Source organism: Pinus tabuliformis, chromosome 7 (assembly GCF_031772625.1).
Source record: "Pinus tabuliformis cultivar Carrire ecotype Pingquan chromosome 7, CPIR1, whole genome shotgun sequence".
In the NCBI taxonomy this organism is placed as follows: Eukaryota; Viridiplantae; Streptophyta; class Pinopsida; order Pinales; family Pinaceae; genus Pinus; species Pinus tabuliformis.
In genome coordinates this window covers 366,898,759-367,042,937 of record NC_142293.1, presented here as the reverse complement: position 1 = coordinate 367,042,937, position 144,179 = coordinate 366,898,759, and positions in this window count along the sequence as shown.

Genomic DNA, 144,179 nt, shown 5'->3' with positions numbered 1-144,179 from the left:
GTCCACATCTTCCACATTCTTAGATTTAGCAATTTTCATCCACCTGTGGGTTCTGCCTCTTTCTATCTCCAGATCATAGAGGAGTGGGATTGTAAATTTTTTAGGGATAATCCTTCCTCCTTCTATAAATTTGTAGTAGGACCCCAAGCTAGGTTGTGGGCCAGAATCTCGGAGCTCTAGTAGGTCTTTTCCAATTGACTTAGAGGTGTTGGCTCCCTTTTGTAACTCTTTCTTGTGCTCTTGTAGCTTCCCATGTTCTTCCTATTAAGACTCTATCCCTCTTGTAGCAAGCCTTGTCTCTCCTGTAGCAAACCCTGGTCCTCCTGTGCCTTCTCTTTTTCTTCTTTCTCAAAGGCAGATTGTGTCCTTGGCTTCTTGAAGGTGACTGACCTAGTGGTAGGACTGCTTAGAGGTGTTATAGGTGACTTGGTTTTGGTTTTAGGAGGAGTGAACTCCTCAATCTTTCCTTCACTCGGTCCTATTTATTCTCTTTTTCATAGTGTCTCATCAATAATTATAGGAACCTTTATAGGATTTTGTGGTTTCCCTTGTTTAATTCTGGTGCTTTTCTTGGTTCTGAAATACATTTGACCTTGTCTTTATTACTTCCTCTTGGGCTTGATAGGAGTGCCCAATGTAGCTAATGTTGCATCTACTTCATGTTTAGTATATCCTAGAGATAGAATTTTTTGATGTGGTTTTTCTTCTTCTCCTTGTGGTTGAGAAGTATCCTCAGGGCTTACTCTTTCTTCTCCTTTTTTCTCCCCCTCTTATCCTTTTATCCCTACTTCTCCCTCCTCTATCTCTACTACCTCTTTTTCCTCTGTTTTTCTCACTTCCTCTTCTGTTCTTATTGCCTCTTCCTCCTCTGTTTTTTTCCTTCTTCCTCTATTTTGAATTCTTTCCCTCTAATACTACATGATGGTGTCTCTCCTAGTGTGGTGACTTCGGTTTCTTTGAAAATATCCCTATCCATGTCCACAAATTTGTTCCATATGACAGGGATCCTCAAGTCGTTCATAGTATCCACTAATATTAACTTAATGAGGCCATGGTGAGCTAAATTTGGTGCTTTCCTTCCCTTAACTTCTTACTCATCTCCATGATTGACTGTAGGAGGAAATTGGTGACAGTAAATCTTTGAGGGAGAGGTAATGTTTCTTTGAATCTCAGCTCCTGGAACAACCTGAAGTGGTAAGCATAAACCACACTTAATCTCCCTTCACAATATATGTACTTGAGGATATGGTAAGCTACCTCATCCCAAGGGTAAGGTAAAATTTATCTTCTCACTCCATTCTTATCTTCTACAGGCTTTTGTTTTGAAAGGAACAAGCTTTTCCTAGCTGTGACACTTACTTGGTTGTCTTCTCTTCTCCACCTAATTACTAGAGGAAAGGTGGTCACTCTGCTTATGGTTTTAGGATTGAGAGAGATGGCCAATCCTCTGATAACAGTAGTGGCATTGTCTTCCTCTTGAGAGTGAAATTCCATGGAAAAATCATAGGCAAGATCGTCATCATACCCATTTAGCAGCTCAAAGAAATCCAACCACTAGTGTCTTTTGAAAATGTCAACTACGGGAGGGTATTGGTGAGTTATCCTAGTGTCTGAGGGTTTTCTTATGTTAAATCCTCCCCCCATTCCTTCTCTATTTTTCCTTGATGCTATGTAGGTGTGGAATTCAAAAAAAAATCAAAGAGTCTTAGTGGTGAAATAGTGGTAAAGTGTTTAGTAGTAGTGAGGAAGAAGGGTGCTCGAGTTGATATCAACCAAACTATTTTCTCTTATCTTAACCACAAAAAACTTCAAAAAGACCTCCTATTAATAAATTTACTCTTACAAGCTCTTAATTTCAAGCATTATTCTCATGCAAATGGATGTAGAAACGAGGAAGGAGAGTGTCAATTACTTCTTGTCAAAATAATTTTTGGTGTGCATGAAGATTTTGAGACAATATCGAGCCACTGTGACTCCTTTTTCTCCTCCCAATTCTTCTTGTAGATCCTCTCATTCCTCTTGTAGAACTTGCAGGCCTTCTTATAACTTTCTTATGTATCACTTGCAGACAAGGTTTGAATCTCCTCGGTGGCACCCTAAGTTGTCTAATGAACTAGCTCGTCCTTCCTCTACCTGTTTTTGGAATGAGTGATGGTGCAAATGAAGTCGATCCCACCACATAATATCCTCTTTTAGTTAAAATATTGGAGTTCTCTAGTGACTTGGCATTAACATGAGTTTCCTATTCTGGAAGGTTGTCCCTAGTAACTGTAATCATTTCTCTCACCTTGTGATTATCACCCCACTCTTCAAGGACACCACTTCATTTTGAGTTAAAATTTCCATGTTGCATGGGTGACTTAACTTGCACTTGATTCTACTAGCTGAGGGTGGCCAAGTTCACTAGCCACCTCCAGCATATTAAAACACCCTTTCTCCCTCAAAAAACATTTTAGTTATTTCATTCATAGGGAGGATTTTAGGGTTTCCATAACTTAGCCTACCTGTAGATCAAATTGTTGTAGAGTTTTTCATGCTAGAGATGGACCATATATCATTATGATCAAGGGAATTTTCTCTTTGACTTATTTCCTATGCATGTATTCATTCTTGATCATACCTTAATTCTTGATTTTGATGTGTGTGTGCATGTACCTCTCTGATGTTCAAGCTATTTCTGCTGCTGGAAAGCCTCCGTGAGGATAATGTGTCTCTTCATAGTTGCAAACAAGGCTCCATCATCCCTTCTTGTGGTGGAAAAAAATAGTATCAGTGATCTTTGTTGTTGTTTCATAGGTTGCTACATGAGAATTTTTCTTCCTGTAGCAGTCTTTTGATCCCCCTTTGATGTCTTTAGTTTGCATGATGGTGTGGAGGGAGATGATGAAAAGTCATGAGGATAAGGTTTGAGTCATGAAGGAATAGTTTAGACACTGTAGAAATAGAGAATAGTGGCTTATATTCTTTTTTTTTAAGGTAGGACAGAGTGGAGAATTTGAGCAAATTTTTGGTGAAATGGAGTGGATGGGTGATGGATGGATGAAGGAAAAATAATTGGAGGACCCTCTTTATAATTTTTGGAGTCATAATGGTCTTTTGGGACGTTCTCCTCCTTAGATCTCCCTCATATAGCTTCACAAGCTCCTCCTATAGCATTAGAGGACCTCCTATAGTAATACAGGTCCTTCTTATAGCATCACAGAAGGGAGATTAAATTTGAATTTCTTGCTGATGGGATGGTGGAGAGAGATGATCATATGAATGGAGAGGATGGATATGAGGTGTATGGATGGGAGGGTGGATGATACCTTGCAAGTTTTTTTTTATAGCCATGAAGTCTACGGCTGTGTGCAATCCTACAAAACAAGAGAAAGGTTAGCAGACATGGTATAAGCTTCTTCCCTATGTTCTTTTCCTACTTTTTTGTTTTTATTTTTATTTTTCTTGAGACAAACATGATGCCTCTAATAAAGTTTTCAACCTGTATGCCTGTCATAGGTGCCTCAGAGGAGGTTTTCACCTAGGGATCTTTATTATTATTATTATTCTCCTAGGTTTCCTCATAGAGGTTTTCAACCCTAGAGTTGGACTTAGATGCCTGATAGAGGTTTTCATCCAGGCCCTTTATTTTTTCAAATTTCTATGAATGTTGTGGACTGGAAGCTATGAAACTCCCAATCACATTATATTCTTTGTTAAATGAACTAATAATTTCTTCCTTGGACAGAGGTATTCTATATAGCTTCAACCTATAACCATTTACAAGGGAATTCCTTCCTCGTTAATGTTTTTGATCTGGATAGATCCATTTTCATGACACTTTTCTACTAGGTATGGACCCAACCATCTTGTCATTAGCTCCCCTTTAAAATATTTCAACCTAGAATCATATAACAGGGCCTAATCTCCTTCTTGAAAAGTATTTTCCTTGATATTATTTTCATGCCAAACCTTCCTTTTTAGTTGTATGACTTCAATATGTAGGAGAGATTGCATTCTGAATTCATCTAAGCCATTTAGTTGGAGGAGCCTTTCTTGTTATGCTATAGTGAAATCTAAGTCCAATTGAGCTTCCATTCTCAAAGTGTTATATTCAAACTCAATAGAAAGCAAAGCCTTCTTCCCATAACCCAAGTCATATGGATTGAATCCAATGGTGGTTTTCCAAGTGGTGTTGTAGGCCCAAGTGGCCTCTACTAGTCTCTATGTACAATATTTCTTATTGCTGCTAACAACTTTGGTGAGGATGCTCTCCAATGCTATGTTTGTGAGCTATAGTTTCACATTTTCTTGAGGGTGATAGGTAGTGGATGTCTTGTTCTTGATATGGTGTTTCCTCATGAAATCTTCAATTAAATTTGATGTGAATTATGGTCCTTTATCAGTGACTACCTCCATTAGATACCCAAACTTTTAGAAGATGTTTTCTCTTAAAAACTTAGCCACTTTCTACTCAGTTGTTGCTTTCACTTCCTTTGTCTCAGCCCACTTTGTCAAGTAATCAGTGCACATAATGATGTACTTCTTCTATCCCAATGGTGGATCAATTGGCCTAATGAAATCCATGCCCCACTTCTCAAGTAGCTCTAAGGCCACTTGAGGTTGTAGGGGAATTTCATCCTTGGGTGTGGGGTTTCCCATCCTTTGGCATTAACCGCATATAGTGTTGTATCTCCTTGCATCTTGGATGTAAAGTGGACCAGTAATAACCAGCCTATAAAACTTTAATGGTTGTCCTTTTAGCAACAAAAAGACCTCCATAAGGTCCATCACGACATGATGAGAGGATTCCAAAGACCTCCTCTTCTCTTCCACATCTCCTCAAGATCTGATCTAGTCCCAACATAAAAAGATTGCCCCCAATCCAAGTGAAAAGAGAGATGTATCTTACAATCTTTCTTTTCTCCCTGGATGATAGATTAGGAGGGAACCTCCCACCAACCAAGTAGTTGGCTATGTTAGCAAACCAAGGAGAAAGAAATGAGATGGAAAAGAGGTGTTCATATAGAAGTTTATCATCCACCATCTCTTCATTACTTGTAGGCAAGGTTAACCTGGACAAAGAAATCTGCAACCACATTTTCTTTCCCTAGTTTGTCAATATTAATCAAGTCAAAATGTTGTAACAATTAAAACCACCTAATTATACTAGCATTAACATCATGGTTATTCATCAAATATTTAATGGTTGCATGATCAGTATGAAAAAAAGTTTAGTATCTAGTGATATAGTGCTTGAATTTGTTTAAAGAATGTACCACAACTAAGAGTTTTTTTAGTGGAAGTGTAATTCAACTCAGTTTTAGATAAATTATTACTAATGAAATAGATAGCATAAGGAAACTTATCCTCTATTTGTCCCAAGTATACCCTCACAAATTTATATGATGCATCATTATAGATATGGAAAGGAAACGCCCAGTTGGGACCCCTTAAGATGGGTGCAATGACCATTTTTCATTAAACATTTCAAGGGCCTCTTGACAATTGATAGTCTAATAGAAATCTGAATTTTTGGCCAATAACCTAAACAACGGTGAAGCCACTTTACTAAATTCTTTGATGAATATCCTATAATACCCAACTATTCCCAAGAAACTTGTGACATCTCTTTGCTTTTGAGGGGTAGGGTTTCTTTTGGTGATGGCAATTTTGTTTGGGTCAACCTATATCCCATCCTCAGATATGGAATGGCAAAGGATAGTCCCTCATTCATCAAGAACTCACATTTATCAAGGCTTAGAGAGATTCATTTCAATTCATTTCTTCAAGACCTTGCACATATTTGAGAGATCTTGATGGAAGTCACATCCATAAGGAGTGAAATCATCGATGTATATTTCACCATAGTCATGAACCAATTTAGCAAAAATACTCAAAATTGTCCTTTGGAAAGTAGCAGGGGTATTGTACAAACCAAATGGAGCTCTATAAGAAAATGTACCTCAAGGACATGTGAATGTGGTCTTATCTTGGTCTTCAAGGGTGATCTGTATTTGGTTGTATCCACTAAATCCAACTAGGAAGGAGAAAAATTTCTTCCCTGCAAGGCCATCTAGGAATCGGTCAATGAAGGGCAAAGGAAAATGGTCCTTCTATGTAGCCTTTTTAAGTTCCTGGTAATCAACAAAGATTTTTCACTTCCCATTCTTCTTAGGAACTAAAACAAGAGGTGACACCCACTCACTATATGAGATGGGGTATATCAACCTTGCATCCAGTATTTTTTGCAGTTCTTCTTTCACAATGTCCTTAAGAGTTGGTTTCAACTTTCTTTTGGGTTGGTGAATAGGCTTGAATCCCTCCTTGATGGAAATGTGGTGAGTACAAACTGAGGGATTCACACCTTTCATTTCCTTATAATCCTAAGCAAAAGAATCCATGTTTTGCCTCAACACTTTACATAATTGTTCTTTATATTTGGCCAAGAGACAAGGGTTGATATTTACAGTTATGTATAGGCCAAACCCTACAATCTTGACATGTTGTGGACTTGAGTCAATAGCTAATAATTAAATCCAAGGATTACTCCCAAATTATTTCATCAAATCATCAATTGGTATAGGAGTGGGAGGTTGGTTCTAAAGGATATGGTCAATGAGGTCATCTTCATCAGGTTTCCCCCTAAATGTAATAGTATCTAGAGTGGAGATTGGGTGGTGGGTGGTGTGATACAATTCATATTCTTCCTCCTCCTCTAACCACAATGGTAAGTCATGCTCAATAGAAGGCTGATAAGGAGGATACAATACCAATTGTTTCGATAGATGTCCATTCTTAATGGTCATGTTCCCAACCCTACAACTAATGTAAGCATCAGCAGTGGCTAACCACGATCTTCCCAAGATGATAGGATAGCCATTAAACTTGGCTTTGGGCTGGAGAAATGTGAAATCAATAGCATACTCCCAAGAGCCAATGGATACCATAACATGTTAAACAAATCCCTCAGGAGCTACAGTGGATTTCTCTACAAGTTGTAGCACTATGGTGGTCTTTCTCAAAGCCCCTTAGAAATTTAGCTTTAGCATGGTTTCCTTAGTCATCACATTGATTCGAATCCCAAGATCAATTAGGGTATTAGGGACTATAAGGCCATCAATGTGCACATCTACTACTGGGATTCCAAGATCTAGATATTTCGGGAAGATCACCCTCCCAAGCATCAAATTAGATAGTTTCCCAACAACATTTATGGTGGGGTGTCTATTTTTCTTCTCTTGTTATTTTTGAAACATTTCTCCTTAATGAGCTTCTTTATCAATGGGAACATCTTGAATAGCCTGGAGAAAGGGTATCGTAACACAAAAATTCTTCAATTCCCTTAGAAGTTTAACCTCTTCTAGAGTGTGTTGGCTAGGGTGGATCAACCTCTCATAAAAAGGAGGTAGATTGGCTTGAGGAATGATCTCTTCCTTCTCTTCTTCAATCTATTTTGGTGGAGAACTTGGGTGGTTATCTGTAATCACTCTCACAAATAATAGGTTGATCTCTTAGATTTCCACAACATAACCAGGATAGGATGTCTCTCCATTGTAGACCTGATGTGCTTTCTTGTTGTTTGGGTTTGGATTGTGTTGAGCAGGCATTTGAGGTTTCTTAGGTGAAGTAGTATGAGTGAGTTATGGTTGAGGTTAGGGTGGAGGTAGTAAAGTAAGAGGTTGTTTGACTTGAGGCCTCCACCCTTGTGATGGTTTACTCCATTGAGAAGATTAGGGTGGATATGGATTAAAATGATGGTTAACGGGTTGAGGAGGATATGGAGGATCATAAGGCCGAGAAGGAGGTATGGACCAAGATGGATGAGTGTAAGAGTACCAAGATTGCAAAGGTGCATTCTATTTTGGATTATAGAAAGAGTAGTGTGCACCTTGCATACCTTGTTGATATGGTTGAGGTCCTTGAGGCATTCTTTGATTAATGAAACAAAGTTTCTATAACCCACCTTCTAACACTTGATATACAACTTTTAGACCTGGAAAAGAAGGGCATTTTTCGATTGCATGATTTTCCTCACAACTAGGAAAGGTTCTATGACATTCAATGGGCATTCCTTCCTAGGATGTAGTTTGGTGCATCTAGAGTAGAAAACACCTAGTTCCCTTGCCACTTCCTCCTACTTTATTTTTATTTGAATGGTAGCCATTTTCAATCCAAAAGTATGTGAATATTCACTCTTGAAATCATCCAACATGTTCCCTATCTCATTTTTTATGGATGTTGTGGAGGAAGAGGAACTAACCAAGCCTTGAATAGCCCTACCCTTCTTCGTGGCAGCCCTTGTGTGATTCTTGAATATAATTTTTATGTCATCATAAGATAACTGATAGATATCTCCTCCAAAAAACATGTTGAGGGTTTCCAACATATCCTCCCTGATCTCTCGGAGAAGAACTAGCTTGAGTGACTCAGGATCAAGGGTGTAGTTGGCCCTCCTATAACTAAGTTGAAATCTCTCCTTATAGTCTTATAGGGATTCATCAGGTCCACGAGTCATCCTAAATATTTCTTCCTTGCTTTATTTGGACCTATAGTAGTCCCTATACTTTATATTTAAGGCCTATTTCATTTAGGCCCAAGTAGTGATGCTACCCCTAAGAAACCCCATAAACCAACGCAAGGTTAAATATTTAAGGGTAGAGGGGAATAACTTCAGCTTCTTCTCATTAGAAGCATAGTCATATGTTCTATAAAAAGAAAAAAAAATCAAACATGAAGGTGTCAAGATCTTTAGAGGTTAAGTAATGGAAGTGTGGAAGGAAAGCAGGGTTTATGTTCTTCATTCTAGCCTCTCCATTGGTCTCTCTCATAGGGACAATCTCATTGTCCCTATTTAATGTTGGGTTGTGTTATATTATTTCCACGACTACCCCACGCATGGGGGGGATACAAGGGGGCGATAGACCCCGCTATACGTTGTGCTTGGAGGTCAAAGGGGAGGCATCTTCCCCCCTTGTCGAGGGGTATACAAGGGGGTGATAGCCCCCCTGCTAGGGATCCAGGGCATCGCCCAGAGAATTTTTTTTTGCACCCTATATTAGGTAGGTGGACCTACCTATGTTTTTGTGCATGGATTTCGCACATGGTTTTGGGGATGATGGTTTTCTGTCCATGGTATTTTGTAGATCTGATTAAGGGAACTATGGTTATGTTCTAATCCAGGGTTAATGGATTGGGGTTTATGGATGCTTCGACATGTATATATATGTATTGTAACATTGAAAGGAAAATAATAAAAAATCAATCTGGTAGTCCCGGTTTTGGGATCCAGGGGAAAATCTCTATGTATATATATTTTATGTTTTATGTTCTCTCCATTGTTTATTTTTTGTTTTTATAATTCATATGCATGTAATTTCTATACAAGTTTAAGACCTACATTTGCTATCAGAGATGTTTTGGCTTCAAGGGGATGCCTTTGTTGCTGAGGGGTTTTTGCTTGGGCCTGTGTTAGAACCTGTTCAGTGGGAGATCTACGGGATCGATTCTTGTGATGAAAGAAGATGGCGAGTAGTGGAAATATAGAGATCGAGAAATTTAATGGTCGGAGTTTTGATTTGTGGAAGCTCAAGATGAATGATCTGCTGGTGGATAAAGATCAGTAGATCACGGTAGATCCAAGTACTAAACCAACAACAATGTCAGTTGAAGACTGGGCGAATTTGGATTGGAATGCAAAGAGCACAATACAATTGTGTGTCTTAGATTCAGTATTGTTGAATGTATCAGGGGAAGATTTGATGAAGGATTTGTGGGAAAGTTAGGGACTTTGTACCAATCTAATTCTTTGGTGAATAAATTGTTCCTATGGAAAAGGTTGTATAACCTGAGGATGAAAGATGGAGACTCGGTGATAGAGCATCTGAACGCGTTTAATACTATGGTAATCTAGTTATTATCTGTTGATATTAAAATTTTAGATGAAGATAAGTGCATCAGTTTGTTGTGTTCTGTACCAAATTCGTTGGATAGTCTAGTTTTTGCAATAGGTAGCAATGCAACTGCCTTGTAGTTTGATGAAATAGTCTCATCCTTATTGTCAGAGGAGATGAGACAGAAAAATATGGAGGGTTGGAATAGTGATTCCTTGACCATACGAGGATGGTCCCAGAACATAAACAAAAATAATTCCTCAAGTGGAAGACCTAAATCTAGAGGGAGATCTAAATCTCTAGGAAAACATGTAAAGATGTGCTGGAAATGTGGAAAGGAAGGGCACTTTAAAAGGGACTATAAATCTAAAGCTCTTGAGAAAGGAAAGGGATCTAATGATTCTCCTTCTATAGAGGCAAAAACCACCTGATACAAAGGTGGCGATGTGTACTTGGCTTCTTCTTCAAGTACACATGTATATCACGAGGCATGGTTGATTAACTTAAGTGAATCCTTTCACTTCACTCTCTATAGAGAGTGGTTCTACGAGTATGAAAATTATGATGGTGGTGATGTCTTCTTAGGGGATGACAAGAAGGCTAGAATCATTGGTCACGGAAAAATCAAGTTGAATTTTCAATGTGGAAGGATTAAACACTTTCGGGTGTTCTACATATTATGACATTGGCGAGAAATCTGATTTCTGCAAGCACGTTGGATGATGCAGGTATAAAAATAGTGTTCTAGAAAGATACCTACAAGATAGTTCGGGGAGCACTGGAATTGATGCGGGGAGTTCGAATTGGAAATCTATACAATCTTCAAGGTAGCACTGTTGTTGATGGGTGCAATAGTTCTGTGGTTCGTGAAAGTGGAGAAGAAAATCTAGTGGTCTCTGGAGAAAATACCATGCTATGGCATCAAAGGCTTGGACATATTGGAGAGAAAGTGCTTCAAATACTTCATGGTAATGGTATGGTAGAAGGTATTTCTAATAGCTCTTTCTATTTTGAATTAAATGAAAATTGTGTATATGGGAAGCAGAATTAGGTGAGTTTCGCCTCTAATGGTAAGAGGGCGAAACAAATATTAGAGCTTGTGCAGAGAGATGTGTTTGGACCTATGTTGGTACCATCACTGGGAAATTTTGTGTACTATGTATCATTTATAGGTGACTTCTCAAGGAATACATGGATATATTTCCTCATAAAGAAATCTGAAGTCTTTGAGAAGTTTAAAGAATTTAAGGCTCTAGTGGAAAACCAAACAGAGAAGAAGATAAAGGTGTTGAGGATAGATAATGGTGGAGAGTTTGCAAGAAAGAATATGAAGAGTTTTGTAAGATGTGTGGCATAGCATGATAGAAGACTACTCCATACAAACCTAAGAAAAATGGAGTTGCAGAAAAAATGAACAAGACGTTGATGGAAAGGGCAAGAAGCATGCTTAGTGGTGTCAAGTTAGGACAGAAATTCTAAGAAGGGGTGGTGGATACTGCATCTTACCTGGTCAACAGATCACCTTCATTAGCATTCGAGGATAAGACTCCACAAGAGGTATGGACTGCTAAGAAACCTTATCTTTCACATCTGAGGGTATTTGGATGTGATGCATATGTACATATTCCAAAGGAGAAAAGAACAAAGTTGGATAGTAAATCTAAAAAGTGCATATTTATTGGATATAAGGATGGTTTAAAAGGCTATAAGCTTTGGAACCCAGAAACAAGGAAGGTTGTGTACAAGAGAGATGTGGTATTTAGAGAGGTGAAAGACATTATTAAACATGAAGTCCTGCCAAAGGAACCTGAGAAGATAGAGTTTGAGCTAAAGGAGGAAGAATTAGGCTCTACAACAGAAGAGGAATCAGAAGATGAAGAGCCACAAACTCTGACTGTGAGAAGATCATTTTAAGAAAGAAGGTGGCCAGAAAGGTATAGTCCATCTACTTTCTATTCAAATTTTGCTTTATCTATTACTAATGATGATCCCAAAACGATGAGGGCAGTAGTAGATTTAGAGGATGGAAATCTTTGGAAAGAGGCCGTGGTTGATGAAATGGCATATTTGCACAAAAATGAGGCTTTGGATTTGATGAAGTTACTGGATGGAAGGAAACCCATTGGCAGAAAATGGTTGTTCAAGAAGAAGATGAATGGAGAAGGAATGGTGGAGAAATACAAATCTCAGTTGGTAGAAATAGGTTATTCCCAAGTGTCAGGAATTGATTTTGGTGTTATTTTTTCTCCTGTTGCCAAGGTAGATTTTAATAGATTACTTTTATTTGTTTCTTCTACTTTTGATTTTGAGGTAGAGTGGATGGATGTGAAGACAACTTTTCTTCACGGGGATGTGGAAGAAGAGATCTACATGAAGCAACCTGAAGTCTTTGCAGTGAAGGGTAAGAAAGAACTGGTATGCAAGTTAAAAAATTCTCTCTATGGTTAAGATAGTCACCAAGGATGTGGTAACAGAAATTTGATACATTTATATGAGGACTTGGCTTCACCAGAAGTAAAGAAAATCACTGTGTGTTTTAAATTATTTGGTGACTGTGTTATTTATCTGGTTTTGTATGTGGATGATATGTTGCTGGTTGGAAATGATAAAGAAATTATTTAGGATTTGAAGACCCAATTGTCGTCCAAATTCAATATGAAATATCTTGGTGTTGCAAACTATATTTTGGGCATGGAAATTAAACGAGATCGGGAAAAGAGGAAGATCTGGTTAAACGAGAGGAAGTATGTTGAGACAATACTGCAGAGGTTTAATGATGAGCCTCATAAATGGGTAACTATATGGGTTCATTTTACCTCCTAACCTAGTCAAATCAACCATTCTCTTAGCTTATTATATGCTTTTATGATTATATTTATGCTTATAGGGTGAGTTGAGTTAATTATTATGCCATGTGGTCTAACATGTATTTAATGCAAATTATTAATGGATTTCGAGGTCAAAGTCAAGGATCTAGTGGTCAAACTACATCAATAAATTGAAGTAGATAGATGAGAGGACTTATAGGAGGGAATCCCCCTCATTTACTACTCCTCACTTCGAATTCCCCTTCATTCAGTTCAGAGTTCAAGCAGCCGAATCATGCACTAGAAGGCAGCCGAGCAAGTGGAAGATGATTGATTGTTATCTTGAGTTTTGGGAGCCAAGCCTCCCTGATTTTAAGGAAACTGTTGGTAGCTTTAAATGTATAAGTAGAGAGGCCTAGGGCCTCACTAGGGTCGACTTTTTTTTTTGCTTGTGTAAACTTTGCTCAAATTTCGAGCTCACTATTTTATGACAGATTTATGTAATCTTTCTATTTTTTGATAATGAAGATGGAATCATTTTTGAAATAGCGCTGAGTTACCTCAGAGGGCTGAAGCTCTTGGGTTAGGGCCGAATCCAAGCATTCAAGCTTCTCTTTACTTGTATTTGTATGCTTTACTTCAGTTTGTAGATTAGTTTGCTATTAGATGTATTTCTCTTATGGTTAAGAATAGGTTGCTCTTGATGATTTAGTAGCTTCCTTCCATTTGTGTTTTCTGTAGAAGGTTAAGTAGTGATCAGAGAAGATTCAAAAGGCTAGCAATAGTGATTTTTCCTCTCTTCCTCCCTCTGGGACCATGATTTGAGGCAAAGACTCTCTTGCTGCCCCAAAAACACATATTTTCCTCATTCCTAGGGCTTCTAGTGTTTGCAGCTCTCTAGTAGTTTGATTGTTGGGTCCCTATAATACTAGTGATTACCCCATTATTATTGTAGTTGTCTCCCTTATTAATATTGTTGTGCCCCTATTGTCCCCATATTGTTATTACTGTGACCCATAGAATACCTCTATTCTTATTTTTGTGGCTTTATATTATTATTGTTAGGTCGGCTGGGTTATATTGTGACTCCTTAGACTCCTATATATAGAAAGGAGGTTTTGTCATTTGAATCATCCAAGAATTGTTCATTTATGTAATGTAAAGGAGGTTTTGCCCTCGAAGAGGTTGAATTCTAAGGCATTGATCTATCTTTTCTATCCTTTTCTTGAGTTGGTTTCATAACATTTAGTAGCAGAGCTTTGGATTCTAGGGTTTCGCTGCTCCAAACTGGTCATCCTGGAATTTTCACTATAAATTTTTTTCTGCGATGTTTAAGAAGCTAAAAAAAAAACCCCTTTGAGAAGAAATTGTGCTAAATCTCGGGTCCGAATTTCAGATCTTTTTGCACTATATTTGCGGAGATATGATCTAAGGAAGTTGGTCTTTCTGCAGACTCCTAAATTACATTCCAAACAGGTGACCTGGGAAAAATCATCATAACTTTCTCTCTAAGCATCAGATTGAAATTTAAGAAGATACAGAAAGAGGACGGACTTTAGTTTCTTGTATATATTTTTCAAAGCCAAAGGTTGAAATAGTGACTCGTGGCACATCGTACAAGTTAACTCTACTGAACTAGTCTATAATCAGGTCACTATGGGAGATTTCGCATAACTCTTCCTTGGAGAATCCAATTTGGATCACACTAGTGGCATTGGAAAGAGAACACAGAGGGTTATAGCAGGTCGCAATTTCAGAACAGGATGATCTGAAAGTACAGAGATACATCAGAGGAAATATCGAGCTCCTACAAAGTGAAAAAAGGTGTGCAGAGTTTTTTAAATTTTTGCTTAAGCTTGGTTTGAAAATTTATTTTGAAGGAATTCAAAGGGCATAGTAGATTATTATTATTGGTAACTGATTCCCCAAGGAAAGAAAATGCAAACACCTAGTAAGCAACCTGAAATCTCTAGCATGACTCATGAAGAAGAGGAAGAAATGCTACATGATATATCAAAATTACAAGACCAAGTGCAACAAATGTCACTCTCACAAAAGCTAATAGAAGCTAAGATAAAGGGCATGGAAGCTAAGATGGATGATTTGAAGATAGATTTGAAGACATATTTGATAAATTTTCTACAAGAAATACTTACTAATGGTGAAAAGGTAGTAAAGGAAACTCATGATGTGAACAAAAAAAATGTTAATCATGATTTCATATACTCTAATGTGGGATCGAAGACCCACCATATTCCAAAAATCGATATGAGGAAGTTTGATGGCAAGGATGCCACAACATGGATATTACAGATGGAGCAATTTTTCGATCTCAATAATGAGCAAAACACACAAAAGGTACGTATTGCAACTTTATATTTGGAACCAAATCAGTTTATATGGTATCAATGGCTTTGCTCTCGTAAACAAATTATCACTTGGGCAATTTTTATGGAAGAATTGACAACACATTATGAGGATACAAAAAGCAACACTTCTTTTAGCCAATTGATAAATCTCAAACAAAAGGGTTCAATAATGGAGCACATTGAGGAGTTCCAAAAATTGAACATAAGGGTAAAAAATATTCCAGAGGAGCATAGGATTGATGTGTTCATAGGGACTTTAAAGGATAATATCCAACATGATGCTCGCCTTTGGGAACCTGATTCATCAGAGAAGGCATTCAGGTTAGCAAGAAAAATGGAAAGCAAAATTATGGCAACCGGGAAGCATACCACTCACAACTATAAAGATGGAAGTGTTGTTGCCCCTAGTCGTCCACAACCTATAAGGTTGACACCACAACAATTGGAAGAAAAAAGAGCAAAAGGGCTTTGTTACAGTTGTGATAGCAAGTACACTAAAGGTCATAAGTGTGCTGAGAAGAAATTATTCTACATAGATTGTGAAGAGGAAGAAGAAGAGGAGCAAGAAAGGTCAAAAGAAGAGGATATACTCCAAGAACAAAGCCTAGATAAAGAAGAAATGAATATATCCATATCTTGTAATGCATTGGCAGGAATTACCACTCCTCAAACCATCAATATAGAATGAAAAATCAAGAAGAAAAAGGTAATAGTGTTGATTGATTAAGGAAATACGCACAATTTTATTCATTGTAAGGTAGCAAAAGAATTGAATTGCTTCTTATATCTAGCACTAGAGTGTCAAGTGGTGGTTGCAAATGGAGGAACAATAAATTTCTCTGGAAAGTGCCATAATATCAAGCTATCCATGGGATAATATGTATTGACTAGCCCAATGCTTTCCATTCCAATGGGAGGTGCTGATGTTGTACTAGGAGTCCAATGGCTACAATCCTTGGGTACAATAGCTTTTAATTTTCAAGAATTTTTCATGAAATTTTCTGTGGAAGGAAAGGAAGTTGAATTAAGGCGTATTGTAGGGAAGCTGAGAAAGATAATTAGCTCTAATGGTATGACAAAGCTTCTAAAAAAGGAACAAAGAGGTGTAATTGCACAATTATGTTCACTAGATGTTTCCACATTGGAATCATCTATTTCTCCAGACCTCCAAAATCTCTTGTACAATCATTCCAAGGTATTTGAGACTCCCAAAGGTCTCCCACCTATTCATGATCATGATCATGCTATTCATCTAATTCTAGGAAGTGTTCCTCCAAACATTAGGCTGTACAGATATCCCTATGCCCAAAAGAGTGAAATTGAAAATATGGTTGAAGAAATGCTAGAGGCTAGTATAATTCAACCGAGTCAAATTTCTTTCTCTGCTCCAGTAGTATTGGTGCACAAGAAGGATGGATCATGGCGCATGTGTCTGGATTATAGGGAGCTCAACAAGCTCACTATTAAAGATAAGTTTCCCATTCCTGTCATTGATGAATTATTGGATGAATTGCATGGATCAATTTACTTCACCAAGTTGGATCTTCATTCAGGATATCATCAAATCAGAATGAAGACTGAAGACATTCCGAAAACAACATTAGAACTCATGAGGGTCATTATGAATTTTTGGTCATGCCTTTTGGCCTTACCAATGCACCTTCAACATTTCAAGGTTTGATGAATTCCATTTTCAAACCATTCCTTAGAAAATTTGTGTTAGTATTTTTTGATGATATACTAATCTACAACAAGTCTTGGAAGGATCATGTTGAACATGTTGACAGGGTGCTAAAACTATTGGAGGAGAAACAATTATATGTAAAAAGATCTAAATGTTTCTTTGGAGTACACGAGGTGGAATATCTGGGTCATATTGTATCTCATGAAGGAGTTAAGGTAGACCCTAGCAAAATTAAAGCCATTAAGAAATGGAAAATCCCCACATCCATAAAGCATCTGTGAGGATTTCTCGGGTTGACAGGGTATTATCGCAAGTTTGTTAAGAATTATGGGAGAATAGCAGCACCTCTAACAACATTATTGAAGAAAGATGCATTTTCATGGACTCTAGAAGCAACATAGGCCTTTGAACATCTTAAAGAGGCAATGTGCCAAGCACCGGTCTTAGCTACACTAGACTTCACAAAAACCTTTATTGTGGAATGTGATGCTTCAGGAAATGGAATTCGTGTTGTTTTAATGCAAGATGAAAGACCCATTGCTTTTGAAAGTCATCCAATCAAGGGAAAGTTTTTACACAAAGCTATTTATGAGAAGGAAATGTTGGCAATACTCCATGCACTTAAGAAATGGCGACCCTACCTAATAGGAAGACACTTCAAGGTAAAAACAGATCATGATAGCCTTAAATACTTCTTAGAACAAAGATTATCCTCTGAAGAGCAACAAAAGTGGGTCACATCCAAAGATTATCCTCAGAAGAGCAAAAAATATTATCCTCTGAAGAGCAACAAAAGTATGCACACTTTTGTGCATTATCACATCCATTTAAAGTGAGTACAGTTTCTACTGCATTTATGGAAACAATTCAAAAGCTACATGGAAACCCAAAGATTATTGTAAGTGACAGAGATCCCATTTTAGCTGGAAATTTTTGGACAAAATTATTTTCTTGTCTTGGTACTCAGTTAGCTCATAGCTCATCTTATCATCCTCAATCTGATGGGCAAACTACGATAGTAAACAAATTTTTGGAAGGATATCTTCGTTGCTTTGTATCTGATAAATAGACATAATGGGTCAAATGGTTGCCTCTGGCTGAATGGTGGTATAACACTTCCTTCCATACAGCAATAAAAATTACCCCATTTATGGCACTTTATGGATATCAACCACCATCCATCACATCATATTTAAGAGAAAATTCTAAGGTTCAAGTAGTGGAACATCACAACGAACATCAACAACAAGTCCTCCAACTCTTAAAGGATAACCTCGTGTTGGCACAGAATAGAATGAAACAACAGGAAAATCAACATCGCAGCGAAAGAAGTTTTGATGTAGGTGATTGGGTATTCCTACAGCTACAACCATATAAGCAAATGTCCCTCAAGCAAGCTAAGAAGGATAATAAATTATCACCAAAGTATTATGGTCCATACAAGGTGTTGCAAAATATTGGTAATATGGCATACAAATTGGAGCTTCCTGCAGCTTCTCGATTGCACCCAATTTTCCATGTTTCATGTTTAAGGAAGGTTATGGGTGACAAGCTCCCAGTTCAAACAATATTGCCAGAACTTGACGAGGAAGGAAAAAATATACTAGAACCGGAAGCAGTCACAGAAACAAGAGCTTGACAGCTACAAAATCAATCAATTTCGGAGTATCTTATCAAGTGGAAGAACTTATCCACTGAAGATTCCACATGGGAGGATGAGAATTTTATATAGAAGCATCCAGAACTACTCAAGCGTTGAGGACAACACTTTTTTGAAGGAGAGGGGCATGTTGGGTCCCTATAATACTAGTGATTACCCCATTACTATTGTAGTTGTATCCCTTATTAATATTGTTGTGCCCCTATTGTCCCCATATTATTGTTATTGTGCCCCACAGAATCCCTCTATTGTTATTTCTGTGGCTTTATATTATTATTGTTAGGTCGGCTGGGTTATATTGTGACTCCTTCGACTCCTATATATAGAAAGGAGGTTTTTTCATTTGAATCATCCAAGAATTGTTCATTTATGTAATGTAAAGGAGGTTGCCCCCTCGAAGAGGCTGAATTCTAAGGCGTTGATCTATCTTTTCTAACTTTTTCTTGAGTTGGTTTCATAACATTGATAGTCCAGTTTTTCTTTGCTTTAGATCTTTTTTATCATGTTCACTTTCTGATTTGCAATAGTCCTTTTTCATGCTTTCCTTTCTTACATCAATTCCCAGCATTACCTTCTATACATCATAGTTTAGGCCATTTTAATGCAAAACTCTGTTTTTCCTAGGATGCACTCATTTCATTGGTTGCTTGATTTTCTTGGTTGACTGACAGTTTCTATGAAGCAGATATCTTCTAGTAGTAGGCTAGCTTACCAGCAATCACACCCTCCATATGATCCACGCCCTATAGGCCTCCCAAACCTCACCTCAATTTTGCCCTAGTTTCCTTCATTTTTCGTAGAACTTCTTCCTCTCTCCTTGAGCAAACCCAATCATATCTCTCTCTCTTGGTGATTCATGGTAGACCTTAGGCACCCTAACACCTCATTCCAACCTTCATCCACCTTTTCCACCCACTCTCACACCCTCAAAACAATGAAAATTGCTCTCGGCATCCTCCTGTAGCCCTCTTGTAGTTTCCCTATTTTCCTCATGTAGTTTTTCCTGTAGGCTTTCTTTTGAAGGACGAGTGTGGGAAAATCCTCCAGAAGGCCACATAAGACCTCCTAGGTCCCATCCACACCATCATACATCCTCCCAAGCTCCAAAACCGCCCTCTAACGCCACCTGTTCACTGCCACACTCACACAAAATAAATTAGATGCATGTTAAATTCACATAGAAACACATAAAAATCCAAAAATATGGTTTTTTCTTATTTACTTCCAGAAATATAATGGTTAGATGTTGTTTACCTCCTTGAGTATGTATGGAATTTCTTTCATGGTTTTCGTAGTGTTTTTGGCAAAAGTATAATTAGCTTGTTAATTAGGGTTTACTAGGTTTTTGCTTTACATTCCAGTCTTTCTCCTTTCTGTAGTTAGAATAGCATTTGTAGAGTAATCTTTCTTTCCTTTCATCACACATAGGGCTTCTTATAAAATCTATAGAATTTGGCTTGAACTCCTAGTGATCTCGCGCCAACTGACCAAGCGACAACCTGCAGTGAGAACTAGTACCTGTGCAGATAGCACCGACTCTTCCAAGTTTGTTACGAACTATTGGGTTGATAAAAGTAAAGTTGGTAGCCCAAGAGTTGCAGCATTCTTACTGCAATACTGGTGCTCACCACTTTTTGGCATCGTTTCCAGGGAAGCGTCAAAGTATTCTATGATTACCATTTTCTTCTATTTCCTATTGAAACATTCTACTAATAGTTCATTTCGGCAAAAGTAGACTAGCCATTTCTTTTCTTTCAGTTCTCCATTTCCTTGCTTTCCTTTTCAATTCTAAAAATTTCCATTCAGCTAGTTGCAATTTGTTTTGTTCAATCACAATTTCAGTTTCTGTAGGTACTTTCAGTGTCGGGAAAAAGAAACAAAAAACCAACCAAAATTATTTACTTTCATGCCTCGTAGGAGTAGAGATAACTTAGGAAAATTTTTGCCCAACACCCCCACTGCTTCACACAGCCAACCTTTTCTCTTCTTCGGTAGCCGCAATCAATAATAACCTTTAGGTGAAAATCCAGACATATTTGAAGAGTCTATAGGGGAAGAAGAAGAAGAAAACATTCCTTTGGAGCTAATGGCTGAAGACAGAAATGCTAGGGGAAATGGAGAGAGAATAGAGGGTACCTTCCCCATTTGGGAGACCAATGGGGACACCAAAATGAAGAATATAAGTCCTTCAACCCTACCTCACTTCCATAGTCTGACTAATGAAGATCCTGACACCTTCTTGTTCAAGTTTTATGTCATCTGTCAAACTTATGACTATGTAGAAGATGAGCAAAAGTTGAAATTGTTCCCTTCTACTCTCAAGGAAACAACACTACGCTGGTTAATGGGATTACCTGGAAATAGCATCACAACTTGGGCTCAGGTGCAACAGGCCTTTAAAAACAAGTATTGAGACTATTGTAGGTCAAAATATACTAAAGAAGGAATCTTCTGAATGACCATAGGAAGTGATGAGTCCCTGGAAGACTATGAAGAGAGGTTCCAACTCAGTTACAAAAGGGCCAGGTGTACACTTGACCCTGAGTCTCTGAAGTTGGTCCTACTCAGGGGAATTTAGGAAGACCTTCTAGACACCCTCCATCTACTGGCCGGGGGAGACATCTACGAAATATCCTACGAGGAAAAAGTAGCTGAGTTTTTGAGGAAAAACATATTCTATAAGTTCGGGTATCCGAGAGAGTTGGTCACGGACCAAGGCAGTCATTTCACTTCCAACCTGATTGAATACTTGCTCACACACCATAAGATCAAGCACATGACTTCCACCCCTTACCATCCACAAGCCAATGGGAAGGTGGAGGTCACTAATAGAGCATTGGAAGGGAATCTAACCAAGGTAGTGAGTAGCAGCAGAAAAGATTAAGCAAACAGATTAGTTGAGGCCACTTGGGCCTACAAAACAACATGGAAGACCACCACCGGTTCACACCCTATGAACTGGTCTATGGGAAGAAGGTTTTGCTATCAATAGAGTTTGAATTCAATGCCCTAAGGATGGTAGTTCAGTTGGACCTAGACCTCAGCCATGCATAGAAGGAGAGATTACTTCAGCTCAATGGATTGGATGAATACATATTGCAAACCCTTCTCCATACAGAGGTAGTTCAACCTCAGAGAAAGATATGGCATGACAGAAATATTAGGGAGAAGAAATTCCAAGGGGGAGATTGGGCACTACTCTATGATTCAAGATACAAGGATTTCAAAGGCAAGCTGAGGAAAAGATGGCTGGGACCCTACACCGTGGAGAAATGTAATGACAATGGTTTAGTTCTGATCAGAACCATTGATGATGAAGCCATCCCCATGCTTGTCAATGGACATCGGTTGAAAGTCTACAAGAAACCCTCTCCAAGCGAGAATTTATTGAAGATTTGAATAAAACAATGATGGTAGTGGAGCATGTCTTAGCTTCACTTCACCCACTCATTGAAGAAAAAAGAGAAAAAAATAAGGACTCAAGTGAAAACCTCCATGAGGCGCTTGAGTCCCATCATTGGGTTGAAAACCTCTTTTGAGGCGGCCCAGTGATGTCAAAAAAAAGAAGGAAAAGAATAAGATCCATGGGTGAAAGCCTCCCTTGGAGGCCCCCAAGGCAGGAAATTAAGGTGAAAACCTCTCTAAGGCACCCTAGTTGTTTTCAAAGAAAAAAATGAAAGAAAAAATGAATTTATTGTATTGCAGGTTTGTAGGAGGACCACAAGGAGAAAAATAAGGTGCCAAGGGGACCCTGACATTCACACCAGCATCCATCTCATCTTCTCCACACCTTCCTCCATTTTTTGCATCTCTTTCAGCCCACTGTACCTCTTCTTCCAAAACTATGTTTTCTACAGGAGACTCTGTTTTTTCTACAAGAGGCTCCTGTAGGAATTAGAAAGAGCCAAAAGGGTCTACAGGAGGCAGTTTGAGGGACAAGAAAAGCTTCATGAGGAACCTCTAATCCCTCTTACCATATTCAAACCTCCTTTCCATCATTTCCAAGCCTGCATCACAGTCCAAGCATCATTATTATTATTATTATTATTGTTATTATTATTATTATTTCCCTTTCCAAGAAAAAACACAGAAAAATAGTTTTCAGTTTTGAAAAGAAAACAAAAATAAAAGGAGGAAAAGGCACCATTAACTTTACCTGAAGCTTACCTACTATCCCTCCATCTTTCATCTCCACCTCTGGCATCATTTTCGAGCTCCAAGCACAGGGAAACAGCTAAAGTTTCAAGGGGAGAAGCAGCTACAGGAGCTTCTATAGGAATTCATGTAACAGCTAATCCGATAGAAGTCCAGCACCAACAGCAAGAGACAGCACATCTAAAGGTTAAAAAGGCATATGCAACTCAACTCCAACAAAAGAAGAACCTAGAAAAACACACAGCAACACATCAGTGAGCAGAGACAGCATGCATGAGGAAAAATGAAGGCATGCAACAGAGAAAGCCACAGCACCTCACAGTCGATGGCAGCAAATACACTTGGATTACAGGTAAGTAGCTAAGTCACTCCTCTATCTACATTTGTGTAATTAGGAATCATATGAAGGAAATGAGATGGTTGAAATTGAAAGAGGGAAAGGTGGCCAGTTAACTTGGCCACCTTCATTTAGTTGACTCCACTTAACCGAGATATCACCCACACGTGCGCACAGTCAACTCAAGCAAAAGATGTGAAGGATAGGTAGTGGGAGGAAGAGTTAACTCTGATGCAATAACGAGTGGATGATTATGAGGGGGGTCATGATGAACAAGAAGGTGGGGACCAATGGTCCTAATCTAGGCAACGTACACCTTGCCAGCTCAACACTCATAACCGAAAACAACCATAAAAGGTAGTGAGCACTCCTCCCCGTGCATTCTCACCACCTTTTCTTCAGTTTCTCCTCATAACTTAGCCACACAGTAGTCTTGTTATGCCCCCACAGCCTCGTATCCACCATCCTCCATTGATTTCCTCCATATTTTTGCTCTCAGCATCTTCTACATGAGCCCTACAGGTTTTCTACAGGAGCACCTACAGCAAATCTACAGGAGGGACAACGAGCCTCTATAGGAGGGGTAGTGAGTCATTTTGAAGGGAGGAAACATGATTTTTTGTACGAATTTCAGTTTGAAGAGGTAGGGTTCATGAATGCCCTCTGTTGAATATCAAAATATGAAAGAGTTGGTCTCAAATTGAAGATAAAAAAAAAAAATCTGTTTTGTCTTTTTTTAAAACACAATCCCCTCTATTTTTCTATTTCACTCAAAATTCTTTTTCTCCACCTCCATATCTGGTTTTTCAAAAGAATTACAGGTAGTATGACAGGGGGGTTTATGAGAAAAGATCCCACTAACTCCACTAGACTCCATGCACATCCTCAAGTGGTGGAAATATTTACAAGGACAAATTGGATGAATTTATTTGGGAAGTTTAGGGGGTTTTGATGATGAAATTGCCCATAAATTTTCTCTCTCTCTAGTCCCTCACACAAGAACTCATGCTATCGTAACCATTAGAGGCCTCTCCATTGAAATAACCCCTAAATTCATCAGTAGGGTCACTACCCTTCCTCTTGGGCTGCCTTGGAGTAAAGATGAGAAAATAACTGGCCAGGCTGCCAAGAGGAAATTTTTCCAAGATAATGAAAACCATGTTGAAGAAAAAAATGGAATTAGGAGGGCTAATGTACCATATCCCTGGGATGAGGTTAGCTATCAAGTGATCAAATACATTTTTTGTGAGGGGAGGCACAACATTGTTTATGGATATCATATCAGAATCCTCCAAGAATTGAGATATGGCATGGATACACCAGCACATCAAAAGCTCAGTACCCCTTACTTTCTCCTTTAGTCCTAATCAAGACCCTAGTAGAAGAAGCCCTCCATACCCTTACAATCCTTATAGCATGGGAAGTTTTCATAAATAAGAGTTGAAGAGACAAAATAGGAGGTAGAAAAGGAGACAGAGAAGGAGGAGGAAAAAGAGACAGAAGAGGGAGAAAAGGAGGCAGAGAGGGCAGAGCAAAGAGAAGAGTCCCCTGAAACTTTGGAAAGAGAAGCAACAGCTGACCTCACTGCCCTTAGTACACTAGTCAAGCAAAAGCAGAAGAGGAAAAGAAAAAAATCCATGTATTTCAGGGCAAGGAAGAGTACCAGAATTAAAACAAGCAAACCTGAGCCCTCATCAAAGACTCCCATTAACATTGAAGATTCACCATCTGCTAAGGTGAAAGAATCTCCTTCCAAGACATACATAACCTATGAAAGGAGGACTACAAGATCTTCTACATGGAAGGGAAAGGAAATTCTACAAGACCCCAACCCAGACCTACAGGAGGCTAAAACAGTCCTACAGGAGACACAAAAACTTGAGGAAAAGATAGGAGAACAGCCAAAGGTGAAATAGGAAGCACAAGAGATACAAGAACCTGACCCCCAGCCTAATCTTGACTCCTATTACAGACTACTTGAGGGAGGCAAGATAATTCCACAGAAATTTTCAATTTCATTGCTTTTCGAATTGGAAAAAGAGAGAGTGAGAATGCATAGGTGGTTGAAGGGAAAGTACCCCTAGGGTCCTTTGGGCTAAGACTCTACCAGACTGAAAATTGCTTATACAAAGAAACACACACACACAGCCATCTTTTTACTTTTAAGCAAATTCTAATGTTTAGGGTACATACCTAAGGTCCTACGTTCGAGAAGACCTTAAGGGTCCAAACCCTTCTTGGAGTTCCCTTCTTCTTTCTTTGACCTGCAAGACAAACAAATCAAAGAACACAACAATACAAGCGCAAATACTTATCTATAAATCATCTTCATGCTATAAAGTTAGTTATAAAAAATCTTTATGTAACCACTTTCATAAGAATTCAACACAAGAATCTCATAACCATAAAGAAAGATTATTCGGGAACAAAGACGTGTTTCTTTATATATAAAGGCAAATAAAGTACATATATCGGAAAGATATCACCTGAACACCTTCAGCAGGCTCCAAGCAAGCTTCCTCCCGGATTCGTTCCAGCCTCAAGCCTCCAACAAGAGCTCCTTCCAAGTCTTACTCAATGATGATGTCAAGGATGAATGATCACCAATACACATGGAAACAAGGGTTTCCTATGCACAATGGGGGAAGTGCAGAATGCACCAAGGACTTCAGACCTGGTCTAAGGGAAAAATCTCAGCATAATAATCTTGCTCTCCTCTCTCTCCTCCCTTTGGCCTTCCCTTTGATGTCTCTTTATACCCTCTCCAAAGTATTTTTTTAGTTAGGAGTTGGTTGGGAACAGTTGGGCCACGGGCACTAACAGGTGATCCAGCAGGTAAACCCGCGATCACCGCCCGAAAAAGAGGAAATTATATTTTTTTAAGTGTTTTAATAGATACACGCGGGTTGGGTAAGACAGACCCGCGTGTACACGCGTTTAACACAGGGCAAAGTCGCGTATAGGGAATAAAACACTGTTTTTTAAATTTTTGGACCAGGTCTGGAAGGAGGGGTTGCCCTAGGCCATAAGTGCAGCATCACAAACCATAAGAGTGAGATTTGGAGCTATAACAGATGCCCCCTAATGTATGAGGTCAGAAGGGGAACATGATGGCCGAAATATATTAAGTAAGTACAAGGAAAGGAACTCTACCGAAAAACCGAGGAGGACTTCACCAGAATTCAGCCTGCCAAGCCACCGAAAGGAGATCAGAAAGAAACACTGTCTGAGGCGGGCATACCCATGCTCAGGAAAAGTAAAGCATGTCCGCATATCAAGTACAAATGGATCCACTAAGTATACAAGTATAAACGACTATAAAATACATAATGGATCATCTGATCATAATGAGTAAGTACATGTCTGAATATCACATATAAAACTGTCAATGATGCTGAAAGATGCAACGGATCACTGAAATCAAAGACTGATCCCATAAGGTACCAACTGAACATGATGGAATAGGATGGTACTACATTGTAAACTCAGGTGCCAGCATATAAAATGTCGCCATAACTGACTGCAACATATAAGGTGGAGTGGTATCAACTAGCAGCAACAGGAGCAACTGTCAAGTGAACCAATGAATGCTGATACAACCTGAGGTCTTCACCGACCGCCGTGGTACATTTCTACACCATGGGAATAAATGATCTGAAGTCGACCATGTGAGAAATCGTTTGATTACCGGTCATTGATGTATACCGTTAACAAACGCGAGACTACTCACCGATAATGATAATGAGCGTCAAGGTACCCAGTACAATCTAACAAGTGTGAATAGATGAGCTGAAGTCGAACACCTGTAAGAATCTATCAATCAGGAGACAATGATGGTTTCCCACTGTCGATAGCGAGGAATCTGCCACTAATGACTGCAAACCCCAAGGTACTGCTAAATGGACTCTAGATCTTTGCCCCAGAGCAATGAGTCGGAGTCGATAGGGAAAGATCCGCTAGAAGGAAGGCATTAAGGCATCCTCCATCAATCTAGCGCGAGTGTAACCCGTAGGCCAATAATGTGGAAGGAATCGGACGAAAAAGATGTAGTAACCGAACCGAAGTACGTTTCCGGCGTACACAAGATGTGGCTAGCGCACGGCAGAAACCCTCTGAACCAACCAATAATGAAAGCTGACACAGAGGCGAGGTATCCACCAATAGGGTCAAATGGAAACCAAGGTACTGCACGAATCCCAATGTGTGATAATGTATGCTGATGTCGAACACAAGGGAAACCACTCAGTCAAAGACCCATGATACTGATCGATGCTGAGCACAAGGTGACCTATCAATAATGAAAATAGGGCCAGGGTGCGGTCTCTAGGTCTGCCCTCAGAGCAATGTGTCGTCGTCGATAAGGACAAGACCCGCCAGCAAGAAGTCAATGGGGACCTTCTCCAACCGGCACGAGTGAAGGACCAATATAACTGATGTGATGATAGACATGACACTGACAACCAGGGATGGCCGACTGAAAAATGAGTCAAGAGACACCGCAGAAAGGCCGACTCAGGCTAACTTCCCTTGAACAAAAGCACGACTCAATGTGACTATGTGGCAGCATATAATGAATCTGTATAAGTTTGTCATGCAGGAGGCACGAACGAACCCTCCATATGATTGGAAGAGATAACCAATCGGGGGAGAACTGACTCGATAACAAGGTTATGGCTTACCTAAGTCAAACTAAATCCCACCCATGCGGAGGAGACTTTGTTTTGAGTGCTTTGTTCAAGGGCGACACGACTGACTCTAGCTGCCAATAATAAATGGAAATAATGTCCCTGTTCCCACTCTTTTTGGAATATTTAATTTTTTTGTCTTTTTCTGATAAGCCGGAAAAAGAATAAAAGAATGCTATGGTACAGTGGAAAGAACGAGTGTCGGTGAAACAGATGATCTAGTTCCTGGGAAAGGAACGTTCCTATGCTCAATGCAGGGAGGTGAAAAACTGGTCAGTGACACTCAGAGGTATGTCCCTTCCACGGGTCTGGGTATGTCAAGCTGCAGAGGTCAAGGGTATGCAAGGTTGATTTTTGCAGACGTCATGGTCAAAAGTGGGCTTAAACACGAGTCCAAGTGAAGCCGGCTATAGGCCAAAAGGTGCAAATGGTCAACATGCAATGCAGAAGTACAACTCAACACACATAGGAGCCTCTAGGGTATAAGGCCAGAACGAAACGAAGAAGCAAAGGAGAATGAGTCTTCAACGCATAAGTCATGGCGGGACTACAGAGGACTCCCGAGCCTACTCAAAACGAAGCAGCATGGGCAACAAATGTCAGTGAGGTGCTAACTAGGATGCCCATGTAAAAGGATGGCTCTACCATCATGTCATGATTTAAAGAATCGGCGAGTGAAAATGGCTTGCGAACCATAACATGATGGGGTCGACCCTACGGCAGATGTATCGGTCAAATGGAGGCTAGTATGCATAATGCAACGGAAAAATGGTGTCCCTAACCTATATGCCAATGAGAACACGATACCTGCCATGACGGGTCAGCAGTCATGGAACCGTCTCGAACCGTCGAAAAATGTCCAAAAATGTCCTGAAAAACAACTCAATCTCGACATTCCAAGCTCCCAAGTTAAAAGTGACATGAAACCAAACAAAATAAAATTTTGAAAAAATTTTGCATTTTCAAAACTTATAAAAAGAAATTTTGGACTTACCATTTTCACCGTTTGACTTGGAGAGCAAATTGTGGAGCAAAAGGAGCAAACTTTCCCTGTGACTTATTCCACCGTTCAAACTTGCCGAAAACTTCCAGGTAAGCACTAAACTTGTCTTGCAATCAATTGTGATAGTTTTCAGGAAGTTTAATTAATGTTTCACCGTTAGATTTTTGCAAAAAATCGCTCTGCGGCGTACACGCGGGTTGGATGTATATAAATCGCGTATACGACGGCCCTACACACGACTGTGTAGAGGGTAAACCGCGTGTGCGCAGCGAAAAATTTTTATACATAAAACTAATGGATGAAAATGATTTTTTTCTTCCAGGATGACTCTCACATGGCGTGAAAGAGAGCACTCAGCTGTAGATAATGAAGTTATGGACAATGATGAGGCATTAGATGCCTTACGGGGATGCGGATTGTTAAAATTCTTCAAGTTGCCGAATATGAAAGCAAATGTGCGTTTGCTCGAGAGACTTATTGATTATTGGGATGTCGAGGAAGAAGCTTTTATGATTGATCAAATGCCACTCAGGATAGAAGTGGAAGATATATATTTCATCACGGGCCTTTCCCGAAGGGGAGAGGTAGTACACTCCCGGGGCAGGACCCGGAATAGTCTCAGTGTAGACGACTATGTACAACTTTACTGCCCAGGTCATCGGAAGGTCGGGAGTCAGATCTCGATCCCACACGTGGCGAGTTTGTCACTGCGGATAATCTTGTTCACCATAGCTCGAGTGAACGGATCATCCTCGCTACATCAGGCATCACGGGTAAACATGAGCGTAGCAGTGGACTGTCTCACCACGGTGTTTGACTGGTGTACTCCTCTACTTGCCAACATGAAGGAGCAGCTTGCTTCTATCAGGAGGGGACAGACCAAGAACTTTGGGTACAGAACCATTTTATGTACTTTTTTCTTCGAGAAGGTTCCCGCACTCCGCCCCAGGGTAGCAGTTCCCATCAGTAGTCCACGTGATCCACGCATGGGTCGGTGGGCTGACTTGATGAAACGTTTGGGGGGTGGGGAAGTGCCTAGGAATGCATTCGACGATGACTTTTTTGCTTGGTGGGAGCAACAGATCATCGCCATAGATGACTACCCCTATGCTGGACTGGATTTCCGAGGAGATCCTGATCTAGTGTTGCCACCGGATGCAGCATGGGGCGAGATCGGTAAGATTTTTGATTTTTATGATTTTAGGATTTTTAGGATTTTTCAAATATAATGATGAACTTTGAAAAAATATTTTTGATGAGATTCAAATGGCTAATATGATGATCATGTTCCAGACATTGGGCCTGTGCGACCAGATGGATTCCCACGGCACGGACGGCGTGGCCGAGGAGCCGAAGAGGCGGCTGCGGATGCGGAAAGGACCCTCGCCAACGTCCAGCGACACCTGGCGAGATTGAGCTACCAAGTACCGATGGCCGAGATAGAGGACCTTCCTCCAGATATGCAGCGTCATGTGGTTGGGATGCCACGTGACTGGGTTCGCGTTTTTCGGCGCGTGGCCAATGCTATAGTTAGTTATTTAGCTGCTCATCCAAAGCCGAGGCATTAGATATGCCTGACATGATTATGGGCATTTGAGTCCCAATTTTGTATATTTTTGGACACACATATGTACACTCGAGACGCTTTGCGATATATATATATGTACAGTTTGACTTTTTGATGCATGATTTTATGATGATGAATGATTGATATGCCAGTCTAATGCTTGATTAGCGATAGAATCAGCTAACCAATTTTGAGATCTTGGAATGTGCAAATAATTAATGTAAATAAATGATCTTTGCAACAACCTCACCCTTAAATATTGGCGATATAATGATGGATCTCTAACCCGATAAATGTTATTTAACTGAGACACTATCAATTGAGAATCAAGATACACTACCAACGAGTCGATCCCATAAGAGATTGCCTCGGATAGTAAATTGATAACAACTGTATACTCAGCCATATTGTTTGAAGCAGGACCGATACACACACCTCTCGATGTCATCAACTGACCAGTTGGGTAATAAAGTACCCAAGCTGCGGAAGCAAGATTCCGAGTGTGCCGACTAGCACCATCGGCGAATCCAAAATAAACCAAATCATCCATCAACACCTGCCAAAGCAGACCAAAAAGTGCTGATATCAGGAAACGCTCGATAAGATATGTACAAATATACATAAAATACAAAGAAGCCATTGCCTGGTAAAACTAAGCAAAATACTTCTTTAAATAGAGCCCATTTCGGGGCTCCGCCAACTTGTTTCCTTCGAAATCAATTAACTCATACGATCCTTTTTCTAAGACTCGTTTGATAATGAAAGGACTGTACCACATAGGCTTGAATTTGCCTGCCCCCAAGGCGTCCTTATCTTGGTCATAGACCAAGACAAGGTCACCTTCAGAAAAAACACGAGGTCGGACAGACTTATCATACTGAGTTTTGACCCTTTTCTTATGGGCCTCATTCGTCGTGGCGGCATCTCGACACTGCTCATCGAGATGTTCCAGGTGAACTAGGCGCTCCTCGAGACTCGAAGTCTCAGGAAGAAGCTCGACAGCCAATTTCAGAGATGGAATTTCACATTCGACCGGAAAGATAGATTCCATCCCGTAAACTAACTGAAAAGGAGTAAAACCAGTAGCCGTTTTAACGGAGGTTCGGTATGCCCAAAGAGCCGGATACAACATAATGTGCCAATTGGACCGATTTTTATCGATTGTCCGTTGGAGTATCGTCTTAAGAGTTTTATTGACCGCCTCGACCTGTCCATTGGCCTGAGGATAGTAAGGGGACGAATGCTCCTGACGGAAACCTAATTTAAAAGCCAATTCGGACATTAGCTGATTTTGGAAATGACTGCCATGGTCAGTGACAATCTCTCTTGGGATACCGAATCTTGAGATAACTTGATTGAAAAGAAACAAAGCTGCCGTGTCACTGTCGTTCTTATAAGTAGGCATGGCTTCAGCCCACTTCGTGAAGTAGTCTACAGCCACGATAATGTACTTGTGATTTACCGCTGAAGGCGGATTACAAGTCGTAAAATCAATACCCCACTTAGTAAAGGGACCGACGGTGACAACGGGAAAAAGGGGAGCTGGATGCGCCCGCATCTTGCGAGTAAAAATTTGACACGGGTGACAGCGTTTTACCGCTTCCACATAGTCCTTAAAGAGTGAAGGCCAAAAGTAGCCGGCACGTAAGATGCGCTGGGCTGTAGCAAGCCCGGATAGATGACCACCACAAGCTCCACGGTGGCAATCATTAAGAACAGACTCTGCTTCCTCTAAGGTTAAACAACGTCGAAGGATTGAATCAACCCCTCGACGGTATAAAGTGTCACCAATGATAACATAGTTTTTAGCCAGGTGACGTAACTTGCGACGTTCATCCTTGGAGGAAGTAGAGGGAAACTTCGAAGTCTGGAGATAAACAATGATATCTCCATACCAAGGGTCTTGTGAAGAGATGAGGAATATATGTTCGTCGGGTAAACTTTCCTCATAAACAACATCCTCTCCACAAGGAAGCTCAGAAATTAGCTCCGCGAAGACCATAGATTTCTTAGACTTGGCGGACAAGAACTCGAGGTCGAATTCTTGTAAAATGACTATCCATCTATTATATTTGCCCCCAATCACTCGCCTACTGAGGACAAATTGGAATGGATTGACCGCCGCTAAGACAAAAGTTTTGCGTAGCAAAATGTAATGACGGAGCCTCTGGACAGCATGGACTGCTGCCAAGGCCAACTTCTCAACTGGAGAATAGCGGAGTTCAGGGCCTATCAAGCCTCGGCTCAAATAATAAATCACGTGCTCGACAAGAGCATCGTCTTCCTGAACTAGAACCATACCAATGGTAGATTCTGCTGCAGCGAGATATAAAAGGAAGTCTCTACCATAATCCGGTGGACTCAAAAGCGGGGCAGAGACTAATGCCTTTTTCAAAGCATCAAACGACCGCTGCGCAAAGTCGTCCCACAGGAATGGAACTCCTTTCCATAGCAAACGCATGAACCCTTTTGTGATCTCGGCATAGTTTGCTATAAACCTTCTTAAGAAATTGGCCTTCCCTTGAAGACTTTGAAGTTGACGAATTGAAGACGGGGGAGGCAACTGAACTATCGCCTCAACCTTGAAGGGATCAACCCGAATCCCTTCATTGGAAACTATAAACCCTAACAACCGACCTGATGTAACCGCGAAAACGCACTTATTAGGATTCAACCGGATTTTGTAAAAACGACATCGCTCAAAGACTAATCGAAGATGACTAGGATGATCAGTTCTCTTTCGAGAACGAGCAGCGAGATCATCTAAGTATGCCTCGATGATATGTTTGATGTCGTGGAAAGCGTAAGACATGGCCCGCTGAAAGGTGGCTCCAGCATTTTTAAGACCGAAGGGCATCTTTCGATATGCAAAGGTACCCCAGGGACATATGAAGGCAGTCTTATGCTGATCCTCAGGACGAATAGAGATTTGATTATAACCTGAGAAACCATCCATGAAGGAGAAAATCTCATTACCCGCACACTCGTCAATAATTTGATCAATAAATGGCGTGGGGTAATTGTCTTTTGGACAAGCCTTGTTTAAGTCCCTAAAATCGATGCATACGCGGATTGTTCCTTGCTTTTTGTCCACAGGGACTGGATTCGAAACCCAATCCGTAAGAGGAATAGGGTATATAAAACCCGCCCTTAGCAGCTTCTCAACCTCAGCTTTGATAGCCGCTGCTTTCCTAGGGTTAACCGGCCGAAGCCTTTGACGAATCGGTTTTGCGTTTTCGTACGTCTTGATCTCATGTTGGACTATAGAAGGATCAATGCCGGGCATTTCCTCATAAGACCAAGCAAATACATCACGATATTCCTTGAATAGGTCGGTGTAAATTTGAATTTCTTCAGGGGAACACTCACTTCCGATGAAGATATTCTCGATGATGTTAGGATCCTTAGAGATGTTTATAGGTATCGTTTATTCGGGAACAAAGACGTGTTTCTTTATATATAAAGGCAAATAAAGTACATATATCGGAAAGATATCACCTGAACACCTTCAGCAGGCTCCAAGCAAGCTTCCTCCCGGATTCGTTCCAGCCTCAAGCCTCCAACAAGAGCTCCTTCCAAGTCTTACTCAATGATGATGTCAAGGATGAATGATCACCAATACACATGGAAACAAGGGTTTCCTATGCACAATGGGGGAAGTGCAGAATGCACCAAGGACTTCAGACCTGGTCTAAGGGAAAAATCTCAGCATAATAATCTTGCTCTCCTCTCTCTCCTCCCTTTGGCCTTCCCTTTGATGTCTCTTTATACCCTCTCCAAAGTAGTTTTTTAGTTAGGAGTTGGTTGGGAACAGTTGGGCCACGGGCACTAACAGGTGATCCAGCAGGTAAACCCGCGATCACCGCCCGAAAAAGAGGAAATTATATTTTTTTAAGTGTTTTAATAGATACACGCGGGTTGGGTAAGACAGACCCGCGTGTACACGCGTTTAACACAGGGCAAAGTCGCGTATAGGGAATAAAACACTGTTTTTTAAATTTTTGGACCAGGTCTGGAAGGAGGGGTTGCCCTAGGCCATAAGTGCAGCATCACAAACCATAAGAGTGAGATTTGGAGCTATAACAATAGGTGGATGCAGATAGCCAAGTCCAAAGGGGTTGAGGATATTGGCCACATGGAAGACAAACTCAGGGAAATGGGCAGGGAATTGAGTGCTCTCAGAGAAAGAGAAGCCATTGCAAGAAGCCACCTTGAGAATGAGAATGAATTACTAAGGAGGTAGCTGCAGGCGAAAGAGACTCATTTGGCATACATGGCCAGCTTATCCATAGAAGCATTACAGTGCAGAACACCAACCAAATCTGATGGCCTCTATCTGAAGGATCAATGGCTTCAATTCCAAATAAAAACTTTGGCATAAAGAGGCATAACACCTTTCCAAGACTACAAGCAGTTCATGGATTTGTGTGACCAAAGTACCTCCAAGGACAAAGCAAAGATGGCAAAGTTCTATCTACACAACATGGCCCTCACAGACCTGAATGTGTGGGACCCCAATGCCAAGCTAGAGGATCTGCAATTAATGGCCATGGTGTCATGGATGAACCATGAAGAATTAAGGGCAGCAAAAATGAAAATAGTGTTAATAAAAGAGCAGAATGAACCATCGATGATAAGATCTGAGCCATCAGATCATATGGAACTTATCAGAACACATAACCTGCTTGCCAAGGGCCCTCAAATTGCCCCTAAATATCTAGCCAATCAGGAACAAGCCATTGCACACTTTGAAGATATGCTTAGGCTACTTGGGGATGACCGTGTGCATGCATGCATGAGAAGATGGAACACCCTACCCCACAGCTTGCAGATCAGAGACTACCATTCCCCCATGAGGCTAAAGGAGGCATTGAAAAGAGTGCTAATGTACAGGCGCTCCATGTAAAGGTTGAAGGTCAACTAGATTGGCCTAAAACTGAGTCCTCCACTCATATTACGCATGCTCGAAGGCAGAAGAGAAGAAGAAGAGAAGGAGCAGTGGAAGGACATAGACAGAAAGGCAGGATTTTATGGAGAACATGAGTAGACCACATCAGAAGCCTAGAATGCTAGGGAGGCCACCAAGGCCATGAAAGACCAAGAGATTGACTAGGTTGCTCAGAGGATGAGCAACACATTCAGTAGGGTGGTGATGATGAGCCTCATAAATGGGTAATTATATGGGCTCATTTTACCTCCTAACCTAGTCAAATCAACCATTCTCTTAGCTTATTGTATGATTTTATGATTATATTTATGTTTATAGGGTGAGTTGAGTGAGTTATTATGCCATGTTGTCTAACATGTATTTAATGCAGATTATTGATGGATTTCGAGGTCAAAGTCAAAGATCTAATGGTCAAACTACAGAAATAACTTGAAGTAGACAGAGGAGAGGACTTATAGGAGGTAATTGTTGGAAATAATACTGAGAGGGGGGGTGAATCAGTATTATCAGATCAATCAAACTTTTTCAATGCTCAGAAACATATACGCTACTTCAGTTAGGTGAACCAGCATGTACACGCTACTATGACTAAACAAAACAGCGTATAAGAAGAAAACTCATAATTTAGTTAGCTTATTCTTCAGTTAAGTTCATCAGGACATTATTCACCACATTAATAGTAAACAGGTGCAGTATAACAGAATAGATCAAAAGCCACACACATGAACACCAAGATGTAAGGTGGAAACCCAATGTGGGTGAAAACCACCTGCTGCAAGTTGTCTCTATCTTTCTTTAATATGAAACTTCAGTTTACAATCTTTTGTACTGGTGTAGCCTTATACCAGTACGCAGGCTACAACCTGCAGAAGGCTACAACCTTCTCTCGTTCTCCAAACTTCCTTGGAAGGGAGCTCCAACCCCCTTTGCTCTTGTACTAGCCAAGATACTAGTACGTAGGTGCTGACCTACAATCTTCTTTCCTTCAGGTACCACCTTTCATACATTTTCAGACTGGATATTCCTGAAGCACAACATTACAATCTGTAGACCCCAATTCATTCAATTTTCACAACAGATCATTGAAGCATAAAACAACCAAACTTTGAATCACTGAACCACTGAACCCTGTCAATCACCAGTTACCAGAACACAGAGCAGACTACAGAACTCTGCAATAACAGTCAGACCCCACTGTAAACCCAAAATCAAGCTTCAAAAGATATACGCTACTTCAATGAGCAAAACCCGCGTATACACGCGCTTTTGCCGAAGCCAACCTGCGTACAGATCTAAAAATAAATTTTCTCAATTTGCAGCTGTACCAGACATCAGTTAGACCCAGAACATAACATTGCGACAATATGCAGATCTAGAAATACGCATAATCACCCATATCATGATAGTGCATTTCAAACCATTAGATCCCGATCTATCCTTAGATCTAGTCTTCCATCAACCGATGTGATCTCTCCTTGGCTTAGATCAAGCAACCCAGCACCTGCATATGAGATCTCTTTCTCTCTTAGATATTCAAGCCTTGTCGAAAGATGTATTTGCCTAATGATCTTCTTCTCCTTATATAGCCTTAGGCCTTGCTCAATACCAAGAGCCAAAACCATAGTAACACAATACCATCAACTTCAAAACTAGGGATCGACACGCCCGTCGAGACACAATGGTCCGAAATCATAGGCACAACTTCCAAGGACTAACCACCATGGACCAAAAGGTACTTTTCCACATACACGCGCTTTTTCTGAATCCAACTAGCGTGTACACGCGACTTGGGCTTAACGAACCTGCGTATATGAACTTCCTTGGCATGCTGTACTAAGATCTGTCTTCTGATTAAGTTGCCATCACCTGTACCAACCTCTGAACACCTGTACCAACCTCTGAGTGAGTTGCCATCAAGGACAACACTTGAATCATAATGCCAACAATCTCCCCCTTTGGACTTGATGGCAACCACCACACCAAGTCACTCTCCCCCTTTGACATCAAGGGCAAAGGGCTGTGCTCTCCCTGAGGACATGCTGATACCTCTGCTTGGCTGACTCATGCTCCCCCTGAAAGTAGGCCAGATCTGCAAAAGATGTTCTTCAACAAGAACCAAGACTTATACACCATAAGGGACCTTCCTATCACCAAAAGACTCAATACATACATCCATACTCCCTACCAAGAGGGGACATAACAGAAACAACCAATTATATTACAGCATTCATCCCAGGCATAGTGGGGAAACCAACATAGGCCGTTACATGACCTTGACACCATAAAAGAGACATCGCAAGAGAGATACATGACATAGAGACAACAGATCTAGACCAAGACTTATGAAAGTCACCAGCAGCATATGATAAACATCTTTTTAGATCAGCAACCGGGATTTCTTTCTGAGCTCCTTTTCCTGAAATCAACAACCAAAACATCTGAATGCCAACAATGCTTTATGAGACTTTTAAGCTGCTCCCCCTGAACCCGTGCCTGAAGAATTCTGACATACCCATTGCTGTTCAGAACTCCAGAGTTTGCCCTTGCTGTTCAGAACTTCATATACGCGATTTCTCCTGCATGAAACAGCGTATGTACGCGGATATAATCCTGCAACAAGCGTACACCTTACACGCGACTTTCCCAGCATAAATCCGCGTGTATACGCGTATATACCTTACGTAACTTGCGTATACCAACTTTTCTGTAGAACAGACAAGCTTCAACAGCAGGATGAAGCATCAACTACTCCCAGCTTTTGTCTGAGATATTCAAAAGTTTCCCTGGGCAGTGGTTTTGTGAGAATATCAGCAACTTGTTCCTTAGAAGGAACATACTCCAACTTGACCTTCTGCTCAAGCACTTGTTCCCGGAGAAAATGGTACTTGATTGGTATGTGCTTGGTCTTTGAGTGCATGACTGGATTCTTTGAAATGCTGATTGCACTTGTATTATCACATAAGATAGAGACTGGTGGAGTGCAAGTGATTTGAAAGTCCTGCAAGGTCTGCATCATCCAAAGAAGTTGTGTGCAACAAGATGCCGCAGCCACATATTCTGCTTCAGCTGTAGATAAGGCAATCGAACTCTGTTTCTTGCTGAACCAAGATACTAATCTGGAACCCATGAAGAAAGCACCACCACTTGTGCTTTTCCTATCATCCACACTTCCAGCCCAATCTGCATCTGTGTAAGCATGAAGAGTGAGATCTGTATTTCTAGGATACCATAAGCCATAGTTTTGGGTCCCTTGAAGATATTTGAAGATTCTTTTGACTGCCTGAAGATGAGTTTCCTTTGGGTTGGCTTGAAATCTTCCAACCATTCCTACTGCATGTGTAATATCTGGTCGAGTACCTGTCAAATAAAGCAAACTCCCAATCATGGATCTATAAGTGGGTTGGTGAACTGCTGCTGATTCATCATTTGCACTGAGGCTGCATCCTGTAACCATGGGTGTACATACTGGCTTTGACTCTTCCATGCCATACTTCTTCAAGATCTGCTTGAGGTATTTGGTTTGAGACAAGAAGATACCTCCTTCATTTTGTTGGATTTGCAATCCAAGAAAATATGTCAATTCTCCAAGAAGTGACATTTCGAATTCTTTCTGCATAACCAAGGCAAAGTTTTGACTCATAGTCTCTTCATTGCTGCCAAAAATAATATCATCTACATAAACAACAAGAATTAGCAATTTGTTATTTTCAACTTTTATATAGAGATTGCTATCTGCTGATCCTTTTGAAAAGCCTTGTTGGTGAAGATATTTGTCCAACCGATAGTACCAAGCCCTTGGAGCTTGTTTGAGTCCATAGAGTGCCTTTTTCAATCTGCATACAAGGTTTGGATCATTCCCAAGAATGAAGCCATCTGGCTGCTCAATATATACTTCTTCTTCTAAGTCTCCATTCAGGAAGGCTGATTTCACGTCCATTTGAAATACCTTGAAGTTTTGAAAGCTTGAGAGAGCAAGGAACATTCGGATGGCCTCTAGTCTTGCCACAGGAGCAAAGGTCTCTTCAAAATCTATTCCTTCTTGCTGTGCATACCCTTTACAAACAAGTCTGGCCTTGTTTCTAATTACTTCTCCATTTTCATTTAATTTATTCTTGAAGACCCATTTTGTTCCTATTACATTCTTATCTTTTGGTCTAGGAACTAATTCCCAAGTGTTGTTCTTTTCGATTTGCTCAAGTTCTTCATCCATTGCTTTGACCCAACATTCATCTTTGCATGCCTCTTTCACATTTTGTGGTTCAGTGGAGGAGAGTAGTGCCAAGTAGCTTGAAGCTTCTGCAAGTGTCCTTCTTGTTTGTACTCCTGCTTCTTTCTGCCCCACAATCTGAGTTTCTGGATGATTCTTTTGGACATATCTGGATGGAGTCTTCTCTTCTATTCTTGTCTGCTCCTCTGGTTCTTCTTGAGATTCTTCTTCTTCTTGAGGTTCTTCTTCTTCATCATTTCGCCTTTGAGAGTAACCTTCATCTTCTTCAATGTCTTCATGATGAACTTGCCTAGGAATATATCCCTTCTCATCAACCACTATATCAATACTGTCAACAATTCTGCCAAGTCTTTTATTGTAGCACTTGTATGCTTTGCTATGTGGAGAATAACCAAGAAGAATGCCCTCATCTGCTCTAGGTTCAAGTTTGCCAAGTTGCTCATCAGTATTCTTAATATAACATTTGCTCCCAAAGATTTTGAAATGCTTCACGGAAGGAGTTTTACCACTCCAAAGCTCATGAGGTGTTTGAGTGCTGTTTACTCGGACATTTGTTTTGTTAAGAATAATAACAGCAGCATGTGCAGCTTCACCCCAGAAGGTTGCAGGAGTACCTGATTCATCGAGCATAGCACGAGCCATTTGTTGGATAGTTCTGTTCATTCTTTCCACAACCCCATTTTGCTGAGGAGTTCTAGCTGTAGAGAATTCTCTTCTTATCCCATGTTCATCGCAGAAATCGAAAAATTCATTTGATGTGAACTCCCCACCTCTGTCAGATCTGAGGCACTTAATTTTGTGTCCTGATTCATTTTCAGCCAATGCTTTGAAGGATTTGAATTTTTCGAATGCTTCATCTTTGTGCTTCATAAGCCCTAACCAAACAAACCTTGAGAAATCATCAATGAATAATATCAGATATTCTTCTCCTCGAGGTGTCCTTTTCCTAAATGGACCACATACATCTGTATGGACTAGCTCAAGAGGCAAGCTAGCTGATCCTTCCTTCTCTGGAAAGTTAGTTCTGGTTTGCTTTCCAAACTGACAAGATTTGCATATGGTGTTGTCTGGAATTTTGATATCTGGAAGATCGCGAACTGCCTGATATTTGCATGCTTTCCTTATTTGTGAGAAGCTTAGATGTCCCAACCTTCGATGCCATAACCAGTGCTCTTCATCCTTGCTAAGATAGCATTGTTGTTGTCCTTCTTCAAATATGTACAGATTATTTGGAGTTCTTTTGCCTTTGAGAACTGTTTTACCTGTATCAAGATCACGAACAAGACATCCATTCGATCTGAAAATAACCTCGGTTTTTTGATCACACATCTGGCTGACACTTAGTAGATTATGCTTCAATCCATCAACATACAAAACATTTCCAGCCTTGACCTTTTCTTTCAAAGGAGCAATACCTTTTCCTTTTATAGTTGCAGGAGTATCATTTCCAAAAGAAACTTTCTTTCCCTTTTCTAAAGTAGAATAAGATTCAAGTTTTTCTTTATCACCTGTCATATGTTTCGAACATCCACTGTCAATGTACCATAGATTTTCCTGTCCTTCTGCATAAAAAGCTATCCCACATCTTTCTGTCTGAGGTTCCTTTATTCTCCATTTTTTGGTGCTCGTGGCTTGTTCCTTTTTCTCCTGAAACCTGCTCCTGCATTCAGAGTCTTTATGACCAAAATTATTGCAAATAGAACATTCAACTTCATTTTCAAGAACCGAAAAGTTGTTATAGGTCCTCTTTGTAATCCCTGTCATACTTCTTTGTTTTTGAGCTTCCCTAGTCATGATTGTTTTATATGCAACACACTGAGCTGCTTTGTGACCAAAGTTATGGCAAGAAAAGCATTGTCCATTGAAGAAGCTTCTGCGGTTATTGAATCTACCAGCCAACTGATTGTAATTTCTATTTTCATCTATTCTTGAGCCAAACTGAGAGGATTTTACCTGTGGTTGGTTGTAGCTTTTGTTCACCCTTAAGAAGGATTGTCCCTGATAGTTTCTGTTTGTAATTTGTCCCTGCTTTACCTGATTATCTTCATTGTTCTTCTGCTCATTTCTTCTTGCTGCATCAAGATAACTTTTTGAGGTGGATGCTTGAGAGGTTTCTCCATTATAGCCCAAACCTGTCTTGTTTAGAGGAGACCGCTGCACATTGATAATCTCATCCAAAGTTTCAGATCCTTTGACAAACTTAAGATTAATAGTTTTTGTTTTCTCAATTTCTTTTCTGAGACCAACAATTTCACCTTCTAGTTTTTCAAGATGTTTTTCCTTTTCATCAATTTGAAATTGCAAAGTATCAATGATCACACTCTTTTCTTCTATGCATCTCTTGAGTCTAGTAATTTCATTATAGAGATTATCCACATCTACAGCATCCTCATAATCATCATCTTCAAATGCCATTAACAGCTTATATTTATTACCTTGTTCATCTTCATCACTGTTTGATAAGCCATCACTATCTTCATGGGTGTAGTAGCTTTTCTTATTTGCACTTTGTTTCTTGTTCCATCTAGCAGGTTCTTTTCCTTTATCCTTATAAGGACATTTTGCAGCATAATGACCTACTCTTCCACAAGCAAAGCATTTGAAAGGTAGCTTACCTCTGAACCTTCCAGAACCCCTTTGAAGATTTCTGACAAAATTTGATTCTTCTTCCTCTTCTTCTGGAACATGGCTTGCTTCATAGTAATCTTCTTTTCCTGATGCCTTAAAAGCAGCTTCCCTTCTGTCAGATGGACCTCCCTTTCTCATTTCATAAGCAGTTAGAATTCCATGTAGCTGAGACATAGTGAGAACACGGAGATTTTCTTTTTCTTCTATTGCAGATACTTTAGATTCAAACTTGGGGGATAATGATCTTAGAATCTTTTGAACTACTATAGTCTCTTTTATTTCTTCACCCAAATTTTTCATGCAATTAACAATCTCATCTACCCGAAGAAAATAATTAGCCACACTTTCATCATTATACATCTTGAGAGTCTCATATTGAATCCTGAGAGTTTGAAGTTTAGCTTGCTTTACCTGTTCATCTCCTTCATAGCTAGTGATCATTTTGTCCCATATCTCTTTTGCTGATTTGAAGTGCATGACCTTCATGAATTCTGTTTGGGATATACTTCCTAATAGAGTACTGACTGCTTTTGCATTTGTTTCATACTGCTTTTTCTCAGCTGGATCTGTAGGAATAGCTGAAGGAAAAGCATAGCCTGTTTCTACAATATTCCAAACTTCTGTACCAAGAGATTGAAGATATGCAGTAACTCTTACCTTCCAATAATTGAAATTTGTCCCATCAAAAATCGGTGGCCTGATTGATGCTTCTTTCTCGTAGTTGCTCATGATGAATGATCTACCTTCAAGCGATCAAGCTTCTCTGAAGGACCTGCTCTGATACCAATTGTTGGAAATAATACTGAGAGGGGGGGTGAATCAGTATTATCAGATCATTCAAACTTTTTCAATGCTCAGAAACATATACGCTACTTCAGTTAGGTGAACCAGCGTGTACACGCTACTATGACTAAACAAAACAGCGTATAAGAAGAAAACTCATAATTTAGTTAGCTTATTCTTCAGTTAAGTTCATCAGGACATTATTCACCACATTAATAGTAAACAGGTGCAGTATAACAGAATAGATCAAAAGCCACACACATGAACACCAAGATGTAAGGTGGAAACCCAATGTGGGTGAAAACCACCTGCTGCAAGTTGTCTCTATCTTTCTTTAATATGAAACTTCAGTTTACAATCTTTTGTATTGGTGCAGCCTTATACCAGTACGCAGGCTACAACCTGCAGAAGGCTACAACCTTCTCTCGTTCTCCAAACTTCCTTGGAAGGGAGCTCCAACCCCCTTTGCTCTTGTACTAGCCAAGATACTAGTACGTAGGTGCTGACCTACAATCTTCTTTCCTTCAGGTACCACCTTTCATACATTTTCAGACTGGATATTCCTGAAGCACAACATTACAATCTGTAGACCCCAATTCATTCAATTTTCACAACAGATCATTGAAGCATAAAACAACCAAACTTTGAATCACTGAACCACTGAACCCTGTCAATCACCAGTTACCAGAACACAGAGCAGACTACAGAACTCTGCAATAACAGTCAGACCCCACTGTAAACCCAAAATCAAGCTTCAAAAGATATGCGCTACTTCAAGAGCAAAACCCGCGTATACACGCGCTTTTGCCGAAGCCAACCTGCGTACAGATCTAAAAATAAATTTTCTCAATTTGCAGCTGTACCAGACATCAGTTAGACCCAGAACATAACATTGCGACAATATGCAGATCTAGAAATACGCATAATCACCCATATCATGATAGTGCATTTCAAACCATTAGATCCCGATCTATCCTTAGATCTAGTCTTCCATCAACCGATGTGATCTCTCCTTGGCTTAGATCAAGCAACCCAGCACCTGCATATGAGATCTCTTTCTCTCTTAGATATTCAAGCCTTGTCGAAAGATGTATTTGCCTAATGATCTTCTTCTCCTTATATAGCCTTAGGCCTTGCTCAATACCAAGAGCCAAAACCATAGTAACACAATACCATCAACTTCAAAACTAGGGATCGACACGCCCGTCGAGACACAATGGTCCGAAATCATAGGCACAACTTCCAAGGACTAACCACCATGGACCAAAAGGTACTTTTCCACATACACGCGCTTTTTCTGAATCCAACTAGCGTGTACACGCGACTTGGGCTTAACGAACCTGCGTATATGAACTTCCTTGGCATGCTGTACTAAGATCTGTCTTCTGATTAAGTTGCCATCACCTGTACCAACCTCTGAACACCTGTACCAACCTCTGAGTGAGTTGCCATCAAGGACAACACTTGAATCATAATGCCAACAGTAATCCCCCTCATTTATTGCTCCTCACTTCGAATTCCCCTTCATTCATCTCAGAGTACAAGCAGCCGAATCATGCACTAGAAGGCAGCCGAGCAAGTGGAAGATGATTAATAGTTATATCTAGTTTTGGGAGCCAAGCCTCCATAATTTTAAGGAAGCTATTGGTAGCTTAAAATGTATAACTAGAGAGTCCTAGGGCCTCACTAGGGTCAACTTTTTTTTTGCTTGTGTAAACTCTGCTCAAATTTCAAGCTTACTATTTTATGACAGATGTATGTAATCTTGCTATTTTTTGATAATGAAGGTGGAATCCTTTTTGAGCTAGCACTGAGTTACCTCATAGGGCTGAAGCTCTTGGGTTAAGGCCCAATCCAAGTAGCCAAGCTTCTCTTTACTTGTATTTGTATGCTTTACTTCAGTTTGTAAATTAGTTTGTTATTAGATGTATTTCTCTTATGGTTAAGAATAGGTTGCTTTTGATGATTTAGTAGCTTGCTTCCATTTGTGCTTTCTATAGCAGGTTAAGTAGTGATCAGAGAAGATTTAAAAGGCTAGAAATAGTGCCTTGGCCTCACTTCCTCCCTCTGGGACCATGATTTGAGACAAAGACTCTCTTGCTTCCCCAAAAACACCGATTTTCCTCATTTCTAGGACTTCTAGTGTTTGCAGCTCTCTAGTAGCTTGATAGTCTAGCTTTTCTTTGCTTTAGATCTTCTTTATCATGTTCAATTCTTGATTTGAAATATTCCTTTTGCATTCTTTCCTTTCTTACAACATTTCCCAGCATTTCCTCTATACATCATTGTTTAGGCCATTTTAATGCAAAACTCTGTTATTCCTAGGATGCACTCATTTCATTGGTTGCTTGATTTTCTTGGTTGACTATCATTTTTTACGCAGCAGATGTCTTCCAGAATTATGCCATCTTACTAGAAATCACACCCTCCATCTGATCCACGCGCTATAGGTCTCCCAAACCTCTCCTCAACTCTACCCTAGTTTCCTTCATTTTTTATAGAACTTCTTCCTCTCTCCTTGAGCAAACCCAATCATCTTTCTCTCTCTTGGTGATTCATGGTAGACCTTAGGTGCCCTAACACCTCCTTCCAACCTTCATCTACCCTTTCCACCCACTCTCACACCCTCAAAACAACAAAAATTTCTCTTGGCATCCTCCTGAAGGCCTCTTGTAGTTTCCCTGTTTTCCTCCTGTAGTTTTTCCTGTAGGCTTTCCTTTGAAGGCCGAATGTGGGAAAAGCCTCCAAAAGGCCACCTAAGACCTCCTAGGACCCATCCACACCATCCTACATCCTCCCAAGCTCCAAAACCGCCCTCTAATGCCACCTGTTCCCTGCCACACTCACACACAATAAATTAGATGCATGTTAAATTCACATAAAAACACATAAAAACCCAAAAATATGTTTTTTGCTTATTTACTTCTAGAAATAGCATGTTTAGATGTTTTTTACTTCCTTGAGTAGGTAATGGCATTTCTTTCATGGTTTTCATAGTGTTTTTGGCAAAAGTAGAATTAGCTTGTTAATTAGGGTTTACTAGGTTTTGCTTTATATTCCAGTCTTTCTCCTTTCTGCTGTTAGAATAGCATCTGTAGAGTAATATTTCTTTCCTTTCATCACACATAGAGCTTCTTATGAAATCTATAGAAGTTGGTTTGAGCTCCTAGTGATCTCGCGCCGGCTGACCGAGTGACAACCTACAGTGAGAACTAGTACTTATGCATATAGCACTGACTCTTCCAAGTTTGTTACGAACTACTGTGTTGATAAAAGTAAAGTTGGTAGCCCAGGAGTTGTAGTATTCTTGCTGCAATACTAGTGCTCACCATGTTTTGGCGTCGGTGCCAGGGAAGCGTCATAGTATTCTTTGATTACCACTTTATTCTATTTCCTATTGCAACATTCTGCTAAAAATTTATTTCGGCAAAAGTAGACTAGTCATTTCTTTTCTTTCAGCTTTGCATTTCCTTGCTTTCCTTTTCAATTCTGCAAATTTCCATTCAGCAAGTTCATTTCAGCTAGTTGCAATTTGTTTTTTTCAATCACAATTTTAGTTTTTGTAGGTACTTTTAGTGTGCGGAAAAAGAAACAAAAAACCAACCAAAATTATTTCTTTTCATGCCTCGTAGGAGTAGAGATATCGTAGGAAAATTTTTTCCCAACACCCCGGTCCCCCATTGATTCACAGAGCCAACTTTCTATCTTCTTCGGTGGATGCAATCAAGAAGAACCCTTAGGTGAACATCCAAACATATTTGAAGAACCTATAGGGGAAGAATAAGAATAAAACATTCCTCTGGAGCCAATGGCTGAAAACAGAAATGCTAGGGGAAATGGATAGAGAATAGAGGGTACCTTTCCCATTCGGGAGACCAATGGGGACATCAAAATGAAGAATAAAAGTCCTTCAGCCCTACCTCACTTCCATTGTCTAACTACAAAAGATCTTAACACCTTCTTGTTTGAGTTTGTTGTCATCTGTCGAACTTATGACTATCTAGAAGACGAGCAAAAGTTGAAATGGTTCACTTCTACTCTCAAGGACGCAACACTGCGCTGGTTCATTGGATTACCTGGAAATAACATCACAACTTGGGCTCAGATGTAGCAGGCCTTTAACAACGAGTATTCAGACTATTGTAGGTCAAATGACACTAAAGAATAAATCTTCTGAATGACCATAGGAAGTGATGAGTCCTTGGAGGACTATGAAGAGAGGTTCCAGCTCAGTTACAAAAGGACCAGGTGTACACTTGACCCTGAGTCTCTGATGTTGGTCTTGCTCAGTGGAATTCGGGAAGATCTTTTAGACACCCTCCATCTACTGGCTAGGGGAGACATCTACCAACTATCCTATGAGGAAAAAGTAGCTGAGTTTTTGAGGGAAAACATATTCTACAAGTTTGGGTATCCGAGAGAGTTGGTCACAGACCAAGGCAGTCAATTCACTTCCAACCTGATTGAATAACTGCTCACACATCATAAGATCAAGCATAGGAATTCCATCCCTTACCATCCACAAGCCAATGGACAAGTGGAGGCCATTAACAGAGCATTAGAAGGGATCCTAACCAAGGTAGTGAGCAGCAGCAGAAAATCCTGGGTGGATAGATTAGTTGGGGCCACTTGGGCCTATAACACAATATGGAAGACCACCACCGGATTCACACCCTATGAACTGGTCTATGGGAAAAAGGCTTTTCTGTCAATAGAGTTTGAATTCAATACCCTAAGGATGGCAGCTCAGCTGGACCTAGACCTCAGCCATGCACAGAAGGAGAGATTACTTCAGCTCAATGGATTGGCTGAATACAAATTACAAGCCCTTCTCCATACAGAGGTAGTTCAGCTTCAAAGAAAGATATGGCATGACAGAAATATCCTGGAGAAGCAATTCCATGAGGGAGATTGGGCACTACTCTATGACTCAAGATACAAGGATTTCAAAGGGAAGCTGAGGACAAGATGGTTGGGACCATACACTGTGGAGAAACACAATGACAATGGTTAAGTTCTTATCAGAACCATTGATGATGAAGCCATCCCCATGCTTGTCAATGGACATCGGTTGAAAGTCTACAAGAAACCCCTCTCCAAGCAAGAGTTTATTGAAGATTTGAATAAAACAATGATGGTAGTGGAGCATGTCTTAGCTTCCACTTCACCCACTCACTGAAGGAAAAAGAGAAAAATAAGGACTCAAGTGAAAACCTCCATGAGATGCTTGAGTCCCATCATTGGGTTGAAAACCTCTTCTGAGGCAGCCCAGTGATGTCAAAAACAAAAAGGAAAAGAATAAGATCCCTGGGTGAAAACCTCCCTTGGAGGTTCCCAGGGTAGGAAATTAAGGTGAAAACCTCTCTAACGCGCCTTAGTTGTTTTCAAAACAAAAAAAAGAGAGAGAGAGAAAAAATGAATTTTTATTGCATTGCAGGTTTGCAAGAGGACTACAAGGAGCAGAAGAAGGTGCCAAGGGGACCTTGACATTCATACCAGCATCCATATCATCTTCTCCACACCTTCCTCCATCATTTTTGGCATCTCTTTCACCCCACTGTACCTCTTCTTCCAAAACTGTGTTTTCTACAAGGGGCTATGTTTTTTCTATAGGAGGCTCCTGTAGGAATTACAGAGAGCCAAAAGTGTCTACAGGAGACAGTTTGAGGGACAAGAAAAGATTCATGAGGAACCTATAATCCCTCTTACCATCTTCAAACCTCCTTGCCATCATTTTCAAGGCTGCATCACACTCCCAGCATCATTATTATGTTTATTTTTTTTATCTTTTTTCCTTTCCAAGAAAAAACACAGAAAAATAGTTTTTCATTTTTGAAAAAAAAACGAAAATAAAAGGAGGAAAATGCACCATTAACTTTACCTGAAGGTTACCTACTATCCCTCCATCATTCATCTCCACCTCTGGCATCATTCTCAAGCTCCAAGCATAGGGAAATAGCTTAACTTTCAAGGGGAGAAGCAACTATAGGAGCTCCTATAGGAATTCTTGTAGCAGCTGATCCCATAGAAGTCCAGCACCAGTAGCAAGGGACAACACATCTGAAGGTTGAAAAGGCACATGTAGCTCAGCTCCAGCAAAAGAAGAACCTGCAAAAACACACAACAACACATCAACATGCAAATACAACATGCATGAAGGAAACTGAAGGCATGCAACAAAGAAAGCCACAACGCCTCACAGTCAATGGCAGCAAATACACTTGGGTTACAGGTAAGTAGCTAAGTCACTCCTATATCTGCATTTGTGTAATTAGGAATCATATGAAGGCAATGAGATAGTTGAAATGAAAAAAGGGAAAGGTGACCAGTTAAATTGGCCACCTTCATTTAGTTGACTCCACTTAACCGAGATATCACCCACACGTGCACACAGTCAACTCAAGCAAAAGATGTGAAGGACAGGTAGTGGGAGGAAGAGCTAACTCCGATGCAGTAATGAGGGGATGATTATGAGGGGGGTCATGATGACCAAGTAGGTGGGGACCAACGGTCCTAATCTGGGCAACATACACCTTGCCAGCTCAGCACTCATAACTGAAAACAGCCATAAAAGGTAATGAGCACTCCTCCCCGCGCATTCTTACCACCTTTTCTTCAATTTCTCCTCGTAATTCAGCCACAAAATAGTTTTATTATGCCCCCATAGCCTTGTATCCACCATCCTCCATTAATTTCCTCCATATTTTTGCTCTCGTCATCTTCTACAGGAGCCTTACAAGTTTTCTACAGGAGCACATACAGGAAATCTATAGGAGGGACAGCAGGCTTCTACAGGAGGGACAATGAGTCATTTTCAAGGGAGGAAACGTCATTTTTGGCACGAATTTCAGTCTAAAGAGGTAGGGTTCATGAATTCCCTCTGTTGAATATCAAAATGTGAAAGAGTTGGTCTCAAATTGAAGATAAAATGAGTCTTTAAAAGGGTAGAAATACGTTAAAAAAAAATCTGCTTTTTTTTTTTTAAACACAGTCCCCTTTGTTTTTCTATTTCACACAAAATTCTTTGTCTCCACCTCCATATCTAGTGTTCCAAAATAATTACAGGTAGTATGACAAGGGGGTTTATGAGAAAAGAGCCCACTAACTCCATTAAACTCCATGCACATCCTCAAGTGGTGGAAATATTTACAAGGGAAAACTGGATGAATTTCTTTGGGAAGTTTAGAGGGTTTTGATGATGAAATTTCCCATGAATTTTCTCTCTCTGGTCCCTCACACAAGAACTCATGCTACTATAACCAATAGAGGCCTCTCCATTGAAATAACCCATGAATTCATTAGTAGGGTCACTACCCTTCCTCTTGGGCTGCCTTGGAGTAAAGATGAGAAAATAACTGGCCAGGCTGCCAAGAGGAAATTTTTCCAAGATAATGAAACCCTTGTTGAAGACAAAAATGGAATTAAGAGGGTTAGTGTAACATATCCTTGGGATGAGGTTAGCTACCAAGTGATAAAATACATTTTTTGTGAGGGGAGGCACAACATTGTTTATGGATATCATTTCAGAATCCTCCAAGAATTGAGATATGGCATGGATACCCCATCACATCAAAATACCAGCATCCCTTACTTTCTCCTTCAGTCCTAATCAAGATCCTAGTAGAAGAAGCCCTCTATACCCTTAAAATCCCTATAGCATGGGAAGTTTTCAGAAATATGACAACTGAGGATGACATCAAGGCATTAACCTATGATGTTAGTCCTGCTGTCAGTAAGGAGGAGAAGATGAAGCCAGTGGTGACATAGCAGAGTAAGAGAGGAAGGAGGAAAGAAAATAAATAGAGGAGGGGAGGGTTGAAGAGATAGAACAGGAGGTAGAAAAGGAGACAGAGTAGGAGGAGGAAAAAGAGACAGAAGAGGGAGAAAAGGATGCAAAGAGGGCAGAGCAAAGAGAAGAGTCCCCTGAAACTTTGGAAAGAGAAGTAGTAGCTTCCCTCACTGCCCTCAGTACACCAGTCAAGAAAAAGTGGAAGAGGAAAAGAAAAACCTCCATGTATTTCAGGGCAAGGAAGAGTACCAGAATTAAAACAGGCAAACCTTAGCCCTCACCAAAGACTTCCATTAAAATTGAAGATTCACCATCTACCAAGGTGAAAGAATCTCCTTCCAAGACACCCATAACCTATGAAAGGAGGATTACAAGATCTTCTACATGGAAGTGAAAGGAAATTCTATAGGACCCCAAACCAGACCTACAGGAGGCTAAAACAGTCCTACAGGATACACTGTCCAAACTACAGGAGACACAAAAACTTGAGGAAAAGAAAAAAGGACAACCAGAGGTGAAAGAGGAAACACAAGAGCTACAAGAGCTTGACACCCTACCTAATCTTGACTCCTATTACAGACTACTTGAGGGAGGCAAGGTAATCCCACAGAAATTTGCAATCCCACTGTTTTTTGAATTGGAAAAAGAGAGAGTGAGAACGCATAGGTGGATGCGGATAGCCAAGTCCAAAGGAGTTGAGGATATTGGTCATATGGAAGACAAACTTAGGGAAATGGGCAGGGAATTGAGTTCTCTCAGAGACAGAGAATCAATTACAAGAAGCCACCTTGAGAATGAGAATGAATTACTAAGGAGGCAGCTGCAAGAGAAAGAGACTCATTTGGCATACATGGCCATCTTATCCATAGAAGCATTACAATGCAGAACACCAGCCAAATCTTATGGCCTCTATCTGAAGGATCAATGGCTTCAATTCCAAATAAAAACTTTGGCACAAAGAGGCATAATGCCTTTCCAAGACTACAGGAAATTCATGGATTTGTGTGACCAAAGCACCTTCGAGGACAAAGCAAAGATAGCAAAGTTCTATCTACACAACATGGCCCTCACAGACCTAAATGTGTGGGACCCCAATGCCAAGCTAGGGGATCTGCAATTAATGGCCATGGCGTCATGGATGAACCATGAAGAATTGAGGGCAACAAAAATGAAAAGATTGTTAATAAGAGAGTAGAATGAACCATTGATGATAAGATCTAAGCCATTAGATCCTATGGAACTCATCAAAACACATAAGCTGCTTGCAAATGACACTCAGATTTCCCCTAAAAATCTAGCCAATCAGAAACAAGCCATTGCACACTTTGAAGATATGCTTAGGCTACTTGGGGATGACTATGTGCATGCATGCATGAGAAGATGGAACACCCTACCCCACAACTTGCAAATCAGAGAATACCATTCCCCCATGAGGCTAAAGGAGGCATTGAAAAGAGTGCCAATGTACAAGTGCTCCATGCAAAGGCTGAAGGTCAACTGGATTGGCCTCAAACTGAGTCCTCCACTCATATTAGGCATGCTGGAAGGCAGAAGAGAAGAAGAAGAGAAGGAGCAGTGGAAGGACATAGACAGAAAGGAAGGATTTTATGGAGAACATGAGCAGACCACATCAGAAGCCTGGAATGCTAGGGAGGCCACCAGGGCCATGAAAGACCAAGAGATTGACTAGGTTGCTCAGAGGATGAGCAACACCTTCAGTAGGGGGGTGATAATGAGCCTCCTAAATGAGTAATTATATGGGCTCATTTTAACTCCTAACCTAGTCAAATCAACCATTCTCTTACCTTATTGTATGATTTTCTGATTATATTTATGCTTATAGGCTGAGTTGAGTTAGTTATTATGCCATGTGGTCTAACATATATTTAATGTAGATTATTGATGGATTTCGAGGTCAAAGTCAAGGATCTAGTTGTCAAAATGTTTCAATAACTCGAAGTAGACAGAGGAGAGGACTTATAGGAGGGAATCCTCCTCATTTATTTCTCCTCACTTCGAATTTTCCTTCATTCAGCTCAGAGTAAAAGCAGTCGAATCATGCACTAGAAGGCAGCCGAGAGAGTGGAAGATGATTGATAGTTATCTTGAATTTTGCGAGCCAAGCCTCCCTAATTTTAAGGAATTTGTTGGTAGCTTTAGATGTATAAGTAGAGAGGCCTAGGGCCTCACTAGGGTCAACTTTTTTTTTGCTTGTGTAAACTCTGCTCAAATTTTGAGCTTACTATTTTATGACAGTTTTATGTAATCTTGCTAATTTTTTATAATGAAGATGGAATCCTTTTTTAGCTAGCACTGAGTTACCTCAAAAGGCTGAAGCTCTTCGGTTAGGGCCCAATCCATGTAGCCAAGATTCTCTTTACTTGTATTTGTATGCTTTACTTCAGTTTGTAAATTAGTTTGCTATTAGATGTATTTCTCTTATGGTTAAGAATAGGTTGCTTTTGATGATTTAGTAGCTTGCTTCCATTTTTGATTTCTGTAGCAGGTTAAGCAGCGATTAGAGAAGATTCAAAAGGCTAGAAACAATGCCATGGCCTCTCTTCCTCCCTCTGGGACCATGATTTGAGGCAAAGACTCTCTTGCTGCCCCAAAAACACTGATTTTCCTCATTCCTAGGACATCTAGTGTTTGCAGCTCTCTATTAGGTTGATAGTCCAATTTTTCTTTGCTTTAGATCTTTTTTATCATATTCACTTCCTGATTTGCAATAGTCCTTTTGCATTCTTTCCTTTCTTACAATATTTCCTAGCATTTCCTTCTATACATCATAGTTTAGGCCATTTTAATGCAAAACTTTATTTTTCCTACGATGCACTCATTTCATTGGTTGCTTGATTTTCTTAGTTGATTGTAATTTTCTATGTAGCAGATCTCTTCCAGAAGTAGGCCAGCTTACCAGCAATCACACCCTCCATCTGATCCACGCGCTATAGGTCTCCCAAACCTCACCTTAATTCTGCCCTAGTTTCCTTCATTTTTCATAGAAATTCTTCCTCTCTCCTTGAGCAAACCCAATCATCTTTCTCTCTCCAGGTGATTCATGGTAGAACTTAGGTTCCCTAACACCTCACTCCAACCTTCATCCACCTTTTCCACCCACTCTCACACCCTCAAAACAATGAAAATTTCTCTCTGCCTCCTCCTGTAGGCCTCTTGTAGTTTCCATGATTTCCTCTTGTAGGATTTATTTTGAAGGCTGAGTGTGGGAAAAGCCTCCAAAATGCCACCTAATACCTCCTAGGACCCATCCACACCATCCTACATCCTCCCAAGCTCCAAAACCACCCTCTAATGCCACCTGTTCGCTACCACACTCACACACAATAAATTAGATGCATGTTAAATTCACATAAAAACACATAAATATCCAAAAATATGTTTTTTTCTTATTTACTTATAGAAATAGCATGGTTAGATGTTGTTTACTTCCTTGAGTAGGTAATGGCATTTATTTCATGGTTTTCATAGTGTTTTTGGCAAAAGTATAATTAACTTGTTAGTTAGGGTTTACTAGGTTTGGCTTTACATTCCAGTCTTTCTCCTTTTTGCAGTTAGAATAGCATCTATAAAGTAATGTTTCTTTCCTTTCATCACACATAAAGCTTCTTCTAAAATCTATAGAAGTTGGCTTGAGCTCCTAGTGATCTCATGCCGGCTAACGAAGTGACAACCTATAGTGAGAACTAGTACTTGTGCATATAGCACCAACGCTTCAAAGTTTGTTACGAACTACCGAGTTGATAAAAGTAAAGTTGGTAGCCCGAGAGTTGCAACATTCTTGCTGCAATACTGGCACTCACCATTTAATATGCAAGATAGTAAATTAGTGAAGGTTCCTATTCCTGTAGGTATAAATTTACCTATTAAACAGTGTCCCAAGACACAAGAAGAGGAAGAGGACATGTTCCATATTCCATATGTAAGTGCAGTTAGTAGCCTAATGTATGCAATGGTATGTACTAGACCAGACATTGTACATGTAGTGGGAGTATTGAGAAGGTTTATGTCAAATCTAGGGAAGGAGAATTAGACAATAGTGAAGCAGGTTTTAAGGTATTTGTGTGGCACTACTGATTATCGTTTGTGCTACCAAGGAAGACCATGATTAGACAGAGTTTTGGACATCCATGGCTTTGCTGATGTAGACTAGGCTGGAGATCTAGATCAGAGAAGATCTACAAGTGGGTATGTGTTTAACCTATTTGGAGGTGTAGTTAGTTGGATGAGTAAGAGACAATATGTAGTGGCACTTTCAACTATATAGGCAGAATACATGGTAGTCACTCATGAAAGCAAGGAAGCAGTTTGGTTGTAGAGATTATATTCAAATATGGGGTTAGTATAACGAGCTATAAGGATAAACTGTGACAACCAAAGTAAAATTTTCTTGGTAAAGAACCCTGCTTACCATTCAAAGACAAAGCACATTAATGTTCAATATCACTTTATGAGGGATATGGTTGAGGAGAAAAAGGTGTTGCTAGTAAAGGTGGACACTTTAAAGAACATTGTAAATGGATTGAGAAAGTATGTGAGCACTCAAAATTTCTCTTGGTGTAGAGAAACAATGGGCATTGCAGGGTTGGATCAATGAATAAGCTCTCTTGTGGCCCCCTATGGAAAGAAAACAACAAGTGGAAGAATGTTGGGTTTTGTTATATTCTTTCCATGATTACCCCACGAGCAGGGGGGTTACCGGGGGTGAGAAAGCCTCCCATGTACATTGCGTTGGGAATTTATGAGGGGTATGTATGGGGCCAGTAGTCCCCCTGCAAGGGGTCTGGAGCAGTGCCCTGGGAAAATTATTTTTGGACCCTTTATTATGTACGTGGACCTACCTATGGTTTTGTGCAAGGATTTCGCACATGGTTTTGGGAATGATGGTTTTCTTTCCATGGTATCTTGTAGATATGATGAAGGGAACTATGGTTATGTTCTAATCTAGGGTTAATGTATTGGGGTTTATGGATGTTTTGGCATGTATACAAATGTCTTGTAACATTTAAAGGAGAATAATGAAATATCAATCTAGTAGTCCTGGTTTTGGGATCCATGGGAAAATCTCTGTGAATATCTATTTTATGTTTTATGCTCTCACCATTGTTTATTTTCTATTTTTAGAATTTGTATGCAAGTAATTTCTGTATAAGGTTAGAATCTACATTTTCATCCATAGTTTGGGTAGGTGAAGTGGGTTCTTCTTCTTCCCCAATCGTTTCTTAAACAATTTCTAGTTTCTAACCTAGAGGGTTTTCTAACTCCCCTGCAATCAGAGAGGGAAGCTCATAATCACCGAAGAAGAGTGAAGGTTAACTGTTTGAGGGTGTGGGGAGATTTTAGTAATAATTTTCCTTGATTATCCCTACTCCTATGGGGCATGAAAACAATTTATTTTCCTTCTTTTTTTCATTTTTTCAAAAGTTGTATGCAAAATAGAAAACAATGCTCAAGCAGAAAAACCATCTACTTAGACACCTCCCTAGCAACAGTGCCAAAAAGTGGTGAGCCCTAGTATTACACCAAGAATTTTGCAACTCCCAAGGGATCCTCAACTCCAATTATCAACCTCGGGTTCATAGAAACTTAGAGGTGACAGTGCTATATTCACAACATATAGGATTCCACTCATGTCTCCCTCAGTGATGACTTCAGATCAAAAGTGCTCAGAGATCATTCCTCCTACTAAATTAAAATGAAATATTGTTGATAAAGGTACAATTGAAAACTAATTCTAGCTATGAAAGTGGAAATTCTATTGACTCAACTTGTAGATGTTGACTAATCAATTCAAGAAATGGAAAAGGCTAATCTACTTGCAGAAAGAATGCTAGTTTATCTTGAAAAATTCATCAAACTACCAAATCTACTTGCAGAAAGGAAGCTAATTTATCTTGCATAATTCGTCAAACTACCAATCAAAATTTCATGTACCATCTACCTATTTTACACTTTCTTGTAAATCAGTAACCTACTTACATCAAACTTGTAATAAAAAAACTAACTCTATGGGGGTCGTTATTCATCTTGAGTGAGTCAATGTTGCAATGGGGATCAAAACTAATGAAAGAAAGTGGTGCTATAGGCTTGCTACAGGTGGCCGCTATAGGAGGTCCTGTATTGCTACAGGAGGGCCTATAATGCTATAGGAGGGCTTCTGAGTTGCTTTTGAAGGTGAAAATGGTACCTTGAGAGTATGGAGAGGTGGATGGAAGTTGAAGCAAATGAAGGGAGGTTGGATTGAGCCCGTGGCGAAGCCTAGGACCTCTTAGAGATCCATCTTGCACTAGGGTGAGTGCTCAGGGTATATTAGGCAAAATGACTTATGAAACAAAGTTTTGGGAAAACTTTTGAAGGTGGAAAGAGAAGATGAAGGAGCTCAATATGAAAGTGGTAAAGGTTCCCTTCCCTGCAGATCAACACAACCTTGTAATCAATCACATGCATGTATCCATTTATCATTAACAAAATGAGATAATTGGTGATGTAAAAGATGAGTTGAATTTCAATAACATCTATTTTATGCCATAAAATTTATCTAATCACTAAACTTACTTCTAAGCTACAGAAAGAAAATGCAAAGCAGAACAAATAACACTAATGTATTTCTAAGAAATAATAAATACAATATTTTTGGGTTGTGGTTGTGAATCCTTCCACTCATTCTCCCACAAGAGAGGTGATGTAGAGGCTTGAAACCATGGGTTTTTATAGATTAATCTCTACTGAAATGAAAGAAACTATGAACTTCTTGGAATCAAGAAGAAACATAAGTAAAAAAATAGGGATTAAGTCTTCTAGGTTTGGCCCAAACCTAAAGATCTCATCCCTCTGAAACTAGCTCAGATGCAGCTTAAAATCCAACTTCTAATTATCAAAAAGTGCAGGTCTCATACATCACATAAAAGTTCAAAGTAACAATGACAAGCTTCAAGCCCAATAGCTACACCTAGCTTAACAAAAAATTTGAATCCTAATGAGATTTTCTTCATGTTTATTTATACAAAAGGGTAGTTGAAGCAGCTCCCTTGAAAGTAGGAGTGATTCCATCCTTGATCTAAAAATGGATCTTGTCCCTCTTCAGCTTCACTTGGACTAGGAGTCAACCAATTTCCAATTAGTTCAAATTGGTGAGAGCATATTATGTGATCCCAAGCTGAGTTTAGGGAGTTAAGGAGGTGGAAAAGACCCATAGATTCTCTCCTAGTTGTCTCCATCAAGCCCTTGCATAGTAATAACCTAAAAATGCTTCATTTTCCTACAATTAAACAACATTATGCCACATACTATGAAAAACACCTTTTATTCCTCTTACTAAGTATAATATAATAAAAATGTGAATTAATGTGAGAGATTGATAGTTTTAAGGATGGAGGATGGCATAATTATCTTCAAAATGTACCTATTGATGGGAATCATTAATTACCATGAAACTAGGTGTCATGGAAAAAATTACGATTAAGGAATATTTCTCTCAAAAGATCGAAACTTACACTCCCCTTTTCAAATAATTTGTGATGTATTTGCTTTGTCTTATGAATAAATTCTTGGTATCAACTCTCATATTGTCGAACATGAAATTAAAACTTATTATGGAGCTAATCATGTTTAGCAAAGGCTTCATCGAGTGAATCCTCAGAAGGAAGATGTTATCAAAGCATGGGTCTACAAATTGTTAGATTCCAATTTTATCTATCTGGTACCCATGACTTAGTGGGTTTCCAATCTTGTTCTACTCGATAAGAAACAAGTGACAATTAGTGTTAATGTGGACTATAGAGACATTCCTTTTTCTTTTCCCAAGGATAATTACCCCACACCATTTGTTAACCAAATTCTCGATGAAAGTGCTGGAAATTCTATATTCGTTGTTATGGATGGTTTATTTGTTTATAATCAAGTCCAACTCAAACTAAAATATTAGCAAAGAACCAATTTTATTTACCCATGTTGAACATTTACATGTTAGAAATTTCCTTTTGGTTTGAAAATTTCTAGTGGCACATTCTACTGGGCCATGTAATGTTCTTTTGAAAATATAAAACACATCATTGAAGTTATCTTGATGGCTTCACCACTTGATATCTACTTCATGAGGATCATCCCACCTATATTAGGGAAGTGTTTCTTCAATGGAATTACTATGAAATCTAGTCAAATCCTCATAAACGTGTCTTTTACATACTATTTGATAGGTTTCCTAGTTTTATTGTGTCCAATGAACAGATTCAAGTTGATCCCTCTAAGGTTGAAGCTATCATCAATTTGGCTCCTTTGCGCATTGTTCTTCAACTTCAAGCACTGCAGGGAAAGGATGTTTCCTTATGTAGATTTATTTCCAATTATGTTAAGATTACTACAGGTTTTATGCATTTTTTAAAAAGGGAGTACCTTTTGTATGGGGTGACCAAGCCCAAAGATTTTGCGATGCTTTTAAATAGGATTTTTTATCTACCCGATTACTTAGTCTGTTATATACCTAGGGGGGATAATATGGGGTACCAAGGGAGGTACCCAAGGTAATAATGTAATAATGGGATGGGCCATAGTAATAAATAAGGTGGTTAACCCACATCATGTAAGGGACCACAAGTAGTTAGTAATAATGTAATGGGCCCATGGTATTAGTTGATGGTATGAGGGAACCATGGTAATGAACCATGGTATTGTATGTATGAGGCCTATATAGAGGCTAGAGACTCCACATGGAGAGAGTCAAGGATTATTGTATGAACAGGCATATGGCTTGTGGAGTGTTCTCGTTCCTTAAGGAGTAAATGTATGGTGTTGCCCTACCTTAAGGGTTTGATCAATAAAGAATCATTTCATATTATTTCTGGGTTTATTTGCTTTGTCTTATATTTTCATATCAGATCTATAGTATTTCCGGGTTTGATCTACAACAAGTGGTATCAGAGCTCTTTCTTGGGCACAAAAGTGGAGATTTTTTTTTTTTTTTTTTGCAGGGATTTTTGGGCGGCGAGTTTTCAGATCAGATCTGTACGTTTTGGTGTAAGATCTACAAAATGTAATTGCAGATCTATACTCTTTGTGAAAAAATAGCCGATTTCAAAAAAAAAAATCGGGCGAATCGGAGTCCGGATGAAGGAGATATCGCTGATCTAAAAATCAATGGTGTTGTAGACAATTTTTCGGGGCAGCAAGTTTGCGGTGCAGATCTAGACGTCCTGGCACAAGATCTGCAAAATATAATTGTAGATCTATATTCTTTGGGAAAAAATACCCGATTTCAAAAAAAAATCGGTCGAATCGGAATCTGGATGAAGGAGATATCACTGATTTAAAAATCAGTGGAGTTGCAGACCATTTTTCGGGGCAGCGAATTTGTGGCGCAGATCTAGACGTCTTGGCACAAGATCTGCAAGATCTAATTGTAGATCTGGAATCTTTGTGAAAAAACACCTAATTTCAAAAAAAAAAATCAGTTGAATCGGAGTCTGGATGAGGGAGATATCGATGATTTAAAATCAGCTTTTTTTTCAGAAATTATGGGTGACGGCGAGAGAGTAGCAGCACAGATCTGGAATTCTAGTGCCTGGATTAGGATTTCTATCACATGGGCAGATGCAGAATGCTTGTTCCATTTTTCTAAAAACAGGTCATAATAGGGATTCTGAGCAATATTGACAGAATTGTGACAAATTCAAATTTTCACCATTTTTTTTCAAAACCCTCTTCATGGCTTCTAGCAAGGTTCTATTATTTACAGGAAAAGATGATGGTCCTACTATTGAAGAATACATAAAACAACAGAAGTGGGTATGGAAAAACCATTGGAAATGGTGGGTAGTGGCACAATTTGAAGATGAGGCAGCCACATGGTGGGGATTACTTAACCAAACAAAGTGTTTGAACCTGCCCGATGAAGAATTTGAAAAATTACTTTTAGACAGATGGTCTCATGCTAGAAAACAAGATAAGGCGAAACATGTGGGTCTATTTCCTACTGGTATATCCTTATTACAGGTTCATGGATTGATTCAGAAGGAGAAAATCATTGTGTCTATAAATCTGAGTTGCAAGCAAAATCTCATAAATGTCAACTTGGCAAAAAAATTGCAAGTCCCAGCAAAACAAATTGAAAATACACAGGTTGATGATAAGGATGTTCAAATTTATAAGGATTTGAAGCTTTCTATGGATAAGTATGTGTTTCATGGTGATTTTTATGCTTCAGATATGGATAACATGGATGTTGTTTTGGGATACCCTTGGATGGAATTAGTGGGTACTATCAATATTAATGTGCAGAAGAAATTCCTGAAGCTATGGTATAAAAAGAAGAAAATTACATTACAGGATATTTCCATCCATAAACAGGTAGAGCACATGGAGGCTGAAGCAGAAGATGTTCCAGGGACTGACATATCAGATGATGAGCCTTTGATGATCAACAATCAAACACAAACAGAGGCTGAAGAAGAAAAGGTTACAGGTGATGATACATCAGAGGAGGGCTCAGTGGTTGAAGTCATATTGAAAAAGAAGACACCACAACAGGCACCACAATAGGGTGAAGTAAAGAAAAAGCCATCGTGGGTTAAAACTTCAACATATCATCACCCACATCACCCTGCAAGACAACCATCAAGATGGCAACCAATTAGCCACATGGACAACAACCCCCGCACGACAGATCGAGAGGAGCGAAGATCCACCTACTACACATCCACACAGAAGAACTACCACAGTCAAATTCCATCTCAAGCGAGCGACGCACCAGCGAGATCGAGGGTTCACCTTTCTCTTGGATGGCTAGATGCACGTGCATGGTACTAGTGGACTACTCTTTTGAGTAGATCTTATTATTTTTGTTCTTCCCATGTTTCGGGGACGAAACATGCTTAGGGGGGTGGAATGTTATATACCTAGGGGGGATAATATGGGGTACCAAGGGAGGTACCCAAGGTAATAATGTAATAATGGGATGGGCCATAGTAATAAATAAGGTGGTTAACCCACATCATGTAAGGGACCACAAGTAGTTAGTAATAATGTAATGGGCCCATGGTATTAGTTGATGGTATGAGGGAACCATGGTAATGACCCATGGTATTGTATGTATGAGGCCTATATAGAGGCTAGAGACTCCACATGGAGAGAGTCAAGGATTATTGTATGAACAGGCATATGGCTTGTGGAGTGTTCTCCTTCCTTAAGGAGTAAACGTATGGTGTTGCCCTACCTCAAGGGTTTGATCAATAAAGAATCATTTCATATTATTTCGGGGTTTATTTGCATTGTCTTATATTTTCATATCAGAGCTATAGTATTTCCGGGTTAGATCTACAACATAGTCCTCACAATTTTAACCACAAATTTTTAATGTATCTAGATGCATTTGAATCCACTATTGGTATGGTTCTTGTCCAAGAGGATGAGATACATAATGAACATCCTATTTACTATATTGTCAAGGGCATTATCAGTTCTGAGATTCATTATTCCCACATTGAGAAGTTATCTTAGAAAATTGTCATTATTTTCCAACGTTTGTAGCATTACAGACTCTTGTGAAAGACCACTATTATTTCAAACTCTAACCCCATTAAGAACTTTATTGTTTGTCAGATAATTGGGGGAAAATACTCTAAGTGGATTTTCACCCTTCATGAGTTTTATTGGAGTTTTTGGTTCCTAAGACTAAGCAATACCTAGAAATCGCTAATTTAATGTCTGCTTTACCTCAAGTTGATGAAGAAACTATGGTGAGGACCTACTACATAATTATTTCTTACTCCTCGATGGCTCCACTAATCCATCGTATGCTGATGTACTCTTATATCTCCAAACTCAATGATTTCATTCTAAACTATTTTTCAATGAGTGTCACCATATATTCCATTCATCTAGGCATTATGTGATTATCATTGATACCCTTTACAATTGTGGATTTGATACAATGTTACATTAATTTCTCACCTATAATGAGGCCAAATGAGTTCTAAATGACTATCATGTTGGAGTCTATGCTAGCCATTTGGATGGGCTTGCCACTACTAATGAAATCTTGTGTGCTAGGTATTTTTTGCCATTATTCTTTAAATATTGTATTATTATTGTCTAGAAGTGCAACACATGTCAAATTTTCTCTAGGGAGATATGTACTCACCTTGCTCCACTTCACCCTATGGTTGTTGTTAGTCCTTTTTCCAAATGGGGCATTGGATTCATGCAGTGTAACCCTACATAAGTGTGTAGACATATTTAAATCATTGTTGTCATCGATTATTTCACTGAGTGAGTTGAGGCTATGCCAACCTTTTCAAATGACAGTGCCAATGTAGTGTTATTTTTTTTCAACCATTTCATGGCTAGGTTTGGTGTGCCCAAAATGATTATCATTGATTATGGTGTACATTTCCAAAATCATATGATGCAATAGTTAGCTTCCAAGTTGGGTTTTTGTCATGAACAATCAACCACCTATTATCCCCAAGCCAATGAACAAGTAGAGGTTTTCAACTAAGTCTTGAAAACTATGTTGTGTAGGGTGTTAAGGAACCACAAGTCAAATTGGAATCTTGTTCTTTTCTCTGCACTTCAGGCATATTGAACCTTAGTGAAACACTTTATAGGTTTCACTCCTTTCCACTTGGTTTATGGAGTGGAGGTTGTGCTTCCTATTGAATGTGAGATCTCATCCTTAAATTAGTTTTTGAATTGTTACCTGAAATTCTACTAAAGAACAATGTCTATTACACCTAGCCAATCTTAACAAACATATTTGCATTGTGATTGTCAATGAAACTCATAATAAACATGCCAAGGCTCAATATGATAATTTTGTTTAACCTTAGATTTTTGCAGAAGGTGATCTAGTTTTGGTCTATGATCAGGATCACAATAAGTTGAAGGCTATAAAAATTGAACCTCTTTGCCCAAGCCCTATAATTTTAAATGATTTCTCAATAAGGGAGACTATTAGCTTGTTGATTATGATGGGATTCCATTATTAGAGCCACATAATGGGATTGACCTAAAATGATACTCTGCATAGTTATATGCATGGTGTCATGTACATATTGTACATAGGACTATGTGTGATGTTTTTGTCACTTTTTGGTTTGTATGTTTTGACCATTACCTTGTGCAAAAATTTTGTGTGGTTCTTAATTGACAGATGTCAAGATCCTCTCCAATTTATGTAGGATTTTTAGATAGTGCAAGTTGTAGCACTCAAACATAGCTTTCACCACTTGGGTCCTCTTTTCACCCACCAATGATCTTGTGAGTTTAGTTGGTATTTTTCCTTGCCTAGTCACCAATAATGTGGTAGAGTATATCACCGCCATTGAGGTCTTAACCAAGGGAATTTCCCTTGGGATCTTCACTTGGTTTTCTATCCTGACTTGCAACTTGTAGTTACTCAGCTGAATCATGTTTATTGTGTGATGAATCCTACATTACTTTGTTACACTTTAAGGGTACATCTCTTGGAATGATGTTTTGATTATCATATGTATTGCTTGGTAACTATAATACTAGTGTATCCCCCATATTGTTATTTTTGTGCCCCATAGAAGCCAACTATTGTTGTTATTTTTCCCTTAAAATGCTATTTTTATGTAGGCTCTAGTTATATTGTGACCCCTTAGACTCTTGTATATACCAAGGAGGTCTTTTCATTTGAATCATCAGATAATTGTTTATTCATGTGATGTAAAATGATGTTCCCCCCTCGGAGACGCTTATTTTCAAGTCATTGATCTATCTTTTCTTCTATTTTTGTGATATGGTTGCATAAAATTTGGTTTCAGATCCTAAAGCAATCATATAAACAAGAATCTGATAGCTACGAAATGGATCAATTTTGAAGTATCTCATTAAGTGGAAGAACTTACCTTCGGAATACTCCACATGGGACGATGAGTGTTTTATCAGAAGCATCCAAACTACTCAAGCATTGAGGACAAAACTTTTGTGAAGTAGAGGACCATGTTAGGTCCCTATAATACTAGTGTAGCCCCCACATTATTATTGTTTGCCTCATTGAAACCCACTATTGTTATTGTTGTGCCGCATGGAAGCCCACTATTGCTATTGTTATTCCCTTACATTATTATTGTTATGTAGGCTGTAGTTATATTGTGAGACCTTAGACTTCTATATATACCAAAGAGGTCTTGCCATTTGAATCATCCAAGAATTGTTCATTTATGTGATGCAAAAGGAGGTTGCCCCCCCGAAGAGGCTTACTTTCAATTTGTTGATCTATCTTTTCTTATTTTTTTTTTGATATGGTTGCATAACATTTGTTCACATATTCTTCGAGATTATAATACACTTGATGATTCTTTAGTTAACTATGCGTTGAATTGGAATTTATCACATTGATAATTAAAACCATGCACATAAAATGAAAATAATTGAACATATCATAAAAAACACACCATCGAAACCATCATATATATATATATATATATAAAGTAAAAATATAGAGTTTTTACATGAAAACACTATGGTTACATAAGTCAAAATAGGGAATATGAGGAAAAATATATGAAGCTAGTACATATCCTAAACAAGAAACTCTATCCTAGGAGTACTACTCTATGAAGCTAATCATGCTCGTGTTACGGTAAATTAGCATGCCATCTACAATCCAATGTAGAAGGCCTTGATGGTGAGAAGAGTGAATCTCCATGATATCCCTTTGTAGGGGTGGAGGAATCTCATCCATGGACATTAACTAAACCCCAAGTGTTAGGCATTCCAAGTTGTAGGTGAACTCTCGCAACCCATCATGCTCCCTTCCCTCTTCCTCCTTTGCGGACACTTCATGGACTGCTTGTGCAGCTACTCCTCTATGATCATATGGTGACTAGCCTAGGGGTCAAATTGGTCCCACATATGCAAATCACACATTTTCACTTTTAGTGCTCATGTACTCATGAAACAATACCAAAAAATAATATAAAAAACTCAAAAATACAAAAACATCAAAATATTTCAAAAAAAAATTAAAAACTTCTTACCAAGTGCACTCCACTATTTTTCAAGAGGCAAGACTAGGATTGGATCCTATCTAAATCCATTCCCTCATATTTGTAGTCACCTATCACCATAATGACATTTTTCATCCATTTGAAGTATGTCAAGTAGAACAAATTCTTTGAGGGTGTGCCTTCTTACCTTGCCATTAAATATGTCCATTTATCAATACAAGGATCCTTGGGATCACTATAGTCAATTTGATGCATCATGTTAGGAACTAACTCCAAAAATAAAGCCACTAAGTTGCTACCATACCCAAATTGTTTCAATCATCCTCTTTTTTATTAATTTAGATGCCTTTTTATGTTTTCTAGTATACCTGCACACTAGTTGAAAAGAGTAGGTTTTATAAATCTAATTTCCAAGTACATATGAGCTTTGGTAGCTAGATGTGATGTGGCCCTTGTTTCATTTTTTAACGAGATTGACATGAGACAATTAAATCTACTCCAAACCCTTGATCACAGACCAAAAGAGGCCATAGCTTCCAAGAAGTTCTCAATAGATGGGAGAACAACACTCTAGAAGGGATACATGTCCAGGGATCCAAATGAAAAATAGGTCTCCAATGCCCCCATTACATGATGTACTGCATCACTTACTAGATCATAAGTAGGTATGGACATGGAACAGGAGGCCACATAATTCACCTATGGCAGGGGTGATACCACTTGTGCATAAGAACCATTTAGGGATTGTGGTTGATTGGGGGTCGACTTAGGACCAATGAATGTAAGATGATCAATGATCACAATGCTTCCTTCATACGAGAAACACATCACTCGGAAGAGGGAAGAAACAAGTTCTCCCATGACATAAACATAGTCATGGACAAGGAGTAGATTACAATCTAAATGGCCTTGGACAACCATAATGTCTATATAGACAATCTTTCCTCCCAAAGTAATAGGTAACTTAGGAAGGATCCCTAACGATTGATTGGTTCCTCTGTTAAAAGCTAATATATTTTGGGTGACAGGGACAAGCTAAGGAGAACCTAAAGCTTTCCAAGCAGTTGAGGATAGGATTCTAACAGATACACCCTTGTCTATGAATGTGCTAGGTACAACCATATGGTAAGCCTCTATCAAAATCTGTAAAGGTACATAAGACAGAAGACAAGATCCTGCTAGTCGAATCTAATCAAAAGAAGTGACTAAACTTCTTGGAGGGGACATTATAGGAATAGGAGAGCTTCCCCATTTCTCTATGGGAACATGAGAACTACTCTCATGCACCTCAGGAATGGGAGGATTTCCTTCCATTTCATTTAAAACTAAAGACACCATAAGAACCTAAGTAGTGTGGGGTTCACTCTCTACCAAAAAGGTACAGTTAAATGAAGGTGGAGTTAAGTCTACCATTTTCCCAATCAACAGTTGGTCAAGAATGGACTCACGAGACTCACTTTCAAAGACATTAGGATTGACAAAAGATGGATTTTGATCAATCACTTGATCAAATAGCAAAGGATCATGGGAAAGCTTCCAATAACCAATCTGAAGATGAGGTTGGGAAGCTCTAAGGTTTTCCAACTTTTTCGAAGCTTCATCCATAAGAGGACAAAGGTGAATGGGATGATTACCTTCACACAACTTACAGGGAAACTTGAATTTTCCCTTTTTTCCATGGGCTTTACTAGTTGAAGGTTTATCACCAGAATGATCTCCAAAGGCTAATAACAAAGGTTGATGTGAACCTGTGGACCACACTTCTAAGACTCTGGGAATACCAGGACAATTTCGAAGAAGGCGATCACCGTTACATAACATGCAAGGGAATTTTACTTTTTGGGGCTAGTTGGAAGATTTTTCTACATCAATTGCATCCGTAGCAATAGTTACTTGGTTTCCCCCTTTCTTATTTTTCTTCTTCTTCTTTGTCCTCTTCTTCTTCTTCTTAACTTCCTAGATACTAGAATCTAGACTTTCACCAAGTGAAGAGGAAGAACAGGGTGAAGAAATAGATGAAGAAGGTGAGAGGTCAACTTTAGGATCAATATGAGGTTGATGTTCTTTAGGTGGATGAGAACTCAGTTGAAAAGTAGTTTGGACACTCGGAATCACCGAGGTCGAAAACAACCAAACTAGTATACCAACATTCAATCCATATAGGGACAATGTTTCCATATTGGGAGCACCAGTATTTCAAAAAGAAGGAAAAGGACTAGGATTCCCGTCAGAGGGGTTTCCTTGATTGGTAGACTCAGGAAATGTTGCCATTAGTATCAATCTAAGAACTACTAAGGAGCATTTCCACAGGAAGGATGTTGTTCCACAGTCAATTAATTGATTTTATAAATTAACAAAACAAAATAAAAGAAGGGTAAGTTAGGGAAGAGGGTTTACTAAGTATCTGTGAACTGTTATATACACCTTAGCTGAAACCAAGGGCTTAACGTATGACGACCGATCTCCCAGAATGTTGTATTTGGTGTATCAAGTTTACAAGGAGGTTGATTCAGTTACCTGTGACTAAAGCATAGCAACCTAATGGGGTCTCCCAATATATACTCGATGATATGGGGAACATAAGTTTGTGTTAGCACTTTATAATGTATAGCCGTTTAGTGAGAGAATTTTGATATACTTACCATACTAGAGTGCCTCTTAAATACCCTATAGCATTGAAGAACCTCTGATATACTTCCATACCGAACAAGATTTGACCCCTGGGATACAATGCAGGAGGTTAATGATAACTGCTAGGTTTATAGACATTAGAACACGTCTCTAGCCTAGACCTCTAAATGTTTGCATTACGTTCCAAATGCTCCTTACCTTAATTCAGTAAATTTAAAGTTTTTCTTGAATTAGGTTTCAATTTTGGGCTCAAACGATGTCACCTGAATCCTAGTATGCAACTATATGACAAAAAGGAAACCTTTCATTTCAATGAATTCTATACTAGCAAGGGAAGAGAGTTCAATCAATCAATGCAGAAAACAAGAGAATGCATCAAAGAACATGCCTCCACTAACTTTCACTTTCGTCTTCCAAATGCAATGCCAAAAGTAAAAATTATTTCCACTTTTCACTATCCTATATACAACATTTTTTAAACCAAAATGATTTTACTTTACAATTATGCACTTATATGTATTATGCATTTCTTTTCGTTTTGAATGATTTGATGCACCTAATACAATTTTTAGCTTTCAATCACCAAAAAATGTGATCTATTTTGAATGATGAATCTCAAAAAATAACTATTCAATGAAACTAACCTAATGCATTTTCACGAAAAGTACGTTTTGAAAGACAAGCTAAAACAAATGCAAAACCATGTTTTCAATGATTTCCACATAAAAAAACACTCAATCAATCAGAAAAACCAACATCTCAATGACACCAACAAGCAGCAAGCGATGACCAATAGACTAGAAACCCTAGAGCTCAATAAAATTTCACTTCAAAGCCAACGAGATAAATTTTGCAAATTATTCAAGGCAATCAATAAAAAATAATGACAAATCCAAGCATACAAGATGGGAAAAGACCTCAAGGGCCAAGACACACTGGATTCTAAAGAAGAAACCTTAAAAATTCTCACATTCAAGGATCAAAACTACTTTAGATAGAAAAACCCGTGCTGACAGGGTCATCGACGCTACTTTTCATAGCAAAACCTGTTCTTCAGCACTACTTTTCAAAGCAAAAACCATGTTGGTATTCAACACAGGTAAACAGTGGAGAAAAGGGTTTTCAGTGTGACTGTAAAGGTAAAAACAAGTGCTTTCAGTGCGACTGTCACTGATAAAACTCACGCTGAGCGAGGAAAAAAGAAAAAATATTTCACAAACATTCCAGGCCAAGCACTCTAAGGTAGCAATCAATGACTGTGAAGAGCTATATCAACCCAAACTCACTAAGAATATGGTGGTCATTCAAACTGATGAAGAGATAAGTTGAGAAAGGAGGATGAATAGGCTATAGCTTCCTCAATGGAGTCACCATTTTTTTGTGAAGGAAAATACCCTCTACGAATAGAGGCAACATCTCTAGCCCAATGAGTGGGTTTGGCAACAAACCAAACAATCTAATACTCACTTTCCTAGTTTATACTTGAAAAATTAAATAAGAAAGAGGAACCTACCTTGTTTTGATGCTAATCGCTCATTATTTAGAGATGGCTTTGAATATTTCACTCCAGGCCTTGCTCCTAAGTCATTCTTCACATGCGGAAACCTGCAAGGAAGATCAAAGTATTGTTGGGTTGTAGGGGCCTAACCTAGGTTCGGAGGTGATTTAGCCAAAAAAATCCCAGTACTACTGGCCCTTTCGGCAACAGTCCATAGAGCGCGGACTGAGGTCTCACCTGAAGTAGTATGGGAGGGTGCTAGAACCAGCTTTTCGCACCCTGGAGATGTCTGATGTTTTCAAGTGGTGTGTGGTTCAACCCTACGTGCACATCACTATGCACACTTACCTATACCTAGCAGCCTGGGATGCAGCCTTTGTCAGCCCTACTCTGGGGCCGAATAGTGTTGTTACCCAATTCCTTATTATTAACCCGATATTAGTTGATCACTTAGCTTATCAGTATGTGTCTAAATATATTTAGCAATATTCAGTACTCATATAAAACCGTGCAATAAAGAAAACAATATAACTAAATAGGGATTAGCACAAGAACAGATACACAAGATTTGGAATCAAACTTCTCTTTATTATTCTTTTTTCCTTGGTTACAGACTCGACTCCACCCTGCGCACTCAGCTGCAAGGCCTCTGCGGACTCAGCTGCAGAGCCTCTTCCTACTACTATGACTCAAGACACTGAGTTGCTGCCTGTTGAACCTGCTGCATCCTCTCCTCCTTGGCCAAATTGTTTCCTTATGTATATACCAGCAGCCGCTGCATATGTTTATAGTCCCACGCCCTTGTATGGCTCCTCGGTTTGCAAATACTGTGCTTCGGCTGGCTAGTTAGATAGCCAACACACCTATGTAGGGCTTCAAGCAGCTGCCATTTACTTTCCTTGGGAAGGGTTCTCCATTCATCTTGACTAGCTGGATTGCACCTCCATCTGTGACTTCCTTAACCACGTATGGTACCAGCCAGTGCATTCTGAATTTTCTCGAAAATTTTTCAAACTTATTATCATACATCAATACTAAGTCATTTACCTTGAAGGTGCGCAACTTGATATGGTGGTCGTGCCAGGATTGTTCACATTTCTTTTGTACCTGTTGATGAAACCCAACAAAAAACCATTCTTCCTCTAGTTCTTCTTATTGCGCGAGCTGTTCCTCCAGAGCTTTGCTATCCGCCATTCCTGTGAGCGTTGTTATTCATAGACTAGGTATGATATATTCCATTGGCATGACAACTTCCACACCATAAACTAACCGGAAAGGTGTTTGTCCTATCAGTTTCCTGGAAATTGTCCTATAATCCCATAGCATAGTAGGTACAAGCAGATTCCAATCGTTTTGTTGTGTGTTGCACACTTTGGTTAGTGCAGTCTCCAATATTTTATTGAAAGCTTCTGCAGTCCCACTGGCTTGCGGGTGGTACAGTGTACTTTTTTAATGATACACCTGCAACCCTTTTGTGAGCGCGCTAATGGTTTCATTCACGAAATGTGTACCGCAATCACTCATTAAGATTTTTGGACACCCAAATCATGTCAACACGTTTTCAAATAAGAACTTTGTAGTCGTAGCAATCGTGAAGTCTTTGACCAGCTGCGCTTCTGCCCATCATGTCAAGTACTCCGTCACAGTGATGATGTAGCACGTGCCCATCATTCCTTGAGGTTTGATCGGTCCCACAAAGTCGATTGCCCATTTTTTGAACGACTGTGGATTTAATGGCATCTCATCTCTCCGCGATGGTTTTCTAGTCCTTTGACATATATCACAAGCCTTACAGTGTGCTTGCGAATCCTGGTGCAAGGTTTGCCACCATAGCCCTGCGCATAGAATATTTTGTGCAGTTGCTCATCTTGCATAGTGTCCTCTTACAGCACCCCCATGTTCTTCTGCAAGGATTTGGCTTCGTTCGAATTCAGGTATGTATCTTCGCAATATCTCATCATTTCCCATTTTGTATAGGTGCCTCACGATGACAAAAAATTCACCGCGTGCACCACCAATTTATTCTTCTATTGGATGGAGTATTCCTTTGGCATAGTCCCTATTGTCAGAAAATGAATTATATCTTTGAAATGTCCATCCACGATGCGTACCGAAAAGTGTTGTGCATCAAGTAGTCCCTCCTCCAAATTAGTGGGTTCCTCGCTCGTCTCAATTCATGACAAGTGATTCGGTCCTGCATTTAGGTGTCTCGACTTGACTATGACCTAAAAATCATACTCATGGAACAATAAGAGCCACCTGCATATGTGCCCCCCTGACATAGGCTTATTGACCAGATATTTCAGCACGGAATGGTCAGTATACATTTTAAAATGTCCTTCGAGTAAATAGTGTCGGTATTTTTGGAGCGCATACACCATCGCTAACCCCTCACGCTCGGTGGTGGAATAGTTCTTTTCTGCTTTGAACAATCTTTGACTTGCAAACACGATCAGGTGATCCACACCTTCCACACCCTCATGTGTAAGTACTACTCCCAGTGTAATACACGATGCATCAACATGTACACGAAACTCCACATCCCATTTTGGGAAGACCAGGATTGGAGCAGAGGCCAATTTCCCCTTTAGGACATCCAAAATTTTCATTCAATTGTCATTCCAGCAAAATGTAACATCCCTTTTCAATAACGTTGCCATCGGCGCGTGATTTGGGCATAGCTTTTGATAAACTTTGTATAGTATCTAGTGTGTCCCAAAGTAGCGTGTAGCTGTTTAACACTTCGCAGTGCTTCCAAATTTAGAATAACGGAAATCTTCATAGGATCCACCATCAGTCCCTGTTTGTAGACCACACGTCACAACAAGTTTCCAAAGGGAACAAGGAATGTGCACTTCTTAAGGTTCAGTGCAATCTAGTGTCATCGACAAGTATCCAACATCAAGCGTAAGATTGATATATGGTGCTTAACTAATCCGAAGACAATCCAATCATCCAGGTAGACCTCCAATAACTTGTGGATATATTCTTTGAACGCAAAAAAAACGATGCACTAAAAGATGGCTAACGAGTTTTTTAATCCAAATGGAATAATTGTGTATTGAAAGTGGCCCCACTCCATTGCGAAGGTCGTTTTGCTCCTGTCTTCTAGTGTGATCTTGATCTGATGGTAGCCTGAGAACCCATCCATGAACAAATATGCTTCCTGGCCACCAACATTTTCCAGTACTTCATCTTTGAATGGTGTCGAGAATGGATCGTGTACACAGACATCGTTCAGCTTCCTAAGGTCCACACAGATTCTTATTTCGCCCTTCTGATTTTTCTCCTGTACCACCATAGGACTCACCCAGTCGGATTCTTCCACTAGCTCAATAATTCTGGCTGCGAGCATTTTTTCTAATTCATCGCAGACTTTTTCCTTATATTTCAGATTCAAGTGATAAGGCCTCTACTTCACCGGCTTTGTGTCAGGTTTCAAGGTGATCTTCATCATCCCTAAATCACCAATGATCCATTTTAAATCTATAATTTTGGTCAAGAACAAGTCTTGGTATTCATGGAGTAACTCAGCGACCTTATCCACCGTTGCATCATCCCAATAGTCTCCAAGCGTTGCATACCTTGGTTCCGCCTCCGTTCCAATGTTTACCTACTTCATTCTTAGCGGCACGGTGATGTCAAGATCCTCAATCAATGGTCCTCAAACATCGCGACATCCTTCCGTTTCTGGAATGTTAATATTTCATGCTTCTTCATCATCCTCCTCAACATTTACATTGTAACATTCCAGCGCGCAACTCAGTTGTGTCGCCCATTCTTGCTGAAGCACTTCCATTGGCTCCTGGGGTATTTTGAAGATAGCTGCTTTTACTACTTGCAACGCATCATCAATAGTATCTGACCAACGATCTTCAAATGTGAACGTTAGCAGGAATCCTTCATGCAAGATATCCCATTCGCTCGTACCATGGCAGAGCTCTATTTCAGTATACCAATTCATGGGTATATCATCCAGAGTATGACAAAACAAATGCACCCATTCAGGCTGTGTCTCTTCTCCATAGACCTTGGTCCATTTCGCGAGGTGTGTTCATTGATCATCGCGTCCATCATACTTTTCTGCTAGCCACATCTTCGGTTTCCCAAAGCATAGGCGCATCATATGTCTTCATCCACGCCAATCCTCAAAGCTTCTCTGATGCGTACCCCACCATCTTGTAGGCATAGCGTGCAGTGCCCATTTCAAAGTGTCAAAATGTTGTTGTTCCAGTACTTTGCTCTCAAATTTGTTCAGGAATTCATCCACTGCCGTTAACCTGTCATACATAGATAGATTTCTTGCCTCGGTTGTCACGCAATGCAGGGATCTTACCATCCTGTTGCAATTGAATGTTGTTTCTTCTGCAGTCGATTCTGCCATTGCTCTATTTCTTTGTCCGAATTTAAAGTGTAGTAGCTTTCGCGCTCCCATGAAATCCTACCATCGACAGTCAGATTCACCCAATCTTGTTCACATGTGGTTATCTTGTAAACGCAATCAAGATCATCATCACTATCATCACCATGCACCGGTTCAGTGTATTGCGCTCCCTCAGCCAGATCTAGCGGTACTACCATGCGTAGTGATGTTTTCTCAAAGATCATTTTGCGCTTCTTCAGATTTATGACTCCATTCATATCAATGGCCTAGTCTATGCCCAATAGCGCAAGATAGGGATTGCTATCATCAACAATCTCTATCACTTCGAAATCCACCAACGTGCTCGCACCTTCAATATCCACCGTTACCCCTTGTAGTCTCCCCATGGGTAGGATCTTTTGTTGGTTCGCCATTCGGAATTAGATAGGGAACCATTGCAATGCGGGCCTTGCCATACGCTCCCATGTCTGCTTTAGCAGCACATTTGCGTCTAATCCTAAATCTAGAATTACTTGATCCATTTCATACTCACCGATTTGCACAATCAATCTCATTTCCCTTCCTGTGTGCAATGCATGCTTTCCAAGTTTTCAGACCACGCGTGGTTCGCCTAACCCTGCTCACCTGGTGATAAGTTCCTGTAGCCCTTTCACAGCTTTGTTGTCGCACAACATTTTCATACATGCCTCCAGAAAGGTAGTGAGCACTGAAGGGTCCATACCTGGTTCTAATTGGTCTTTACTACCTAAAGTGGAGGCCTCCGTGAAGCTCTTCTTAGCTTCCATGAATGTATCCTTCGCGTGCTCCAAATCAAATTTCGGTTCCTTTGTTGGAGCTTTGCAAACCCATGCACTTTCTTCTGGCTGCTTACCTTTATCATCTCCAGTTGTGATACCGCTTCTAAGCACTATGTTTACATTCGGGTCTTCTTCGCGTGGCTCAGACCTCATCATTTGCAAATTCTGGGTCAGGGAAGGCTGGAGTACCCCTTTTTCATGCATCCTAGCTATCAAGGTAGGAAAATCTTCTGCTCATGATCAAACTGAGTACAGTACAAACATGATGTTCTTGTCGAATTTGTACAATCATGTGCATAGTGTCCGAGCCCTCCACAATTGCAGCAAATTAGTTGTCCGCGACCCCTTGCTGGTCCCATTCCATCTCGTCCTCATCCACGCCCTTGAAATCCAGTGCGCGCCATCCTGCATTTGGGTCGAGGGCTCGCGTCTCGGTCTGTACCCTGTAGGTAGGAGTCCAATCCATCATTAGTTCGTAGCTTCTACAGGTGCGTTTGTCATGGCCTACCGACCTGCAGAAATTACAAAACAATTGTTGGGACATCTGCGTATACTTCTGCAATAGATGACAATTATCCGTAGTGTGTTTTTCTCCTATCTAACAAATTACGCACCATAATGTAGGCACTGCGCTTGGTCCTGCGTGCCTCAAGTCTTAATGTCATCGACCCCTCTCTCGCCAAGTAATTCACAGATACTGGACAGTAGTCCTTGTCATGCCCCTGGCCTTTGCATTTTATGCACCATACCTCCTCGCGTGCCTCTAGCCGAGGTGTTCTTTCATGTTACAAACTCTGCATTTCCAGACACAAATTTTGCAGTTGCATGTGGATTTGTTGGACACCCAGACTAGGATCTTGTATAGGGGTCTCATGTAATCTCATTGCCATCTCCAAGGCTTTGGCCTGGGTGGAAAGCTTTTGGTTCTTAAATGTGGTGTCAATGAAGCGACAAACCATGCGTGATGTTTTCCATCCATTAAAGTCCTATTGGCTTTGCAAATCATACACTTCAGTCTCTAGTCCAGATCCTAGGGGGTCTCGCTCAGGAGCATCGCGATCTCCTTAAACCTGATAATTGATTGTGTCTCTGACTTTGGCTTGCTAAATTCTCTGTTTAGTGCGACCTACATTTCTGTGATCCCCACGTTTGGGTGGTCATTAGAGTGCTTAATGTACCACATTAGTGCGTGATCTTGCAATGCGCTCACCAACATAGCCTTTTTTATATTGTCATCCACGACTCCTTGTGCTTCCCATGCTACTCTTACCATGAACCGAAATTGATTTGGATCTTCATTCCCTACTCCTCTAGATACCGGCAATTTGATCGCACTTGCCATACTGAACTGTGGTGGTGGTGGAGGTGGGGTGGGTGAAGATGGTGAAACGGGTGGTGGTAAGCGCGGAATTCGCTGCCTTATCAGACTGACCATGCTTCTCGGAGAAACTTTCGCAAGTTCCTCTCATTTTTCTGCAAAGGTGAAATGAAGGGACTAGTTTCTAACTCTTCACTACTTCCGTTTCTGTAGATCTTCCCACCTCGCGTAGCCCCAAACATTAATTTATTTGCATAACCCGCTTTTCGTACAATAGCATCTTAATCCAAGTATTCAATGATTTAATGTACTTACCTCACAGTCCCTTGAGGAACCGTTGTTCCACCTCACTGTAGCTGACGATCGTATCTACCGTGAACTCGGTGATAAACCCCCCTATAATTCGATCAAGCCAATGGTCTACAGTGCGCGTGGTCTTATCTATCGATGCTTCTAGTCTGCGCACTAATTCCAAAGTCCACATGATTGGTTTATCAAGCCTATTCCTTCCCTGACTGTTTGCTAGCTTCGTGATCCACTCGTACAATTTAGAGGGGAAGGATGCAAAGAAAATTTCGTGGATTTCCGTATATAAGTAGTGCTCCAACCACTGTTCCTTTAATACTTGTGGATTCCTGTTTTCTTGTGTCTCGAACTTGTAAATATTTCTATCCAGCCACCCTTTAATTTCTTTCTTCATCGGATTCCAGCAACACGACATCAGACATCCCTCATGCAGATCCCGGTCCCGACAATGGAACCATTTGTTGGTTTGTAGGGGCCTGACCCAGGTTCGAAGGTGATTTAGCCAAACAAATCACAGTACTACTGGCCCTTTCAGCAACAGTCCACGGAGCGTGGACTGAGGTCTCACCCGAAGTAGTATGGGAGGGTGCTAGAACTAGGTTTTTGCACCCTAGAGATGTCTGATCTTTTCAAGGGGTCTGCAGTTCGACCCTACGCACATGTCAATACGTGCACTTACCCGTACCTCGCAGCCTGGGATGCTGCCTTCATGCAGCCCTACTTGGGGGCCAAACAGTGTTGTTACCCAATTCATTATTATTAACCGGATATTAGTCGATCACTTAGCTTATTAGTATGTGTCTAGATATATTTAGCAATGTTCAGTGCTCATATAAAAGCACGCGATAATGAAAACAATATAACTAAACATGAATTAGCACAAGAATAGATACACAAGATTTGGAATCAAACTTCTCTTTATTATTCTTCTTTCCTTTGTTACAGACTTGACTCCGCCCTGCGCACTCAGCTACAGGGATCCGCGCACTCAGCTGCAGACTCTACTATGCCTCTCTGCACTCAGCGACAAAGACTCTTCCTACTACTATGACCCAAGACACACTTAGACACTTTCTCTGTCCTTCTATCTCATACTTCACTCTTTTCTACTTACTTCTCTATATTTTTCACTTAGAGCTTTTCTCTATTTATACAATCCCATGGTCCGTGGACCATGGGTAGGCTGACATTACATTCAAAACTTAGGGCAGACAACCCTATGACTCTAACATACACTTCGCACTCCGTGCCGGCAATTCGCAGAGTTTTAACAATAATACTCAAAACTTGGGCTTTCAGCCCCAAAACATGTTGTGGAGGGATTCCATGCCCAACAAGTACTATACAAGACATGAGAGCATATATACCATATATCAAGCATAAAATAATTAACAGATCAAGGAACATTAAGCTAATCACATAAATATTTATACAACTATGGAAAGTGAACATCGGATGTATATATTAAGAAACTAAAAAGGGAAGCATACAACCTATGCCTTGATGTTGAGGCCTTCCTTTGGGTGGATGTCCAAGTCCAATCAATGACTCTTCAAACACTCCTTCTCCTAGCTAGAATGGGAAGCATGTAAGCATAATCTCAGCATAGGAATGCAACAATCATATGAACAATCATTTGAGAATGGAAGGGGGTGAATTTATAGGAAGGGAGAGGGAGTTAGGGATCCACAAAAGAGAGAGGAAGGTCCACATCTAAAGGGAAAATCCCATGATCATAAGGTCAAGAGGCCAAAATGAGAGAGCTCGACCATATCAACAACAACCAATATCCGGCTCATTGTTTCTAAAGGTTTAGCGAACGAAGCTTCTCCTCAAATTTGGGAAATCTTGCCAGAACGAGTTTAGCATGCGTTTTCCTATGAAAACCCATGCTAGAAGTGCTAGTGTCTAACTGAGAAACCTGCCATCAACACGGGCATGCAGTGGAGTAAAACGCGTTGATGCCAAAAATTAGGTTTTAAGGCAACTTTCTGCATAATGATTTCAGGGAATCTTTCCTTTGATTCTTTAGGGAGGTTTTTGGTGTGTATATCATGATGGATATTTTTCACAGTAGTTAATGCTTTGGCACTCTGAGATATGTCACGGGAAATGGAAAAGAGACATGAAAAAATATTGCGTAACACACTTTTCCACCCACTCTACGCACACTTGGACCACAATATATGGCCACATATTCATCTACATTTCCTTTTGCAATTCTCCTCACCCCACTCACAACTACTAGACCACCACGCATGGATAACCCTATTAGGAAGTAAATCTCTTCTTCCTCCAATGGTATAGTTTCTTGCTTCACACAAAATTGTCATTTTATGGATCCCACCAATATACCAGCTTTTGTAGCAAACATACTTGGCTCATAATACTTCATATTTTGAAAAAATTCAGTAAACCATAATATTTAGGCACCACAAGGGTTGGAGGATGGGACATAGCTTGGATGCCATTTTCCTGGTGCTCTCTCTCTCTCTCTAATTAATCATTGTGAATGATTTCAAAACCAACATGCACATAGAACCATTAGTCGAGCCACACTTTATCAAGAAAAAGAGGAAAAACTTGGAAAAAACCTAGCAAATTCTTAATAAAAAAATTTTCACATAATTTTTTTGAGTTTTTCCATGGACAGATAGAGATAGTCCACAAATTTTGTGGCCAAAATATATGTTGAAACACTTAAACTCCATTGGATTCCCACGACAAAACTGTGGAAGTGTGACAACAAAACTAGGTCACAAAAATTCCACATAAAACTAGACTGAAATTCATGATGAAAAATATCATTTTGGAGAGGAGGGTATTGCAAATTTCTAGAGAAAATGAATTTTGAAATGGTTTCCTATAACTCCCACAATCTGCATCCAAAGTTGGAAGGTCGAATGGTAATTTTTTCCTCTTCTCCTATTTCTCTCTTTGCCAACATAAAAATAAATTATGGGTGTTACAGACCCATTTGGGCACATCACTCCCATCATTCATATTAGTATCATTAGGGCTCATCAAACCCTAATTCAATTGCTACATTCCCTAGACAAGTCATCACTTTGAATGCCTCCTTCCCTGAGATTTTCTTAGCCTTAAACCCTCCAGAAATGCCTCCTTGAGGGACCAGCACAACCTTCGTCAGGGGTAAGTGTGCTGCAGTGCAGGTAGGCCAATGTCAGGGTGCTTTCCAAAGAACCTAGGCCCACTTTGACCTGCAGTGAGTGAGATTGAGCGAAATCATCATAGGGTTCTAGGAATATTCTTATCTTCTGGAGCCTTCTAGAAGAATCCCACACATATCATCTCCTATGAGCTCAAAATTGGATAGGGAATGAGTTATGTAACCTCTTATCCTCTCATCCCTTCCTCCATGGAAACTAAGTCTAAGTTTGGAAGGCCATTAAATACCCTCATTTATGACCAAACCTTCTCCATTTTCCTATAAATTGAGAATCATCTAGGTGATCAGGGGCTAGAATTTGAGAATTTTTAAGGAGATACTGTTGGTGTGAAGTTTGAGATTATAAGCAAGTATTGTTATGCTACCAGAGTGCTGTGCTTTTGATGTGATGTTGGTTGGAACCCAAGCTAGAGGAGTGACATTGGATCAAAATTCATGGTTGTAACTCTTCCTTCTACTTAATAAAGTTGTTTTCACGTTTTCCCATATTCTTGTCTTTATGTATGATAATTATATGTGTAAATTCTTTCAATTCCATTTTCTTATAGTAGATAGATATCTTGCTTTGATTGGTTTTTGTCCTTTGTTTATGATTGCAGGTACTTTTTGAGCAGATTAAGTTCGAGAAGGAGTGACGGGAGCCATACAAAGGAGACAAAGGGAAAGTGAAAGATAACAAGTAGGTCCCTTGTCTTATTTATCTTCTATAGAAAAAGGTTAAGCGCTTTAAATTTGTTGTTCTAGGTGTAGCTACCCACCTAGGGAAATTGTGTTTATCCATAGATGAAAAATTCCACATAACAAATTGGTGACTCCACTGGGGAATGATCATCATTTTGGGTAGTTTACCTTCATCCTAGTACACCCTAGTAGACTTTAATTGCTTCCATTGATCTTGTTTCAGCCTTTTTGAAGTGTTTTTTGGTAAAAATTATGCTTGAAAGCCCCTAGGATGGCCTCTCTGGCACCAGCGTAGGTTTGGTCAAGAGACAGAGTGCTAGAGAGCACCCTTGGCTTGAGGATAGTGCTTTGAAGCACACTGTCTCCCATTCAAGGTTGCGTTGATCCTCCTTAGGTCAAAAATTCCTCTTTTGACTTGATTTTTCCGAAATTTCCTTTTGTTTCTGCTTGATGAAAGATCAACGATGCTTGTGTCTCTGAAATCAATTTTTGTTTCCTTTGATAGCCCTACTTTGGCCTTGATTATTTAGTGTTTCTTAAATGATTTCTTTATCGCTATCAATTCATTGTCAAAGTTAGTTTATAGTCGATTAATCTTTGTTCAAAAGAAAGTGTCGTAAAAGTCTTCATTTCTTTTGAAAAGGAATTGTCGTAAAGTCTTCGTTCTTTCAAAAAGATTGATTGATTGTATGTGCATTAGTTTCCTTTTGTTCATTTCAACATTAAGGGAATTGAAAAGAAAAACTTTCATCGTGCACTGAAAGAGTTTTTATGTGCTCATAGGAATAGTTTAGGGAAATTGCATTAGATGTGTTCTTTGTTGATTAAAAGAATCTGATTTCTCTATCCCTACTAGCTAAGGTTTTCATTGTTGAAATTGAATGAAAATAATTCTTATCATATTAGTTTCATTCTAGGAATTTCAAAGACATCACATGGTGAACCTTGAAAGGAAAAATCTTAATCAAGATCAACTTAAAATTAACATCAATTAACCTAATGGAGCATTGTCACCTAATGCAAAACATTTAGAGGTTCTAGGCTAGAGACGTGTTTTGGCATCGTAAAATATAGCAACTATAACTAACTTGTCTGTGATACATTCCGAGTGTGAAACCTCATTCCACATGCATGAGTATATCATAGCTCGTCCACGTACCTTTAGGTATATAGGGCAGTGTTACAATACATAAAGTATAAAGGAATTCTCTCACTGTGCAGTTTCACATTAGACAGCGCTAATACGGATTGGGCCTCCACATACTTTTGGGTATATATGGGAGGGCAACACTAGGTTTCTATCCATCCTTATGTAACTGATTCAGCCGCCTTGTACACTACGATACACCGAACACAACATTTGAGGAGATTGCTTGCTCGTACTTCTCGGTTCGTCGAGAGGTATTCTACAGTTCACAGTTGCTTGGTAAACCTTTTTGCCTAGATTACCCGTTTTTGTCTATTTCTTCTTTGTAATAAAATCAATTATCAATCATGGAGGAACATCAACCCTTACTCCGTCGTTCGCGGAGAGCAGTGAGTAAGCCGTCTTTACCACCCAAAGCTACACCTATCCAATCGAAGCGGTCTCGTTTGACTGTATCCAGTACTTCACAAGCTTCTAGTTCTTCATCTGAATTACCAGAAACACCTATACTAGTAAGTACTATGACCCCAGTTACTCCTATAGTTACGGGTACATCTGTTACTAAAGTGGAATCTCCAAAATTACATGAGGAAACTAGAACTGAATCTAGTGAAATGGTAACCCAAGTTGTTCAACAACAAGTTGATTCTCAACCCGAATTTGTTCAACCTGAGTCACACTTGTATGGTGTTCCGTCTATCCCATCGGGTTACCAATATTTATATGGAACCCACTCAGGTGTTGCTTCTAGCCCTTGGTCTTCACCAATGTCCTCTACAGGAATTTTATCTGGTTCCTCATTAACGAATAACGAACAGGTGGACCTATCAAGTCAATATCAAGTTGGTTCATCTGGTTACTGTCCTATATATCCACTTTACACTAGACTACCCCCATATGGAGAGCAATATGAACAATCTCCTTATCCTCCATTTTCTAGGGGGCAACCATATGTTGGTATGCCATTGTCTTTAGGTTAGCCTAGAATGACTTTTTGTCAGTGGCAGCCAACAATGCCCATTCAAACTAGGCTTGTGTATCCATCACAACCTATGCAATCTATCTCAACCATACCTATAACGACTGTCGTTACAACTTTACTGCAGTCACAAGCTCAGATTGTTGTATCTCAACCTGTGAAAGTTGGTCCTTCAACCTCAGACCCTCAAGTTTTAGGTGTACAAATTCAACCTTCCCAAGTAGTTTTCCAACAACCACTTGTGCCTAGAGTCCAACAACCTCGGGCTAGTTTACCTTTTACTAGAATGAATTAGACTTACACTTGTTTAGTGTATTCACAACCTGGTCAAGCTTACATTGGTGGGCAACAACTTTTAAATCAACAACCATTGTATTAACAACAACAATAGTTTCTTCAATAGCCTTGGCAGCCCCAATATCAACAACAACAATTCCAGCAATACCAACCTCATCCTGGACTTGGTCAACAAGCCTATGTTGGGTTTGGTCAACAACAAGTTTACCCAGGTCCTGGTCAACAAGCTTATGCTGGGTTTGGACAACAGAAAATGTATCCTGGTGCTCAACAACAACCTTACACTGGATTTTCTCAACAAAATTACCCATATCAAGGTTACGAGCAACAGATGCCTTAAGCTGGGATGCAAAGGCCTATTGCCCAGGAAATCCCATCTTGCCTTGGTTATGATCAACCTGACCTCAATAGACTGTTACCTTTCGTTGTGACACTTGAGTTACCATATCTAAATCATCTCACCAATGACCCAATTCTTTATGCACCTTAGTGGTCGGTGATTCCTCATAAGTTACCTTCCGATATTCTAAAATTCAATGGAAACCCTGGAGAAGACCTGTCCAACCATGTCATGAATTTTCATTTATTGTGTTCATCAAACTCCTTGAATGATTATTCTGTTAGACTACGTCTTTTCCAGGAAACGCTTACTGGTCCAATTGCAAAGTGGTACATTGAGTTACCATGAGCTTCTTTTGATAATTTTACAACCTTAGATACCACATTTTTAACCCACTTCCAGTTACCCATATGATATGAAACTAGAACGAAACTATTAACCAACTTTAAATAGACTACTGCTACTGATATCTCTGATCATATTCATGAGTGGTGGCATTGTCATCAAATGGTTAAAACTTATGTTCCTAATCATCTCTTAGCTGAGTGATTTATAAAAAAAAAATTCCATCTATCATCGAGGATGTGGCGAAAGGTGGACTTGTCACTGCAAAGCAAGTAATTTCTCATGCCCAATATTTGGACTTGATTTATACACCATCTAGCAAGCTTTATGACAAGATCCTGAATGCAGCTTGACCAGCTTTCATTGTTCCTCCACCACCATCGAGTAAGGACTCACATGCCGGTGACGGTGTGATTCGTTCTTCGAGCACACAAATGGTAGGTAGACCATCTGGTCAAACACTTGCAATATCCAATCAAACTCCAAATGCATCTGAAATCACTCTTGCCTTTGAAATCAATGTCGTGTCATCTGACAAAGGTAAGAATGAAAAGCAACCAGGAAGTAAGAAGTAGGGGAAAATAAATAAGAAACAAAATAATCCCCCTCAAGATAAATCATCTGATTCCTCTCCTTCGGCTAGGAAACCTCATTAACCATGTTTAATCTGTAACAATGAGAATTTTATGTTATATTTTACTCACCTCTCTAAAGTCTCAAAGCTTTTGAAGACTTCTAATACATCCGTAGTGTTGACTAATCCTTTTTTGAACCTAGAGACACATATGGTTGCTATAGACCATGCTTCCACTTCCCAAGTGCTTATGCTATCCGCCTCTAAGCCGAAAATTGATATTTTGGTGTCAACATGAAGTAAAGATTATGGAAATCAATTGTTGTTGTCGAATAACCAAGCTGATCAACCTAATCCTTCGACTTCAACTTTGTCTAATACTATTCCACCACCTATTGCACCAGAGTTAATAATAAAACCACCTAAGGGAGTTGTATACAAATCAACATTTAGCCCTCAAGCTTGAGCTGCACAGAAGTATAATATAGTAGAATATTTGGCTCAATCACCTTCTACTATGTCAACACTTGAGGTGATTGAGAATTGTCCCTGCCAAATGCAGGCTTTGTTGTGAGCAATTGGTGGAATTGATCCAACTAATTCCAATCTTGTGGTTTTCAACCATGCGGGTTATACGCCACAGTTACCAGCGCAATTAGCATTCCTGATTGAATTAAATGCCTTGAATAAAATTATTTACCAAACCATTATTGATGAGGGGGCATATACTTGTATTATGTCTATGAATTGCTGGAAAACACTTGGCTCACTACCTTTGTCATGTTCACCAACAATGTTAAAATATTTTGATGGTTGAACATATACGCCTTGTGGAATCTTGAGTGATCTACAAATCGAACTAGGAGGAAAAATAGTAACTATTGAAGTTGAGGTTGTTGATGGACCCCTTGACTAAAACATTTTGCTAGGAAGACCATGGGTTTATGCTATGGCTGCTTTGGTTTCAACATACTTTCATACGATTGCGTCCCTCATAAGGGCGAAATCACAATCATCGACCAACTCGCCTTCTTTGCCTCTAGTTCACAGGCTACTGGAAGCATTCTGTTAATTCATGGCCCCTCACTATCTCTTCAAAACATTGGTGTAGATCTCTTCAATGATCCTTCCCTAATGGGTACTTTTTCACTACCACCGCCATCAAACATGGCGGAAGTGGCAAAATTTGAGACTTGCAACATGATATCTTCCACTTCATCTGACTTAAGGAAGATTACCAATAGTTCTGAAGTTGATAGTAGTAATGAAATCATGCCGCTAAGCCCTATTAACCTTGCATAGCAATCAATATTTATGGTTTGTGCAACGAACCCAAATCCATCTTCATCAATTGTATGGATAGATCGTTCATTAGAATATGGTACTTCCTCCAATCCTTTTTCACGTATATTTTCTATTGGTGAAGGAATCATCCAATCAATGATGATAGAAGGAGAACCATGGGAAGATTATCATCATCATTCCCATCTTCCAAATTACATAGAAGATTATTCAAATGAATTTAATCACCCTTCAGTTGTCAATTTCCTTTCGAATTCTATTTTCATAGATACAGTAGATTCTAAGCGAAACTGTCAAATATCGAAGAAACTATTTCTATCAATATTTTGACCAAACCTAACATTGTAGAAAACATTCATGTTGGAAAATCTTGTTCTCCATCAGAACTTGATATTTACTGTGACCTCTTTCGTGAATTCCAAGATATATTTGCATGGTCATATGAGGAGATGCCAGGTATTGACTCTAGTATAGTTGAATAGGAAATCAAAATGTATCCTTATGTCAAACCAGTGCAATAGTGCCTTTGTCCTGTTCATCCAAAGAAGGTTGCTACCATAAAAACAAAAGTTGAAAAAATTTTGTGTGTTGGTTTCATTTACCCTATTCCACTTACTGAATGGGTTTCCAATATTGTCCCTGTCATGAAGAAACAAGGGACAATACGAGTGTGCATTGATTATAGGGATGTTAATCAGACTTGTCCAAAAGACAATTAGCCCACTCCCTTTATTGACCAGATTATTGATGAATGTGCCGTATGTGAAATATTTTCATTTATGGATGGTTTTTCCAGCTATAATCAGATCAATATCCGACCAGAGAATGAATCCAAAACAACTTTTATTTGTCCATGGGGCACATTTGCTTACATGAAACTCCCTTTCAATTTGAAGAATGCAGGGGAAACTTTTCAGAGGGCAATGAATAATGCCTTTCATGATATCAAACATATTGTTCAACCATACCTTGATGATTTACCTGCTCATTCACAAAAGCGGACTGATCACCCGCAACATTTTAGAGCTATATTTTTATGGTGTCGACACTAAAAAATATGACTCAAACCACACAAATGTGTGTTTTGTGTTGGTTCTGGTCGTTTTCTTGGTTTCTGAGGAGGGAATTCGACTTGACCCACTTAAGGTTCATGCCATTCTTGATTTTCCTCCACCTTCCAATCTACTACAGTTACAGAGACTCCAAGGGAAGGCTAACTTTCTAAGGAGGTTCATTCCCAATTATGCTGAAATGGCTAAAGGATTTACTCGTCTTTTGAAAAAGGGGATACCCTTCCATTAGGATCAGGTTGTGCAAGCTTCACTTGATGCTCTTAAAGATACCTTGATTAGAGCCTCATTAATGTATTCTCCATTGGAATGGTTTTATTCCAAGAAGAAGAAGGGATTGAACATCCGATATATTATTTGAGCCGCAATCTCAATGATATAGAAGTTAAGTACTCTTATGTCGAAAAGCTAGCTCTAGCTGCTATTCAAGCCATACAAAGATTTCGCCACTAAATCCTGCTCCAGAAGACCACTGTCATTTCGAATTGCAACCCTATGAAATATATTTTGTCATGTAAATTGTTTGGGGGGAAATGCTCAAAATGGGTCGTCATTTTGCAGGAATTTGATTTGGAATTCATCAAATCCAAATCAAAGAAATCTCTAGTTTTCGCCGAGCTTCTTTGTGACCTTCCCTTGAATACCATTGATTCAACATTAGAACCATCAATTTTGGATGAGTCTCTGTTCCTGATTTCATCATTTGACCTATGGTATGGAGATATACTGATTTATCTCCACACCCAAACTTTCTAGCCTGATACCTCTTGCTTGCAACAGATGTATCCTATACCAAGCCAAATATTATCTAATCATTGGTGACACTCTTTACCGTCGTGGTATTGATACGATTTTAGGAAGGTGCCTCACTCATGAGGAAGTCGAGAAAGTTTTGAATGATTTCCATTCAGGTGCTTGTGGCGGACACTTATATTGTTATGCTACCGCACAAAGAATTCTATGTGTTGGTTACTTCTGGCCCACCATATTCAAAGATTGCATTATTGATGTCAGAAGTTGTCATGCATGCCAAATCTATGACCATAAATCTAGATTACCACTTGCACCATTGCACCTGTCATTGTTGTTGGACCATTCGCCAAATGGGGCATTGACTTCATGACATATAACCCCACCTCAGCTGGGGGCATGGGTACATTATAGTCGTCATTGGCTATTTCACAAAATTGGTTGAGGTGATGCCTACATTAAACAATAGTGGTGAGACAGCTGCACTTTTCTTTTTCAACCACGTGGTTGCCCGGTTTGGTGTACCACAGGCTATAGTTGCAGATCATGGGACACATTTTCATAATCACATGATGAATGAGCTAACTGTAAAGTTAGGACTTTCACATGATAGTTCTAATCCTTATTATTCACAAGCTAATGGACAAGTTGAGGCCATCAACAAAGTCTTGAAGCGAATGCTTCAAAGAATGATAGGGGTTCATAAATGAATCTGGCATTTAATTTTGTACTCGGCTTTGTGAGCATATCAAACCTCGGTTAGGAATGCAATTAGATTCACACCCTTTCAATTGGTGTATGGTCTTGAGGCAATCTTGCTGATACAATGTGAAATTTCATCTCTTAAACTCACGATTGACCTGTTACCCAACACTTCTAATGAAGAAGTGTGTTTCTTAGAACTCATCCATCTAGATGAAACCCGTCATGAAGCCGCATTATTATGTAGGAGCATTCAGCTCAACAAATTCATCATAGTCTAGTTAACTTAGGGGTCTTGTATTTTCAAGGAAGTTGGATTCCTATGTATGTAATTATTAATGCTTTGAGTGGTTAAAATAGGAATTAATTAGATATTATGAGGATATTTGTAAATGCTCTCAAATGTAGGAAAACATGAGTGATTAATGATGATGAGAGAGTTGGAAATCAATTGTAACTCTTATTGGTCTCATGATTCGAGGAGCTAGAGAGGATTCTTAGGGATAAGTAGGAGTCAAAAGTGGACTTAGAGGATATTTAGGATTTAGCTTAGCAGATTACGGTTCTGAACCAGAATTAGTTCAACAGAACCTTGTGTATAAATGTAAGCCTAAAAGGCATAAAGAAAAAGTAGGTAGAGGAGTAGCTAGAGAGTAGCTAGTGAGTCAAAGAGTCAGATTGTAAGCCTACGGGCAAGAAAAGAAAGTCCAATGATCAGAAAATCAGGCTAGAGAGAGAGACTCTTGTGTAAATACTCATTTATTAATACAAACAATTCGATTCAGAGTTTGTACAATGTGTACTTTGTAAGTGAATTTTAATCTGTGTGTGGATTAAAGATTATGTATCGTATATATATGCAGGTGGATTTCAGGCAGAATTAGAGGCGAAACATAAAGAAGAGTAACATAACAAATTCCAACTGCAGTTGGGTAGAAGTTGTTGAGACAACTCCACAGTTGCAATTGTGGGTAGATTTGTCTTAGAGATAACAATTCCAGCAAAACAAGTGTTCGGTAGAATTGTTAGTCAGCAAGAGGTTCGAGGAGAGAACCGTAGAGCTTACATTATGGCTTTGTACACATGGACAGTGTAGAAGAAAGCCTTTAGTGCTACAGTGAAGTTGGAGGGGTATAAAGGCGCGAGTGGAGTAAGTTAAGGAGAGAGTGGTGGCAAAACAGAAAGGGACCATAACCCTGAAGAAAGTCGAACCACAGAAAGACATTGAAGAAATGGAATAAAACCAAAGTAAAGTGTATAGGGGGTAGAGAGTGTACGGAGGAAAAATTGTTGTTGAAGTCCCGCAATTAATCTTGGCCGTCGATTGTAAAAGTCAATGCTTACATCACAATCAACTGTGGGACTAAGTGAGTTGATAAACCGTGTGCTAGTTGAAGGGCCATAGATCATAGGATTTAAGAACCTCGTCATCCAATGGATATCAGGCTGTAAAGAGATCGAATGTTAACTGCAAGGATGGACCCGAACTTTTATAGATAGATGACTTACGTTCCCTATCAGGTCCGTAAAGCGGCTAAACGTCACATAACTAGTCCACTCGATATCACTGTGGACTGTCAGATCAAGCGAATCTTGATCAATGGTTATAAAGTGTCGGTTTGGTTTGTTGATTGGGAATAATTACAACCGTCAGATCAAGGGTAAGATCGACAGTGGAGATTGAAGTGAAAAAAGGATTTATGGAGAGCAGACCCAAAGAGTTGTTAGGTGCAGCTTTAAATGTATTTGAAGTCTGATTATGTTGTCGCACGTCGCTTGTGAGAGGCGATGGATTCACGTGTTAGTGTGATGTGATATTGCGAGAGCTGTTGATATAATGAATGAAATCAACAGTGAGGAAAGGAAATCACATATCACAAGATAGGAGTTCTGAAGGCATATTCTATTAAGTTGAAGGGTTGCGATAAAGGATGAGTTGGCACATATAGTGGGGTTTGGTTAACATGCGCGGTTATTGAATTAATTGAAGTTGCCATAAAGGATGAAGGGTTGAGTTATAAAGTCCCGATAGAAATATTAATGAAGGGTTAGACTATAGAAAGCCTAATGAAATGTTTCCGCATGAGATTAAATGAAGAGGCCTTAAACCTTAACTTATGAAGGTTTGACTAATCAGGTCATGCTATTCCTGGGACAGATGAGAATATGCATTTTATATTCATATTGTGGGTATAGCGGGTTTTTTCCTGCATCAGAGTGGTATCAGAGCAAGTTAAAGCTCTTTTTAATTAAAGCATAATTGTGCAGAATACAAGTGTGATTGCAAAAGAAAGAGGAGATCAGGTTATCTGAATCTGATAAGAGAAGGCATGAGATAAGATGAGAGTAAGTGATACTCTTAAGAAGACATTGTAGAAGCATAAGGAAAACACAATGATGGTTTTTTTCTTGAATAAAGTGGAGGTTCACTCAAGTGAGAAGAATGGATGGAGACTGCTTGTTTGAGTTATGTAGGTTTAATCAAATAGACAAGAAAAGTTGTATGTGTTCTAAAAGAACAAAGTGAATGGAAAGTGGTAGTGAACCTGAAGAATCCAACTGAAGGTTGGACAAAGAGAATAAGAGTGTTCTTAGAAAGAAGCTGAGAAGCAAGATTTTGAAAGCTTGGGAATGATCTTTGGTTTGAATAACATTGATAACAAGCGGCAGCAAAGGAAGGTGAGAAGATTGCGGCAACCTAGTGCAAGGAGTTCTCAATTGGTTCCGAAAGAAAGAACCAGATAAATGCTAAAATACTGAGCTCAGAGAAGAGAAGCTTAGTGAGGCATATGTAGCAAGAAGGAGACTTGTTACTACAAAGGTATTGTTGTATCTCACAAAGGCAATTCCACAAAGGATGTGGGTAGAATTGCTAAGGGATGAAGAAAGCTGGTAAGAGTTTTTGAGTGAAAGAAGAGGTGGTCAGAACCTAGTATTTCATTTGTGATTGAAGTACAAGAGGAAAATTGTGTTCTTAGAAGATGTAGATGAGTTGAAGCCTAGAAGGAGCAGAGAGAAGTGCTCAAAGAGGTTCCAGATAATAGAGAACCAAGTGCTTTCCAAAAGACCAAGTACAAACGAAAGCTTGGTGAGGTAAGTGGTAGCAGGAAGGACTTTCTATTATAGAGGCTTTAATATAGCTCATAGTAAGTGAGTGAGGGACTCATGAAGATGGAGAACAATATGACTACTGATAGTCATAATAGAGATGACAGAGGTTCTAAAGAAGACCACAGCAGAAGAAAAGTGAAGAAGGAGAATTCCAAGGCAAATGGAAAGAGAACGAGTAAAGAGGAAATTGACAAAGAGATTGCTAAGATGGAAGAATAACTCAATGTATTAAGGATGATACTTGAGGAAAGCCAAAGACTAGGATGGGTCTTGAAGAAAAAAGCAGTGAAATGGTCTGAGTTACAGAGAAGGCTATGGCAGAGACAAGTGAAGGGCTTGGTGGAAGAAATCAAAGAAGCTAAGTTGAGAATGGAAGTTTCCACTTGTGAAACAAAAGAAGGTGAATTTCTGGGTGAAGATGAAGACTGGATATCTGTGGAATATCTTATGAATCATACAAGGGATTCAGAATAGAAACGAGATATGATGACTGAAGCATCAAGTGAGACCACAAGGTCTTATGTTTTAAAACTGATAGTTTGTGTATGATTGCAAGTATTGCAGGAGAAAAGAAACCTTTTGAAGGTGTCTTCAGAATAGATGAAGATCTAGAAGTAAATGGTGACAAAGAAAATTTCTCAGAAGAGGAAGAATTTGACTGGATATAGCAGGAAGAGACTATGTTAGCTGAAAACATAGTAAAGGATCATCATTCCATCATGATGATAGGCACAGTGGAGATAAATAGGGAAACTGTTGAGGTAGTCAATAAAGAAGAAGAACTAAACTCTCATCAAATGATCAGTGAATGGGAGACAGAATTGGAGCTACTGGAGAAATAGTTGAAAGCACCAATAGGGAAGAATGAATATGATGAAGATTTCAAAGGATATGCAATAAAGGAAGAGGAAATAGTATAGCAAAGAAGGGAGTTGGAAAAGCCAAGGATATATACTCAGGATAGATTGCTGAAAAAGGAAGACAAAGAAATTGTTATGAAAGACAATCATAAGGAAAAGGAGATGGTAATGAAAGTTCAGCAAACTGACATTACAGAAGGAGGAGTTCATTATTGTGAACCAGAGTAGAGAGAAAACATTGAGGAAGATGGTATGGAGGAGAGACTAACTGCCAGTCTCATGAATTCTTTTGAGAATTCAAATCAGCATACTGATGTGTTGATAGAGGAGGAGAAACCAGAGCAACATACTGATGTGTTGCTTGAAAAGGAAAAGGTAATAAGGCGTTATATTTTTAATTTTGATAATTGTTTTATGATTACGGGATTTGTTGAAAATGGGACAGACGTGTTTCAAATTTAGGAGTCAGTTTTAGAACTGAAGAAGGCTGGAAGTTGCCAAGACAGACATGATGATGAGGAAAAAGAAAAGCATGAAGATACTATGCTTGAAGAAGTTAAATTGATTGTTAGAATCAGTCAATAAAGTGAAGGACAATTACTGAAGGTTGTCAAGAAAGAAGAAGGAAAATATGTTGGAACTGATGAACAACATAGTGATATATTTGAGGGGAATCAAGTACAAAGAAAATTGGAGGAAAATTTACTTTTTGAAAGTAAATTTACAGATATTGAATACAGGTTGTTTAGACAGCAACAAGAGGGTAAGGATGAAAGGGTAGTAGTAGGGATCCAACAACTTCAAAGAGAAGACAGTAAACAACAGTTTGAAGATGAGTGGACAGAGTACAACAACAATTGGCAAAGTAATTATCAGTCAAAGGATACATTGGAAATAGAGATTGAAAGAATAATAAGATTGATGTTGAAGGTACCTCAGAAGAAAATAGCAGTAAGAAGACCAAGGAACAGAAGAAAGAGAAAGACAACAGAGGAATGGGAAGGCTTAGATAGTGGAGCAAAGCAACATAAAGTGTGGAAACCTAGAGAACAACAACAAACAACATCAACAACCAAAGGCAAATTACATAACAAAGTATGGGATCCAGGGAGACAAAAGACAAAAGCACATGATTAGGAGATCATGATTATTGTAAGCTTGGGAGTCTGATGCAGGAGCATTTATCTCAAAAAATTCATCATAGTCTAGTTAACTTAGGGGTCTTGTATTTTCAAGGAAGTTGGATTCCTATGTATGTAATTATAAATTTTTTGAGTGGTTAAAACAGGAATTAATTAGATATTATGAGGATATTTGTAGCTGCTCTCGAATGTAAGAAAACATGAGTGATTAATGATGATGAGAGAGTTGGAAATCAATTGTAACTCTTATTGGTCTCATGATTCGAGGAGCTAGAGAGGATTCTTAGGCATAAGTAGGAGTCAAAAGTGGACTTAGAGGATATTTAGGATTCAGTTCAACAGATTAAGATTCTGAACCAGAATTAGTTCAACAAAACCTTTTGTATAAATGTAAGCCTAAAAGGCATAAAGAAAAAGTAGGTAGAGGAGTAGCTAGAGAGTAGCTAGTGAGTCAAAGAGTCAGATTGTAAGCCTACGGGCAAGAAAAGAAAGGCCACTGATTAGAAAATCAGGCCACAGAGAGAGACTCTTGTGTAAATACTCGTTTATTAATACAAACAATTTGATTCAGAGTTTGTACAATGTGTATTGTGTAAGTGAATTGTAATCTATGTGTGGATTAGAGATTCTGTATCATATATATATGTAGGTGGAGTTCGGGCAGAATCAAAGGTGAAACATAAAGAAGAGTAACAGAACAACTTCCAACTGCGGTTGGGTAGAATTTTTTGAGGCAGCTCCATAGTTTTGATTATGGGTAGAGTTGTCTTAGAGATAACAATTCCAACAAAAGAAGTGTTGGGTAGAATTATTAGTCAGCAAGAGGTTCGAGGAGAGAACCATAGAGCTTACGTTATGGCTTTGTAAAGATGGACAGTACAAAGGAAATCCTTTAGTGGTAGAGTGAAGGTGGAGGGGCATAAAGGCACAAGTGGATTAAGTTAAGGAGAGAGTGGTGGCAGAACAGCGAGGGACCATAACCCCGAGGAAAACCAAACCACAGAAAGACATTGAAGAAACGGCATAAAGCCAAAGTAAAGTGTAGTGGGGGTAGAGAGTGTACAGAAGTTGGATCATTGTTGAAGTCCCACAATTAATCTTGGTCGTTGATTGTAAAAGTCAATGCTTACATCACAGTCAACTGCGGGACTAAGCAAGTTGATAAGCCATGTGCTAGTTGAAGGGCTGCAAATCGTAGGATTTAAGAACCTCGTCATCCAATGGATATCAAGCCATAAAGATATTGAACGTTAACTACAAGGACAAACCCGAACTTTTATAGATAAAGGAATTATATTCCCTATCGGGTCCATAAAGCAGCTAAACATCACGTAAGTAGTCCACCCGATATTGTTGTGGACCGTCAAATCAAGCGAATCTTGATCAACGATTATAAAGCATCGGTTTGGTTTTTTGATCAGGAAGAAGTACAATCGTCAGATCGAGGGTAAGATCGATGGTGGAGATTGAAGGGAAAAAGGATTTATCAAGGATGGACCCGACGAGGTTATATGCGTACCTTTAAATGTATTTTAAGTTCGGTTGTGTTGTCACATGTCGCTTGAGAGAGGTGATGGATTCACATGTTGGTGCGATGCGATATTGCGAGAGTCGTTGATCTGATGAATGAAGTCAACAGTGAGGAAAGGAAATTGCATATCACAAGACGGGAGTTCCAAAGGCATATTTTATTAAGTTGAAGGGTTGTGATAAAGCATGAGCTGGCACATATAGTGGGGTTTGGTTAACATGTGTGGTTATAGAATTAACTGAAGTTTCCATAAAGGATGAAGGGTTGAGTTATAAAGTTCTGATAGAAATATTAATGAGGGGTTAGACTATAGAAAGTCTAATGAAATGTTTCCACATGAGATTAAATGAAGGGGCCTTAAACCTTAGCTTATGAAGGTTTGACCAGGCAGGTCATGATATTATTGGGACAAATGAGAATATGCATTTTATATGCATAATGTGGGTATAACAGGTTTTTTCCTACGTCACATTGACTAATTAAGCGCATAAGAAACGAATCAAGGCGCAATACGAACGAAATGTCAAGCCTCACATTTTCTCAGAAGGAGACCTGGTCTTGCATTATGATCAGGAAGCTAATAAACTAGGAGTAGAAAAATTTGAACCACTATGGATGGGTCCTTATATTGTCAAGCGTGTTTTGGCAAAAGGTGCTTACGAGTTGGTGGATTATGATGGAATTCCATTGTCGCAGCCCCGAAATGGACTGTATCTCAAATGTTACTATGCTTAATTGAGTGGAGTAAAATCATTGTATATATGCTTTAATTTCACGTGTGTGTGTGTGAGTGTGTCTTTTAGAGTTTTTATGTGGTTAGTAATCCGCTTTGCATTTCTTGCAGATGTCAGAATCTTTGGAACCATTTGTTGGTTACACCTATGGTGCTAGTCGTAGTACATAGAACCTATCTTCTACAGCATGGGCCATTTTCACTCCAAGTGGTGAGTTAGTGAGTTTTCAAGGGATTTGTATTGGTTTTTCTATGAAAAATATCGCTAAATATAGCACGTTGATCGAACTTCTCTCTGATGCCATTTCACTTGGAATTCGTCGAATCATCATTAGGCTGGACTCACAACTCATCATACTAGAACTAACAAACATTTATATCATCCGAAACCCAACGATTCTTAATATTTTCCTTAAAGTTCGTCTTTTGGAAAGAAATTTTGAGTACATTCAATATCAACATATTTCCAGAAACTTTAACACATTAACCGTTTCATTAGCAAACTATGTGTTAAACAAACATTTGTGACACATGTAAAAGTAAATTTTCAATTCACATCATTAGTTGAATAGGATTGCAGATAACCATATATAAAAAAATATGAAAGTAAAAATATATAGATGTTTTAAAAGTTTTTACAAAATTTGTGTCCAAGACATGTTTGGTCATCTGACCTAAAAACTCAAAATGCATACAAAAATCATTCTAAGTAGACCTAGTGATGCTCATGATAACAGGTCACAACCTAAGATATCATGCGCAAGAGCCGCATCCAACGGCCTAGAACACCAATAGTATGGAGCTGCAACCTCATAGGTATCTCCTTGATCCATACATCCAGAATACTAAGGGTTAATCCCTCTACATGATCCTGCAACTTTGCTAGTGTCTCGTCCAAATTCAAATCCTAGAGAACTGCTCTCCCAACATTTCTCCGTGCTAGTCCACCTGCCTCCTGTTGGTATCTCATAGGTCAAATAGTACCAACATCTGTATGCATGAGAATGATTTTAGTTTAGTCTTAGAAACATAAAAACACAAAAACATGTAGAAACTTAAAAATAAAATAAAAAATGGTCAAAAAGCAATTTACCTATAACACCCCATTGAGCACCCACTCGTAAACTCAACTCTAGATCTCGACGAAAATCCATCCCTGCATATGGATGCTCCTCGATGACCATGTTTTGTCGATTGAGCCAACTGAAGAATGCAGTAGAAAATGTAATCTATGAATGACTAGCATGTCTAGCCATCAATTCGACCCACCTCTGTATCCGTGGATCTCTAGGACCAGCTACACCTAGTGTTACATGCTGAGGTTGCATCAATGGAATTCTCTCTAAGGTAAAAGCAAGTAAGAGTGATCCATAGCTAAAGTTATTCATCTTACCGCTCTTTACCTTTGTCAGTTGTTCTTCTAGTGAAAAAAGCACTGCCTCACACCAGTTGAATAAAGTTGGCTCAAGACACTCAAGTGCATATTGCATGTATGATATGTTCCCCAGATGAAGTGTCACACTGCCTGCCAAGTTTTCGATAGTGAAAAGGATTGTTATCAAAGGAAAATCATGAATATATTTGGTGATTATCTTTCCATCCTTGCTAGGCTATGCACATTGCTGCCAGAATTGTCGAACATAGTCCCTCACTGATTCCCCCCCCATAGGAAGAACCTGAAAGAGAAATGGGGGCACCACATCTCGACAACGCTATAAGAATGTAAACATCATTGATCATAATAGGGACCACTTTTTATCTTTTGTGAAAAGCCTAATCTGTTGGATCCCATGCATGAACTAGGAACTGTAATAGTTTTGATTGTTGCCTCATCCCAGACAACCTGAAGTATTTGAGCAACCCACAACTTTTTAGGGCCTCAATTGTACCTGGATTATTTAGGGAAACCATGTCTTTTTCTTCATGATGTCTTTCTCGCCAAGTAATAAACATTCTAATCCGATGAAAGCCTTAAATCAAACCATAATCTTAGTTAGGATCCATTTCATGCAAAAAACTGGAGAAATTTTGGGCCAAACAGGTGAAACCAATTTGTGAAACTTGCCCAACGCAACCCAGGAAAGGAGACAGTGAACTGTAGTGAAACTACCCTTCTGTGTGGGTTCTCTACAACACAGTTTCCGGCATGGAAGGCTGTGTTGATCCCATGGAAAAATATTCTAACCCCAGGGGCCCTAAAAACCCTAAAAACTTGCATGAAACTATAAAAGAATGACATGAAAAGAAAGAGGAGGGGTAGATCTCCTACCTAGTCCAGACGACACGAGAAATGATCCACAGAATCTCTTGCAATCATCTGCTAAAGATTAAGGTAAAAAACAGGGCCAGAGCACAAACTGAATGGTAAATATCAAATGGTGAAAAATTAAAATAACATCATAAATTCTTGTTTTTATGTTTATTTCATGATCATTAAATGAGTAAAATTTAGTATTTACCTATTTTTACCAATGAAACAGGTATATTTAATTAGTTTGGTTTTTCTTTGAACAAATTTACAGATGACTTACATAATTTGACATGCACAACCGTGAATTGTACTTTGACCATAGAGTGTACTTTTATCTCTTTTTCGAGCTCTGTTAAACATCGAAAAAGGAACCCCTTCGAGTGCTCTTTAAGCTCTTTTCAGACTCATGAAATATGAAAATATTTCCAAGTGCTTGTCCTTTTCAACTCATTAACGGATTGGAAATGACATCTAGTCAATATAAGTTTAACCCTTTTCTGGACTAAGATAGATTATTTACAAAAAAGGAATACGTTGATTGAACATGGTCAATAGGTTCTCTCTCGTATTATTTTACACTTTTTTAGAATTGAGAGATAAATCTATGAAAAAGAACTTGTGGAGTTTTCTTTTTGTCCCTTTTCAAACTCTCTAAACATGAAAAGGACTGAGTTATCATTGTCATTAAACTCGTTAAAACATCAAATAGCGACAAACTTGTCCATCATGACAAGACTGAGTTTCACCTTCGCTAGACTCGTTAAAGAATCACATAGTGATGGATTCACCCGAACGGTGGAATTATACAACAAGCATATGTTATCCTCCTCAAGCTTGATAAAAAATAAAGAGGAACTGGTCAGCAATGACTAGAGAAAATGGGAAAAGGGTAAAGCACTTTATGTCAGCAGGTCACTCTTGAACATGATACTTTCACTTGATCATTGTGACTACATGGGTTTGGTTATCTACTTGATGGTCATCATACCTTGGTCTATCATACCATCCTTTACTTTGGTTTTGGGACAATTCTGCCAATTCATTCAGTGTTGCCGACATGTTCAAGAGAAGTCACTCAATCAAAATTCATTCTTTGCAATACTCATAAACTTTCATTTTCATGACCGCCATTCTTGAACCTTGTGTCATTAGTCACATTTCGTCTCAAAAATTCACTACACTCGTTTCATTTCGTTGATGTGGGATACATCAAGGCCCTCCTGTGATGAGTCGCTTCTTGTCGACATTAGCACATTATCCAATAAGTTGACTTAGAAAGGCCCTTCCAATACCTTGAAGCTTACATACATCAATCGAAAGTTTCTCACTTCCGGCAATTGTTTGACATCATTGGCGTTCGACTAAAGGACTTTGTATGGTGTTCGACATCAAAAAATCCATTCACACCATGCAGAATGTATTGTAGTACCTTGAGGATCATTATCATTATAGGTGATTTTTATCACGTCTATTAACGGCTTACATCATTGGTTGGTATTCAGATGATGTCTTCCCATGTTCAAATTTAGATCACATATTCACATGGTTAGACTCGTACTTGAGCGAATGATTAAACGAGATATAAGACCCCGGATCTGGTTTCATCCATTTGGGCTGCGATTCAGGAAAGTACCAAATTATCCATACAATGGCTTTAAACTGATGGTCATTCCATCATGGGTTTATATCTATAGACAACTATCTATGCACTTGTAATGAAATCTTATATGTTGAGCATGGGTATGCCTTCCCTCAACAATTCATGAGAAAAAATCAAAATATCATGATATAATGTACTATAATCGATGCAGGTCACCATTCGCTTTGGAATCTCCTCATCATATCATAAAGCATATCACTCAACATTATCATTTTCAACTTCATGCTTTAGGGGGCAGCTGTTACAGACTCATTTGGGCACATCACTCCCATCATTCATATCAGTATCATTAGGACTCATCAAACTCTAATTCAGTTTCTACATGCCCTAGACAAGTTATCACTTTGAATGCCTCCTTCCTAAGAGTTTCTTAGCTTGAAAGCCTCCAGAAATTCCCCCTTGAGGGACTAGCGTAGCCTTGGTTAGGGGTAAGTGCACTTCAGTATAGGTAGCCCCATGTCAGCATGCTTTCCAGAGCACTTAGGCCCACTTTGACCTGAGCTGACAAGATTGAGAGAAATCATCATAGGGTTTTGGGAATATTCTTATCTTCTGGAGCCTTCTAGAAGATTCCCACACTTATCATCTCCTATGAGCTCAAAATTTGATAGGGAATGAGTTAAGTAACCTCCTATCCTCTCATCCCCTCCTCCATGGAAAATAACTCTAAGTTTGGAAAGCTATTCAATGCCCTCATTTATGACCAAACCTCCTCCATTTTCCTATAAATTGAGCACTCATCTAAGTGATCATGGGCTGGAATTTGAGAATTTGGAAGGAGATACTATTGGTGTGAGGTTTGATATTATAAGAAAGTATTGTTATGCTACCAGAGTGTTGTGATGTTGGTTGGAACCCAAGCTAGAGGAGTGACATTGGATCAGACTTCATGGTTTTAACTCTTCCTTCTACTTAATAAAGTTGTTTACACCATTTCCCATATTCTTGTCTTTATGTATGATGATTATATGCGTAGATGCTTTCGATTCCATTTGCTTATAGTAGATAGGTCTCTTGCTTTGATTGGCTTTTTATCCTTTATTTATGATTGTAGGTACCTGTCGAGTAGATTAAGTTTCAGAAGGAGCGATGGGAGCCATACTGTTATAGACATATTTGGGCACTGCAACACCAATCACATATGTCCATAAACCAATGACTTCTAAGTCCCTAAAAGTGTTGTTTCATATCCTAAAGGAGCAAGGTCAGCTGATTACATCATCTCCCAGAAGTTATCCATGAAAAACAACTCAGAACTGGTCAAAGCAGGACCATACAGACTGCCCAGTGCTAAGGGTGTGATGCATCTCACCTGCCACATGCAAAAAGTGCGATGCATACTGGAAACCCCTTCTGTAGGGTGCGATGAGTGAGAGCAGACAAATGGCACAAGTAGTTTGCTGGGTGGAGACCCTGAGAATCTTCTAGAAGCTGCTCATTTGACACTTGCCTCCCTGAATTCGCCCAAGGATGAGTAAGAGATCATGAAATCTCCAAGTGGAACCAAGAACTATCAGATCGATGACACTAATCAAAATCCCAGAAGCTAACTCACCCCCCTGCAAATGTCTATATATGGATCCCTCATCCTAGAGATCTAGAGGTTGGAATTTGGTAATTTGCAAAGAAGTGCTGTTGGTTTCTCTTTGAAGACATACTTGGGTGATCTTGCTTTGTATGAGGTGAAGAGGGATTTCAAGCTAGGAGGATGGCGCTGGGTCAAACCAAGTGGTTGTAATCCTCTCTTCTACTACTTTTATCAATAAATCTATTTGAGTTTTCCTCCATATTCTTGTGTATCTCTGAATATTTTGTTGAGATATGCATTTGTATGGTCAATATATATCTGATCCTATATTGTTTACAGTGATAGATCTCTATGCTTTGATGGTATTATGTTGCTGTGATTCTATAGGTGTTCTTTGAAGCGGAACAAGTAAGGAAGCGGTGGCGAGATTCTACCAAAAGGGAAAGGAAACAAGCAAGGAGCCAAGCGAAAGACTAAGGTTGGTACTCTCTGCTTCTTTCTCATCTATCTCTCGTAAAGGAAAATACAAGTAACTTTAGTTTGTTTGTTTCTAAGATAGCTACATGTCTTAGTGGGACTAGCAGTTCTGAATAGACACTAGTTTTCCCGATAAAAAAGTGGCGACTCCACTGGGGGTGAATTAGTTTGATTGCTTGTCTCTATTTATTTGATTCATAAACCAGAGATAGAGCCCGAAGTTAAGCTAGCTAGCCTTCTAACTGCATTTGCTATGCAAGTGCAAAGTAGATCAATGATGCTTCAGTCAATCTCCGGGTTTGTTTATGAATTGAACAATTAACTTGCAAACATCCTAAGTGCCCTAGAGGTAGCTCAAGTAGCCTCATCAGATCAGCCCCTATACTTTGTATTTACTGACTATCATAGCTCGGCCTAAATCCCTGAACTAAGTTGCAAACTGTGACCAGAATTTATGTTCCTATCTCTGTATCCCTCATTTTGTCCCCCCAAGATTTATAATTTAATCCTCATTTATTCTTTTTCATCATCTTCTAGCCTTACCTCAAGAGGATTCCACACCTTTTATATCTTGTAATTTTTGTGACCTTTCAGCCTCAGTTATGCATGGTAATAAGCCTTGGTTTTATTTCACCACCATTTTCATATTATTCTTGTCCCATTTATTTCTTTCTCTTGCCGCTCTTACCCTTCTTCGAGGGGCCACTGTGATGAGTGGTCTCACTTTCCTTCCTCTTTGCCTCTGTATGTATAGATTATTTTCATCATCGCAAAACCAATTGTTACGATTTATACGACTTGTTCCTCCGTAACAAACTTCGTTTTTGCACTTATCATGCTCATTAAAAACTAAAATGCACCAAGTATCATTTTACCTCTTGTCATGCTAAAAAACTAAAAGAAAAAGGAACTAATGAGCAAGATTATCTTCTCTTTCATTATCATTAAATTATGGAGACTAAAAGGAGAAAAAGGGAATTGAATTTACCTGATTTATAAGTCAAAATGGTAATGCCAGCCACATCTCCCTTGAACACAACACCTAATCTTGTGAAGGGTAATTTTGTTGAACCAACAAACAATGCACGAAAGGAGAAGTTTAAGGAAGATAAAATCACCTCCATGAGGCTTATTGTGGATTCAATTAGAGACCATTTGATTCCTTATATTGCAAAACTTGAATCTTCAAAAGAAATGTATGATGCCCTAACCAAACTATTTACAGACAACAACATTGAACAAGTCGTGAGTTTGAAGAATGAGCTTTATGATGTAAGGATGACAAATGACAATACCATGTCTTCATATTTTGTAAGAATATCCCAAAAAAGGTACCTATTGATGGTCTTGGATGCCACCAACAATAGGGGGTCTCCCCGGTATGAATCCCAACTAGACCTCACGTCGTTTGGAGTAGGATACCCATCTGGATAATAGGCTCGACCACCATAACTTAAAGGTTTGCCTTGGCTGAAATAAACAACATAAGAGAGTATATAAGGTTTGCACTGTGAAGCAAACAATTGCAATGTATATAAGGTAATTTCATGGACGAGAAGATAGAAAGTGAGCCTTTAGAAGAAAATTAATATTATTATCCTAATAAAGACACAGACTAGCATAGAAAGAATCATTAATTAACCTACAAAATAGTTCACAAGGTAACCATAAAGTAACAACGCACATTCAACAAGATGTATACCAAAGAAAATGAAATAGTCCATTTCAATAGTATATATGGACACAAACATATACCACAAACATTAGAAGAATAGACTTACAACATCCACGGCATATGGATGAAATTATTCCAAATCTCAGAGCTTGAAATCATTAAGTGAAAGTTCCAAGATACACAATTACAATGTGATGAGAACCAGTATTGTAGCAAGAATGTTGCAACTCCTGGGGCTACCAACTTTACTTTATCAACCCAGGGTTCGTACAAACTTGGAGGTGACAGTGTTGTATACACAAGAAGATGTGATGGGTCCATTCTTTGTGACTACTAAGCTAGTGATAGACCACTATCATTTCTCAAACTAACCTTCTATTGATTTAGATCTTGAACATTGATTACCAATGAGGAAAAGGGAAATTTGCACTAGCTGAAATCTTATCTACTATAGTAAGGAAAGATTGAAATCAAATGCTTAAACACACCATTCATCTAACCAACTACTAAGAGGATTTTCTTCAAAAGAATGTTAAATTAACATGTGTGTAATTCTATTGTCCTAGGCATGCAATCTGAAATAACCAAACACTCTACTATTGTGCATGTAAATGAACATAATAACTCTTTTTTCCTTTTTGTCCTTTTTTGTGTGAAAAATATGAATGCTAAATCGTCTTGGTGATGTGGCAGGTGGGTTAGAGATGGTGGTGAAAGGTCAGGTGACTTGGGATGCAAGTAGTGGTCATATCCTATCTTCCTAGATGCTTTTTCCACAATTTGGCCTCAAAACAAGCAACTACAAGTCATTCTTCAGGATGTCCTAATGCTCCTACAAGATCCGACCGAGAGAAATAGGAGTTATTTCGAAGGTGGTGTAGGGATTAGGGAAGGTGAATGGTGGGATAAATAAGTCAAGGAAGTGGCTAGGACTTCTTCATAGCTTAAAATAGAGTTTGTAAGATGGTTGGATTTGCTCAACAAGCCTGGAAAGTTGTTTTTATGGAATGATGAATTGGGTGAGGGACTTAGTGGCTTTGGATGATCATGGATGGATGAGGTTAGGTTGCGGTTTTTGGTCATGAGATCTCTCTACACTGTTGAAACTCCTGCACTACATCAATCACTGGCATTTATCCATGAATCATGTCAAAAAAGAAAGATTTTCAATCAACTTAAGAAAACAAAATTTTATTATCTAGTTTCCTAGTTCATGCATGGAAACAATTGCAGAATAATGGGAAGCACTATGAGATCTAATACAAAGCTGAAGATATTAGAAATGACAATTGAATCCTATTCTTGAAAATTGAAAAGATGTTGGCCTAAGTAGCAGAAAAACCTAAATTCCATAAGAAATCATAATTTTGTCTTTTTAGGGCTGCATAGGAGTTCCTTCCTCAAACCATGCTCCCTGAAGAGAGGAGTGAGGTCAAGGCTACCTACTATCATCTTTTTGGTATTTCGTTATCTTTATAAGCTATTGCTAAAGCAATGCACAAATGGAAGCAAACTAATCAAATCCACAACTACTGGGAATGAAATAATGCTAAAACCAATTCAACCATTAAGCTATGAAATCAAATAAGCATAAAAATACAAGAAGAGGAACCTTTTCTGCTAGGGTTGGGCCCTAACCCAAGAGATTCAGCCCTCTGAGTCAACTCGGTGCTGGATCAAGGAAATTCTCATTCTCATTATCATATCAGAAAAATTACATAACAATGTCTTCCACAAGTCTTGAAATAAAAAATGCTTAGTTCTCTTACATAAAAAATCATAATCCTAATGAGGCTATAGGCCTCCTTATTTATACAACTGAAGTCTCCAACGAATTCCTTAAATTTGGGGAGACTTGTCTCCCAAACTCAAGATGAACTAGATCTTTAACTGTCACTTGCTCAGTTGTCGTTTGATCTTCATGATTCAACTACTTGCAACTCCGAGCTAGTGTGATTTGATGGAGGAATATTCGAATGAGTGAGGATTAAATGAGGATCTATCTCCTACAATCTCCCCTTCTTGTCTCATTCAAGTTTCTGCCCTTAATTAGCCAAAATTTCCATGATTTTCTCTCAAAAACTTGCAATCAATGCACATTAGTCAACTAATCTTACTTTTACTCATCCTCATTAAGAAAAATATGATTAAAATATGTAAGGAATTATGAGAAAATATTATTTAAATAAGCTTGGAGGTGTATTAAGGTCCATATAGTTACCCAATGATGAGGCTCATCATCACCCCCTACTGAGAGTGTTGTTCATCCTTTGAGAAACTCAATCTATATCCATGTCCTTCATTGCTCTAGTGGCCTCCTTGACATCCCATGCTTCTATTGTAGTTTCCTCTTCCTATGAATATAATCCTGCCTTGCTCTCTATTTCTTCCCACTACTTTCTTTCTTCCTCTTCCTTCATTCCTTCCAACATTCCTAAGAGAAGTGGTGGACTGAGTTTCAAGCCAATTCAACTAACTTTGAATCTTTGTAGAGCTTTCTTGTACATCAGTGTTCTATTTAGCACCTCTCTTGTTCTCTGAGGAGAATTGTATTCTCTGATTTTCAAGCTATAGGGCAAGTTATTCCATCTCCTTTGGGAAGCTTACATGTTTCCATCTCCTAACAACCTGAACATGTCTTCAAAGTGTGTGACTACTTTCTCTTGGGCAGCAAGGTACCTAGGTGCAAGCTTAGGATCATTTGCAATCAGGTTGTGAGTGTTGATGACAGCCATTGGGTTAGATTGCTCAGCTCTTATTATGAGGGGTTCTGTCTCTTCTCTTGTCATTACCTTCTTCATCTCTACAGCTCTTGCATCCTCATGATTCATCCTAATGCTAAGGCCATCAATTGCAAGTCCCCTAGTTTTGAATTTGGGTCCCACACATTCAAATATGTCAAGGCCAAGTTATGTAGGTAAAACTTAGACATTTTAGCTCTATCCTCCAAGGTTCTTTGATCACAAAGATCAATGAATTGTCTATAGTCTTGTAAGGTCATATTGCATCTCTGTGCTAAAGTATTAATTTGGAACTATAGCCACTACTCCTTAAGATACAAGGCATACTACTTTGTTGGCATCCTGCATTAGATTGACTCTAGGGATAAACTGGCCATAGCTGCCAACTGGCTTTCCCTCTCTTGTATCTGTCCCCTTAGCCATGCATTCTCTACTTCTAACTGATCTTTCATCATTTCCTCTCTGTCCCTTATGTTGCTCAGTTCTCTACCCATCTCCTTTAATTTCCCCTCCATGTGGCCCACATCCTCTACTCCTTTGGACTTGGCAATTTGCATCCACCTGTGTGTTCTGGCCCTTTCTTTCTCAATATCAAAGAATAAGGGGATGGAACATTTATGTGGTATGACCCTACTCCCTTTAATAAACGTGTAGTAAGAGTCTAGATTCGGTTTAGGACTAGGTTCTCTCAGTTCCGGGTCTTCCTTCTTTGTTTCTTGCTAAGTGATACCTTCTTGGTCCATTTTCTGAGTTTCTTGTAGGTTTAGCATATTTTCCTGTAGGATGGCCTCTGCTTCCTATAGGTCATTATGTGTCTCCTATAGGAGACCTTTTCCTTTTGATGAGGTATACCTGGTGACAAGCTGATGGGAGATTTGGGAGAGGCTTGTCCTGATGATCCTTCTCCTTGATTTTTCTCAAGAGGAGCTACCTTTTCTTGCTACTTTGGTTAGTATTCAATGACAATAGGAATTTTGGTGGGTGTTTGAGGTCTCCTTTGCCTGATTCATGTGATTTTTTTTGTCCTAAAGTACAATGGGGTTCGTCTCTGTCTCTTCCCTTTTTTCTTGATAAGTATATTTAGAGTAGTAAGAGGAGTTGTTGCCACTTTCTCAGTGGGTTCTGGAGATACCCTTGGTGATTCTTCTCCTTCTTAGCCTTGAATGGTAGACCTTCTTTCTTCTTTATGTTCTGTCTCCTCTTTCCCATTATTCTTCCCATCCTTTTCTTTCTTTTCTTCTTATTCTTCTAGTTCCTCACTCTATTCATATGTTTCTTATTTTGTTTATTCTTCATTTTCCTCCTCCTTTTATTCCTTTTTTTCCTCCTCTGTTTCTTCTTCATCCCTCTCACTAATAGTGGGGATTTTGTCATATTCAAGAGCTTTTATTTCTCTCTCTGCCTACATGTATCTGAAAATTGTCCATGCAATAAGGAGTCTTAGGTTTTGGAGAGAATCTTCTAGGATAAGTTTGATTAACCCATGATGGGCTAGTTGTTGATGTTTCCCTTCCTGCACTTTGATGCTCATATCTATCGCTGATTGAAGAAGAAAGTAAGGTATAGAGGAGGTGTTTCTGATCCAAATATCGATTCTTGGAGAAGCCCAAAATGGTATCCATACACCACACTGTATCTCCCTTCACATGATATATATTTAATGAGGTGGTAGCTAATTTCATTCCAAGGGTATGGAAATATTTCTCTTCTAACCCCATTTTTGTCCTCCATTTCCTCCTCCCCTTCTAAAAGGAATTTCTTCTTTGCAAGGGTGTTGTTACCCTTATCTTCCTTTCTCCAAGGCAACCCTAAAGGAAGTGTGGTGGTTCTTCTTATGACTTCAAGGGTGATTTCCACTGAGAGGCATTTCACCATAGCAGTGGCATGGGTCCTAGTTAGTGGTATGAGTGAGAGAGCAAAGTCTATGGCCAACTCATCATCGTATCCCCTCATTTTTTCAAAGAAACCCATCTAATTGTGCCTTGTGAAGATTTCTACTATAGGAGGGTGTTGACAAATTCTCGTTGTGTTTGTGGGTTCTCTCTTGTTAAATCCCCCTATAATTTTCCTTTGGTAATTATGGAGGCTTGTATGGGTATAATTCCAAATTCTAGTGGGTGAGAGATTTTAAATGACAACCTTATAATATAATTCCCCTAGACTGTAAATTCCTTAATGAAATGGAGGGTTTTTCTATATTTTTTTAACTAGAAAATGTGGGAAGGTGTAGCTCTTGCCTCCTGGTTTTTGTCTGATGAAGCCAACCTTTGATACTTCCTCTCTAAATGCCCATTAATAATACTATAGATGGCTACTTTTTATCCTGTAGGTTCTCCTCTAGGATCCTGTAGGTTTTACTGTAGGATCTTGTACGTGCTCCTACGCTGAAAATTGTTCACTCGTTTTCCTATATATGTTTCTTCAAGGGCTGAAAGCAACCATACTTCGATGAATCCTCAAGATTGTGAATGCTTCCTTTGCATGGAAATTAGTGTTTTATTTCCTCATATGGGTGATTGTGTGGGATGGTGTGTTGGATACCTAAGTATGAGCACCCACTTTTGGACCGTTGGTCCCACTACCACTCCATCATTCCTCCTTACCTCGTAATCATCTCCCATTTCGATCATCCGTAACTTAACCATTTTTGGCCTCATCTCTGGTTTCTTCTGATTTTACTGATGCCACATGTGGAGTGATCTCATTTTATTCTCCTCGTCGACTAGCCGAAGGTGGCCAAGTTAACTGGACACCTTTTCTTATAAAACCAACTCTTACACAATCCTACATTTTTTATCATATTATGTTAATGAGAGAGCTTAGGTAAGATGACATACCTGTGGGTAAGATGCCTTGATGATGCTGCTTGTTGGAGAATGATTTCCCTGTGCTGTGTATTTGTTGTATATTTTTTTTATTATTGGCATCCTTTGATGCTTATTTCCTTTGATGTGCGGGTATTGGAGAGTGATGTTGACGATCCTGTTGTTGCTGCTGAGCTATAGAGGAGATTCCTTGACATTGGGATCTCTATGCTAAAGATGACTGCAACCTGTGAAATTTTTCTTTGTGGGATAGGCTACTACAGGATTTCCTTCAGGGAACCTACAAGATGTCCTGTAGTTGCCTCTCCCCTAAACTTATCATTACTTTTTCACTTCTAGAGTATGAGGATTGTTTTCATGGGTAGAGAAGGGGTCTAGTGATTAGTAGGTGAGAGGTATAGACTTTAGGTATTGTCCCCTTGTCCTCTGTTCTCACCTTCTTCTATTTTTATTTTTTTTATTTTTTGAAAACTGTAATATTTTTGGAACTGACTTATTGGATGAATGTGTGGGTAGTCATGATGGTGAGAGGCATGGTGGTGAAGTGGTGGAGTAACATTTTTTTTTTCCGACATAGGTTGGTCATCTCCTTGCTCTAGGGTCACTTTTCTGGGGATTCCCATGCCACTATAATTCCTACAATATCCTCCTATAGGTTTTCAAGGAATCCTATAGGAATACAGGGAATCCGGTAGAAAACACAGAGCCAGTGTAAACTGAGATGGAGGAGTTCATAAATGGAGGGATTGATGGGATAATGAAGAATATGGGATGGAGGAGTGAAAATATTAATTGTATAGGTCCTTCTGCTCCTCCCTTATCACTCTGATCCTCCTCCTACTAACTTGCAAACAACATTTTCAAAGTTTTTCCTTTTTCTCTTATATATATATATATATATCTATATATATATATATATATATATATATATATATATATATATACATATATATATATATATATATATATATATATATATATATATGTATATATATATATATATATATATATATAGATATATATATATATATATATATATATACATATATATATATATATATAGATATATATATATATATATATGTATATATATATATATATATATATATATATATATGTATATATATATATATATATATATATATATATATATATGTATATATATATATATATATATATATATATATATATATATATATATATATAGATATATTTGAAAACAACTAGTCTACCTCCAAGAGGTTTTCATTCTAGTTGCTTGCTCTGGGTACCTCAAAAGAGGTTTTCACCTAGATATCTTTTTATTTTTTCTCTTTTTTTTTTTTATATTCTTTCCACAACTAGTCGCACGCGCAGAGAGGTCACAAGGGGGGTGAAGTCCCCTCCTGTTCATTGCATCAACCACAAAAGGGGGGTCACATGGGCAGTGCAACCCCCCCTATCGTGGGGTTTAAGGGGGGGCAGTAGCCCCCCTGCACGGGGTCCAAGGAAACATCTTGGGAATTTTTTTTTGGACCCTATATTAGGTGGGTAGATCTACCTATGATTTTGTGCATCGGTTTCGCACATGGTTTTGGGCATGGTTGTTTTCTTCTCATGGTTGTTTGTAAACTGGGTCAAGGGAACTACAGTTATGTTCTAATCCAGGGTTAATGGATTGGGGTTTATGATACTTCGGCATGTATATATATATGTATTTTAACATTGAAAAGAATATAATGAAAAATCAGTCTGGTAGTCCCGGTTTTGTGATCCAGGGGAAAATATCCATGTATATTTGTTTTATGTTTTATGTTATCACCATTGTTTATTTATTTTCTTAGAATTCATATGTAGGTAATTTATATACAGGGTTAAAACCTACATTTGGTATTAGAGTTGTTTCTAATTCAAGGAGATGCCTTTGTTGCTAAGGGGTTTTTCTCGGGACTATGATAGACCCTATTTAGTGGGAGACATACGGGATCGATACTTGCGATGAAAGAAGATGGCGAGTAGTGGAAAGATAGAGATCGAGAAATTTAACGACCAGAGTTTTGAGTTATGGAAGCTCAAGATGGAGGATCTGCTGATGGATAAATATCAGTGGATTGTGGTAGATCCAGGTACTAAACCAAAAACAATGTTAGATGAATATTGGGTGAAGTTGGATCAGAAAGAAAGAGCACAATATGGTTGTGTATCTCAGATTCAGTATTGTTGAATGTATAAGGGGAAGCTACGATGAAGGCTTTGTGGGACAAGTTAGGGACTTTGTACCAATACAAGTCTCTAGAAAACAAACTGTTCCTATGGAAAAAGTTTTATAACCTGAGGATGAAGGATCGAGACTCGGTGACAGAGCATCTGAAGACCTTTAATACTATGGTAAGCCAGTTGTTATATGTTGATATAAAAATTTCATATGAAGATAATTGCATCATTTTGTTGTGTTCTCTACCAGATTCGTGGTATAGTCTAGTTGTTGCAATAGGTAGCAATACAACTACCTTGAAGTTTGATGAAATAGTCTCATCCTTGCTGTCAAAGGAGATGAGACAAAAAATTATAGAGGGCCAGAATGTAGATGTCTTGTCTGTACAAGGACGATCCTTGAATAGAAAAAAAAATAAGTCCTCAAGTGGGAGATCTAAATCTAAAGGGAGATCTAAATCTCCAGGAAAAGTTGTAAAGGTGTCCTAGAAATGTGGAAAGGAAGGGAACTTCAAAAAGGATTGTAGATCTAAAGCTCATGGGAAATAAAAGGGATCTGACGATGCTCCTTTTGTAGAGGCGAAACCCACCTCAGATGAAGGTGGGGATGTGTACTTGGCTTCTTCTTCAATACACATGTAGATCATGAGGCATGGTTGATTGACTCAGGTGCATCCTTTCACTTCACTCCCCATAGGGAGTGTGGTTGCGAGTATGAGAATATGATGGTGGTAATGTATTCTTAGGGAATGATAGGAAGGCTAGAATATTTGGACGCAGAAAATTCATGATAAAGTTGCAAGGTGGAAGGATTAGAACACTTCCAGGTGTTCTGCATATTCCTGCATTGGCCAAAAATATGATTTTTGTAAGCAAGATGGATGATGTGGGTGTAAAAATAATGTTCGAGAAAGATACCTGCAAGATGGTTTGGGGAGCATTGGTATTGATGTGGTGAGTTTGGATTGGAACTATGTACAAGCTTCTGGGTAGTACTGTTATTGATGGGTGCAACAATTTTGTGGTTCTTGAAAGTGGAGCAGAAAATCTAGTGGTCTCTGGAGAAAAGACCATGTTATGGCATCAAAGGCTTGGACATATTGGAGAGAAGGGCCTTCGAATACTTCATGGTAATATTGTGGTAGAAGGTATCTCTAATTTCTCTATGTATTTTGATTTCTATGAAAATTGTGTATATGGGAAGCAAAATCGGGTGAGTTTCCCCTCTGGTGCTAAGAGGATGAAAGGAATATTAGAGCTTGTACATAGTGATGTGTTTGGAAATGTGACAGTTCGATCATTGGGTAGGTCTATGTACTACATATCATTTATAGATGACTTATCAAGGAATACATGGATATATTTTCTTAAGAAGAAATTTGAAGTCTTTGAAAGGTTTAAAGAATTTAAGGATCTAGTGAAATCCAAGACAGAGAAGAAGATAAAGGTGTCGAGGACAGATAACGGTGGAGATTTCTGCAAGAATGAATTTGAAGAGTTTTGCAATAAGTGTGGTATAGCATGGAAGAAGAATAATCCATACACACCTCAAAAAAATGGAGTTGTAGAAAGAATGAACAGGTTTTTGATGGAAAAAGAAAGAAGCATGCTCAATGGTGTCGGGTTAGGACATGAATTCTGGGTAGAGGCAATGGAGACTGCCTGTTACCTGGTTAATTGTTGACCTTCATCAGTGTTGGAGGATAATATTCCATGTGAGATATGGACTTTTAAGGAGCGCTCTCTTTCACATCTAGGGGTATTTGGTTGTGATGCATGTGTACATGTTCTAAAGGAGAAAATAACCAAGTTGGATAGTAAATATGAAAGGTGCATCTTTATTGGGTATAAAGATGGTTTAAAATGTTATAAGCTTTAGAACCAAGAAACAAGGAATGTTGTGTACATCTGAGATGTGGTACTTAGAGAGGTGAAATATGTAATTAAACATCAAGTCCTACCAAAGGAACCCAGGAATATAGAGTTTGAGCTAAAGGAGGAAGAATCAGACTCTACAATAGAATAAGAAACAAAAGATGAAGAGCCACAACCACCAACTGTGAGAAGATCAATTCAAGAAATAAGGTAGCTAGAAAGGTACCATCCATATGATTTATGTTCAAATTTTGCTTTATCTATTACTGATGATGATCCCAGAACTTCTAGGGAGGCAATAGATTCAAAGGATGGAAAAAAATTAAAAGATGCCATGGTTGAAGGAATGGCATCTTTGGAAAAAAATGAGGCTTGGGATCTGGTGGAGTTTCCAACTAGAAGGAAACCCATTGGAAGAAAATGGGTGTTTAAGAAGAAGATGAATGCAGAAGGCAAGGTGGAGAAATAAAAAGCTCAGTTGGTAGAAAAAGGTTATTCCCATGTGTCAAGAATTGTTTTTGGTGATATGTTTTCTCCTATTTCCAAGGTAGCATCTATTAGATTACTTTTATTTGTTGTTGCTTCTTTGGATTTTGAGGTAGCACAGATGGATGTGATTTTGAGGTAGAACAGATGGCCAAAAATACCTAGCACACAAGATTTTAGGAGTAGTGGCAAGCCCATCCAAATGGATGACATAGGCTCCAACATGATAATCATTTAGAACCCGTTCATCCTCATTATAGGTGAGAAATTAATGTAATTCCGTATCAAATCCACAATATTAAAGGGTATCAATGATAATCACATAATTCTTATATTAGTGGCATATATGGTGACACTCATTGCAAAATATTTTAGAATAAAATCATTGAGTTTGGAGATATAAGAATACATATCCATACCATGGATTAGTGGAGCTATCAAGGAGTAAGGAATCATCAAGTAGTAGGTCCTTAGCCATAGTTTCTTCATCAACTTGAGGTAAATAAGACATTAAATAAGTGAATTCCAGGTATTACTTAGTCTTAGGAACCAAAAAAATCAATTGAACTCATGAGGGTTACAATCCACTTGAGGTAGAATAGATGGATGTGAAGACATAATTTCTTCATAGGGATCTGGAAGAAGAGATCTACATGAAGCAACCTGAAGGCTTTGTGGCGAAGGGTAAGAAAGAATTGGTATGCAGGTTAAAAAAGTCTTTGTATGGGTTAAAATAGTCACCAAGGATATGGTATCATAAATTTGATACATATATATGGGGACTTGGCTTCACCAGAAGCAAAGCAAATCACTATGTGTATTTTAAATAAATTGGTGACCGTGATATTTATTTCACCTTGTATGTGGATGATATGTTGCTTATTTTAAATAACAAAGAAATTATCCAGGATTTGAAGACCTAATTATCCTTAAAATTTGACATGAAGTATCTTGGTGTTGCAAACTATATTTTGGGCATGGAAATTAAATGAGATCGGGAAAAGAGGAGGCTCTGGTTAAACTGGAGGAAGCATTTCAAGACAATATTGTAGAGGTTTAATATGCAGGATAGTAAACCAGTGAAGGTTCCTATTCTTGTATGTGTAAATTTATCTATTGAATAGTGTCACAAGACACAAGAATAGGAAGAGGACATGTCCCATGTTCCATATGTAAGTACAGTCCGTAGCCAGATGTATGCAATGTTATATACTAGAGAAGACATTGCACATGTAGTGGATTATTGAGAAGGTTTATGTCAAAACTAGGAAAGGAGAATTAGACAACAATGAAGCGAATTTTTAGGTATTTGCGTGGCACTAATGATTATGGTTTGAGCTATGAAGGAAGACGAGGATTGGACAAAGTTTTAGACATCCGTGGCTTTGTTGATGTAGACTAGGTTGGGGATTTATATCAGAGAAGATCTACAAGTGGGTATTTGTTTAACCTATTTGGAGGAGGAGTCAGTTGGACAAGCATGAGACAATCTATAGTGAAACTTTCAACTACAAAGGTAGAATGCATGGCAACCACACATGCAAGAAAGGAAGCATTTTAGTTATAGAGATTGTGTTCAAGTATGGGGTTAGTACAACAATCCATAAGGATAGACTGTGACAACAAAAGTGAAATTTTCTTAGCAAGGAACCTTGATTATCATTCAAAGACAAAGAACATTGATGGTCAATATCACTTTTTGAGGGATATGGTTGAGGCTAAAAGGGTGTTGTTGATAAACGTGGACACTTTGAAGAATGTTGTAGATTCATTGACGAAGTCTGTGAGCACTACGAATTTTTTTTGGTGTAGAGAAATAATGGGTGTTGCAAGGCTGGACCAATGACTAATATATCCTACGACCCTCTGTGTGGAAAAGAAAACAACAAGTGGGAGAATTTTGGGTGTGTGTTATATTCTTTCCATGACTAGTCATGTGCACGGGAGGTCACAGGGGGGCGAAAACCCCATGTTCGTTGTGTCAGGCACATCAGGGGGTCACAAGGGGGGCATAGACCCCCCTGTCGAGGGATTTCAGGGGGGCAGTAGCTTCCCTAGACGCGGTTTAGGGAAACACCCCGAGAATTTTTTTATACCCTATATTAGGTAGGAAGAGCTACCTATGGTTTTTTGCATGCGTTTTGCACATGGTTTAGGGCATGATGGTTTTCTGCCCATGGTATTTTGTAGATCCAGTCAAGGGAAATACAATTATGTTCTAATCTAGGGTTAATGGATTGGGGTTAATGAATGCTTCGACATATATATATCTATCTATCCATATATATATATATATATATATATATATAGATATATGTATGTATGTATGTATGTATGTATGTATGTATGTATGTATGTATGTATGTATGTATTGTAACATTGAAAGGAATATAATGAAAAATCAATATGGTAGTACCGATTTTTGGATCTAGGGGAAAATCTCAGTGTACATATGTTTTATGTTTTATGTTCTCGCCATTGTCCATTTTATGTTTTTAGAAAATTTATGTACCAAGTTAAAACCTACAAATTACAATGAAGTCTTATTTCAAAGTCACCAAATTATGGCTTCTCAAAGTGTCATCGCAAAAGTCCTATATTGTTAATGGATTTTTCCACAATTTGTGGAATGTAATTTTGTATTTCGAAGAAAAGGATAAAATGTATAATGTGTAGAAGCCCAAGGGTCACACAAGAAATGGCGAAAGTCACCAGGAAGTCCTAGAGTCATTTAGGAGCTCAAAGGTCACATAGAAGCTCAAAAGCCATATGGGAGCTCAAGAGTCATGGGGGAGATTAAGAATCACATGGGAGGTGGAAAGTAACCTCATTTGTTATAAATAAATATTCGTAGTTAAAGAAAAGACTATTCACCTTGGCTTCTAAAGCTTGGCATAGGAGAGAAGATAATTCTTTGGAGGAGCAAGTGGTGGCTTAAAGTTCCACTACTGGAGCTAGTGATGTATCATTGTAATTGTGTATCTTGGAACTTTCACTTAATGATTTGAAGCTCTTAGATCTAGAAAAATTTCATGCATATGTCGTGGATGTTGTAAGTCTATTCTTCTAATGTTTGCAATATATGTTTGTGTCCATATATACTAAAGAAATTGAACTATTTCATTGGCTTTGTTATACATCTTGTTGAATGTTTGTTGTTACTTTCTTTTATGATTATGGTTACCTTGTGAACTATTTTGTAGGTAAATTAACGATTCTTTCTATGCTCGTGTGTGTCTTTATTAGGATAATACTATTACTTTTCTTCTAAAGGCTCTCTTTCTCTCTTATTGTCCATGAAATTACCTTATATACATTGCAATTGTTTGCTTCATAGTGCCAAATTAATTTGTTGTTTCAAATTTTATGTGTATGCTCTCTTATGTTGTTTATTTCAGCTAAGGAAAACCTTTAAGTTATGGTGGTTGAGCCTATTATCCATATGGGTATCCTACTCCAAATGATGTGAGGTCTAGTTAGGATTCATATCAGGGAGACCCCCTATTGTTGGAAACATCCAACATTGCCAATTGGTCCTTTTTTTGGGATATTCTTACAAAATATGAAGACACGGCATAGTCATTTGTCATCCTTAGATAATGAAGCTCATTCTTCGAAATCATCACTTGTTCAATGTTGTTGTATGTAAATAGTTTGGTTAGGGAATTATCCATTTCCTTTGAAGATTCAAGTTTTGCAATATAGGGAATCCAATGGTCTCTAATTGAATCCACAATAAGACTCATGGAGGTGCTGTTATCTTCCTTAAACTTCTCCTTTTGTGCACTATTTTTTGGTTCAAAAACTTTACCCTTCACAATATTAGGTTCCATGTTCAAGGGAGATGTGGCTGGGATTACCATTTTGACTGATAAATCAAGTAAATTCCATTCCCTTTTTCTCTTTTTAGTCTCCATAATTTATTGAGAATGAAAGAGAAGACAAACTTGCTCATTAGTTCCTTCTTAATTTAGTTTTTTAGCACAAAAAAGAGGTAAAATGATACAAATGAAGTTGGTTATGGAGGAACTAGTGGTATAAATGGCAGCAACTAGTTTTGAGACGATGGAAATAACGTATGCATAAAGAGGCAAAGAGGCTTGAAAGTGAGACCACTCATCAGGGTGGCCCCTCCAAGAAGGGTAAGAGCACCAAGAGAAAGAAATAAATGGGCCAAGAATAATATGAAAACGACGGTGAAACAAAACCAAGGCTTATTACCATGCATAAATGAGGCTAACAGGTCACAAAAATTACAAGGTATAAAATATGTGGAAACTACTTAAGGTAAGGCTAGAAGATGATGAAAAGGAGTAAATAAGGTTCAGATTATAAATCTTGGCAGGACAAAATGAGGGATTCCGAGATAGGAAATTAAATGTTGCATAGTTACCCACTCAAAAACGAGGTGCTAATATATGGTATCCATGTATAGGTAAGCTCTATCACTAAGTTACGAATTGCAAAAAGAGATGGGTTAATATCACAACTTGACGGTGTTAGACATAGGTGTGTGAGAAAATGGCCAAGATGGGTTATAATGTACCAGAAATAGTAATGCCTAATGTATCCCTACATGCTAAGTAAAAGAGAACACACCTTAGGCCTATTGTCATAATAAAACCATAAAAATACTCCAAGTAAGATAGATGAAAAAGGTACCATACTAAAATTGATAAAGTTATTAGAACAATAACATAAGAGAACATGATCCCCATCTTTAGAAAAAGATAAAATGGTAAAATTTCCCCAATGTAATGTGAAGAATTTTCTATATAAGTGAAACATACCCGCGCCCTGCCACCCCCACCCCCCCCTATAATTTATTTCTACGTTGGCAAAGAGAGAAATAGGAGAAGAGGAAAAAATTACCATTATTCCTTCCAACTTTGGATGCAGATTGTGCGAGTTATAGGAAACCATTTCAAAAGTCATCTACACTAGATAATTTGCAATACCCTCCTCTCCAAAATGATAGTTTTCATCATGAATTCAGTCAAGTTTTATGTGGAATTTTTATGACCTGGTTTTGTTGTCTCACTTCTAGAGTTTTGTTATGAGCATCCAATGAAGTTTAAGTGTTTCTTTTTGGAAAAATACTTTGGCGGGGGGGGGGGGGTGAATCAGTATTTAAACTTTCACAATAATAATTTTTCATTTTCAAGCTGTATACACGATTTTACAGAAACCAAACAGTGTATGTCCACGACTATAATGAATGAAACTAGCGTATAGATAATAAACTTGTAAAATAGCTAATTCATTGTCTATTGAACTTAAATCAGAGTTTGATGCATTTACTAAGAAACAAACAGATGCAATAAGAACAAAATAAATCAACACACATAAGCAACACACATGAACACCAAGATTTTTTAGGTGGAAACCCAATGTGGGAAAAAACCACCACTGTTGTCGTCTCAATAAAATTGAAGCTCAAAATCAATCACCACTAAAATACAACCGTCAAACTCAACTGTATCAACCAATCATTGAAACCCATCAAATTTGAAGCAAAAAACAATCAATCAATCTGAACAGTTAGATCACTATCACCAGAACACAGAGCTGAAACCAGAATAATGCATCAACAACCACAACCAACTGCAACCTCAAAAATCATATGTCAGAATGTATACACTACTTCAATGAGACAAACCTACATGTATAAGTTACTTTCTGTAACCCAACCTGCATATACCTTTAAAGACACTGAATCATAAAACTTCTGAACCAAAAATTGTACTAACCAAAGACGTTCTGAATATATACTATCATATTACAGAGTTATAAATAGATAGAAGCAAGGATCACCCTTCTTACTCAATCAATCAGTCAACTTGACTCAATCTCCTTATACAATCAGTTTAACTTCAGATCTAATGAAGAAATCATTGACAAACAATAGTAGAACAACGAAATTGATCAGATAGATCAGTAATTTCTGAACAACGAGCCCTTCCTCTACATACGCTACTTGGACATGTGAAATCCACATGTATATGTTCCTTCACCGAGGTAAACCTGTGTATAGATCTACAAATAATGACTTATAACTTCTCATCTTTTTAAGACTTTATATATACCAAGATCATAGCATTTAAAGGATAAAACATGTGTTAGCACTTAGATCTAGCCTTGTTATAGACATTTTTGCGCACTGCAACCCCAAGCATAAATGTCCATAAACCAAGGGCTCCTAAGTCCCTAGAGGTGTTGTTCCAACCCCTAAAAGAACAAGGTCAACTGATTACATCTTCTCCCAGAAGTTCTCCATGAAAAACTACTCAAAACTAGTCAAAACTGGACCATTTCACCTGCTCCATAGGCAAAGTGCATTGCATCCCACCTAAATACACACAGTAGGTGCATTGCATGTCAAAAATCCCTTCTATGGGGTGCGATGGGTGAGAAGGGACAAATGGCAGGGTCAATCCGCAAGGTGGAGAAGCATGGAATCTTCCAGAAACTTCTCCTATGACACTTGCCTCTCTGAATTCGACCAGGGATGAGTAAGAGATCATCAATCTCCAAGTGGAATCAAGAACTATCAAAGGGAAGACACTAATCAAATCTCAAGCTGACTCACCTCCCTTCCAGACATCTATATATGGATCCCTCATCCTAGAGATCCAGGGGCTGGAATTTTGCATCTTGTAAGGAAGTGTTGTTGGTTTCTTGAGACAACATCATAGTGTTGGGTGATATAAGCTTTTCATGAGGTGAAGAAGGGCTTACTTGCTGAGAGGATGATGCTGGGTCAGAACAATCGGTTGTAATTCTCTTGGCTCTTTCTTGATTATCTATAAAACTATTCAAGTTTTCCTCCATACACTTGTGTGATTGATGTTTTATGCATTTGTGTGGTTGATATACATCTGATCCTATATTGCTTATGATAATATATCTATGTTCTCGTATAGTGATATGCTGCTTTGATTCTACAGGTACTCTGTGAAGCTGGGTATGAAAGCAAGTAGCAAAGGACTATCAGAAGAGAGAGGAATCGAGCAAGGAACCAAGCGCAAGACAGAGGTTGGTCTCCTTTATTCTTCTCTCATCTATCTTTCATAAAGGAAAACGAAAGTAGTTTTAGTTTGTTTGTTTCTAAGGTAGCTACCAGCCTTAGTGGGATTAGCAGTTCTGCATAGACACTATTCCCGGTAACAAAATGGCGACTCCGCTGGGGAGCGAGTAGATTGTTTGTTCATCTACATTTGTTTACTTTATAAACTTACAGACAGAGCCTGAAGTCAAGCCAGCTAGCCTTCAAACTGCATTTTCTATGCAAGTGCAAAGTAGATCAACGTTGCTTCAGTCAATCTCCGGGTTTTGTTTATGAATTAAACAATTGATTTACAAGCTTTCTAATTGCCCTCGTGGTGGCTCTAGTAACCTCCTTAGATCTACCCCTGCGATTGATTTACTGATTACCACTTGCTTAGCCTAAATCCCTGAACTGAACTGCAAACTGTGACCCAGAATCCAATCAAAGTCTCGTCCCTGGTCTAGCGCACTGTCTGTTCTGTGAACTTCAAATGTAGCACACTTCCTGAGTGTAGTAGGTGTGTTGCATTTCAGTTTCATTGTGTTACAGGTGCGCTGATCAGACAAGGCCTTGTTCCTAAATTTTGGTTTATGTGTTCACTATTTTCAGCTCTATTCAGGAGTTTTGTTGCCTGTAGTCAGTACACCTCTGTTTGAAACCCCTTTCCTTGTTGATATTACGCCTCCATTGTGCAAAGAACTGTAAATGTTTTTATGTATTTTTTGAGTCATTTCCAGTTCTCCTTTATAAAGAAGTAGCGTAATTGTACTGTCGTTTCTTGATTTGAAAGTGTCACAAGTGTCGTTTTCAGTCTTAGAAGAGAATTTGATTGTTCTTGATAGTCAATTACTCTGTTACTATTGTATTTGATCTGAATTAGTAGTTTTTCTAGTGTCGAAAGCAAGTTTTCAATTCCAAATCGCAAAGTGTTGTCATTGTCCTCATTTTGTTTTGAAAAGAAGCTTGTTAGTAATTGTCACTTTGAAAAATAATTCAGATTTGCGTATTAGCTTTCTTTTTATCATTCACACATTAAGAAGGCCGAAAACAAATACATGCATGTGCATTTGCATTTAGACTGCTTATTGGTTTGATTTAGGATAGTGCATATAGTGTGTGCTCTTTGCTCTTTGTTGAAAGAACGCCATCTCTCTTTCCTTAGTAGCTAGGATTTTCATTTGCAAAAAGAAGATTAAACGACTGTTTATCATCTTAGATTGCATTTTAGGAATTGTACATCTACATCGCGCGGTGAACCTGAAAGGAAAATTTCTTAAGCAAGATCAACTATAAAATAAATTTAATGAATCTAAAAACGCTTTGGAACCTAACGCACAACATCTAGAAGTCTAGGCTAGAGACGTATTCCGGCGTCGTAAAGCCTAGTAACTATTGTTTTCACTATTGGTTGGGTGATTCCTCCACTTTGAGATGATAAGTGGCAGTACGGACTTGTGCTCCCACATACCGTCGAGTATATTTTGGGAGACCACAATAGGCTTAATCCTTTATCCATAGGAAGCCGTGTCTGTCGCCCTATCGATCGCAATGCACTGAACACAGCATTCGGGAAGATTGACTGTCGTGCCGTAAAAAGTATTCCGCAGTTTTGCGATTGGTTTGGTAATCCCTCTGTCTAGATTTCCAGAGCAGTCCCTTTCATTCCTTTTCAGACTCCTTATCGAAAAAGGTCCATCTGAGCACTTGTCACTTCAGGCTCATTAAAAATCGAAGGCGACTAGAGTCATCTTTTGTTTTTTTCTCGACTCTTAAAAATTGAAAAAACAAGTTGTGTCAAAGCGTCTAAAATTTATTTTAAATGGAATAATTATCACCTTTCCTATGTTGGTCTTAGGTTGAAGAAAATGGAGTCCACCAACCAAGGAGTTCCCCTTGGAGGAAATCCTAGTCCCTTCTCCTCTTGGGGAGATGTTGGTGCACCCCATATGGCCACATTGTCGCTTCCAGGATTGACAATTGGCTTGCCCATATGGCTCTTCTCAACCTCCGTCGTTCAGAACACCGCGATTCTTGAACAATCGAGTCAGCAACTAAACGATTCCAGAGTTACCCCCCAACCCTCTACTTCATCCAATTCTTCCTCTCCTCCTTCCTCTTCGCTTGATGAAGCTGGTAAAGCCCAAAATCAAGTAACTGAGAAGAATAAGGAGAAGAAGAAGAAAGAAAAGAAGAAGAAGGAGCCAAAGGCGAAGAGGGGCAACCAAACATTGTCTAGCGAAAATCCACACACTGCACCGACCAGGCCTAAATCGCCATGTGTCATTTGCAAAGGAGACCACTATCATCGAGATTGTCCTTGCATCCCTCGGATCTTAAGGGACTGGTCTCCTCGTTTGCACAATCCGGTGTCATCAACTTCTGATGATCATGTTGAGCATACACTGTCAACTAGTGAAAGTGAAGCCCCTGGACAAAAAGGAAAGTATAAATTTCCTTGTAAATTGTGTGAAGGCGATCATGCCGTCCACTGTTGTCCCTTCTTAGATGAGGCTAAAAGAGTTTTGGACGACTGTCCGGTTTCACCGTTACAGCTTCCTCCTGGATATAAGAAACTCTTGTCGAGTCCGTCACTAGTTGAAAATCCGGCTGACACGCCCTTGTGGTCGGCCGAAGCATCTATCATTGAAGATAAACCATCTGAATCCATACCAGATGAAAGTCAAAAGGTCGAGGTGACAGTTGACCCGGTCGTGCCTTGAGAGGATCAATCTTCAGATGATATAGTCACCGAAGAGAATAAGAACGACACCGTTCAAATTCTCTTCATAAACACAGACTCCGATGAACATGGGGGCAGTCTACCTGTTCCTTTATCGCAAGAAGGAAGTTCGTCAGAGTCATACCCGACTGTCTATTCGGTCCCACCTCCAAGCAACCTAGTTGTTTCCTTTGACTGGAATCTACTAGGCAGACCCCGTTTACCGGCTAGTGTACCATTCCGAACCATTGCCCAAGTATATAGAATGGCTATGGCCGGTACCATCATAGATGAGGGGGCTTCTGTGAGTATCCTTTCCTCAACTACTTGGAAAGCGCTTGGTTCACCATCGCTTTTGCTTGAAATGAGAAATCTAACAGGCTTTGACAAAGGAACCAGTCGACCATTAGGGATCCTTCCCGATGTGCCCATAACATTGAGAGGGAAAATCGTTCACATGAACGTAATGGTAGTCCAAGGACCCGTGGATTATAATCTACTCCTTGGACGAGACTATATTTATTGCATGGGAGCCATTGTCTCCTCACTCTTTAGAGTAATGTGTTTTCCACACGAAGGAAGAGTGGTCAAGATCGTAGACCAGCTTTCATTCCCCGGTTCACACATAGCAAATAGTCATATACCATCCCTGAATGGTCTTTTCACACAAGGAATGTATTGTCAATCCCAAGTCTGTCCTCCTGATGAGCGTGAGTGATTCGGAGGGCATGACTGAAACCCAAGGGGCATGCACCCTGGCCTGTTTCGACAGGAAAACTTCAGGTATAGGGTAGGTTTCCGCGAAGGATATCTGACTACTCTAACACTCCCATCCGTTTAGGAAAAGGGGATTAGACTAGAATAAGATTCCCTCATCAAAGTTATGTGGGTGGAGGCATCTGCGCCACTCACCTTTGTCTATTTTGGTAGACATCGCCGAAGAAATGTTTTGTTTGTGACACAAATAGAACAATCTTTGGTAACCTGAAAAAGGTAGGCCTTTCCCGATAAAACAAATGTTTTGTCTGCAAATTGAGGGGTAACCTCGAAACTCTACTTCACTATACCTGGGGGCTTGCAAGCCTTTTGGCATGCAAGCGAAGAGCGACCATTTATTTTTTAAATTTGTAGGTCCTCTAACCCTCTAAACTCGTAGGATTGGTCGTTTCCTAACTTGCATAAAGAAAGGATGTGGGGCAAAGCTTTGAAATAATATCATTTTTATATATGAGATATCCTTATTATGCGACTAGATTAATTGAGTAGTTTTAATGTGGACTTCATGCTCGTTAAAAAATAAACATAAGCAATGAGCAAGTGTTTCCCCCAGTGTTTAAGCTCATTTTAAAATAAAAAATGAACCCGTTTCTGGTAAATAACCATCGTGAATGTAGTACTTCAGCCTTTAAAGCCTTGGTCGTGTTCTCATCATCACCTCCACTCTGTATTGGCTGATCATTCACCTCCACTTGATTGTTTACCCCTTTTGAGGAGCAGCTGTGAAGAGTGATCCTGTTAGCCATCCTTGTAACACTGTTGTGATTGGAAAATTCCAAACCTTACCTGGAATCAGCTGCTACCCGAATTTATCACTCGTTCCTCAAAAACGAGTCTCCTTTAAGCTCTTTTCAACTGAATCATAAAATATGAAAAGATTTTCGAGACATTGGCCTCTCCAGCTCATTAAAGTGACCGGAAGTGCTATCCCTCCTTTAGATTTTAATCTTTTTGGACCTGAGGGGTTATTACACAAAAAGATCGAGCGCTTGTCTTGTTCGGCTCGTTAAAATTACCGAAAATTCATCCCTTTCGTATTGTTTTATATTTTTTCGGACTTAAGGGATTAGATGACGAAAAAGGATTTTTGAGTTTCCTTTACGTTCCTTTCCAGACTCTCTAAAATTGAAAAGGATCGAGTTATCTTTGTCGTTAAACTCGTTAAAACCTAATAGCAACAAACTTGTCCATAACAGACAAGAACAAGTTTCACTATCGCTAGGCTCGTTAAAACAAAGCGATGAGTTTGCCCAAAGGGAAAATTATAGAACAAGCATATGTTATCCTCCTTAAGCTTGACAAAAATAAAGAGGTACTGGTCAGCAATGACTAGGGAAAAATTGGGAAGAAAACTTGAAGAAAATTTGTTGGTAGCAAATCGCTCTTGAACATGACACTTTCACTCCGCATTCGAGTCGGGTTGGGTTGTTCCATTCACTGGTCACATCACCATGGTTCCATCACACCATCCACATTTGGGGTTAATGCTACCAATCCATCATGTCAGTGTCGCCGATATGTTCAAGAGAAGTCGCTCAGAGAATTCACCTGTGTCTCACCCACTATAATACATTTTCGCTCTATTCTTTCATGACCGCCACCCTGAACCATATATCACCAGATTGTTTTCACCTCCATTAAAATCATTTGCTCCGTTCCATGTCATTGATGTGGGATTCACTAAGGCCCTCCTATGAAAGATCGCTTCTTGTCGACATCAGCTCATTATCCAAGAAGTCGATCTAGGAACAACCCTTTCAGTACTTTGAAGCTTGCATGCCTCAATGGCAAGTTTCTCACTTCCGGCGACAGGTTTACATCAATGTCCTTCGACCGAAATATTTTACATGGTGTTCGATGCCAAGTCCCCTATTCACACCACGTGAATTGTACTGCAGTACCTTGAGGATCATTATCATTATCGGTGACTCCTCTTATGCCTGTTAACAACTTACATCATTGGTTGGTAATCAGGCGATGTCTTTCCATGTTCGACTCCAGAACATCTCTCACAGGGATCGACTTGTACTTTGAGTGAATATCGAATGAGATTGAAGACCCCGGATCTAGTTTCATCCATCCGGGCTGCGATATATATTCAGGAAAATAAAGACATCAAATGTACATCATTGCTGCACAGATAATCATCGAATCTAAGGGATGATGGCTCTACCAGAATCATCAGTCTACACTCAGACGATTGTCTATCCTATGTACATGAAAATGAATTTATAAAGCTAAGCATCGGAATGCCCGCCTCAGCTAGATCATGAAAATATTATGAAGATAATGTATTTTATTGTATCTTATTACAGGTCTCCTTCCAGCTTGAAAGAACTTCGGATCCTCACGATAAAGCATTTCACCCGACATCAAAAGATTAACGCCCTCATGCTTTAGGGGGCAACTGTTATAGACATTTTTGGGCACTGCAACCCCAAGCATAAATGTCCATAAACCAAGGGCTCCTAAGTCCCTAAAGGTGTTGTTCCAACCCCTAAAAGAACAAGGTCAACTGATTACATCTTCTCCCAAAAGTTCTCCATGAAAAACTACTCAAAACTAGTCAAAACTGGACCATTTCACCTGCTCCATAGGCAAAGTGCATTGCATCCCACCTAAATACACACAGTAGGTGCATTTCATGTCAAAAATCCCTTCTATGGGGTGCGATGGGTGAGAAGGGACAAATGGCAGGGTCAATCCGCAAGGTGGAGAAGCATGGAATCTTCCAGAAACTTCTCCTGTGACACTTGCCTCTCTGAATTCGACCAGGGATGAGTAAGAGATCATCAATCTCCAAGTGGAATCAAGAACTATCAAAGAGAAGACACTAATCAAATCTCAAGCTGACTCACCTCCCTTGCAGACATCTATATATGGATCCCTCATCCTAGAGATCCAGGGGCTGGAATTTTGCATCTTGTAAGGAAGTGCTATTGGTTTCTTGAGACAACATCATAGTGTTGGGTGATCTAAGCTTTTCATGAGGTGAAGAAGGGCTTACTTGCTGAGAGGATGATGTTGGGTCAGAACAATCGGTTGTAATTCTCTTGGCTCTTTCTTGATTATCTATAAAACTATTCAAGTTTTCCTCCATACACTTGTGTGATTGATGTTTTATGCATTTGTGTGGTTGATATACATCTGATCCTATATTGCTTATGATAATATATCTATGTTCTCGTATAGTGATATGCTGCTTTGATTCTACAGGTACTCTGTGAAGCTGGGTACGAAAGCAAGTAGCAAAGGACTATCAGAAGAGAGAGGAATCGAGCAAGGAACCAAGCGCAAGACAGAGGTTGGTCTCCTTTATTCTTCTCTCATCTATCTTTCATAAAGGAAAACGAAAGTAGTTTTAGTTTGTTTGTTTCTAAGGTAGCTAACAGCCTTAGTGGGATTAGCAGTTCTGCATAGACACTATTCCCGATAACAAGCCTATCCATTATCAAATCATACAATGATAAGTCATTTCAAGTCTCATGATCCTGACCCAACATTGTATCTAAGGGTCCACAAGATGTTTCAGATCTATATCATAACCATAACAATTACAACACAAAATATACTTCAGATAGAAGTATTCATGAAAAACCCTTTCACTTGCACACTTAGCCCTTTGATCTTCTCTTCCTTATATACTTAGAGCCTTTGTCAATACCATGCACCAAAACAACTCTTAGAACTTATGGTATTCGCAGATGAGATTAAGTAACCATTATTCCACTCAATATTGTGGGCTAATACCATGGTATGGAGCTGTGGTATTATTTAACCTTAATTTTCCATCCCATACATGCTTTACCTTCTATGAAATTGCGTGCATATGTATACGCGTCTTTTATTCTATGTACCCGCATGTATACGTGACTTGGACTAGGTTAAACAACATATACAACTTAAAACATTCTCTTTTCTCAATTTCTTAATTCTGATCTATAATTCTTTGTTCCATCATCTTGTTCTTCTAAGCCACTACTCCGTTACCTCTAAATTGTCCTGTTACAATGTGAGTTTCCATCATACAACACTTTATCATTTTTTAACTGACCTATGAATACATATCATTATCATATATGTGGGTTTCCATCAAGGACAACACATGTACCATAATGCCAACATTTCCAGCATAGATTTTGGCCACACAATTTGTGGACTAGCTCTATTTGTCCATGGGAAAACCCAAAACATTTATGTGACAAAAATTTTATTAAGAATTTTCTAGGGTTTTTCCATGTTTTTCCTATTTTTCTTGATAAAGTGTGGATCGACTAATGGTTTTATATGAATATTGTTTTTGCAAGCATTCACAATGATTGATTATAGAGAGAGAACAATAGGAAAATCACATCCAAGCCATGTCCTATCCTGCAACCCTTGTGGTGCCTAAATATTATGGTTTACTAATTTTTTTCAAAATATGAAGTATGATGAGCCAAGTATGTTTGCTACAAAAGCTGGTAGATTGGCGGGATCCATAAAATAAAAATTTTGTGTGAATCAAGAAACTATACCATTGGAGGAAGAAGACATTTACTTCCTAATAGGTTTTTCCATGCATAGTGGCCTAGTAGTTGTGATTGGAGTGAGGAGCATTGCAAAAGGAAATGCAGATGAATATGTGGTCATATATTGTGGTCCAAGTGTGTGTAAATTGGGTGGAAAATTTCTTATTTGATACATACTAGAATTGATGCTAAAGACCATTGTCCTCAATGTCACCTATCTTGCTAGGTAAGCCACACTACATCTAGCTACCAAAGCTCATATGTAGTTGGAAATCATATTTCTAGAGCCTGCTCTTTTCAACTGGTGCGAGGGTATATTAGAAAAAATAAAAAAAACATCCAATTTAAGGAAAAATGGGATGATTGAAACAATTTTGGTATGGTAGCAACTTGGTGGCTTTATTTTTGGAGTGAGTTCTTAACATGGTGCATCAAGTTGACTATAATGATCCTGAGGATCCTTGTATTGCTAGATGGACATATTTAATGGCAAGGTAAAAAGGTGCACCCTCAAAGCATTTGTTTTACTTGAAATAATTCATATGGATGAAAAATGTCATTATGGTGATAGATTGCTACAAATATGAGGGAATGGACTTTAGATAGGACCCAAACCTAGCCTTTCCTCCTAACACATAGTGGAGTGCACTTTGTAAGAAGTTTTTTTATTTTTTTTGAAATATTTTTATGTTTTTTTATTTTTGAGTTTTTTATATTAGTTTTTGGTATTTTTCATGAGTACATGAGTACTAAAGTTAAAATGTGTGATTTTCATATGTGGGACCAATTCGACCCCCAGGCTAGTCACCATATGATCATAGAGGAGTAGCTGCACAATTATTCCATGAAGTGTCTGATGAGGAGGAGGAGGGAAGATAAAATAATGAGTTGTGAGAGTTCAGCTGCAACTTGGAGGGCCTAACACACGGGTTTAGTTAATGCCCATGGATGAGATTCCTCTACCCCTACAATGACATCTCATGGAGATTCACTCTTCTTTCCATCGAGGCCTCCTACATTGGATTGTACATGGCATGCTATGTTACTGTCAACATGAGCATGAGTAGCTTCATAGAGTAGTAATCCTAGGATAGAGTTTCTTGTTTAGCATATGTACTAGCTTCATAGTGTTCGCCTCATATTCCCTATTTTGACTTATGTACCCATAGTGCTTTGATTTAAAAACTCTATATTTTTACTTTATCTATATCTATATCTATATATATATATATATATATATATATATATATATATATATATATATATATATATATATATAGATATATGATGGTCTCGCTGGTGTGTTTTTTATGATATGTTCAATGATTTTCATTTTATGTGCATGGTCTTAATTATCAATGTGATAAATTCCAATTCAACACATAGTTATCTAAAGAATAATCAAGTGTGTTATAATCTCCAGGAATATGTGAATACATGCTATGCAACATACCACAAAAAATGAAGAAAAGATAGATCAACAAATTGAAAATAAGCCTCTTCAGGGGGGCAACCTCCTTTTGCATCAATTAAATGAAAAATTCTTGGATGATTCAAATGAAAAAACCTCCTTGGTATATATAGGAGTCTAAGGTATCACAATATAACTAGAGCCTACATAACAATAATAATGTAAGGGAACAACAATAACAATAGTGGGCTTCTATGGGGAACAATAATAGCAATAGTGGGTTTCAATGGGGCACAACAATAACAATGTGGGGGCTACACTAGTATTATAGGGACCTAACATGGCCCTCTACTTCATAAAAGTGGTGTCCTCAATGCTTGAGTATTTTTGGATGCTTCTGAATAAAACACTCATCCTCCCATGTGGAGTCTTCCGCAGCTAAGTTCTTCCACTTAATGAGATACTCTGAAATTGATCCATTTCATAGCTACCTGATTCTTGTTTATATGATTGCTTTAGGATATGATACCAAATTTTATGCAACCATATCACAAAAATACAATAAAAGATATATCAATGACTTGAAAATAAGCCTCTTCCACGGGGAAACCTCATTTGACATCACATGAATGAACAATTATTAGATGCCTCAAATGACAAGACCTCCTTGGTATATATAAGACTCTAAGGGGTCACAATATAACTAGAGCCTACATGAAAATAATACTTTAAGGGAACAACAACAACAATAGTTGGCTTATATGGGACACAACAATACAAATATGGAGGCTACACTAGTATTATAGGTACCAAGCAATAAAAATGATAATAAAAATGTTGTTCCAAGAGATGTACCCTTAAATTGTAACAAAGGAATGCAAGATTCATCACACAATAAACATGATTCAGCTGAGATAGTACAAGTTTCAATTCAAGATAGACAACCAAGTGAATATCCCAAGGTAAATGGCCTTGGTTAAGACCTTAATGGCAGTGATATACTCTACCACATTATTTGTGACTAGGCAAGGAAAAATGACACATGAACTCACAAGATTATTGGTGGGTGAAAAGAGGACCCAAGTTGTGAAAGATATGTTTTGAGTGCTAGAACTTGCACTATCTAAAAATCCTACATAAATTGGAGAGGATCTTGAGATCTGTCAATCAAGAACCAATTAAAATTGTTTCCCAAGGAAATCGTCAAAACATGCAAACCAAAAAGAGACAAATAAATCACACATGGTCTAATGTACAATATGTGCAAGACATCATGCATATAACTATGCATAGGACCATTTCAGGTAGATCCCAATATGTGGCTCTGATAATGGAATCCCATCATAATCAACAAGCTAATAGTCTCCATTATTGAGAACTCATTTAAAAATAATGGGCCTCGAAAAAGAGGTTCAGTTTTATAGCCTCCGATTTATTGTGATCCTGATCATAGACCTAAACTAGATCACCTTATGCAAAACTATAAGGTCGAACAAACTTATCATGTTGAGCCTTGGCATGTTTCTTATGAGTTTCATTGACAATCACAATGTAAATATGTTCTTAAGATTGGCTAGGTGTAATAGAAATTGTTCTTTAGTAGAAGTGTCATGTTACAATTCAACAACTAGTTTAAGGACGAGATCTCACACTCAATAGGAAGCACAACCTCCACTCCATAAACCAAGTGGAAAGGAGTGAATCCTATAAAGTGTTCCACAAGGTTCAATATGCCCAAAGTATGGAGAAAAACATAAGGTTCCAATTTGACTTGTGATTCCCTAACACCCTACACAACATGGCTTTCAAGACTTAGTCAAAAACCTCTACTTGTTCATTGGTTTGGGGATAATAGGTGGTTGATTGTTTATGACAAAAACCAAACTTGATAGCTAACTCTTGCATCATATGATTTTGGAAATGTGCACCATTATCATTGACAATCATTTTGGGCACACCAAACCTAGCAATGACATGGTTGAAAAAAAATAACACTACATTAGCACTATCGTTTGAAAATTTGGGCATAGCCTCAATTCACTTAGTGGAATAATTGATGACAACAATGATTTAAATATGTCTACAAGCTTAGGTAGGGTAACATTGCATGAATCCAATGCCCCATTCGGAAAAGGGACTAACAACAACCATAGGGTGAAGTGGAGAAAGGTGAGCACATATCTCCCTAGAGAAGATTTGACATGTGTTGCACATCTAGACAATAATAATACAATATATAAAGATTAATGGCCAAAACTACCTAGCACACAAGATTTTATGAGTAGTGGAAAGCCCATCCAAATGGCTAGCATAGGCTCCAACATGATAATCATTTAGAACTTGTTTGGCCTCATTATAGGTGAGAAATTAATGTAATATCATATCAAATTCATAGTCATAAAGGGTATCAATGATAATCACATAATGCCTAGACTAGTGGCATATATGGGGACACATTGCAAAATAGTTTAGAATGAAATCATTGAGTTTGGAGATATACGAATACATATCCATACCATGGATTAGTGGAGCTATCGAGGAGTAAGGAGACATTAGTTAGTAGGTCCTTAGCCATAGTTTCTTCATCAAGTTGAGGTAAATTAGACATTAAATTAGTGAATTCAAAGTATTTCATAGTCTTAGGAACCAAAAACTCCAATCAAACCCTTGAAGGGTGACAAACCACTTGAGGTAGAACAGATGGATTTGAAGACAAAATTTATTCACACGGATCTAGAAGAAGAGACGTACATGAAGCAACCTGAAGGCTTTGTGTTGAAGGGTAAGAAAAAACTGGTATGCAGGTTAAAAAAGTCTTTTTATGGGTTAAAATAGTCACGAAGGATGTGATATCATAAATTTGATACATATATACAGGGACTTGGCTTCACTAGAAGCAAAGAATATTAGTGTGTGTATTTTAAATTAATTTTTGGCCGTGTTATTTAGTTAGGCTTGTATGTGGATGATATGTTTCTCATTGGAAATAACAAATAAATTATCTTGGATTTGAAGACCCAATTGTCCTCCAAATTCAACAGGAAGGATATTGGTGTTGCAAACTATATTTTGGGCATGGAAATTAAATGAGATTAGGAAAAAAGGAGGCTCTAGTTAAATTGGAGGAAGTATTTCAAGATAATATTGCAGAGGTTTAATATGTGGGATAGTAAACAGGTGAAGGTTCATATTATTGTAGGTGTAAATTTATCTATTGAACAATGTCCCAAGACACATGAAGAGGAAGAGGACATGTCCCATGTTCTATATGAAAGTGCAATCAGTAGCCTGATGTATGCAATGTTCTATACTATACCAAAAATTGCACATGTAGTGTGAGTATTGAGCATGTTTATGTCAAAACAAGGGAAGGAGAATTGGACAATAGTGAAGCAGGTTTTTAGGTATTTGCGTGGCACTACTGATTATGGTTTGTTCTACCAAGGAAGACCAAGATTGGACAAAGTTTTGGACATCTGTGGATTTTTCTATGCAGACTAGGCTCGAGATTTATATTAGAGAATATATAGAAGTGGGTATGTGTTTAACCTATTTGGAAGAGGAGTCAGTTGGACGAGCAAGAGACAATCTATAGTGGCACTTTCAACTATGAAGGCATAATTCATGGAAGCCACTCATGTAAGCAAGGAAGTATTTTAGTTGTAGAGATTGTGTTCAAGTATGGGGTTAGTACAACGAGCTATAAGGATAGACTGTGACAACCATTCTTAGCAAAGAACCCTGCTTATCATTCAAAGACAAATAAATTCGATGTTCAGTATCACTTTGTGAGGGATATGGTTGAGGACAAAAGGGTGTTGCTGGTAAAGGTGGACAATTTGAAGAATGTTGCAGATGCATTGGTGAAGTCTGTGAGCACTACGAAGTTTTCTTGGTGTAGAGAAACAATGGGTTTTGCAGGGTTGGACCAATGACTAAGCTCTCCTATGAATCCCTGTGTGGAAAAGAAAACAACAAGTGGGAGAATGTTGGGTGTGCGTTATGTTCTTTCCGTGAATAGTCACACGTTCAGGGGGTCACAGGGGGGGTGAAAACACCCCATGTTCATTGCGTCAGGTGCATCCCCCCCCCCCCATCGAGGGATTTCAAGGGGGTAGTAGCCCCCCTACACGGGGTTTGGGGTTGCACCCCAGGAAATTTTTTTGTACCCTGGTCCCTCTATTAGGTTGCCAGAGCTACCTATGGTTTTGTGCATGGGTTTTGCACATGGTTTTGGGCATGATGGTTTTCTACCCATGGTATTTTGTAGATCTAGTAAAGGGAAATACAATTATGTTCTAATACAGGGTTAATGGATTGGGTTTATGAATGCTTTGGCATGTATATATATGTATTGTAACATTGAAAGGAATATAATGAAAAATCAATCTAGTAGTCATAATTTTGGGATCCAGGGGAAAATATCTGTGTATATTTGTTTTATGTTTTATGTTCTCACCATTGTTTATTTTTTGCTTTTAGAATTCGTATGCAGGTGATTTATGTACCCGGTTAAAACCTATAGATACATCACAACAAAGTCTTTTTTCACAGTTGCCAAATTATGGCTTCTCAAAGTGTCATCACAAAAGTCTTATATTGTTAATGGATTTTGCCACAATTTTTTGAATGTAATTTTGTATTTCCAAGAAAAGGATAAAATGTAAATTGTGTGGAAGCCCAAGGGTCGCACATGAAATGTCGAAAGTCACCAAGAATTCCTAGAGTCATTTAGGAGCTCGAAGGTCACATAGAAGCTAAAAAGTCATATGGGAGCTCAAGAGTCATGGGGGAGATTAAGAATCACATGGGAGGTGGAGAGTCACCTCATTTTTTATAAATAAATATTCATAGCTAAAGAAAAGACTATTCACCTTGGCTTCTAAAGCTTGGCATAGGAGAGAAGATAATTATTTGGAGGAGCAAGTGGTGGCTTAAAGTTCCACTATTGGAGCTAGTGATGTATCATTGTAATTGTGTATCTTGGAACTTTCACTTAATGATTTGAGGATCTTAGATCTAGAACAATTTCATGCATATGTAGTGGATGTTGTAAGTATATTCTTCTAATGTTTGCGATATATGTTTGTGTCCATATATACTAACGAAAATGAACTATTTCATTGGCTTTGGTATAGATCTTGTTGAGTGTGCATTGTTACTTTCTTTTATGATTATGGTTACCTTGTGAACTATTTTATAGGTTAATTAACAATTCTTTCTATGCTGGTGTGTGTCTTAATTAGGATAATACTATTACTTTTTTTCTAAAGGCTCACTTTCTCTCTTCTTGTCCATGAAATTACCCTATATACATTACAATCATTTTCTTCATAGTGCCAAATTAATTGTTGTTTCAAATTTTATGTGTATACTCTCTTATGTTGTTTATTTCAGCCAAGGAAAACCTTTAAGTTATGGTGGTCAGGCCTATTATCTAGATGGGGATCCTCGTCCAAACGATGTGAGGTCTAGTTGGAATTCATACTGAGGAGACCCCCTATTGTTGGAAGCATCCAACACCATCAAAAGGTCCTGTTTTTGGGAGATTCTTACAAAATATGAAGACATGGTATCGTCATTTGTCAACCTTACCCATGAAGCTCATTTTTCAAACTCATGACTTGTTCAATGTTGTTGTATGTAAATATTTTGGCTACGGAATCATACATTTCTTTTGAATATTCAAGTTTTGCAATATAGGGAATCAAATGGTCTCTAATTGAATCCACAATAATACTCATGGAGGTGATGTTATCTTCCTTAAACTTCTCCTTTCGTGCATTTTCTACTGCTTCAACAACTTTACTCTTCACAATATTACGTGTCATGTTCAAAGGCAATATATCAAGTAAATTCCATTCCCTTTTTCTCTTTTTAGTCTCCATAATTTAATGAGAATGAAAGAGAAGACAAGCTTTCTCATTAGTTCCTTTTTCATTTAGTTTTTTAGCACAAAAAAGAGGTAAAATGATACTTGGTTCATTTTAGTTTTAATTTTTAATGAGAATGATAAGTGCAGAAATGAAGCTGGTTATGGAGGAACGAGTGGTATGAATGGTAGCAACTAGTTTTGAGATGACAAAAATAACCTATACATAAATACGCAAAGAGGCTAGAAAGTGAGACCACTCATCACAGTGGCCCCTCGAAGAAGGGTAAGAGCACCAAGAGAAAGAAATAAATGGGTCAAGAATAATATGAAAATGGTGGTGAAACAAAACTAAGGCTTATTACCATGCATAAGTGAGGCTAAAAGGTCACATAAATTACAGGGTATAAAATATGTGGAATCCACTTGAGGTAGGAGTAGAATATGATGACAAGGAATAAATGAGGCCCAGACTATAAATATTGGTTAGACAAAACAAGGGATTTCGAGATAGGAAAATAAATGTTGAAGAGACACCAACTCAAAAAAGAGGTGCTAATATATGGCATCCATGTATAGGTAAACTCTATCACTAAGTTACGAATTGAAAAAAGAGATGGGCTCATATCACAAATTGATGGGGTTAGACCTAAGGTGTGTGGAAAAATGGCCAAGATGGGTTATAATGTACTAGAAATAGTAATGTGGAATGTATCCCTACATGCTAAGTAATAGAGAACACACCTTAGGCCTATTGTCGTAATAGAACCATAAAAATACTCCAAGTAAGATAGATGGAAAAGGTACCATACTACTATTGATAAATTTATTAGAACAATAACAGAATAAAAAGTGACTCCCGTCTTTAGAAAAAGATAAAATGGTAAAATTTCCCCAATGTAATTTGGGGAATATTCTATAGAAGGGAAAAATACCTGCCCCATAATTTATTTTTACATTGGCAAAGAGAGAAATAGGAGAAGAGGAAAAAATTACCATTCTTCCTTCCAATTTTGGATGCAGATTGTGGGAGTTATAGGAAACCATTTTAAAAGTCATCTACACTAGATAATTTACTATACCCTCCTCTCCAAAATGATAGTTTTCATCATGAATTTCAATCAAGTTTTATGTGGAAATTTTGTGACCTAGTTTGGTTGTCACACTTCTAGAGTTTTGTTGGGGGCATCCAACGGAGTTTAAGTGTTTTAGCATAGATTTTGGCCACACAATTTGTGGGCTAGCTCTATTTGTCCATTGAAAAACTCAAAACATTTATGTGACGAAATTTTTCTTAAGAATTTGGTAGGGTTTTTCGATGTTTCTCCTCTTTTTCTTGATAAAGTGTGGCTCGACTAATGGTTTTATGTGCATGTTGGTTTTGTAACCATTCAAAATAATTGATTAGAGAGAGAACACTAGGGAAATGACATCCAAGCTATGTCCATCCTCCAACCCTTGTGGTGACTGAATATTATGGTTTACTAAAAATTTTCAAAATATGAAGTATTATGAGCCAAGTATGTTTGCTACAAACGCTGGTAGATTGGTTGGATCCAAAAAATGTAAATTTTGTGTGAAGGAAGAAACTATACCATTGGAGGAAGAATAATTTACTTCCTAACATGGTTGTCCATGCGTGGTGGCCTAGTAGTTGTGAGTGGATTGAGGAACATTGCAAAAGGAAATGTAGATGAATATGTGGCCATATATTGTGGTCCAAGTGTGCATAAAGTAGGTGGAAAAGTGTGTGACACAATATTTTTTCATGTCTCCTGTTCGCTTCCTGTGCCATATCCTAGAGTTCCAAAACATTGACTACGGTGAAAAATATCCATCATGATATACAAACCAAATACCTCCCTGAAGAATCAAAGGAAAGTTGCCCTGAAATAATTATGGAGAAAGTTGGCTTAAAACCTAATTTTTGGCATCAGCGCGTTTTGCTCCACTTCTTGCCCGTGCTGATGGCAGGTTGCTTAGTTAGACACTTGTGCTGCCACCACATGTTTTCATAGTAAAATTGGTGTTGAACTCCTTCTGGCAGGCTTTCCCAAACTGGAGGAGAATCTTTGCTTGCTAGAACCTTCGGGAACAATGAGATGTATATTGGTTGTTTTTGATATGGTTGAGCTCTCTCATTTGGGCCTCTTCATCTTATCATCATGGGATTTTCCCTTGAGATGTGGACCTTCCTCCCTCTTTTGTGGATCCATAACTCCCTCTCCCTTCCAATAAATTCACCCCCTTCCATTCCCGAATGGTTGGTCATTGATTGTTGCATCCCTATGTTGAGATTATGCTTACATGCTTCCCGTTCTAGCTTGGAGAAGGAGTGCTTGAAGAGCCTTTTCTTGGACTTGGACATCCACCCAAAGGAAGGCCTCAACATCAAGGCATAGGTTTCATGATTCCCTTTTTAGTTTCTTAATATATACATCTGATGTTCACTTTCCATAATTGTATAAATATTTATGTGATTAGCTTAATGTTCCTTGATTTGTTAAGTAGTTTATGCTTGATATATGTTATATATGCTCTCATGTCTTGTATAGTAATTTGATCTTCCTTGTAGGTTTCCAGACATCAAGAAGGACTTAGGAGCAAGGCCTAGAGTGAAATATTCAAATCCATCTCTGAAGAATGAGAAATTATCATTAAAACGAGGTAGGTTCCTCTTTGTTATTGCATTTGTCAATAATAAGCTAGGAAAGTTTGCATTAGATTGTTTGGTTTGTTGCTAGACCCACTCATTGGGCTATAGGTATTGCCCTTGTCCGCGCAGGGTACTTTCCTTCACAAAAAAATGGTGACTCTTCTGAGGAAGCTATAGCCTGTTCATCCTCCTTTCTCAACTTATCTCTTCATCAGTTTGATCGACCATCGTTTCCTTGATTTTTTTGGGTTAATATAGGTCTGCACAATCATTGATTTCTACCTTAGAGTCTTAAGATTGGAGTGTTTGTGAAATATTTTTTTGTTTTTCCCATATTCCTCACTCAGTGAGAATTTGACCAGTGATAGTTGTGCTGGAAACACTTTTTTTACCTTTACAATCGCGCTGAAAACTCTTTTCTCCACTGTTTACTCACGCTGAAGACCAACAAGGTTTTTTCTATGAAAAGTAGTGCTGACAACACAGGGTTTTCTATGAAAAGTAGCGCTGATGACCCTATCAGCATGGGTTTTGATATATAAAGTAGTGTTGATCCTTGAATGTGAGAATGTTTAAGGTTTCTGCCTTAGAATCTAGTGTGTCTTGCCCCCTGAGGTCTTTTCCCATCTTGTATGCTTGGATTTGTCAGTTTTTTTTATTGATTGCCCTAATTAATTTGCAAAATTTGTCTCATTGGCTTTGAAGTAAAATTTGATTAGTTCTAGGGTTTCTAGTCAATTGGTCATCACTTGCTTCTGGTTTGTGTCGTTGAGATGTTCGTTTTGCTAATTGATTGAGTGTTGTTTTCTATGGAAATCATTGAAAATGTCGTTCTGCATTTGTTTTAGAATGTCTTTCAAAATTTACTTTTTGTGAAAATGCATTAGATTAGTTGCATTGAAAAGTTATTTTTTGAGATTCATCATTGAGATAGATCACATTTTTTGGTGATTGAAAGCTAAAAATTGTATTAGGTGCATGAAATCATTTAAAATGAAAAGAAAATCATAATTCATATAAGTGCATCTTTGTAAAGTAAAATCCTTTTTCTTTCGAAAAAGTTGCATTTAGGGTAGTGAAAAGTGGAAATCATTTTTACTTTTGGCATTGCATTTGGAAGACCAAAGTAAAAGTTAGTGGAGGCATGTTCTTTAATGCATTCTCTTATTTGTTGCATTGATTGATTAAACTCGCTTCCCTTGCTAGTATAGAATTCATTGAAATGAAAGGTTTCCTTTTTCTCATAGAGTTGCATACTAGGATTTAGGTGACATCGTTTGAGCCCAAACTTGAAACCTAATTCAAGAAAAACTTTAAAAATTATTGAGCTAACCTCAGGAGAATTTGGAACTTAATGCAAACATTTATAGGTCTAGGCTAGAGACATGTTCTGGCATCTATAAACCTAGCAGTTGTTGTTAACTTCCTGCATTGTATCCTGGGGGTGAAATCTCATTCCAATATGAAAGTATATTGAAGGTTATCCAGTACTCTACGGTATATCAAAGGCACTCCAGTATTTTAAGTATATCGGAATTCTCTCACCAAATGGTTACGCATTAGACAATGCTAACATAGACTTGTGCTCCTCGTACCGTTGAGTATATATTGGGAGACCCCATTAGGTTTCTATCCTTTAGCTATAGGTAACCCATTCATCCACCTTGTAAACGTGATACACTAAACACAACATTTAGGGAGATTGGTTGTCGTATGTTAAGTCCTTGGTTTCAGCTAAGGTGTATATAATGGTTCATGGATACTTGCTAAAACCTTTTGCCTAGATTACCCCTCTTTTATTTTGATTTGTTAATTTCTAAAATCAATTAGTTGACTGTGGAACAACATCCTTCCTATGGAAACACTCCTTAGTAGTTCTTAGGTTGATACTGATGGCAACATTTCCTGAGTATACCATTCAAGGAAACCCCTCTGACGGTAATCCTAGTCCTTTTCCTTCTTTTGGAAATATGGTGCTCCCTATATCACAACATTGTCCCTTCCTAGATGTACCATTGGTCTACCAATTTGGTTATTTTCGACCTCAGTGAATCTGAGTGTCCAAACGAAGTTCTCCTCCACCTAAACAACATAACCTTCATGTTGATCCTAAAGTTGACCCCTTGCCTTCCTCGCCTGTTTCTTCACCCCGTTCTTCCTCTTCACTTAGTGAAAGTCTAGATTCTAGTAACCAGGAAGCTAAGAAGAAGAAGTAGAGGAAGAAGAAGAAGAAGCAACATAAGCAAGGTGGCAACTAAGCAGCCATTGCTACGGATATAACTAATGTAGAAAAATATTCCAACCAGCCCCAAAAAGTAAAATTCCCTTACATGTTATGTAAGGGTGACCACCTTCTTCGAAATTGTCTTGGTATTCCCAAATTCTTATAAGTGTGGTCCACAGGTTCACATCAACCTTTGTCATTAACCTTTGGAGATCATGCTGGTGATAAACCTTCAACTAGTAAAGCCCATGGGAAAAAACAAAAAGTCAAATTACCCCATACGTTGTGTGAAGGTAATCATCTCATTCACCTTTTTTCTCTTATGGCTGAAGCTTCCAAAGAGTTAAAAAACCTTACAGCTTCCTAGCGTCATCTTCCGTTTGGTTATTGAAAGATTTTCCCTAATCCTTTGCTAGTTGATCAAGTGATTGATCAAAATCCATCTTTGGTCAATCCCGCTCTCTCTAAAAGTGAGTCTTGTGAGTCCATTCTTGACCAACCATTGGTTGAGAAAGCAGTAGACTTGGATTCACCTTCAGTTAACCATACCTTTCTGATAGAGAGTGAACCCCATACCTCTCAGGTTCTTCTGGTGTCTTCATTTTCAAATGAACAGGAAGGAAATCCTCTTGTTCCTGAGGTGTATGAGAGCAGCTCTCCTATTCCCATAGAGCAAGGGGGAAGCTCTCATGTTCCTATGACACCCCCTCCAAGTAGTTTAGTCACTTATTTTGATTGGAGTCGACTGGCAGGATATCATCTTCCATCTTATGTACCTTTCCAGATTACAGTACATACTTACCATATGATCATGCCTAGCACAATCATAGATAAGGGCGCATCTATTAGCATCCTATCCTCAACTGCTTCGAAAGCTTTAGGTTATCCTGAGCATGTGCCCGTCACCCAGAATATGTTAGATTTTAATAGAGGAACTAATCAACCATTAGGGATCCTTCCTAAGTTACCTATTACTTTGGGAGGAAAGACTGTCTATACACACGTGATGGTTGTCCAAGGCCCTTTATATTTTAATATACTCCTTGGCCATGACTCTATTTATGTCATGGGAGAACTTTTTTCTTCCCTCTTTCGAGTGATGTGTTTCCCACATGAAGGAAGCATTATGTTCATTGATCAACTTACATTCATTGGTCCTAAATCAACCCCCAATCAACCATCATCCCTAAATTGGTCTTATGTGTAAGCAGTATCATCCCCGCCACAAGTTAATTATGTGGCCACATGTTCCATGCCCACATCTATTGATGATTTAGTAGGTGATGTAGTAGATCATGTACTAAAGGAATTGGAGCCTGATTTTTCATTTGGATCCCTAGACATGTATCCCTTCCAGAGTCTTGTTCTCCCATCTGATGAGAACCTCTTGGAAGCCATGGCCTCTTTTGGTCTGTGATCAAGGGTTTGGAGTAGATTTCCTTTTCTCATGTTAATATCATTAAAAAATGAAACAAGGGGCATGAGGATAGTTCTTTTACTATGTCAACCTCATTAAAAAATGAAATAGGTCCCCATGAGGATAGTTCTTTTACTATGTCAACCTCGTTAAAAAATGAAATAGATCCCATGAGGATAGTTATTTTACTAGGTCAACCTCGTTAAAAAATGAAATAGGTATCCATGAGCATGGTTCTTTTCCTGTGTCAAGCTCGATAAAAAATGTCATGATCATAGTTCTTTTCCTATCTCAAGCTTGTTACAAAATGAAACAAATCCCCTTCCAATCTGAGTCTTTGATTAGATATCACAAAATCCCAGTCGATTTTCACTTGATCTAATAAGTGAACCTTCATTCCACCCACCTGTTAGTAACGAGGAGTCTACTTAGGTGAATGAAATTCAACTTGGAGGGCGTGTACCTCGAATTGAGTCATTATGATGGGGGCATGCAAACTCATCTCAAGCATAGTTTATTTTTGTTTCAAGCTTGTTTAAAAATGAAACCAAATCCAAGCATAGTTTTTTCTCAGGTTTCAAGCTTTTGAAAAAAATGAAACCATCTTCAAGTATCCTCAAGCATAGTTTCCCATGTTTCAAACTTGTGTAAAAATGAAACCATTCCTACATTACATCTTGTGATTTCCATTTTTATCAACCAATTTTTTCCAAATGAGCCTTGGTTGTTTCATTCCATCGTCACCATCTCTTTGGCCAATCATATGCTTTCAATTGGTTGTTTTACCCTTGCTTGAGGAAAATCTACAATGTGTGGTCTTATTAGCCATCCTCTTGACCTTTACATGTTTTGAGCATTTCCATCATGACCAGAACTAGTTGTTATTTTTATACCACTTGTTCTTCCAGGTGTAGTCATCTTTAAGCTCTTTTTAGACTCTCGAAAAATGAAAAGATTTTCGAGCACTCATCATTTCAAAATCATAAAAGTAAATGAAACGAAGTCTACTTTTTTCACTTCTTTTTTAAACTCTCTAAACATGAAAACGATGCTGAGTTTCACCTCCATCAAAGTCATAAAACTTAATCAATGTAGGACTTGTCACCATGATGAGACCGAGTGTTGAGTCTTGAAAATGTCATTCATTTGCATTACACTTTCACTATTATGTCCATTATATCACTTCCATTTCACCTCCATTTCACTACTATGTCACCACATTCATCCCACTTTCATTATCATTGGGCCACCTTTATGTTTTTCCAATCTTTATTATTTCTAAGCCTTTTAAGTGAATTTGTGGTTAAACATTAGAAAATAATGTGCATATGCTTATACCTAACAAATGGGTTGAGTTTGTTGACATGTGTAGGTTGAAAGGAGGCTTCTAGAAGACCCTTATGTGGCACTCTAAGGCCAAATTCGAATTTGGTTGAAAAGAATCATGGGATCATGAGGATATGTGTCACATCTCCTAATTGTATTGTAACTCTAAAAAGACATGTGTCTTATCAGTTCCTATTTTGATTAGGACTCTAGAGGTAGAGGGAGAGATTCATGGACTATCATTAATGAGATGGCTCTCATCTTTTTGTATAAATAGGAGATCTCTCTCCTTCATTTGCTAGTCTTTCCTTTAGTCTTTTCTTAGTCCTTTTAGCTTGTTAGTCCCATGGCTTTTGAAAGCTTTTGTACTTTGTACTTTTGAAGAAATTGAATAAAGCTTTGATGTTCTCAACATGGAAGGAGATGTGAAGTAGATGTCATGGAGCATATTAGGATGTAAGTAGAGTAGATTTCATTTTGTAAATATTGCTTTGTAGAATGTAAGGTAGATTAGATTTTCATTCATGCAATTTTAATTTATGCATTTTATTTTCTCCCGGGATTGTGTGTCTTTGTTGTATTTGCTTTATCTCTAATGGTATTTTCAGTTGTCATATTCATAAGTTGCTGCCTTTATTTTATTTTTCTAGCTTGATTTCTAAGTTTAGTTTCTCAAGTTGTCTGATAACATATTGATGGTCTCCTTATCATAAGTTGTTCATCTTTAAGAGATCAGAATACTAATGAATTACAGCTTGCTTTGAGTAGTTTTTGACTTATATCACTAACTCTTTCTTCACTTGTTACACATTACAATGTATGTTGGAAGCAGAATGTTGAAGAGAGGCAAAGTGGTGTTATAATTTGTCATCTTAGAGCTTGATTACTTTTTAGACTTACATCTAGCTACTTCCTAATCGTGTTTTACATAATACTATATGTTGGAAGCAGAGTGTTAGGAAGAGATGAACATTATAATTGGTCTTTAAAGTGGTTTTCTTACCTTTTTATTGCAGCAGCATGAGTAGTGACTAGTGGCATTAGAAAGTGGTTTTTATGCTTTGCTTTCAGTTTCATTTCAAGTTATTTCTTTCAATCTTTTTCTTTGCAGTTTAATGTACAGTTTGAATTACTGCATGCTTTCAAGTTGATTGTAGATTAGTGATGCACATAGCCTTCTAATGAACTAATGACGTGATAGAATCATCTTGTCCTTTTGCTGCAGCAAGGATACTTGGTCTCATAGTCATTTTCTCATTATTTGATTATTGCATGTTAGAACAAAACCCCAAAAAAAAACATAAACTATAAAACAAC